This window comes from Rattus norvegicus, chromosome 4 (assembly GCF_036323735.1).
Source record: "Rattus norvegicus strain BN/NHsdMcwi chromosome 4, GRCr8, whole genome shotgun sequence".
NCBI classification, from domain to species: domain Eukaryota; kingdom Metazoa; phylum Chordata; class Mammalia; order Rodentia; family Muridae; genus Rattus; species Rattus norvegicus.
The window spans coordinates 98,598,451-98,742,629 of NC_086022.1; the positions used below are offsets into that span (position 1 = coordinate 98,598,451).

The 144,179-nt window shown below is 38.0% G+C and overlaps 1 pseudogene and 1 gene segment (V, D, J or C); both read left to right on the plus strand.

Annotated features, from left to right (window-relative positions):
• The first annotated feature begins 38,807 nt into the window (after positions 1-38,807).
• LOC103691145 (immunoglobulin kappa variable 2-29-like) lies at positions 38,808-112,857 on the plus strand. The segment is given in 2 exon segments: positions 38,808-38,855; positions 112,334-112,857. Coding segments are annotated over 2 exon segments (420 nt in total).
• Igkvl-ps16 (immunoglobulin kappa variable like, pseudogene 16) lies at positions 80,177-80,945 on the plus strand (annotated as a pseudogene).
• Positions 112,858-144,179: the final 31,322 nt, after the last annotated feature.

The window sequence follows — 144,179 nt, forward strand, 5'->3', positions numbered from 1 at the left end:
GGTGAAATGGGAACAGAGGCGGAAGGACCTAAAAGAGTCTAAAGGGAAAATAAATTTCTGTTTCCAAAATAGGTTACAAGCTGAAGAGTCGGATTGTACTGAGAATCTTAGGGTGAATATTGCCAAGTGACAACTTTCACTTACTTGGTTTCAAAGACTCAACCTGCCCTGTCTCTAGAAACACTTGTCTGAATCTGAATATTAAAGATGAATAAGGTGTCAGAGCTGAATCGAGTGTTGCTAAGTAATGATGTAAGCAATTGCTTCTTGAGCAAAAGGAAGCAGCCCTTCATGGAGATTCCTTTCCACAGATGACTAACACCTTTCTAGCTTCTGTAGGGCTGTTGGTCATGCCTTAAAAGCACCTCAAACAAAAGAAGAAAATGTGTCTTTTGAATTAAATTAATAAATGATTATATAAAAATTGTTAGTGATTGGATGTCTGAAATTCCAGGTAGAAAACTTAACAGAAAGATGGTATCAATATAATTCATTAATAAGTCTTACAGGATACTCATATTCTCTCTAATAGGGCTCCTGGTTTGACAAACTGCCTGCTTCTTATTAGTAGGTGTTAATAGAAGTGTGATAAAATTTTTTTATACAGTTAGAAGGCGAAAACACAGATTTTGCCCTAGTCACTTGGGAGATTCTGCCTGAAATTCACAACTACTACAGGGAAAAATTGAAGTTTGTAGCAACAGGCAGAGTGCATAATGGACATGTATTAAAGAAGTTATTAGTGAGTGGAAGTCTGAAGCTCCAGGTAGATAGCTTAACAGATAAATGGTATATTTTGGTCTGTGGGAGGCTCATATTCTTTCTAAAATGGCTCTATGGGAATTTTGGGTTGATTTCCTGACTTGACAGATTAGAGAACTTTAATAGGCTAGGACAGTATTGTTTAGCTTACTTCATTTGTTTCAGATTGTTTTAATTTTCAAAATGAGTGTGATTTTGAGTTTTGTGATAATAGTATTTCTCTGGGACAGAATACAAGATACAATCTTTTCTGGTTTCTGACTAAAGGATATGCTGATTTGGCAAAAAGGTTTTGTCTTTGAATTTTTAGAAAAGGTGATTAGTCTCTAGACACATTCCAGAACTATATGGATGGGATTTGATAGAGGTAGACCTTCTGAAGAACTAGCTTCAAGAAAATAATACAAAAAAGAACAACATTTCACCCTAACCAGTCTGTACACCCTACATGGACTGAAACAATCCATACAGATAGATATCTTAATGATACTAAAATATTGTTTTGAGATTTATATATTATAGTATGAAGAGCTTTGGTGAATCTCTTTGCCAGATGAGCTGAAGTGACCTGTTTGAAATCCTGGTCTCAGGGACTTTCAGCCAGATCCATTCAATACAGATATTAGAGACTACATCAATAGCTGGGTAGCTGTTTTAAGGCCAAACAACTCCCTCATTTCCTCTACATCCCTGCCTTCAACATATTACAATACCCATATTCAGCCTGAAGAAATTGTGAAGAGTTATTGACCCAGTGTCTTTGATAGGGGGACTGAGAGTGGTTGTTCTGAGGTTGTCTTTCTGGGGAATTTAGAAATGGCAATAATTTAACAGGGAGGAGTTAGATAAAATTATACAGCAATAATCTAATTTGGTAAAAATCCTTAATAAGTAACTTTGTTACTAAGTTGAAGTTATAATTTCTTACATTGGTACAGAATTTATTTGATACAAATTTAAGATTTCTATTAGTATGAATTTTATAGATATAAAATTGGGATTAATATTGTTACTCTCATTTAGACATTGTACCTATACAACTCATTTAAGAATACAAGAAATCCAGTCCTATAATTGCTTTTATTACTGAACTGAAATGATTAAACATATGAGTTAATGGCCAGATAGCAAATTCATGGCTCCAAGTTTGTTGTTAGGGTGTTTTCAAGATAATTTATTTGAAATAGATAAGAGTAGTTAACAGATAACATCCTGGATTAATTTTCTAACTTTAAAATATGTCAGAAATCCACAAAATGTGATATTTAATGTTATTATTTGTTTTTTTTTTGTTGAGATATATCTGCTCCTAGCACCTTCCCTTTTGTAAATTCAAAGAAGAAATTGAGTTTCTCTACCTCCAGGTGAGGTAATACATTGTGGCTAGGTAGCCACTGAGCAGAAATTGTCTTTTTTAACTAGAGTCAGATTTCTGTCCAGAAAAAGTCACACTTGAAGAATAGCCAATTGATAATCTCTGTGAAGTCAGAATAATCAGTTCTTCAAAATTCTGTGTTATAAAGGATTGTCAGATGATACTAGGCTAGAGACTGAAGAGTGATGCTCTTGTGTGTTGCAAACAGGTGATTGTATAGGTAGGCTGTTGTCCCTACAACTTTTCTTAGGTCTGGAAGCCGTGTTAGGCTTCTGATATTTTCAGATAATATCTCATAGTTTTGATGGGGTTGAAGACTAATTATAGTCTCATAGTCCACACAAGCTATTTAACATTAGGAATACATATTTAATTAGATAATTTTCAGGTAATATATAAGCTAGCCAAGTTATAAATTGTAAGCCTTTTTTATGCTAATATAGATAACAAAATGTTTTATTTGACAAAAATGATGGACTGGGTGATAGGTATTTTATACTTTATAATTACAGAATGGTAATAGTTGTGCTCATATTATATTTAAGAGAAAAGTTCCTTTTTTAATTAGACAGAAAGAGTGAAGAGTAGATTGTTGTCTTTATGTAGGTAAGGGCAGGCACAAGATAAGAAAAGGTCTATGACAGTGTAGTGAAAATATAAGGCACACACAGAGTTTTGAAAAGGGGGGAGAGAGAGAGGAGAAAGAGGAAGAAGAACTAAGATGAAGGAGAAGAAGGGTGGTGCAGATCTATGTGGTCTTAAAGGGCCACAGGTAGCTATGAATATTTCATAAGGGATGAATCTTCATAGGACAATTTGTCTTATATAAGTGGGCAGATTATATCATTATTCATTGGTTTAGAGTTTATTGTGTGAACATTTTGTGGAGTGAGAACTTAAGATATAAATCTGACTGATCAATTAAAAAAAGTTGTTCTTGTGGAAATATACCTAGGTAGTAGCCTGACAACTGAAGGCTCTTCTTAGTTTAAAGTGTGTATACTATTCTATCCAATGTATTCTTCAATTGTATACAACATTAACAAACCCTGCAAGTATCCCAGTGACTGAAGCTTTGCAACCTGAGATTTGCCTGCCTACTGAGATGTGGTTCTTTTCAGTTGCTGTTACCTGCATTCAAAGACAGTTTTGGGGCAGTACAATAGAGTGCCCATGGCTTTTCCAGGTTTTCCTACTGTTTCTCAAATCTGTGAATGATTCACATTTCTCTGTGTCTTAGGGTGCTTGTGGGATTACAGATGAACATGATGCTTAGGTGAATGAAAACACAATATGGACAGATGCTCTCTATGAAGAAGTTAAAGAGTGAGAAGTTTGCAGTAGCTCCCCACAGTGCTTATGAGGGATGATTCAGTAGCAACAAAGATTTCTGGGACATATATAGGAACTATAAAAATGTAGCTCTTACTTCTCTACACTGACAGGCACAGAAGCAGCATTTGTGTGCATACTATTCTGATACAGTGAATCAAGGTATAGACAAAGAGCATTTCATATCCTTCTTGCAGTGCCATGTGATTTGTTTAAATACCTCAGTATCTTCATGATATCTCAATTCACTATTGTGTTTTTTATTTAAATACATTTTTCTACTTTCATTGTAAATGATAATTCAATATCCCAGTTTCCATTCCAGAAACTCACTATCTCATACCCTTCTTCTATAAGGGTGTTCCCACATCTATCCACCTACTCCATCCCACCTCTCCACCTGACATTCCCCTACACTGGGGCATCAATACTTGACAAGACCAAGGGCCTCTCTTCCCATTGATGCCCAACAAGGCCATCCTCTACTACATATGCAGATGGAGCCATAGGTCCATCCCTGTGTTCTCATGGGATAGAGATTTTGTCCCTGGGAGCTCTGGGGTGGGGGTCTGGTTGTTTGATATTGAGTTCTTCTTATAGTGTTGCAAATCCCTTCTGATACTTCAGTTCTTTCTCTAACTCCTTCACTGGGGACCCTGTTTTCAGCTCAGTGGTTTGCTGTTTGCATCTGCCTCTGTTTTGGTAAGGGTCTTGCAGAGCCTCTCACCAGAAAGCTATATCAGGCTCCTGTCAGCTTACACTTCTTGGCATCAACAACTGTCTGGGTATGCTTGCTATTTATGAGATATATCCCATTGTGGGGCAGTCTCTGGGTGGCCTTTCCATTCCTGCTCCACACTTTGTCTCTGTATTTCCTCCTTAAGCGTTTTTGTTCCCCCTTCTAAGAAAGTCTTAAGCATCTACACTTTGGTGTTCCTTCTTCTTGAGCTTCATGTGGTCTGTGACTTGTATCTTGGGTAATCTGAGCTTTTGGGCTAATATTCACTTATCAGGGAGTACCTTCCCTGTGTGTTCCTGTGTGATTGGGTTACCACAAACAAGAGGATATTTTCAAGTTCTATCCATTTGTGTAAAAGATTATGAAGTCATTGTATTTAATAGCCAAGTAGTATTTCACTGTGTAAATGTACCACATTTTCTGTATCCATTCCTCTGTTGAGGGACATCTCAGTTCTTTCCAGCTTCTGGCTATTATAAATAAGGCTGCTATGAACATAGTGGAGCATGTGTCTTTGTTATATGTTGCAGCATCTTTTGGGCATATGCCCAGAAGTGGTATCGCTTAGTACTTCCTGAGGACCATGTCCAGTATTCCGAGGAACTGCCAGAGTTTTTTCCAGAGTTGTACCAGCTTGCAGTCCCACCAACAGTGGAGGAGTGTTCTATTTCTTCACACCATGCCAGCTCCTGCTGGAACTTGAGTTTTTGATCTTAGCCATTCTGACTTGTGTTAGGTGGAATCTTAGCATTGTTTTGATTTGCATTTTCCTGATGACCATGGATGCTGTAAATTTCTTTAGGTGCTTCTTGGTCATTCAATATTCCTCAGTAGAGAATTCTTGTTTAGCTCTAGTATTTGATTCTCTGCAGTCTAACATCTTACTTCTTTGCTTATACTGTATATTAGCCCTCTTTACCAATTGGGTGAAGGATTGGTAAAGATCTTTTCCCAAACACTTGGTTGCAATTTTATTCTATTGACAGTGTCTTTTGCTTTACAGAAACTTTACAATTTTATGAGGTCCCATTTGTTGACTCTTGATCTCAGAACAGAAGCCATTGGTGTTCTGTATAGGAAATTGTCCCCTTTACAAGATGTGGCCAATGTTCTTGCCCACATTCTTGTTTATTAGTTTCAGTGTTTTTGGTTTTATGTGGAGGTCCAAGATCCACTTGGACTTGATCTTTATGCAAAGAAATAAGAATGGATCAATTTACATTCTTCTACATGCTGATGTTCAGTTGAAACAACACCACTTGTTGACAATGCTGTTTTTCCCCCCACTGGATGGTTTTAGATCCTTTGTCAAAGATCAAGTGACCATAGGTGTGTGTGTTCATATCTGGGTCTTCAATTCTACTCCATTGATCTACCTGCCTGTCTCTGTACCAATACCATTCATTTTTGATCACCATTGCTCTCTAATACAGTTTGAGGTCTTTTATTGTTGAGGATAGATTTGGCTATACTGGGTTTTTCATTATTCCAGTTAAATTTGAAAATTACCATTTCTATCTCTGTGAAAATTTACTTGGAATTTTGATGGCAACTATTGATTCTGTAGATTGCTTTTGGCAAAATGGTCTTTTGTACTATATTAATCCTGCCAATCCATGAGCATGGGATCTTTCCATCTTTTGAAATCTTCTTTAATTTTGTTCTTCAGAGACTTTAAGTTCTTATCATACAGACGTTTCTCTTGTTTGGTTAGAGTCATGCCAATGTATTTTATATTATTTGTGCGTATTGTGAAGGGTGTTGTTGCCCTAATTTCTTTCTCAGTCTGTTAATCCTTTGAGTAGAGGAAGGCTATTGATTTATTTGAGTTAATTTTATACCCAACAACTTTGGTGAAGTTGTTTATCAATTTTAGGAGTTTTCTGGTGCAACCTTTGGGGTCACTTAATTATTCTATTATATCCTTTGCAAATAGTGATATTTTGCATTTTTCTTTTCCAATTTCTATCCATTTTACCTCTCTTTGTTTTCTAATTACTGTGAATTCAAGTACAATATTGTGTAGGTAGGGAGAAAGTGGGCAGCTTGTCTAGCCTCTGATTTTACTGGGATTGCTTCAGATTTCTTACTATTAAGACTGATGTTGACTACCGGTTTGCTATATATTGGTTTTACTATGTTTAGGTATAGGCCTTGTTTTCCTGATCTTTCCAGGACCTTTATTATGAAGGGGTACAATTTTTGTCAAATGCTTTCTCTGCATCTAATGAAATGGTTATGTGATTTTTTTTAGTTCATTTACATAGTGGATTACATTGATGGATTTACATGTATTGAACCATCCCTGCATCCCTGGGATTAAGCGTAGTTGATCATGAGGCATGATCATTTTGATGTGTTTTTGAATTCAGTTTGTGAGAACTTTATTGAGTATTTTTCCATCAATATTTATGAGGGAAATTGGTCTGAAGTACACTTTTTTTTGGTTGGGTCTTTGTATAGTTTAGGTATAAGCATAATTGTGTCTTCTCTAAACCCATCTTGTCTTAGGCTTTTTTTGGTTGGGAGACTTTTAATAACTGCTTCTATTTCTTTAGGAGTTATGGAACGTTTTATATGGTTTTTCTGATCCTGATATAACTTTCATTCCTGGTATCTGTTTCAAAATTGTCTATTTCATCCAGATTTTCCAGTTTTGTTGAATATAGGTTTTTGTAGTTGGATCTAATGATTTTGTGAATTTACTTAGATTCTGTTGTTTTGTTTCTCTTTTCATTTCTGATTTTGTTAATTTGTATACACTCTCTGTGCCCACTGGTTAGTTTGGCTAAGGGTTTTTCTATCTTGTTGATTTTTTCAGTCAGCTCCTATTTTGGCTGATTCTTTGTAAAGTTCTTTTTGTTTCTACTTGGTTGATTTAAGCCCTGAGTTTGATTATTTCCTACAATCTACTCCTCTTGGGTGTATTTGCTTCTTTTTGTTCTAGAGACTTTAGGTGTGCTGTCAAGCTGCTACTGTGTGCTCTCTCCTGTTTGCTTTTTGTTTGTTTGTTTGTTTTGTTTTGCTTTTCTTTCTTTTTTTTGGGGAAGGTGGCCCTCAGGGTTATGCATTTTCCTCTTAGCAATGTCATTGTCTCCTGTAAGTGTAGGTATGTTGTGCCTTCATTTATATTAAATTCTAAAAAGTCTTTAATTTCTTTATTTCTTTCTTGACCAAGTTATCATCGAGCAGACTATTGTTCAACTTCAACATATATGTAGGTTTTCTGTAGTTTTGTTGTTATTGAAGACCAGTCTTAGTCAGTGTTAATCTGACAGGATGCATGGGATTATTTCAATCTTCTTTCAACTGTTGATGCCTGTTTTGTGACTAATTAAATGGTCAAGTTTGGAGAAAGTACCATGAGGTGCTTAGAAAAAGGTATATTCTTTTCTTGTAGGTGAAATGTTTTATAAATATCTATTAAATCCATTTGGTTCATAACTTCTGTTAACTTGTCTATTTTGGTATTTTGTTTCTGTTTTCATGATCTGTCAATTGATGAGAGTGGGGTGTTGAAATCTTCCCCTATTATTGTGCAAGGTGTAATGCGCACTTTGGCCTTTAGTAAGGTTTCTTTTATGAATGTTGGTGCTCTTGTATTGGAGTATATATATTCAGAACAAAGATTTCATCTTGGTGGATTTTTACTTTACAAGCATGTAATAACCTGCCTTATTATATTTGAAAACTTTTGATTGAAATTTTATTTATTTATTTATTTATTTATTTATTTATTTATTTATTTATTTATTTATTTGATATTGGAATGGCTATTCCAGCTTTTTTCTTGGGATCATTTGCTTGGAAACTTCTCCCCTGCCTTTTACTCTAAGAAAATTTCTGTCTTTGTTACTGGGGTCTGTTTCCTGTATGCAGAGAAATGCTGGATCCTGTTTATATATGCAGTCTGTTAGTCTATGTCTTTTTACTGGAAAATTGAGTCCATTGATGTTGAGAGATATTAGGCACCAATGAATATTGTTTCCTATTATTTTTTTGTTAGAGGTGGAATTTTGTTTGTGTGGCCATGTTCTTTTGGGTTAGTTAAAAGATGAGTACTCTATTGCTTTATCTAGCAGGTAGCTTCCCTCCTTGTGTTGGACTTTTCCATTGGTTATCCTTTGTAGGGCTAGATTTGTGGAAATATATTGTATACATTTTGTTTGTCATAGAATACCTTGGTTTCTTCATCTTCGTTAATTGAATGTTTTGTTGTACAAAGTAACCTGGGCTGGCATATATGTTCTCTTAGGGTCTGGTTGATATCTGGCCAGAATCTTCTGGCCTTCATAGTCTCTTGTGAGTAGTCTGGTATAATTCTGATAGGTCTGCCCTTATATGTTACTTGACCTTTTTCCATTACTGCTTTTAATATTCTTTCTTTGTTTTGTACATTTGGTGTTTTGACTATTAAGTGACTAGAGGAATTTCTTTCTTGATCCAATCTTTTCGGAGCAATTTACACTTCTTGTATGCTTATGGGCATCTCTTTCTTTTAAAATTTTGTTGAAGATTTTTGCTGGCCCTTTAAGTTGGTAATCTTCTCTCTTTTCTACATATATTATCCATAGGTTTGATGTTCTCATTGTGTCCTGGATTTCCTGGATGTTTTGGGTTTATATATTTTGTGTTTTGCATTTTCTTTGACTTGTGTGAATGTTTTCTACAGTATCTTTTGCACCTGAGAATCTCTCTTCTATCTCTTGTATTATGTTGGTGATGCTTGCATCTATGACTCCTGATCTTTTTCCTAGGTTTTCTATATCTAGGATTGTCTTTTTCGTGGTTTCTTTATTGGTTCCATTTTTAGAACCTGGATTGTTTTGTTTAATTGCTTCACCTGTTTGTTTTTTCCTGCCATTCTTTAAGGGATTCTGTGTTTCCTCTACAAGGGCTTTTACCTGTTTACCTGCGTTGTCCTGTATTTTTTTAAGGGAGTTATTTTGTCTTCATTAAAGTCATCTAACATCATCATAGATGTGATTTTAAATCAGTATCTTGCTTTTCCAGTGTGTTATGGTATTGTGTACTTGTTGTGCTGGGAGAACTGGGTTTTGAAGATACCAAGTGTCCTTGGTTTCTCCTACTTATCTTCTTGACCTTGCACCTGTCCATCTGGTTATCTCTGGAATTATCTGGTATGGCTATCCTTTAACAGTGGTTTTACGGTCCTCTTTGTCTGTGTGTCAGCACTCCTGAAAGACCAACTCTCTCCTGGTGGAATCCAGGCAGAAATGGATGTGGCACAGATGATGTCTGTTCCAGGCACAGATAGAAACAGCATGGTTTTTCTCTATATTCAAACTGAACAATATTCTTTGCTATAACTTTCGTAAGGACAAGCATAACAGGCACCCTTCATTGATTATTGTTCTTTAGCTCACCAAGAACCTTGGTTGTGGATGCTATCTTGAATCACTGAGGCTGTCTGTCTGTCTATCTATATGCCTACCAATCATTTACCTACTTAGTTTCTTAAACAATTATCTGTCTGTCTGTCTCCTTATCTATCTATCTATCTATCTATCTATCTATCTATCTATCTATCTATTTATCTATCTATCACCCATTTTACTTTATTTCTATGGCTGTCTTTTACTACCAATTACATACATGTATCCCTACCTCTCCTCTTTTGTTCAGCTCTCCATTTATTCTCTCCACCTCACTCTTTCTCCCTCCTCACTATCACTGACTTTTAAAGGTAGTTCCTCTTCACACTTAAAGATTTCTCTTGAAATGTGGGGTTTTGTTCATAATGATTAGTTAACAAGAGTAAATCAATCAGATGTTCAGTTAATGCTTTCTTAATCTAATGAGCAACAGATCCTCCAAAACATAATGAACATGGTGACAAAGACTGAAAAATATTTGGACAGAAGTCATGAACTTTACTGCATAGTAAGATTTATTTCCAACATGAAGTCAGGCACATAACACTAAGAACTTCAGAGATTAGACAGTGACAGTATTTCAATTGAGACACTTGAATTTTTCCACAAAGTAATGGAGATATGCACCCACCATATGAAAAGAAAAGTAGCGAACATAAAGGTATATAATATATACAGAAAATATTTGAGAATTTCAGTGAAGTAAAGTTTTCATACCATAATAGAAGTTTCATTAGTACTTCATTTTTATTAACTGATTATGAAGAAACAACATGAGAGTGAGTGGGCCTTAATGAGCCAAAACCCTAACAAATTTTATTATAGTATTTTGTATGTTCCTTTCAGAACATACCTCATTTTTTTTAGCAGAAGGAGCATTGTCTAAAATACAAAGTATTGTACACAACATGTAAATATAAAAACTTAAAAAGACTGTTATATTTTGTATCATTTTAAACCAAAAATCACATTCATTAATTGAAGAAATTCATACTTTAAGGGGATATGTAAATAATATACTCTGATTAAGAAATAGAATAAATGCTTGGGTCTTCAGTGTGTTGGTGTCCTATTCTCTGATTCCTGCTTCTGGAAGTTATGATGTGCCATCACTCAATCTCTGCAGTTTCAACATGATGGCTACTGATCGGTGCCCAAATCCCGTGGGGAAGAAAGCTGAACACCAGAGTGCAGACATTCGGAGACCGCAGGACAGATTGTCACTTCTGCACATCTCTGCCCACACCCCTGGTCCAAGAGGAAACTGCACACTGCCTCTGGACACAGGAATATAGGAACAGTCAGTTCACTGATACCTGTGGTGCTAGTCTGCACCCAGGATGGAACTGAACTGGCCAAACAACTTCCTGAACCCAAATCCCATGGGGGAGAGAGCTGGAACCTCAGAAGTGTGGATACTCCTGAGAAGCCAGAGGAGACTACCCTCTACCCACATTCCAAACCCAAGAGGGAATCACTTAGCGCCAACTGTGCCCCCTGGGTGCAAGCCTAGGAGCAATCAGTGACAGGACCCTTTGATTTCTGCTGGTGTCTAGAGCTGGAAGACAGTCAGAGGTGCCTCCACACACCTGAAATGAGAGCACTTGTTCTCAGAAAAAGGTAAAAGAAAACATTAAACAGTTCTTCAGGAGTGCTGACACAGAGGCCTACAGGGGGACAAGTCACTCTCAGAAACAGCAAGACAAGCAAATAACAGAGACAACCCAATATCTAGAGGAAAGCACAGGAACCTAAGCAACTGAAACCGAGACTACATGGCATCATTAGAGTCCAGTTCTCCCACCAAAGAAAATACTGAGTATCCAAACACACAAACATTATTCCACCTCTAACAAAGAAAATAACAGGTAGCAACAATCACTACTCCTTAATATCTCTCAACATCAATAGACTCAATTCCCCAACAAAAAAGACATGGACTAATAGACTTGATACTTAAAGAGGACCCAGCATTTTGTTGCATTCAGGAAACACACCTCAGGGATAAAGACAGACACTACCTCAGAGTAAATGACAGGAAAACAATTTTCTAAGCAAATGGCCTGAAGAAACAAGCTGGAGTCAGCATTCTAATATCTAATAAAATTGACTTTTAACCAATAGTCATTGAAAAAGATAAGGAAGGATACTTCATATTCATCAAAGGAAAAATCCACCAAGATGAACTCTCAATCATAAATATCTATGCTCCAAATGCAAGGGTACCTCCATTCATAAAAGAAACCTTACTAAACCTCAAAGCACACATTGCACCTCATACAATAATAGTAGGAGATTTCAACAACACACTCTCATCAATGGACAGATCATGGAAACCAAAATTAAACAGAGACAATCCCTCTGTTTGCCAATAGCTTTAGGGATAGAATCTGCTCCAGGTCTTGGGGATTCACATGAAGACTAAACTGAAGACTGAAGTATACATTTCCTACACATTGTCTCAACTCTTCAGCCTGTGTATGGTTGGTTACTTAGTTTCTGGTAACTTCCAACAGCCCAGGTTAGTAGACTTCATTGCTAGTTCTTGTAGAGATTGTATCCATTTTGGGGGTCCTCCTATTATTCTCCCAAATCTTCCATAACAGTCTCTGAGCTCTCAGTGGTAGAGCGCTTGCCTAGCAAGCGCAAGGCCCTGGGTTCGGTCCCCAGCTCCGAAAAAAAGAATAGAAAAAAAAAAGTCTCTGAGCTCTGTCAAATATTTGGCTCTGAGTCTCTACATCTGTTTCAGTCAACTGTTGGGTAGAATCTCTTAGAGAACAGGTAAACTAAGCTCCTGTCTTCATATATAGCAGAGTAACATCAATAGAGTGAGAGATTAGGATTTGCCCACTGGATGGGACTCAAGTTGGCCTCGTTTTGGATTGTCCAATCCTTCATATTTTGCTCCATCTTTGTTCATGCTTTTCTTGTAGACAGAGCAAGTTTTCAGTTAAAATTATTCTTGTGCTTCCATGGAGACTAATTTAGTGGATCTCAGGGAACAAAGTTCTTAAATGCTATATATAACATTTAGAAAATGACAGCTATTTTTCTATAAAATTGTTAAAAAGAGGAACAAAAACATACATGGTCAATCTGAAGAGAACAATTTTACATATATATCTTTGTTTTCACTACTTCCTGTAATACAGCACTTATTAAGTTTCTGATGTGGTCAAGATTGACAGTTATTAGCATGTTCCTTTCCCACCAAACAGAACACATTGTTTTACTCTTGTCTACTCTGACATAGGAGATATTTTCTGTGAATTCGAGATCATGAGTAGTCTGCTTGACTCTTCTTACTTTTTCTACTGTAACACCAACTCAAGCCCTTGTATATTGTTCCCTGGGTGCAGAATTCACTCTTTTTTTCTTTGAGATAAAATTCAAATTTTCATGTTGAAGTGATTGATCAGTCTCCTTAGGCTGCCTCTTCAAAATGAAGTTGCCCTTTCTGCTGTTAGGGGTATTGTTTTTCTTGATTCTGCTGAGAGTGAATAAAAGTGAGTTCTAACAATGTATAGGAAGGATAAATTCTGGGTCCCATTGCTTACCACTGTGGTTTGTCTATGTTGGAGAAGACACTCTTATTTCCTAGGATAGGGCCTTTGATGTTTATGTCTGTGCAAAGGTTGTTTCAAATAGGAAATAGCCTGACAGATTATGAAGATTATGAGAGGAATTGAACAGGGTCATACAATTTTTTCTTTTTTTATTACATATTTTTAAATTACATTTCTAATATTATTCTTTTTCACAGTTTACCTGCCATAAGACCCCTATTCCCTCCATCTCCCCTTTTTCTAAGGGTATTCCCCTTCCCCAACCACCACCCCTTCCTGCCACCCCTTCTGACATTCTGCTATAATGTGGGGTCCAGCCTTGGCAGGATCAAGGGCTTCTTCTCCATCGAAGCCCAACAAGGCCACCCTCTGCTGCATCTGGAGCTGGAACCATGGGTATCTTCATGTGTAGTGTTTGGGTTGTGATTTATTTCCTGGGAACTCTGTTTTTTTTCTATTGTTGTTGTTATGGGGTTGTAAGCCCCTTCACCTCCTTCATTGCTTTCTATAATTCCGCCCTGTTTTCTGTTCAGTGTTTTGTTGTTAGCATTTGCGTCTGCATTTGACATTCTCTGTCTGAGTCTCTCAGGAGACCGCTATATCAGGCTCCTGTCAGCATGCAATTCTTGACTTCATCAATATCATCTGGTTTTGGTGGCTGTGTATATATGGGCTTTATCCCCAAGTGGGGCAGGGTCTGAATGGCCATTCTTTCAGTTTCTGCTCCAAGTTTTGTCTCCATATCTCCTCCTATGAATATTTCCGTTCCCCCTTTTAAGAAGGACTGAGGCATCCACAGTTTTTGGTCATCCTTCTTTTTTTTTTTTTTTTGGTTCTTTTTTTTGGAGCTGGGGTCCGAACCCAGGGCCTTGCGCTTCCTAGGCAAGCACTCTACCACTGAGCTAAATCCCCAACCCCGGTCATCCTTCTTCTTGAGCTTTTTCTGTGAATTATATCCAGGGTAATTTGAGCTTTTGGTTTAATATCCACTTATGATTGAGTGTGTACACTCTTCCATTGTTGTTGAGATTGCAAATTTTTACAACCACTCTGGAACTTAGTCTGGACATTAGGCTACCTGAGGACCCAGCTATACTTCTCCTGGGCATATACCCAAACGATGCTCCAACATACAACAAAGACCCATGCTCCACTATGTTCATATCAGCCTTAGTTATCATAGCCAGAAGCTGGAAAGAACACAGATGCCATTCATCAGAGGAATGGATACAGAAAATGTGGTATATCTACACAATGGTGTACTACTCAGCGATCAAAACAATGATTTCAAGAAATTCATAGACAAATGGATTAACTAGAAAACATCATCCTGAGTGAGGTAACCAAATCATAAAAACCACACAATTTATTCTTCGAAGCTCCTTAGACCATTCTTTTCATATGTCTCATCAAAAAGTTACTAAAGAATTGTAGTAAAAGGAAATATCTTAATTGAAAAAAATCTACAAACCAACTGCAAAGACTGTTCTTGAATTTTGTCCATGAATTTGCACTTTTAATAATTTCAGCTTCCACTGGTGATGTTGCTCTGACTCAAACTTATTATGCCTGCCCTTCAACCTTAGAGGTCAAGCCTTTATTTCTTACAGGTTTAATCAGAGCTTCTTACATAGAAATGGATACACCTATTCATATTAGCATCTGCACAAGGCAGGCCAATCTCTATTAACTCCTGATCCACAGGGTTTCCAACCAATTTTCAGGGGTCCCAAACAGGTTCAGTGTCAGTGGCCCAGCTACAAATATCACACTCAAGATTAGCAGAGTGGAGGCTGAATATTTGGGACTTTATTGCAGCATATAACATATTCCTCTTCCTCTCAGAGTGATACAGAACATAATAAAAACATTCTTCTTTGAAGTGGTAAAGCTATTAAATAAGTCAGTGCTCTGTAAGACAGGATTGTTAAGAAATCAGAAATATTGGTTGTACCTGAGGGCATTGGCACATGAACTCATTGTCTACACTTAAAGCGTTATGCTTTTCTGGCCTCATCAGGTTCAATAACAATGACATCATATTTACCTCAGGATAATAGTGAAAAAGTGCCCTCTCATCAACCAGCAGTGATCGTGGTGAAGCTGAGTGAAAACCCATTCTGATCTTACACTGTCTAGTCAAAAGAGAAAGAATCCTGAGATTTCCTCCTCTTTTAAACTGTTTCCTTTATTATATAATTACTTCATTTTCTGCGTTTTCTGCACTTGACTTAAATTCTATTTTCTTTATATAAATATAGTCTATCCTATTTCCCCTTTTCTGTAGGTGTAAAGTGTGACTTTTGCTCAAGATGTATTTCTTTTTTTTCTTTTTCTTTTCTTTTTTTTTTTTTTTCGGAGCTGGGGACCGAACCCAGGGCCTTGCGCTTGCTAGGCAAGCGCTCTACCACTGAGCTAAATCCGCAACCCCATCAAGATGTATTTCTTTATGACAAATAGGTAGTCCCTTTTTCTGCATCCTGTTCACATTACATCGACTGCATGTTTTATTCCAGTTATATGTATAGTAATCAATGCTCAAGAACATATTCATGGTAGTAGCTCATGGTAGTTTTGAATATTTGTCTTTGTATGTCCCCTTTAGTTTGTAATTTTGTATTTTTATATAATGTTACAATTTTCTTTTATTTTTCTTTTTTTGTATTTTATTGAATTTAATGAAGACTTCTTTTCAGGTTAATTCCCTTGTTTCATTTCAGTGATTTTTTTTGCCTTTTTTTCTTTTTTTTTTGTTTTATTTAATCTCTCTCTTTTTTTACACTCCAGATTTTAGCCCCTTCCTTGTCCACCCTCTGACTGTTCCACATACCAACTCATCTTCAAGAGGACTTCCTCATCTCTCCACCCCATCACACCAGACCTCTCCAGTCCCTGCAGTCTCCAGTCTCTTGAGTGATAGGTACATCTTCTCTGAGGGAACACAGAGTTGGCAGTCCTCTGTTGTATATGTGTTGGGAGTCTCATATCAGCTAGTGCATGCTGCCTGATTGGTAGCCCAGTGTCTGAGAGGTCTCAAAGGTCCAGGTTAATTCACACTGCTGGTTCTTCTACTGGGTTGGCAACTGTTGTTGGTATTGTTGAAGGAAAATTTTACTGTTATGTCTTGTTAGAATTTTGGCTATGTATCCCAAGTTTGTCTTGTTAGAATTTTGGCTATGTATCCCAAGTCTCTTCATTGTTAGCTTTAAAAAAATACTGACAATTTAGTATGAGTCTGTGAAATGTAACTTTGTACTTTGTTTTTCTGTGTCTCTATGACTGTCACTGTCTCTCTCTTCTCATGTCTTGTATCATCTATTAGACAGATTTTTGGCATTTAATTTACTTAAAAGTCTTTGATTTTCAGTGCCTAGATATTTAGATTTAGCTTCATTAAGTATATTTTCTATGTATTCAGCTTTCTTTCTTTTTCTGGAAAGCAGAAAATATAAGTATGTATTAATTTAATGGAGTCCTAACTATTATGTTCACTTCTTTCATTCTATCTATCTATCTATCTATCTATCTATCTATCTATCTATCTATCTATCTACCTATCTATCTATCTATCTATCTATCTATCTATCTATCTATCTATCACCTTCTATTTATTGATTTATGTAAAGACAAGATTTCTTGATTAGCCAACGCTGTTCTGGAACTCATGCTTTGGCCAGACTGATTTTAAATGCAAAACTCAAAAGGTCTGGCTTCCTCTGCCTCCTGATTGCTGGTTTCAAAGTTGTGAACCACCACCATCAGGCATTTTATTTTATTTTTATATATATTTCATTCTTTGGAAATTTACACATTTGTATAATTATTTTTAGTATGCCACTCCCAATCATTCTTTTCCCTGTCAGATTGAAATTTTATTCTTAGCAACCCTTACAACTCTAATGCCTTTTAAATCATGACTGAGGGAGTTTATTTTATTTGCTTCCATGAACATGAGTTGAGGCTTATTTATTGGAATGTAGCAACATTTCAGTGGATACAAGGCTAAAGCAAATGGCATATCCTTCCTACCAGTAGTTACCTTGTTGTAACTCCTACTATCTTGTCAGGCAAGTTTGAAGAGTCAGGAACCTCCACACAGGTTAAAATGGTCTTCTGTCCCATCATGTGCAGACCTTGATCAAGTAACCAAAGCAGTAATTTCAGAGAATAATGAACAGCCTAAATGAACTATATGAGGACTTCTTGCCATATTTTTGTTGCTTTGTGCTTCTGAAACCCTGATGTGAGATGTTTCTGCAGACTTAATAGGACAGTAGACATGTCTGATTATGGATAATTGTTATGACACCATAGATTAACATGACTATTAAGAAAGGTGAGCCTCTACATGAAGTACTGCCCACTGCAAAAGAATTTTTATTGATGAAGATTGACATCCTTACTTATTTACAGGTATAGATATAATTATGTAGATGATAGCTTGACACCATGCCCATTTAGTCACAGAGCAGTTGTAAGTTACCAAATATAGCATATGTCTTCCATAGCCATCGTCCCTTTCCTGACTTTGAAACAGCCGACACTAATTCTGCCCGATAGACTAGGTCATAGAACTAACCACACTGTTCTAGGTTAGTCCTATAATAAGGATGATTATTGGAGCTGGTATCACGCTAAGTAGGTGACTATTATTGTAAGTTGTGAAGTCCACAGGTGAGCCAGACATTTGATAATGTTTTTGCCCATCAGAGCTCTGCACAGTTTCTTCCAGAACCATGAGAACTAGTGAACCAGGAGGACACTTTCAGCTGAATTTCACCACAGTTTCTCTATGCTCTGCACCTAAAATGGATAGTGTCCTTGGAAACAGGGATTTTTAAAGTAGTTCCAGTGGACAAATACAAAACTTGCAATAGCCACTTTTTTTTGTGGCCTTGGAGCCTGCCTCCTAAAGATGATTAATATACTTCATACCAGAGCCTTTATTTAATGTCATGTGGCCTGTATGAGAATATTATATTCCATTGAGTGCCATATATTAAATAGAGCTGGGCTTTTAAAATATAGTTAGAATATAGTGTGCTTCTATAAGGACTATGTCCTAGACACTTACATATTCTTCTTTACCCTATTCCTTGCCTTTTCCCCAGTACACTTCTTTGTTCCTATTATGCTAATGCCTAATTTTTTCTCACATGTTCTACTATCTCTTCTCCTCATTAAGGCCTCTTCTCAATCCCCCTGTCATCAGACCTTTCTAAAGTCCCATTTTTCTATCCTCCAGATTAATTATTCAAATCTGACACTTCAAAGTTAAGACCCTCTTATAAGAATGGACATGTGACATTGTCTTTGTCACTTAGTATACATTTTCTAGTTCAAGATATTTTCTTGCAAATTACCTCATTTCAATTTTCTATGTACCTGAATATATTTCCACTGTGTGCATTTAGCACATTCAATGTCCTGGAGAACCTGGAGACTTCAATATCTAGTCTTGGTTTCAATATATACCAATGTATGCAACAAGCAAGTCAGCACTTATTTTCTTTCTCTGTAAATCTTCTGTTTTTCTGTACAATAAATGTTTTTACAGGGACAGAAAAGAAACCAGCTAGGTTTGGATATGCTACCTGAGCAAGTGCATAAAAGGAAAGTAGGACTCTGTTGCCGTATAGCTTACCTTCCTATATTCCCTTCTGAATGTCCAGGTTGTATCTCATGTTTATATTCCAATTTTACATAAAATTCTTCAGCCCTAATCATTTTTTAAATGCTATGCCAAAACACCACATCCAAGGCAACCTATGAAAGGAATCCTTTTATTGGACATATGATTTTAGAGGAACAAAGTTGATGGTAGCTAGCAAAAGCATGATAGCAGGAAGTATGAGCAGTCACAGCTGTAACCAAAAGCAAGAAGGAGAGAGAGCACAGAAGATGGCCATTGTCTTTTGAAACTTTAGGTTCATCCTCATGATGCTACTGCTAAAAATAGGCAGTATCTTATGATCATTTTTAACATGCTTTAACTAAGTGATTCATGAATCAAACATGTGAATCCAAAGGAGACTTATCATTCAACCCATCACTATTGTATACTAATAAAATGAGAAAGAAAAGAAGTATGTGATAAAAGATACCCTTCATGTTTGAGCATTACTTTAGAAGGAAAAGTTTAATTTTGATCATTGTAAATTGCATTGTTTATAATGTCACAGTACATAAAATTATAATAGAGACTGAAATGCATTTCAGATGTTTATATTCAGGGAATGGTTTCAGTTTGAGTGCCAAGGAAACATAAAAAAGGTAAAATCTGAGTTTTTTACCTTAGCCATTCTGACTGGTTTGTGGTGGAATCTCAGGGTTATTTTGATTTGCATTTCTCTTATGTCTAAGGATGTTGAACATTTTTTTAGATGCTTTTCCTCTATTCAATATTCCTCAGCTGAGAATGTTTTGTTTAGTTATGTACCCCATTTTTAATAGAGTGTATTTGGCTCTCTGGATTATAACTTCATGAGTTCTTTGCATATATTGTATATTAGCCCTCTATCAGATGAAGGATTGATAAAGACCTACCAATCTGCTGATTGCCGCTTTCTCCTAATAACAATGCCATTTGCCTTACAGAAGCTTTGCAGTTTTGTGAGGTCCCATTTGTTCTTTCTTGATTTTAGAGCAAAAGACATTTGTGTTTTTTCAGGAAAATTTCCCCAGTACCCATGTGTTCAAGATTCTTCCCCACTTTTTTTTTCTATTAATTTGAATGTACTTGGTGTGACGTGGAGGTCATTGATCCAATTGGACTTTTGCTTTTTACAGGGTGTTAAGAATGGATCGATTTCTTGAAGACCGAGAAAAGAACCCACACAGCTATGGTCACTTGATTTTTGACCAAGGAGCCAAAACCATCCAATGGAAAAAAGATAGCATTTTCAGCAAACGGTGCTGGTTCAACTGGAGGTCAGTATGGAGAAGAATGCAGATCGATCCATCCTTATCACCCTGTAAAAGCTTAAGTCCAAGTGGATCAAGGACCTCCACATTAAACCAGATACACTCAAACTAATAGAAGAAAAACTAGGGAAGCATCTCGAACACATGGGCTCTGGAGAAACTTTCCTGAACAAAACAACAATGGCTTATGCTCTAAAATCAAGAATCGACAAATGGAAACTCATAAGCCTGCAAAGCTTCTGTAAAGCAAAGGACACTGTGGTTAGGCCAAAACGACAACCAATAGATTGGGAAAATAGCTTTACCAATCCTAAAACAGATAGAGGGCTTATATCCAAAATATTCAAAGAACTCAAGAAGTTAGACCGTAGGGAGACAAATAACCCTATTAAAAATGGGGTTCAGAGCTAAACAAAGAATTCACAGCTGAGGAATGCCAAATGACTGAGAAACACCTAAAGAAATGTTGAACATCTTGAGCAATAAGGGAAATGCAAATCAAAACAACCCTGAGATTTCACCTCACACCAGTGAGAATGGCTAAGATCAAAAACTCAGGTGACAGCAAATGCTGGCGAGGAAGTGGAGAAAGAGGAACACTCCTCCATTGTTGGTGGGAATGCAGACTGGTACAACCATTCTGGACATAAGTCTGGAGGTTCCTCAGAAAATTTGACATTGAACTACCTGAGGACCCAGCTATACTTCTCTTGGGCATATACCCAAAAGATACCCAAACATATAACAAAGACACCTGCTCCACCATGTTCATAGCAGCCTTATTTATAATAGCTAGAAGCTGGAAAGAACCCAGATGCCCTTCAACAGAGGAATGGATACAGAAATTGTGGTACATCTACACAATGGTATATTACTCAGCTATCAAAACCAATAACTTTATGAAATTCATAGGCAAATGGACGGAACTGGAAAGTATCATCTGAGTGAGGTAACCCAATCACAGAAAAACACACATGGTATGCAATCTTTAATAAGTGGCTATTACCCCAAATGCTTGAATTACCCTAGATGGACAGAACACATGAAACTCAAGGATGATCAGAATGTGAATGCTTCACTCCTTCTTTAAAAGGTGAACAAGAATACCCTTGACAGGGAATAGAGAGGCAAAGTTTAGAACAGAGGCAGGAGGAACACCCATTCAGAGCCTGTGCCACATGTGACCCATACATATCCAGGCACCAAACTAGATAAGATGGATGAAGCAAAGAAGTGCAGGCTGACAGGAACCGGATGTAGATCTCTCCTGAGAGACACACCCAGAATACAGCAAATACATAGTCGAATGCCAGCACCAAACCACTGAACTGAGAGCGGGACCCCCATTGAAGGAATCAGAGAAAGGACTGGAAGAGCTTGAAGGGGCTTGAGACACCATATGAACAACAATGCCAACCAACCAGAGCTTCCAGGGATTAAGCCACTGCCCAAAGACTATACATGGACTGACCCTGGGCTCCAACCTCATAGGTAGCAATGAATAGCCTAGTAAGAGCACCAGTGGAAGGGGAAGCCCGTGGTTCTGCCAAGACTGAACACCCAGTGAATGTGGTTGTTGTGGAGAGGGTGGTAATGGGGGGAGGATAAGGAGGGGAAGCCCATATAGAAGGGGAGGAGGAGGAGTTAGGGGGATGTTGGCTCAGAAACCAGGAAGGGGAATAACAATTGAAATGTAAATAAGAAATACTCAAATTAATAGAAATAAAAAATGGATCAATTTGCATTCATCTACATTCTGTACTCCAGTTGAACCAGCACCATTTGTTGAATATGCTATGTTTCTTTCTTTGGATGGTTTTACCTCCTTTGTTAAAGACCAAGTGATCGTAGGTGTGTGAGTTCATTTCTGGGTCTTCAATTCAGTTCCACCAATCTATCTTCATGTTTTATTACCAATACCGTACAGTTTTTGTGACTTTTTCTCTGTTATGCTACTTGAGGTGAGGGATGGTGATTCCCCCAGAAGTTCATTTGTTGTAGATTATACTTTTCAGGTGACAGCACATGCTGACCAGAATGTGTAGAAAGAGGAACACTCCTACATTGTTGGTGGGATGGCAAACTGATACAACCACTCTGGAAATCAGTCTGGAAGTTCCTCAGAAAATTGGATATTCCACTGCCTGAGGACCCAGCTATACCTCTCTTGGGCATATACCCAAAAGATGCCCCAACACACAACAAACACATATGCTTCACTATGTTCATAGCAGCTTTATTTCTAATAGTCAGAGGCTGGAAAGAACTCAGATGTGCTTCAACAGAGGAGCAAAATATGGTATATCTACACAATGGAGTTCTACTCAGGTATATAAAAAAATGAATTCATAAAACTTATAGGCAAATGGGATGAACTAGAAAATATCATCCTGATTGACGTAACCCAATCACTGAAAAACACGTTTGGTATCCACTCCTTGATAAGTGGATATTATCCCAAAAGCTGGAACTACCTAAGATGCAATCCACAGACCACAGGAAGCTCAAGAAGAAGGATGACCAAAGTGCGGATGTTCCCACTCCTTCTTAAAAGGGGGTAAAATATCCATAGGAGGGGATAGTGGGTCAAAGTTTAGAGCAGTGACTGAAGGAATGGCCATTCAGAGCCTGCCCTATATGTGGCCCATATATAGAGAGAGCCACCAAAACTAGACAAGATTGACGAAGCTAAAAATGCATGCTGAAATGGACTGGATATAGATCTCTCCTGAGAGACAAATCCAGACCATTTCCAAAACAGAGGTCAATGCTAACAGCAAACCCCTGAACTGATAACAAGATCCCCTTTGGGAGAATTAGAGGAAGAACTGAAAGAGCTGAAGGGGTTTGCAACCCCATAAGAACAACAATGCCAACCAACCAGAGTTTCCAGGGAGTAAACCACTACCAAAAGACTGTACATGGACTGACCCGGTGCTCCAACTGCATATGTAGCAGAGAATAGCCTTTTTGGGGCACCAGTAGTTAAGGAAGCCCTTGGTCCTGCCAATGTTGGCCCCCCAGTGCAGGGGGATGTCAGGGGCAGGGGGAACACCTGTATGGGTAAGGGAAAGGAATGGGGATTTATGGATAGGAAACCAGGAAAGAGATTAACATTTGAAATATAAATAAAGAAATATCTAGAAAGAATGACAAAAAAGTCTTAGACCTAAAAATAGAGTGTCATCTACTTTAAGACAAAGGCGGCATAATCTGAGGCAACAAGATAGCAAATTGATATCTGATGGATAGATAAGCTGTAGAAAGCAAAACACCAAGCTTTTTATTTTAGTGTATATTTCTTTATTTATATCTCAAATGTTGCTTCCCTTCCTGTTTTCACTTCACAGTGTGCCTCCCTCATCTCCCATTCTCTTCTATCTTAGAGGGTGCAGGCACCCAAAATATTCCCACACCTTGGTCTTCAAGTCTCCCCAGGATTAGTGGTATCATTTCAAATTGAGGCAAGACATTGCAACTCTGTTGGGAGCAAATACCACAATCAGGCTACAGCTTTAGGTACAGCCTCCACTCCAGTTGTTTGTGAACCCCCAAGGAGACTTAGCTTCATGTCTGCTTCATATGTTCCTGGTGTCTTGGTCCTGCCTATGTATGCTTTTGGTTGGTTGTTCAATGTCTGAGAGTGCCCAGGGTTCTAGGTTAATTCAGTCTGATGGTTTCCTGTGTGGTTCCTATGTCTTTCAGAACATTGACTCCTCCTCTCAGCTGTACCCTTACAGTCCCTAACCTCCATCCAATATTTGGCTTTGTGTCTCTACATCTGTTTCAGTCAATTGCTAGTTGGAGACTCTCAGAGTACAGTTATCCTAGGCTTCTGTCTGCTAGCCTAACAGACTATCAATACTAATGTCAGGGATTGGTGCTTGGCTATGGGATGGGTCTCAAATTATTCTGGTTATTGACTGGCCATCCCCTTAGTCTTTGCTCCATCTTTGCCCGTGCATTTCTTTTAGACAGGACAAATTTTGGGTCAAAAGTTTTCTGGGTACAAGATGTCTTTATCTCTCTAATGGGGGTACTGCTTGGCAACAAGAAGAGGTCTTTTTAAATTCCATGTCCCCACTGTAAGGCATTTCAGCTAAAGTCATCTCCTTTGTTTTCTGCAACCCTCCCCTGCCAGGTTCTTGGATTTCTTTGAGATTCCTCTGACTACCTGCTCCCCTGCAGATTTCCATTCATCCTTCTGACCCTCTGGGTCTCTCTCCAGTGTTTCCCCATACATGATACTGCCCCCATCCTCTTCCCTTTTTTTTCCTACCCTTTTCCTTCACTCTCTCTCTCTAACAACTCTTTTGTTATCCCGTTTTAAGTGAGCTTCAAGCATCTTTGCTTTTTTTTTCTTTTTCTTTTTCTCCTTTTTTTTTTTTTGCTTTTTTGTGTATTTTGTACTTTTGGCTTTTGGCTAATGTTCACTTATAACTGAATACATATCACACATGATGTCCTTTTGGAACTGAGTATTTTTAGTATTTAATGAGATTGCCATATAATTTTTTTCTTTCAGTTTGTTTATTTAGTGGGTTACATTGATAGATTTTTTATATTTAACCATACCTGCACATTGGGATGAAGTCAAGTTGACCATGGTGAATGATCATTTTATTGTGTCCTTGGATTCAGTTTGTGAGAATTTCATTAAATAATTTTGCATCGATACTCATAAGGAAAAGTGGGCCTCCTGACCGGCACCTCCTCCTGGGAGCAGATCACCAGCTTATCTGCTCCTCTGAAGTCACCAAAATCTGAAGGCCTCCCAGGAATTCTGCTTAACACAAGGCAATAGAACCCAAAATCTGAAGGCCTCCCAGGAGATATGATACAGCTAGTGCTACAAGACTACAGGAGACTGGCAACAACCCTGGGACACAAGTGGCAGGAACTGGACAGAGATACCTAGATCATCTAACATCAGGGATAAACATATAGTGAGAGACAAGCACAAGACGATAAGCAACAGAAGCTAATGTACTTGGGCATCATCAGAATCCAGTTCTCCTACCATAGCAAGCCAATACACTAACACACCTGTAAATCAGGAAGCTCACTTAACATGCTATCTCTTGAAGATAATACAGTCTTTTAAGGAGGATATACATAACTCACTGAAATAAACCCAAGAAAACACAGGTAAACATGTCGAAGCCTTAAAAAGGAATCAAATTCCTTAAGGCAATACTGAAAAACACAATCAAACACATGTAAGGAATTGAACAAAGCAGTCTAGGATCTAAAAGTGAAAGTAGAAATAGTAAAGATCACAAATGAAGGCAACGCTGGAAATAGAAACCCTAGGAAAGAGGTCAGGTATTAAAGATACAAGAGAATACACCAACAGAATACAAGGGATAAAAGAGAGAATCTCAGATGTAGATGGTACAATAGAAGATATTGACACAAATGGCAAAGGAGCAAAAAAACTGACGATATGACCCAATGGATCCTCCATGGTTTTTTGAATGTCAATATCTCATTTTTTCTTTGTGCTCAATCATATTCCATTACTAGGTATGTTAAAGGTTGTTTATCCATTCATTTATAGAGAGGGATCATGTTTATTTCCAGGCTTAAAAAGTTTTTAAAAAAGCTGCAATAAATATCCCAAACTGGTTTTTGTATGGAAATATGGTTCTAAACCTTTGAAATTAATAAAGAGCTGCAGGACAATAGAATAAGCACATGCTTTACATAATATTATCATTGTCTTTCTTTAAAAAATATTTATTTATATAGTCCTAATCTTATTGCCTTCAGCCTTCTATTGTTCCCTATCCCATACCTCCTCTGCCACCCCCATGCCTGACCAATCCATTTTCCTCCAGTATCCATGAGGATGTCCCCCCTTACCCACCCCACAAGATCTCTAAACCTCCTAGGGCTTCCAGTCTCTTGAGGGTTAGATGCATCTTTTCTGACTGAACCCAGACCCAGCAGTCCTCTACTGTATATGTGTTGTGGGTCTGGGGTATGCTGCCTGGTTAGTGATCCAGTATCTGTAAGATCACAGTGGTTCAGGTAAATTGAGGTTGCCGTTTCTTCCACGGGGTTATCCTCTTCCTCCTCCTTCCTCAGAAAGGAAGATATATGGGTCAGAGTTTTGACTGTGGGATATTAGCCCTATCCCTCACTTAATGCCATGTCTTTCTGTTGGAGGTCGGTTCTATAAGTTCCCTTTCCCAATTGTAGGACATTTCTTCTAGGGTCCTCCCCTTTGAATCCTGAGTGTCTCTCACTTCCCAAGTCTCTGGTACATTCTGTAGGGTACTTCCAACCTCCTTTCTCCTGAGGAAGACAACACAAAGAGATCACGGTGATACAAATTGACAAAGAAGAAATAAAGGTATCACTATTTTCAGATGATATGATAGTATACATAATTGACCCTAAAAGATCTGTCAGAGAACTTCTCCAGCTGATAAACAACTTCAGGAAAATGGGTGGATAAAAAATAACTCAAATAAATAAGTAGCCTTCCTTTATATAAATGATAAACAGAGTGAGAAAGAAATTAGAGAAATGAGTCCCTTCACAATAGCCACCAATAATATAAAATATCTTGGGGTAACTCTAACCAAACATGTGAAATATCTGTACGACAAAAACTCAAGTCTCTAAAGAAGGAAATAGAAGAAGATCTCAGAAAATGGAGATACCTCCCATGGCCATGGATTGGCAGAATTAACATAGCAAAAATGGCCATGCTCCCAAAGCAATCTACCGATGCAATGCAATCCCTATCAATATCCCAACACAACTCTTCAATGTTATGAAAAGAGCAATTCTCAATTTCATCTGGAAAGGTAAAACATCCAGAATAGTGAAAACAATTCTTACCAATAAAAGTGACTGCTTGGAGAAATCACCATCCCTGACCTCAAGCTATACTACAGAGCAATAGTCATAAAAACTGCCTGGTATTGCTACAGAGACAGAAATGTTGATCAAAGGAATAGAATTGAAGACCCAGAAACCACATGTTTATGGTCACTTGATCTTTGACAAAGGAGCTAAAACTATCCAATGGATAACGACAGCATTTTCAATAAATTGTGCTGGTCTACTTGGCTGTCTGTAGAAAAAAGAAAATAGGTCAGTGTGTGTCACCTTGTACAAAGCTCAAGTCCAAGTGAATCAAGGAACTCAACCTAAAACTAGATACACTGAATTGAATGGAAGAAAAAGTTGGGCACAAGGGATAATTTCCTAAACAGAACTCCAATGGCTTATGCTCTAAGGTCAAGAATTGGTAAATGGGACCTCACGAAACTGGAAAACTTCTGTAAGGTGAAGGATATAGACAGTAGGACAAATTAGCAACCCATAGATTGGGGAAAAATCTTCACTAACTCCAGGTCTGATAGAAGAGTAATATCCAAAATCTATAAAGAACTCAAGAATCTAACTACCGTAAACCAAAGAACTCTATCAAAAAATGGGTTATGGACCTAAACCAAGAATTCGCAGCAGAGGAATCTCAAATGGCTGAGAAGCACCTAAAGAAATATTCAAAGTTCTTATTGATCAGAAAAATGCAAATCAAAAGGACGCTGAGATTCAACCTTCAAAAGTCAGAATGGCTAAGATCAAAACCTCAGGTGACCACACATGATGGCAAGGATGTGGAGAAAGAGGAATATTCCTCTATTGCTGGTAGGATTGCAAAGTGGTAAAACCATACTGGAAATGAATCTAGAGGTTTCTCAGAAAATTGGAAGTAGATTTACCTGAAGACCCAGCTATACTATTCATGGGAATATTCCACAAAAGATGCTTTACCGGGCCTCCAGTGCAGATCTTCCTTTATGTTCATAGTGGCCTTGTTTGTGACATCCAGAATCTAGAATATACTCAGATGTTCTATGATAGAAGAGGGAATACAGAAAATTTTGTTCATTTACACAATAGAATACTATCCAACTATTAAAAACAAGGACACACTGAGGTTTGTAGGTGTTGTAAAAATATAAAAAGTAAAAAAAAGTATTGTTGGCTTTTACCTAGCTAGGTCTGGCATCACAGTGCCCCAAGATATCTACTAGATATCTTGCTAGAAACACATCCGAACTCCTCAGCGGCCCAGTGTCTCATGCCGCTACACATGTTCCTATACTCAAACCCTCACACAATAATCTTAGATCCAATTGATACGACATAATTGCCCACTTAAGCATACAAAGCCTGTACTGTCCATCCCTTCAGAACATTAGTAACAACCTGTAAATACACAGAGCAGAATCTTTACATCAGCCTCTATCTTCCTGCCATGGCTTCTCTCTCCCTCCTGTCTCTTCCTTTTTTGTCCTAGTCTCCTCCTCTTCCTTCAAACTTCTCTGCCGCCCATCCTTCCTTCTCCTCCAATGACAGACCTCATTCTATCCTGTACCTGCCCCTCACCTGTACTTTACAAATTCAATGGGGAGAAGGTTCTGGTGAAGTCACCTGATTCCTGAGTACTTACTAGGCAGCTGTCCTTGGGGCAGTGGAATTAGCATCAAAATACAGATAACTTCAGGGCAAACCACAATATGTAGGCAGATAGATGGAACTAGAAATTATCATCCTGAATGAGGCAACTCAGCCCCCAAAACAGGTGAATATATATATATATTAAATTTCTATATCTATATCTATATATTCACTAATAATTAGATATTAGGTAAAAACACCAGAATGTACGGAACACCCAAGATACAGTCCACAAAACTGAAAAAGTTCAACAAGCCAAAGGGCCCAAGTCCCACTCTCTCATACCTCAATCCCAATTGAGAGGGAGAAAAAAGCAATCATTTGTGGGAATGGAGGAAGAGTCCTAGGTGGGATAAAAGACAGAGTGTGGAAGAGGGGAAAATTGTGTGGGGGAAATGGACTAAAGAAGTGAATGCATGCAGATAGAATGGAAACACAACACATAGGGGTGTAGGAGGTGGAATTACCTTCTACAATTTCCCACCCAGAATAGGTGGGAAAAAGGACAGAATGTAGAAGAGGGGAACATGAACTGGTATTTTGTGGAGGAAATTGACTGTCTCCAGAAAGAATAGAAACAGGAATTCTGAGGAGGTAGGATATGGGATTACCCTCTAGAACGTACCTGAGACTGGTAGGTGAGAGACTATCAGGACTCAAAGAGAGGGAGCTGAGATGAAAAGCCCTAAGGTGGGAGGATGGAACTTACAGAACCCACTTCCAGCAGAAAGACATGGCATTAAGTAAAGGATGTGTTTGCCATCCCACAGTCCTACTGTCAAACTCTGACTGTAATTGTTTCTGTCTTAAAGAACTGCAGCAACAAAAATGGAGAAGAGCCTGAGAAAAAGGATGTCAAGTGACAGGCCCAAAGTAGATTCCACCTCAAGGGAAGGCCCCAAGACCTGACACCATTACTGAGGCCACGGGATGCTCACAAAAAGGACCTATCATGACTGCCCTCCAAAAGACCCAACAAGCAACTGCAAGAGTCAGATGCAGATTTTTGCACGCAACCAATGGACACATATTGCTGACTCCTGTGGTAGAAATAAGGGAAAATCTGGAGGAAGCTGAAAAGGAGGTTGACCCTGGAAGAGGACCAGCTGTCTCAATTATCCTAGCCCCTGATATCTTTCAGACATTGGACTACCAACCAGGCAAGGTACACCAGCTGAGATTAGGGTCCCAACGCAAATACAGTATAGGACAGCTGAGTCTGGGTTCAGTCAGAGAACATGCACCTAACCCAGAAGAGACAGGAGGCCCAAGAGATTAGGGAGTTCTGGTGGGATTTAGGGTAAGGTATGGGCATGGTGACATCCTCCAGGTGACAGGGACTGGGGAGGAGTTATGGGATGGGAAACAATCAGAGAGTGGACTGGGAAGGGAATAAAAACTCAGAGTGTAAAAAACAAAAAGATTAAATTTAATTAAAAAAAGATTTTGAAAATATGCTACTCTTTCCACAATGTTTTGTACAAACTAGTATTTGCCACATGATAAAAGTCTTTCTTATATGCTTTTTGTAGATCATCAAATTGGTGGTGTATTGACTTATTTTAAAACCTGGGTCGCACAGCTCACTGCTCCCAAACCCCTTGGGAGAGAGAGCTCACCGCCCGGACAGGTGGGCACTCCGGAGACTGCAGAGTGGGAGAGACCACCAATACTGCCCACACCTGCCCACATCCCTGGCCCAAGAGGAAACTGTATATGGCCTCTGGAAACCTGAAGATAGGGGCACCTGAATGGAAGATCCCCTTCAGTACAGACACCACCTGGACCTGAAGGGAACCACTCAACAGTTCTCTGCACCCAAATCCTGTAGGAGGGAGAGTTAACCTTCAGAGGGGCAGACACAACTGGGAAGCCAGAAGAAACTACACTCTGCCCACATTTCTGACTCCAGAGGAAATCACCTAATGCCATCTGGGATCCCAGTGCACAAGGACTCAGGGAAAAGGCAGCAGAGACCCTCCTGGTTGCCGCCCTCACCAAGAGCTCAAAAGCAGCCCCCCACGAGCAACTTGAGCCATGAGACCACAGGTAAGACCAAGTTTTCTGCTCCAAGTGACCTGCCTGGTGGACTCAGGATGCAGGCCCATAGAAACAGCTGAAGATGAGTAGACAGGAAAGATTACACACTGCAAAGCAGAACACTCTGTTCCCATAAATGGCTGAAAGAAAACAGGAAAACAGGTCTACAGCACTCCTGACACACAGGCCTATAGGATGGTCTAGCCATGTTCAGAAATAACAGAACAAGGTAATACCAGAGTGAAACTGATGGCGAGAGGCAAGAACAGGAACCCAAGCAACAGAAACCAAGACTACATGGCATCATCGGAGCCCAATACTCCCACCGAAGCAAACACTGAATATCAAAACACACCAGAAAAGAAAGATCTAGATTTTTTTTTTAACTTTTTTTTTATTAACTTGAGTATTTCTTATATACATTTCGAGTGTTATTCCCTTTCCCGGTTTCCGGGCAAACATCCCCCCCCTCCCCTTCCTTATGGGTGTTCCCCTCCCAACCCTCCCCCCATTGCCGCCCTCCCCCCATAGACTAGTTCACTGGGGGTTCAGTCTTAGCAGGACCCAGGGCTTCCCCTTCCACTGGTGCTCTTACTAGGATATTCATTGCTACCTATGGGGTCAGAGTCCAGGGTCAGTCCATGTATAGTCTTTAGGTAGTGGCTTAGTCCCTGGAAGCTCTGGTTGCTTGGCATTGTTGTACTTTTGGGGTCTCGAGCCCCTCCAAGCTCTTCCAGTTCTTTCTCTGATTCCTTCAATAGGGGACCTATTCTCAGTTCAGTGGTTTGCTGCTGGCATTCGCCTCTATATTTGCTGTATTCTGGCTGTGTCTCTCAGGAGCGATCTACATCCGGCTCCTGTCGGTCTGCACTTCTTTGCTTCATCCATCTTGTCTAATTGGGTGGCTGTATATGTATGGGCCACATGTGGGGCAGGCTCTGAATGGGTGTTCCTTAAATCTCTGTTTTAATCTTTGCCTCTCCTTTCCCTGCCAAGGGTATTCTTTTTCCTCATTTAAAGAAGGAGTGAAGCATTCACATTTTGATCATCCGTCTTGAGTTTCGTTTGTTCTAGGGATCTAGGGTAATTCAAGCATTTGGGCTAATAGCCACTTATCAATGAGTGCATACCATGTATGTCTTTCTGTGTTTGGGTTAGCTCACTCAGGATGATATTTTCCAGTTCCAACCATTTGCCTACGAATTTCATAAAGTCGTTGTTTTTGATAGCTGAGTAATATTCCATTGTGTAGATGTACCACATTTTCTGTATCCATTCCTCTGTTGAAGGGCATCTGGGTTCTTTCCATTTTCTGGCTATTATAAATAAGGCTGCGATGAACATAGTGGAGCACGTGTCTCTTTTATATGTTGAGGCATCTTTTGGGTATATGCCCAAGAGAGGTATAGCTGGATCCTCAGGCAGTTCAATGTCCAATTTTCTGAGGAACCTCCAGACTGATTTCCAGAATGGTTTTACCAGTCTGCAATCCCACCAACAATGGAGGAGTGTTTCTCTTTCTCCACATCCTCGCCAGCATCTGCTGTCACCTGAGTTTTTGATCTTAGCCAATCGCACTGGTGTGAGGTGAAATCTCAGGGTTGTTTTGATTTGCATTTCCCTTATGACTAAAGATCTAGATTTAAAATCACATTCGATCATGATGCTGGAGGACTTCAAGAAAGACATGAAGAACTCCCTTAGAGAAATGCAAGGAAACATAAATAAACAAGTAGAAGCCTACAGAGAGGAATCACAAAAATCCCTGAAAGAATTCCAGGAAAACACAATAAAACAGGTGAAGAAATTAAAAGTGGAAATAGAAGCAATAAAGAAAGGACACAGGGAAACAACCCTGGATACAGAAAACCAAAGTAAGAGACAAGGAGCCATAGATACAAGCATCACCAAAAGAATACAAGAGATAGAAGAGAGAATCTCAGGAGCAGAAGTTTCCATAGAAATCATAGACACAATGGTCAAAGAAAATGTAAAACTGAAAAAGCTACTGGTCCAAAACACACAGGAAATCCAGGACTCAATGAGAAGATCAAACATAAGTATAATAGGTATATAAGACTGTGAAGACTCCCAGCTCAAAGGACCAGTAAATATCTTCAACAAAATCATAGAAGAAAACTTCCCTACCCTAAATAAAGAGATGCCCATAAACATACAAGAAGCCTACAGAACTCCAAATATATTGGACCAGAAAAGAAAATCATCCCATCACATAATAATCAAAACACCAAAAGCACAAAATAAGAAAGAATATTAAAAGCAGTAAGGTAAAAAGGTCAAGTAACATATAAAGGCAGACCTATCAGAATCACACCAGACTTCTCACCAGAGACTATGAAAGCCAGAAGATCCTGAACAGATGTCATACAGACCGTAAGAGAACACAAGTGCCAGCCCAGGATACTGTATCTTGCAAAACTCTCAATTAACATAGATGAAGAAAACAAGACATTCCATGACAAAACTAAATTTACACAATATCTTTCTACAAATCTTGCACTACAAAGTATAATAAATGGTAAAGCCCAAAATAAGGAGGAAAGCTCCACCTTAGAAAAAGCAAGAAATTAATCATCTTGGAAACAAAACAAAGAGAAGAAAAGCACACAAACTTAATCTCACATCCAATTATGAATATAGCAGGAATTAATAATCACTATTCCTTAATATCTTTCAACATCAATGGTCTCAATTCTCCAATAAAAAGACATAGGTTAACAAAATGAATATGCAATGAGGACCCTGCATGCTCATGCCTACAGGAAACACACCTCAGGGACAAAGAAAGATACTACCTCAGAGTGAAAGGCTGGAAAACAACTTTCCAAGCAAATAGTCTGAAGAAGCAAGCTAGAATAGCCATTCTAATAAAAAAAATCTATTTTCAACTAAAAGTCATCAAGAAAGATGAGAAAGGACAGTTCATATTAATCAAAGGAAAAAACCTCCAAGAGGAACTCTCAATCCTAAATATCTATGCTCCAAATACAAGGGCACCTACATACATAAAAGAAACCTTACTAAAGCTCAAAGCACACATTGCACCTCACACAATAATAGGAGGAGATTTAAACACCCCAATCTCATCAATGGACAGATAATGGAAAAAGAAATTAAACAGAGACATAGACAGACTAAGAGAAGTCATGAACCAAATGGACTTAACAGATATTTATAGAACATTCTATCCTAAAACAAAGGAATATAACTTCTTCTCATGACCTCATGGTACCTTTTCCAAATTGACAATATAATTGGACATAAAACAGGACTCAACAGATACAGAAAGATAGAAATAATCCCATGCGTCCTATCAGATGACCACGGGGTAAAGTTGGTGTTCAATAACAATAAGGGAAGAACGCCCACATATACTTTAGTTGAACAATACTAAATGTTAACCTGGTCAAGAAAGAAATAAAGGAAGAAATTAAAGACTTCTCATAATTTAATGAAAATGAAGGTACAACATACCCAAACTTATGGGACACAATGAAAGCTGTGCTAAGAGGAAAACTCATAGCTCTGAGTGCCTGCAGAAAGAAACAGGAAAGAGCATATGTCAGCAGGTTGACAGCACACCTAAATGCTCTAGAACAAAAAGAAGCAAATAATCCCAAGAGGAGTAGAAGGCAGGAAATAATCAAACACAGAGGTGAAATTAACCAAGTAGAAACCAAAGGGACCATAGAAAGAATCAAGAGAACCAAAAGTTGGTTCTTTGAGAAAGTCAACAAGATAGATAAACACTTAGCAAGACTAACGAGAGGACACAGAGAGTCTGTCCAAATTAACAAAATCAGAAGTGAAATGGGAGACATAACTACAGAATCAGAGATAATTAAAAAAATCATCAGATCCTACTACAAAAGCCTATATTCAACAAAACTTAAAAATCTGCAGGAAATGGACAATTTCCTCAACAGATACCAATTACCAAAGTTAAATCAGGAAAAGATAAACCATTTAAACAACCCCATAACTCCTAACGAAATAGAAGCAGTCATTAAAGGTCTCCCAACTAAAACAAGCCCAGGTCCAGATGGGTTCAGTACAGAATTCTATCAGACCTTCAAAGAAGACCTCATACTAATACTATCCAACCTATTTCACAAAATTGTAACAGATGGAGCCCTACTGAATTCCTTCTATATAGCCACAATTACTCTTATACCTAAACCACACAAAGAACCAACAAATAAAGAGAACTTCAGACCAATTTCCCTTATGAATAGCAACACAAAATACTCAATAAAATTCTGGCAAACCAAATCCAAGAGCAGATCAAAACAATCTTCCACCAGGATCAAGTAGGCTTTGTTCCAGGCAAGCAGGGATGATTTAATATACAGAAAACCATCAACGTGATCCATTATATAAACCAACTGAAAGTACAAAACCACATGATCATTTCATTGGATGCTGAGAAAGCATTTGACAAAATTCAACACCCCTTCATGGTAAAAGTTCTGGAAAGAATAGGAATTCAAGGCCCATACCTAAACATAATAAAAGCCATATACAGCAAACCAGTAGCTAACATTAAACTAAATGGAGAGACATTTGGAGCAACCCCACTAAAATCAGGGACTAGACAAGGCTGCCCACTCTCTCCCTACTTATTCAATATAGTTCTTGAAGTTCTAGCCAGAGCAATCAAACAACAAAAGGCGGTCAAGAGGATATAGATCGGAAAAGAAGAAGTCAAAATATCACTATTTGCAGATGATATGATAGTATATTTAAGTGATCCCAAAAGTTCCACCAGAGAACTACTAAAGCTGATAAACAACTTCAGCAAAGTGGCTGGAATAAAATTAACTCAAATAAATCAGTAGCCTCCATCTACACAAAAGACAAAGCTGAGAAAGAAATTAGGGAAACGACAACTTTCATAATAGTCGCAAATAATATAAAATACCTGGGTGTGATTTTCACCAAGCAAGTAAAAGATCTGTACAATAAGAACTTCAAGCCTCTGAAGAAAGAAATTGAAGAAGACCACAGAAGATGGAAGGATCTCCCATGATCAGGGATGGGCAGGATTAATATAGTAAAAATGACCATTTTACCAAAAGTGCTCTACAGATTCAATGCAATCCCCATCAAAATACCAATCCAAGTCTTCAAAGAATTAGATAGAACAATTTGCAAATTCATCTGGAATAACAAAAAACCCAGGATAGCTAAAACTATCCTCAACAATAAAAGGACTTCTGGGGCAATCACTGTCCCTGAAATCAAGCAGTATTACAGAGCAATAGTGATAAAAACTGCATCGTATTGGTATGGAGATAGACAGATAGTCCAATGCAATAGAATTGAAGACCCAGAAATGAACCCACACGCCTATGGTCACTTGAATTTTGACAAAGGAGCCAAAAGCATCCAATGGAAAACAGATAGCATTTTCCAGAAATGATGATGGTTCAACTGGAGTTCAGCATGTAGAAGAATGCAGATCAATCCATGCTTATCACCCTGTACTAAGTTTAAGTCCAAGTGGATCAAGGACCTGCACATCAAACCAGAAACAAAGTAATAGAAGAAAAAGTGGAGAAGCATCTTGAACACATGGGCACTGGAGAAAATTTCCTTAACAAAACACCAATGGCTTATGCTCTAAGATCAAAAATCGACAAATGGGATCTCATAAAACTGCAAAGCTTCTGTAAGGCAAAGGGCACTGTTGTTAGGACAAAATGACAACCAATAGATTGGAAAAAGATCTTTACCAATCCTACAACAGATAGAGGGGCTTATATCAAAAATATACGAAGAACTCAAGAAGTTGGCCTGCAGGGAGAAAAATAACCCCATTAAAAATGGGGTTCAGAGCTAAACAAAGAATTCACAGCTGAGGAATGATGAATGGCTGAGAAACACCTAAAGAAATGTTCAACATCTTTAATCATAAGGGAAATGCAAAACAAAACAGTCCTGAGATTTCAACTCACACCAGTGAGAATGGCTAAGATCAAAAACTCAGATAAGATCAAATGATGGCTAGGAAGTGGAGAAAGAGGAACACTCCTCTATTGTTGGTGGGATTGCAGACTGGTACAACCATTCTGGAAATCAGTCTGGAGGTTCCTCAGAAAATTGGACATTGAACTACCTGAGGACCCAGCTATACCTCTCTTGGTCATATACCCAAAAGATGCTCTAACACATAACAAAGACACCTGCTCCACCATGTTCATAGTAGCCTTATTTATAATAGCATTAAGCTAGAAAGAACCCAGATGCCCTTCAACAGAAGAATGGATACAGAAAATGTGGTATATCTACACAGTGGAATATTACTTTGGTATCAAAACCAATGACTTCATGAAATTCATAGGCAAATGGATGGAACTGGAAAATATCATCCTGAGTGAGGTAACCCAATCCTAGAAAAACACACATGGTATGCACTCATTGATAAGTGGCTATTAGCCCAAATGCTTGAATTACCCTAGGTGCACAGAGCACATGAAACTCAAGAAGGATGACCAAAATGCGAATGATTCACTCCTTCTTTAAAAGGTGAACAAGAATACCCTTCGCAGGGAATCAGGTGGCAAAGTTTAGAACAAAGGCAGAAAGAACACCCATTCAGAACCTGCCCCACATGTGGCCCATACATATACAGCCACCAAACTAGAAAAGATGAATGAAGCAAAGAAGTGCAGGCCAACTGGAACTGGATGTAGATGTCTCCTGAGAGACACAGCCAGAACACAGTAAATATATAGGCGATTGCCTGCAGCAAACCACTGAACTGTGAACGGAACCCCCGTTGAAGGAATCAGAGAAAGGATTGGAAGAGCTTGAAGGGTCTTGAGACCCCATATGAACAACAATGCCCACCAACCAGAGCTTCCAGGGACTAAGCCACTACCCAAAGACTATACATGTACTGACCCTTGGCTCCAACCTCATAGGTAGCAATGAATAACCTTGTAAGAGCACCAGTGGAAGGAGTAGCCCTTGGTCCTGCCAAGACTGGTCCCCTAGTGAACGTGACTGTTGGGGTGTGTGGTCATGGGGGGAGGATGCGGACGGGAAGCCCATACAGGAGGGGTTAGGGGAAAGTTGGCCCAGAAACCAGAAAGGGGAATAACAATTGAAATGAAAATATAAAATTCTCAATTTAATAAAGATAAAAAATAAAAAAATAAGAAAGCATGAAAAAAAGAAAAAAGAGAGAAAGTTATGTTCAATATTAATGTGATAATATCTTTCATTTTATCTCAACTGATATCTACTCAAGGTAAAAAAGTATCCATATGCAAGGAAATATGTTATTGTTATCAGAGAAACCATCAACAGAGTTATTCTATGTATTTATTCAAAGAATGCTAGTGAACCTTTAAAGAAACAGTTACAATGTGAAAGTTAATTCACTGAAGGTCATGCACTGCATGATTTCATTCAATATTTAAAAGTAAAAAATACATACTTAAAAATTATGTCTGAACTACTAGAAGGTCAAGATGTTTGATCAAAAAATTCAAAGTTATGAGAATGATGTATATGTGTATGTATGGGACATATGGTAATACTTAATATATGTTTTTTATGAATTATAGTAAGTATTGGAATGCTTAGAATGCTTTAGAATCACATTAATCCCTTTTGTATATTCCCTTGATTATAATTAAAAGAATATTTTCTAATGCAGAGTCGTAGTCCAGTCAACAAGTTGAAGAGAGAGGTGAATGATTTGCTTCCCTCTTGTATTCTTGGAATTCATGAGAGACTATGAGCACAAAGTTCTGGGAGGTCATTTCATCCCTGAAGATAACTAGCTGTGTCTTAATTACATGCACCTTCTTCTCTGCAATTTAGTAGTCTCTGTACATAGACAAATTTTAAGTAAATTTCAAACTATACTAATCTGTTGCTCCACTTTTATAATTAATTTGAACTGTATTAATTGATCTTTAATACCCTGATATTCTATCTTCCTTCAGCAACCACATTTCATTTTGTTACTTTCACTTCTTGAGTTATTTTTCACATTTAAGAAGTCCACATGACTGTCCTCTTTATGTACACTGTTATACAGACAAGAGCATTTGCATATTGCTCCCTAGGGTGGTCCTTGTCTTGTTGACCTGAGATATAATCTCAACTGTCCTCTTTCCTTCACCGAACACTCTCTTAAGCTCATATCCTCAAAATGATGAGTCCTGCCCAGTTCCTGTTTCTGCTAATGCTCTGGATCCAGGGTAAGGAGAGTGGAAGTTGAAGGAGGAGAATGGGGATGGTAGGTGATCCCTCACTGCTTATGTGTGTTGTTAATGTGTTGTTGTTAATCAGGCAGCTCATATTCTCAAGGACGAGCATGTAAGGTTCTGTTACATCCTAAGGAGAAATTCTAGATGGAAGAGTAGTCATGCAAAAATCAAGATTCTGACATAGATCAGATGGTGTGGTGAAAACTTTGATATATTAGAACCTTCAAATCACTTGTTTTATATAGAATCATTTGATAAATAATATTTTTAAATCACAAAAATTACCAGGATCTCACTTGAAAGGAATAACATAAAGGATTTCACAAACATTGCTCAGGAAGTTTGCACATGACTTTTAACTATTGTATTATAATTTCAGAAACCAGTGGTGATGTTGTGATGACCCAGACTCCAGTGTCTTTGTCGCTTGCCATTGGACAACCAGCCTCCATCTCTTGCAAGTCAAGTCAGAGCCTCATACATAGTGATGGAAAGACATATTTGAGTTGGATATTACAGAGGCCAGGCCAATCTCCAAAGCGCTTAATCTATCTGGTGTCCAAACTGGACTCTGGGGTTCCTGATAGGTTCAGTGGCAGTGGATCAGAGACAGAGTTTACTCTTAAAATCAGCAGAGTGGAGGCTGAGGATTTGGGAGTTTATTACTGCTGGCAAGCTACACATTTTCCTCACACAGTGATACAGACCCTAACAAAAACTTTCTTGCATGGGGCAGACCACCTGGCAATGTGGTGCTTGACTGGAGAGCAGAGCACTCTGTGTCTGTTTGAGAGGGAGGGGTTGGAACTTGAGTAATTGTTTGCAGTTGAGAGTTCTAACCAAACTTATCTGACTGGATGTGTGGTTTGACTAGATCTCAGGTGCTACCAATTTCCAATCCTTCTTGCTATAGCCATTGTGTGTTCTTCGCATCAGGAGAATTTCATCTCATTAAACTAGCTGATTTTTGAGGATTTCTATTTTTCATTACTACTTTGATCTTCATTTCTATTCCTTTCTTTTTTGAAATATATGTGTTTGCTAATTCTCATTCCTATTTTCATTTTTAAATTTTAGATGTCTATACATATGCTTTTTATCTTTCTAGGTAGACTTGGGAGCATTATTTTACATGTCTTTTAAAATAATTTTGTAAATTTTATTTTCTGAGGGATAGGGCAATGAGAAATTCAGCATAATCATTTAGAGATTTACTTTTACTTCCCTCTCAATGTTTCTTGAGTCTTTATGTTGATCTTTGTGATTCTTGAATAATAGCTAGGGCCTGGCATTATGAATGGTTTCCAGATTGGCTGCAAGGAACAGGAGAGGGGTGGGATAAGTAAGACACCAAGACTGGGACTCTTTCAGCCTCGCCAACTAGAAATCAGAACATTTCTTTACTTATAAAGATTCAAGACTCTCCTCTTTTCATGAAATACAGATCATATCACTTTGTCCTGGGTATACTTTTCTAGTATGGCCAGGGTTCCAGGTTACTCATGGGTAGAAAGATTTTATCATCAACTCCCTATCCTTATTCTTAAAATTCTGCAAATCATTTTACCTTAAGAAAACCAAAAATGAAGGAATCAAGCAAGCAAGCAAGCATGTTCTCTGGCTGGCAGTAGCATATGCTTTCAAGATGCTTAGATAGAATATAGATAGAATCCAAGTAAGTGCATGTGAATCACCCTTCTTTAAGTAGTGTGTATTATCTTTTAGTAGTGACTCATATTTTTTCCAGATTTGCCCAATCCTGAGAGTTCAGGCATAGTAAGTGTTGTAGTTGTTATTTGCAATCTTATAAGAATTTGTTTAATAAATGAATTGTTTTGTTTCTGCATTAATTAACATTACAAATCCCAGGTGTAAAACAATCATTTCCAAGACTGATAAATCATAAAATTTTATTCTTCTTTCATTGTTTTATGTCATTCTTGGATCATGTATACATTGTATCGTATTATCTTAGTCATTTTAACTTTTGTTACTGAATGCTTAGACTTGGCTAAGTATGTATGGTCTGTTATATTATAGGTTAAAATTCTAAGAATTTCTATATATGTTGTAAAAGGAGTTCTGTGCTATTATCTGTTGTCATTTGTCCTGTCCTGCTGAATCTTGTCAGCATCCTCTGAGTTGAAACTATTCTAATTATTTTGTTTAATGAACTTTCTTAGCAGATAACATTCTCCAGGGTACCAAGAAGTTTCCAAAGTAGGGTCAACTAAGGTTACCTTCTTGTGAACAAGAGTAGTAAGTACATTTAGGAAACTCAGGGGAATTCAGAAATAATTTTGTCAGAGAAGACATGTATGAATTATTATGTTAATAGCCTCCAAGATTTTGACTTGCAGAGACTCAAATTGACAGTAAAGGGCCTCAGGTCAGCCATCACAGAGTGTGCCTCTGCCGGCACATTGTCAAAACAGCTTTGCTGACTTTGTCACATCCACTGTTCATCTACAAAATGACTGTGCCACATTATTGTTGGCTTTACAGCTTTTACTTATGATTTTCATAATGAAAGACTTTCTTGTGGAAATATGCCTGGAAACTGTAGGTTGTACTTAGTTTTCAGTGTGTATGTTTTTGTAGTTTGTGTAATTAAATTGTAATCAAAGTCCACAAAGCTTGCAAGTGTCCCAGTGGCCAATCTTTGAAAGCTGAGGTTTGCCCACTTACTGAACTGTGGTTCTTCTCAGTTGTTGTGTTACCTGCATTTAAAGGCAGGGTTGTGGCAGGACATCATTGTGTCAGTGGCTTTAGCAGGTTTCTCCATTGTTTCTCAATCTGTGGAAGATCTAAATTATTTTGGATCTTAGGCTGATTATGTAATTTTTGATGGACATGATGCTTTGGTGAATCAGAACAAAATAGGAACTGGATGCCCTCATGAAGAAATAAAAAAGTGAGAACTTTACAGCAGCTCCCTCTGTGTCTGTAAGGAAAGATTCAGCAGCAACAAAGGAAGCATCTATAGGACGTATAGGAACATAGCTTTTAATTCTGTACTCTGACAGTTGCTTTTGCATGCAAGTTGTTCTCATACAGTCAATCAAGTTCCAGACTCAGACTGCTTTGTACCCTTCTTGCCATGTGATGTAATTAAGTACTTTAGTGTCTTCATGATGATTCATTTCACTGCAGTGGTTTTTCTATATACTCCAACCTAACAATATTCATTCTTCACTCTGACTCTTGTGTAAGGGCAAGCATCACAGGCCTCCCTCATTAGTTATTGTTCTAGAAGTCTCCAGGGTTTTCATGGATGCTGTCTTCAATCAATGAATCTCTGTGTCTGTCTATTTGCCTATTATTCATTCTACCTATGTACCTAAGACCTAACTTTCTGCCCATCAATCTTTCTCTCTCATCTTTTTTTTTATTTCTCAATTTTTCTTTCTCTTGCTCAACATTTACTATTTCTATCACTTGGGCTCTTCCTACTCATGCTGACCTTGGTCTCCCTTCTTTCCAATAAGTTTGTTGTTGGCTACTGGTTTAATGTATATTGCTTTTACTATGTTTAGGTATGGGCTGTGAATTCCTGATCATTCCATGGCTTCTCAAATGAAGGGGTGTTGAATTTTTATTGAATGCTTTCTTAGCACCAAAGAGATGATCATGGTTTTTTTTTTCCATTTTAGCTTGTTTATATAGTGGATCACATTGATGGATTTGCATATATATATATATATATATATATATATATATATATATATATATATATATATCCATCTCTGCATCCCTAGGATGAAGCCTACATGATCATGATTGATGATTGTTTTGATGTATTCTTGGATTCACTTTGTCAGACTTTTATTGAGTATTTTTGCATTGATATTCATAAGGGAAACTGGTCTGAAGTTCTCTTTTTTCATTGGGTCTTTGTGTGGTTTAGGTATAAGTGTAATTGTGGCTTCATAGAAGCAATTGGGTAGAGTTTCTACTGGTTCTACATTGTGGAATAATTTGAACAGTATAGTTGTTAAATTTTCTATGAAGGTCTGATAGAATTCTGCACTAAACTCATTTGGTTCTGGCCTTTTTTGGGTTAGGATACTTGTATTAACGACTTCTATTCCTCTAGAAGGTTTGGGACTGTTTACATATCTTTCTGATCCTGATTTAATTTGCTTCCCTGTATCTGTCTAGGAAATTGTTCATTACATTCAGATATTCCAGTTTCGTTGGGTATTGGCTTCTATAGTAGGATCTGATGATTTTGTGAATTTTCTCAGATTCTGTTGTTATGTCTCTTTTGTTTTCTGATTTTGTTAATTTAGATACTGTTTCTGTGCCCTCTGGTTAGTCCACAGGGTTTATCTACCTTGTTGATTTTTGCAAACAGCCAGCTCATGAATTTGATGATACTTGTACAGTCCTTTTTGTTTCTATTTGGTTGATATCAGCCCCAAGTTTGATTATTTCTTGCCTTCTAGTCCTCTTCGGTGAATTTGCTTCTTTTTGTTCTAGAGTTTTAGGTGTGCTGTCAAGCTGCTAAATATGCTTTATGTTTCTTTTTGGAAGCACTTGGACATTTGAGTTTTCCACTCAGAACTGCTTTCATTTTGTCCCAAAAGTTTGGGCATGTTTTTGTTTCCTTTCTATTAAATTCTAAAAAGTCTTTCATTTTTCTTTATTTCTTCCATGAAGTTATCATTGAGTAGAGCATTATTCAGCCTCCATGTGTATGTGAGCTTTCTGCTGCTTTTGTTGCTGTTGAAAACCAGCCTTTTTCCATGCTGACCTGATAGGATGCATGGGATTATTTCAATTTTCTTGTATTTGTTGAGGCCTGTTTGTTTAGGGATTATATGGTCAATTTTTGAGATGTTACCCTGAGGTGCTGAGAGAAAGGTATATTCTTTACTTTAGGAAGTGGATTTTATTCGATATTAAAATGAATACTCCAACTTGTTTCTTAGGACCATTTGCTTGGAAAGTTGTTTTCCAGCCTTTTACTCTGAGGTAGTGTCTGTGTTTGTCTCTCATATTTGCTTCCTGTATGCAGCAAAATGTTGTGTCCTGTTTATTTATCAAGTCTGATAGTCTATGTCTTTTTATTAAATCCATTGATGTTAAGAGACATTAGGGTTTAGTGATTGTTGTTGCCTGTTATTTTTGCTATTAGAGGTGAAATTATTTTTCTGTTACTATCTACCTTTGGCTTTGCTGTAACAATTTTAGTTTCTGGTTTTCCTTAGGGTGTAGTTTCTCTCCTTCTGTTGGAGATTTCTATGTATTATCCTTTGTAGTGATGGATTTGTGGAAAGATATTCTATAAATTTGGTTTTGTCTTAGAATATTTTGGTTTCTCCATCTATGTTAATTGAGATTTTTGCAGGATACAGAAGCCTAGGCTGTCATTTGTATTTTCTTGGGTTCTTCATGACATCTGTCCAGCATCTTCTGGTTTTCATAGTTTTTGGTGAGAAGTCTGGTGTAATTCTGATAGGTATGCCTTTATGTGTTACTTGACATTTTTCCCTTACTGCTTTTAATATTCTTTCTTTTCTTTTGTCCATCTGGTCTTTTGACTATTATAAGATGGGAAGAATTTCTTTTCTATTTCAATCTATTTGGAATTCTGCAGACTTCCTGTATGTTTTGGGCATCTCTTTCTTTAGGTTTTGGAAGTTCTCTTCTATAAATTTCCTGAAGATATTTACTGGCCCTTTAATTTGGGAATCTTTGCTCTCTTCTATACCTATTATCCTTAGGTTTGATATTGTCATAGTGTCTTGGATTTCCTGGATGTTTTGAGGTAGGAGCTTTTTGTGTTCTACATTTTCTTTGATGGTTTTGTCAATGTTTTTTATTGCACTTTCTGACCCTGAGATTCTATCTTCTATCTTTTATATTCTGTTGGTGATGCTTGCAAGTGTTGGGAGTGGCTAAAGATGGCACTGACATCTAGTGGTTTGTGGTATGCAACCATTATAGCCTTGTCCCTAGCCTTCTTCTGGCATTTACAAGGCCAGGGTGATAAGCATGTTAATAAGTTATCTCATACTCCACCAATCCCCAGAGGACAAGTTTACAGCCACTGTCTGTTTTGTACTGAAGGCAAGTGCCTTTGTTCCCTGGGGTCCCCTGTATCAAGAATGAGGTGTTCCTGCAATAAAGGCTGTTAAGAAGAGCCCAATGGTGTTGCGTCTTCCTTGCTGGTTGAGGTGGGCGCTTCAACTGTTGGCCCATTAGGGGGACCTGAGAAAATTCTCTTTTCTCGTGAGGGCTCAGAACTTTTCAGTTTTTAGGATGGATGACTCCCTAAGTTCCCAGAAGGGGCAATTAGCTTCTGAATAAGGGACCATGAAGCTCCCAGGGAATAGGGATCATAAAATTTCCCTAATGGGACAATAAGGTTCTCTGGAGTAAGCAGAGACGATGAAAGGCTGGTATAGAGGCTACAGAGTAACATTCTCTGGTGTAAGCAGAGACGATGAAAGCCTTGGTTTAGAGGCAAAAGGGTTTGTGGAACACAGCAATGTTGTCTTTCTCATTTGATCCTTTGTGGGTTGGACTAGCACTTTTGCCTTATACTCTTTTTGTGTTGTGGTGTTGCTACTGTTTGAATTGCCATCATCCAGGGCACGAATGCATTTGCTGGGAAGAGCCCACTAATCATGAGCCACAAGATCCTGTGTAAATAAACATGCCAGCTCAACCTCGATTGTCAATAAGGTCATAAAAGCCCCGCTCCTGTCAGCTCTCCAGGAGCTTCTTGGTCAGCGTAAGCTTAAAATCGAAAAGAAAATCCCGTTGAGTTTTCTTGATGAATGTAACCGTTGTGCTCCATGGTTTATAGTGTCAGGGTCGCTCACTTTAAGAGCGTGGGACAAGTTAGGAAAAGATCTGGATAGGGAAACTACAGAGGGCAAGCTTAAACCAGGGACAAAGCCGCTTTGACGTATGGTTCGTGCCTGTTTAGAAGATAAACGATGTGAAGAAGCTGTTAGGACAAGTCAGAAAATCCTTACAGAGCAACAAGAGAGTATGTCAGAAGGAGAGAAAGTTTTGAAGGAAGGAAAGAAAAGAAAAGGAGGAAAAGAAGTAAAGGAAAAGACAGAAAAGACTAAGGAGAGGATAGACAGAAACAAAGGTAATAATCAGGACCTAGAGACAAAGAAAATATATCCTTCATTAAAGGCATTGACCTTGGGAATGTCTAGTGACTCAGAGCTTAGTGATAATGACTTAGAAGACCTTGAGGAAGAAGCCGCTCAGTATGAGAAAGAGATTTATCATCCTGACTGGCCACACGCCTACACTATGCAGAAACAAGCCAAAGAATTAGATAAGAAAGCAATTATACCAATGGCACCCCCTGCACCTCCGTATAGCTTTCAATGTAAAAGGATGGTTAAGACTGCAGGAGGTACTTCTTTTTGCCCAGAAGTATGGAAAGAGTTAGGATTGAGTTTTCCAGTTTTTCTGGATGTAAACGGGCAGCGACATCATGAACCAGTTGGCTTTAAGACAATAAAGCAATTAGCAGAGTCAGTCAAAACCTATGGAGTCAACTCAGCTTTTGTTATCGCTCAAATTGAGGCTCTTGGCAGATATTGTCTCACACCTGGAGACTGGGGGAGTTTCACCAGAGCTTGCCTCTCTCTGGCTATGGAACAAGTGTAGTGAGAAAGAAATTTAATTTTATGGACCCTGCTCTAGTGGCAGTGTGTTGGTTGATAGCCAACGTTAATTTTTGAAGCATAGTGTTTTATCTGTGCTTGTGCTCCCAGCCCACACAGTAGTGGGGAGCGAAACTAGCTGTGGAGCTGCTCCAGTGAGCATGGAGACTTCTCAGTCTCACCCAATTTTTCTGGCTCTTCGGGAGCTGTTTGAAAGAAAAAGGCTTAGGATGAAAAAAGAGCACTATAGAGAGATTTCTAAATGAATGCGATGCCATTTGCACCTTGGTTTCACTGTCTCTGGGAATCTCATGGTGTGCAGCTGAGATAAGCTGGGGAAAAGATGTAAATTTTGCTTGGGAGCAAGGAATCTTAAAGGCAGAGTTTCAGCTGGTATGGCACTTAGTGCATAGCTGCCTAGAAGATCAGAAGTGCTGTCAGCAGGCTATAAAAAAGGGACAGGCTGTCTTAGAAATGCTACAGAAGGAATGATCTAAAAATGCTGAGAGTGAGGCGGGGGAAGACTCTAAGGAAAACAAGAACAAGAAAGGAATTTATCCATCCCTCAAAGAACAAGGTCTGAAAATAAAATAAACAAACAAACAAACAAACAAACAAACAAATAAATAAATAAATAAATAAATAAATAAATTACAGTTGCTGCTTTTAGTCGCCTGACCTTCAACATTTGCTCACAGAAAGAGAGTGCTCATTAAGAGAAGTTCTTTAGGGTGCCTGCCTTATCTGCTGGCTTTCTTCCAAGAGAGGAGTCAATCTCCAACATTAAATTACTTTTCTCCTTAGTCATCATTAACATGGAGAGTGCTTTTGATCCTATCCCCTCCAGCAGCCAGTTTCTGCCTCTATAGTAAAAATGCCCCAGGTTTGGGGACAGGGGAGCCCCTAAAGTATTTTCAAAAAAAGTCTGCAGCAGACTGTGAATAACTTTGTTTTGCCAGACAGAATAGGTTTTAATTTAAGATGATAAGAGGAGAAAGTCTTGACTTCAGCTTACTCCAATTAGAGGCTGTGGCCAAGGTCAAGATTAATGTTTTTCTTTTCATTGGGCCTTTAGCCCACTGAGACAGTTTTGATAAAGGGCCACTACTGAGGTCCTGAAAATCCCAGGTGAACTGGTTACAATTCTTTTGTCAGCCACTTGACGAAAAAATCATTTAAAAACATTAAGTGACTTTCAAAAATTACTAGGAAGCATAAATTGGATTCGACCCTATATTAAAATGCATAATGTAGATTTACAGCCACTCTATGAGATCCTGAAAGGGGATTCTCAGCTTACTTCACCCCGTGCTTTATCCAAGGAAGCACGATTATCCTTGAGAAAAGTAGAAGAAAGACTGGAAAAGGCAATGATAAGAAGGTACAAGGAAAAGTAGGATTTCTTTTCCTGTATACTGAGAACTTTTCGTCAGCCTACAGGAGTGCTATGGCAACTAGGACCACTTCTGTGGATTTATCCCCATACTTGTCCTAATAAGACCCTTGAATATTATCCTTCTGCTGTTGCACAGCTTGCTATGTTAGGTGTTAAATCTTGTATCCAGCATTTTGGTATTTTACCCAAGAAAATTATTATACCATATACTGCAACCAGGTAGAAACATTGTGTGCCTTGATAGATGATTGGGCCATATTACGCTGTAGTTTTGATGGAGAGTTCGACAATCATTATCCTAAGGATCCTTTTTACAATGTTTTACTGAACATCCAGTGATCTTTCCTAAAGTCACTGCCTCAGAGACTTTGTCTGGAGCGTTAGATATTTATACAGACGGCTCCAAAACAGGTGTAGGTGCCTATATGGTTGATTCTCAAGAACCAGTATTAATTCAATACAGTCGAGGCACCCCCCAAATCACAGAATGTAAAATTGTATTGGAAGTTTTTAAAAGATTTCATGATTCTTTTAATTTAATTTCTGGTTCTGCTTATGTAGTTAACGCTGTGAGCTCACTTGAAATTGCAGGGCCAATTAGGTCGACTAGTACTATATGTCAAATTCTTTTAGAATTACAAAAATTGATCTGGGCCAGAAAAAATAAATTTTTCATACAACATATTTGAGCTCATACTAATTTGCCTGGTCCCATGGCCAGTAATAACGCCCTGATGGGTGCTAGCACTCATAGAGAATTTATTTTTCATGCAGCTCCAGTTGATCTTGCTAGAGAATTTCATCAAAAGTTTCATGTTCCTGCTTTCACTCTTCAACAAAAATTTAAAATCTCTAGAGCTGCAGCTCGTGATGTGGTATTATGTTGTCAGAATTGTGTTCAGTTTCACCACCCTCCTCAGGTGGGAATTAACACTCGTGGTCTGATTCCACTAAAACTTTGGCAGATGGATGTCACACACATATCTCAATTTGGAAATTTAAAATATGCGCATGTTTCTGTTGATACCTGCTCTGGTATTATACATGCCACTCTGATGACTGGTGAAAAGGCTCATAATGCCGTTAGTCATTGCTTAGAGGTGTGGGCACCCTGGGGAAAGCCTAATAGTCTCAAGACAGACAATGGGCCTGCCTACACTGCAAGGTCCTTTCAGGCATTTTGCCAAACAATGCAGGTCAAACATACTACAGGATTGCCATACAATCCCCAAGGTCAAGGAATTGTGGAAAGAACGCATAGCATTGTACTTTAAAAGAGCTCTTACAAAAACAAAAAGGGAGAAATGCCTATGGCAGAACACCAAGAGAACAGTTGTCTTTAGCTCCTTTTACTCTAAATTTCTTAATTTTGGATGTGCATGGCTGCTCTGCTGCGGATCACCATGCTGCTACTAAACCTATGACTTATGCAGACATAAAGTGGAAGGATGTCTTAACTGGTGAATGGTATGGCCCAGATCCTGTAATTTCGAGATCTAGGGGAGCTGTTTGTGTTTTTCCACAGAATCAAGACAATCCAATCTGAGTGCCTGAACGTTTGACTCGCAAACTGCCTCCTGCTATTCCTGAAGATGAGACTATGAACCCTACTATTACTACTGGGAATGGTAATCCAGGTTGATTCACTCACACCATGGGCTATTGCCAGATCCTGGCCAGTACTTATGCCAGTTCATAGCAATCCTACTGTTTTGCCAACCTTTTTCTCCACATCCTGTTTGCGTAATGTTCCTTGTATAGTGTCAAATGGAAAATCTCCCCAACAGTATATTGCCACTAATCTTTCTTTTCTTTTTTTTTCTATTCTTTTTTTTTTTTTCGGAGCTGGGGACCGAACTCAGGGCCTTGTGCTTGCTAGGCAAGCACTCTACCACTGAGCCAAATCCCCAACCCACTAATCTTTCTTTATTACATACATTATGTTTCACTCTTAAAAATTCCTCCCAGCCTTGTATATGGCTATGAAGGACCACACTGGCTAATTGGTTAGATCCTGTTAGCAATAGTGCTATGGGCACTGGAACCATCCTGGCTGCTTTGAGTCAAATTACCCAAGGAGCCTCTTCAGGCAGTGGAGACACATCAATCAAGAAGTCTGCTAGGTTAAACATTACAACTTTGATTATGATGCATAATTGTAGTTTTCCATCACCCCTGGGGCAAGGCATTCACACACTGGATGACTCTACCTGTCATAGAGTCCTACCTACTTGTCCCCCATATCAAGCCTTTCCACCTAAATTTAGCCCATGTCAGAGTCCATTCCATAGAGCTATACAATTCCTACCAGGATTTGAATTTTCCCCTCCTCTTGGCAATGTACAGTATAATCGAAAAAAAAAATAAGACTGGCAGGCATAATTTTTGGCCTTGGTATCAATGGGTATTATCAAATGAACAGGGAGCATACACATCTCTAATTCCTTTTGCTCGATTATTAGGTGAAGAATTTACATTGTATAATATTTCAGCCACTAAAGCAAATAACAAAACCAGATTAGTAAATGTAAAGATTAATGGCCTTTTAGCAAATGATACTGCCATTGGAGCTTCAGTATGTGCTAGACCACCTTTCTTCTTTCTGATAAGCACTAATATAAGTGATAATGCTTTAAATTGTAATAACTCTGATGTAGTCTGTTATTTAGCTGAATGCTGGGTGGCACCAATGATACCGCAGTGATGGTCAAGATTCCTTCTTTTGTGCCTATCCCTGTGGAAGCAAATCCAGATAATTTTCCCATACTTCATTTACTAAGAACCAAAAGGGATTTTGGTATTACGGCAGCTATAATTTCAGCCATTGTACTATCAACCGCTGCAGCAACAACAGCCGCGATTGCTATGACTAATCAAGTACAGACGGCTGAGACTATCAACCAGATTGTGGAAAGAACCGCAGTGGCATTAGAGATACAAGAAGAATTTAATGCCACTTGGCATCTGGCTTTCTATTAGCTAACCAACGAATGGATTTAATTCAAGAACAAATTGAGGCGTTATATCACATGACACACCCATCCTGTGTTTCCTCCCTTAGAGGCTTATGTATTGCTCCTCTGCTAGCTAACCTTTCTCAGTATTCTCAACAGAGCAAAGAAATATCGAATTATCTGAAAGGAAACTGGTCCATGAAAGCTGAACAATTATCGAGACAATTGCTGATGCAGATTGCTGTCCTTAACAACACTAGAATGGAACCCATCACGTTTGGAGATTTCACCTCGTGGATTACCAATGCTTTCTCCTTTTTTAAAGAATGGGCTGGCGTGTTTGCCTGGGGGCCATTGTCCTCTTGGGATGTGGAGTAGGTCTATGGCTTTTTTGCCGTTTACAACGAGAGCATGCCAGACACAAAGCGATTGTTTAACAGGCTATGGCTGCCATTGAAAGTGGTGCTTCTCCCAATGTATGGCTGGCCTCTTTGAAAAATTAAGAGTTCGCTCTAGATCGTATTTTGTCACTTTCATGTGAAGCCATTGTATCCAGAGACGGGCAACTTTCCTCGGGCTATGTCCAACTTAAGACACGGGGCCCAGTGGTGATAGGGTTACCCAAGGACGGGTAAGGCCAAGTCTTGGAGAGGAACGACCTAAGACAGGAGCAATGACAATATTGACGAGACACCCTGATCTAGACCAGTCATAGACAGAGGTGGCTACGCCCCGTTTGAACATTTGGGCTGGTCAAATGCCCCTCTGCCCAGTTTCCCCCCCAAATAAACACACACGTATAGCCCAGAATGGTGTGTTACAACATAGTCATCTCTAACCATAGGGGTGCAGTCCTAACTGCAAGAGTGGCTCGCCATGGCCGAGCTGGGCACTCTGTGAGGCATGTCTGATCTCTCACAGGCCACTACCTCCATTTAATGGTTTCATTTTTATAATACAATAAAGGGGGAGTTGTTGGGAGCGGCTAAAGATGGCACTGACATCTAGTGGTCGTTTTTGGTATACAACCATTATAGCCGTGTCCCTAGCCTTCTGGCATTTACAAGGCCAGGGTGATAAGCATGTTAATAAGGTATCTCACACTCCATCAATCCCCAGAGGACAAGTTTACATCCACTGTCTGTTTTGTACTTAAGGCGAGTGCCTTTGTTCCCCAGGGGACCCCTGTATCAAGAATGAGATGTTCCTACAATAAAGGCTGTTAAGAAGAGCACAACAGTGTTGCGTCTTCCTTGCTGGTTGAGGTGGGCGCTTCATGCAAGTATGACTCCTGATCTCTTTTTAGGTTTTCTATCTCCAGGTTCATCTGTCTTTGTGATTCCTTTATTCTTTCTACTTATATTTTTAAATCCTATATGATTTTGTTCAATTCCTCCATCTGTTTGTTTGCTTTTTCCTCTGATTCTTTAAGGGTGATTCATATTTTCTCTTTAAAGGCTTCTAACTTGCTTACCTTAGCTTTTTTTTTTCTGTTATTGGATATCTTTTATTTACATTTCAAGTGATATTCTCTTTCTTGTTTATCCAGAAATAAGCCCCCCCTTTCCCATCTCCTTCTCTTCTTCTATACTGGTGTTCCCCTCCCCATACATCTACTATCCCTTCACCCTGCCATTGACCTACACTGGCAGTCCAGCCTTGGCAGGACCAAAGGTTTATCCTTCCACTGGTGCACAGCAAGTCCATCTTCTGCTATCTATGCAGCTGGAGCCATGGGTCCATCCATGTATAGTTTTTGGGTGGTGGTTTGGTTCCTGAGAACTGTGTTTGGTTGGCATTATTGATATTATGGGGTTGCAAGCCCTTATAGGTCTTTCAATTCTCCTATAATTCCTCCAACAGTGATCATGTTCTCAGGTCAATGGTTTGCTGCTAGCACAGGGGTCTGTATTTGACATGCTTTGGCTGTGTCTCTCAGGAGACAGCTATATCATGGTCCTGTCAGCATGCACTTCTTAGCTTCATCAGTCTTATCTAATTTTGGTGGTGTTATATGTATGTATGTATGTATAGGCTAAATACCTATGTGGGGCAGACTGTAAATGGCTGTTCCTTCAGGTTCTGCTCCAAAATTTGCTGCCATATCCCCTCCTATTTATGTTTTTATTCTCCCTTTTAAGAAATATGAAGCATGTGCACTTTGTTTGTTCTTCTTCTTGAGCTTCATGCGGTCTGTGGATTGTATGTTGGATAATTCGAACTTTTGGGCTAATTACTACTTATCAGTGAGTACATACCACTTGTGTTTTTCTGTTATTGGATTACCTCTCTAAGGAAGATATTTTCTAGTTCAATTCATTTGCCTATGAATTTCATGAAGTCACTGATTTTGATTTCTGTGTAGTAATACATTGTACAGATATACCACATTTTCTGTATCCATCTCTATTGAAGGGCATCTGGGTTATTTTGAGCTTCTGGCTATTATAAATAAGGCTTCTATGAAAATAGTGGAGCATGTGTCTTTGTTGTATGTTGGAGAATCTTTCAAGTATATGGCCAGGATAGATATAGCTGGGTCCTCAGTTAGTGCAATGTCCAATTTTCTGAGGAACCTCCAGACTGATTTCCACAATGGTTGTACCAGTTTGTAATCCCTGCAACAATGTAGGAGTGTTCCTCTTTTTCCACATCCTCACCAGCATCTGTTGTCACCTGAATTTTTATCCATTCTGACTTGTGTGAGGTGGAATCTCAGTGTTGTTTTGATTCACATTTGCCTGATGACTAAAGATGTTGAGCATTTCTTTGGGGACTTATCAGCCATTCGATATTCCTCAGCTGAGAATTCTTTGTTCAGCTATGCAGCCCATTTTCCATAGGGTTATTTAGCTCTCTGGAGCCTAACTTCTTGAGTTCTTTTTATATTTTGGATATTTGCCTTCTATCAGTTGAAGGATTGGTAAAGATCTTTTCCAAATCTGTTGTTTGTCTTTTTGTTTTAATGACAGTGTACTATGCCTTACAGGAACTTTCCAATTTTGTGAGGTCCCATTTGTTGATTTTTGATCTTAGGGCATAAGCCATTGGTGTTTTGCTCAGGAAATTCTGGTCCCAGACTGCTACTTGGTTCCTCTGTCCAGAGGGCTCCAGGTTGGTTTCTCTTGGGCCAGGATTTTTGCAGGAGTTGTGCTCTTTCTCAACTCTCCTGTCAGGTTTCTGAGCACTTCATAGAGTCCTACTTTCGCCCTGATTGGATTTGGGTCCAGAGAGCGGTGGGACCAAGTCAGCTCTGTGCACAGGTGGAAACTGGAAGGATCATCCTTTCTATATTTCTTACTTTGCCTTTTGTTAGCATTAGTGTTTCACCAGTATGGGATGTCCCAGGAAGGAATACAAATTCAAAACTCATATCTTCATGAATTGAAGATATGTATTACCCTTTATCTAAGCATGAGTGACCCTGGTTTGGGAAGACAGATACAAGTTATCACTCTTTCCATGTGCCTGCTGTGCAACAGCCTGATGTACTTTGTAGAGTAACAGAACAAAAAAAATTACTGACCTGAGCAGTTTAATGCATTGGTAGAAACATTGATAGGACAATTAAATTCAAGTGGTGAAATCAATGATGTAGGCCTCAGATGCAGACAGCATTCTTACCTAGCACGGTAGTTGGCAGTAGCTTCTGGTCTGTAAATAACATCTTTTACCTGTTAGTTACAAGGATATTAGTTCAGACAAAGAAGTGGATGAAGATATATGGTTGTTATAGGTTTCTAAATTGGCCCAACATAAATTTTTTTAGATTTATTTATTCATTTAACGTATATTACACTGTCACTACCTTCGGACAACCAGAAGAAGGCATCAGATCTCATTACAGATGGCTATGAGCCACCATGTTGTTGCTGGGAATTGAACTCAGGACCTCTGGAAGAGCAGTCAGTGCTCTTAATTGCTGAGCCATCTCTCCAGCTCCGCCCAAGATAAATTTTAATTAGTCCCTGAACCTGTGACTTTTCTGCTTCTACATCACCAGTGAAGATTGTATACGGTAATCAACTCAGCAGAATGTTCAGTGGAAGTCATGATTTTTTTTTCAGGAACACATGTCCATACAGTCCTGGCTCCCACTGTCTAATTATGTGTTACATAAGTACATCCTACACTGTACATAGTTCTCTATATGACCTTTCTTAAAAATGGGGGATGGAAGTATTAAAAAGTGGTCAGGAACATTTTCTGCTCCTACAGAGGACCTGTGCTTCATTCTTAGTCGCCATATCAATAGGCTCACAACTCTTTCTTCTTTAATCCTCTTTCATCTGCCTGCATACAATGCATATAAACTCACTCAGGCACAAACATATTGCACATTGAAAACTACCAATTAATAACACATAAATGTTTTAAAATGACATGTGTCATGTTCTACCGTCTTATTAAAACTTTGTACATTTGTGCTATTGTTTCTCCTTTTATTAAAGTATATAATTTGATTTTTAAATGTTCCATGTTCCATGTGTTTTGGGGATAGAGTTTGAATGGATGTCTGCCTGGCTTTATATATGTTCTTGGCTTTCGATACACATTTATCAAATAGGTGACTCAAGCCTATAGATGCTAGAAAAGATAAAAACAGACTTAGAAAAAGGCAAAAATTTCATTCTTTTGCTGTTTGCCATCTGTTGAATCCCTCTTTAGATCAGTGTATAAAATGTGAATATCTTGTTTTTTCACAAACTAGAAATGAAGCTATTTCAGGACTGGTGATGTGGCACACCTCATATTATCCTAGTATGGCTACTATCTTTAATTTAAATCTACGACTTATCTCTTATTAGGAGATGCTAAAAATATTACATTTCTGAAATGCAAAAAAAAGTAAAGGAAGAAACAAAGGACAAGGTGAATAGAGAGGAAATTATTTAGAATTTAATATTGTATGAATAAATATGATCAAAAGATACCTCGTCAATTTTAAAAAAGAAAATAGAAGAATACATTGGTTTTCTCCATATTAATATTTATATTCTCACATACCCTGATATCATGGATGTATAGAATGTATAGAAATATTAAATTCAAGAGTTGCCATTCAGGTGTGTCCTCTCTCCCAGGTTTGTGGATAGAATCATCTTGCTCAGATGATGTTGCTTTTGGAATGTTTGGGATATGAAAGATCACTGAGTTGGACTGTATCACCCTGCAGGCACATTTCTGAGGAATGATTGTGTCTTCACTCCTTGGTTCACTCACTTTCTTGTCTCCTGTCTATTAGGACAGGTCCAGGAATTTCGTACAACTACAGAATCACTGTAATATGATGCTGGTTTTTCAGAAATGCAGTATGCAGAAAATTTGGGGTCATGAGGACCTCTAACAATATCTCATATAAATGTCTTTGAGGCTGGCCAGAATATGTCATCTTTGAAATCTCTGTAGGTACATTCTGAAGGCAATAGCTTGATTTCTTATGATGATGCAAAGCTTACACCAGATTCCCTAGGAAGAAATAGATGCCAAGAATTAGAATGTATTTGAGGAAAAGAATAGGCTAAGTATGATGCCAACCCAATATAGAACACTCAGCATAGAAGATAAAGCTATAGATTTATGGCTGCTAAACTTGTGTGATTTCCTGTCAAACTCTTCATTCTCTGCAGGATGGCCATGGTGACTCATGATTTAATCTTTACACTGTTTTTGGTTATGGACTTGCTTTTGTGCAGTTGTTGCTTTAAATGTTTTATATGTTCTTTTAAAATGGGCATGTTCACCATGTTCTATTGTTTGTTGCAAATTTATAATGCATTTTCTGCTTTTCTAAATTTCTTCCTTTTTGAAATGTGATCTCTATATGTAGAACAGACTGAATTCACACAGAATATCTTTATGAATATATATTGAAAATTCTAACATTATGAATATTTAATACATTAATTACCTCATCACAAATTCTACCATTACAGATGTTTAATATATTAATCACCTTCTTTTGTGCAGATTTTATATTATCATATAGCTAAAATCTCTTTTTTGACCTCCATGGGTTTATGATGTCACTTTTGAAAATGCAGGATCTGTAAGTACTAACAGAGTCATAAATGGTCTCAATGTATTTTTAATCTTAAGACCATTTGGGTGCTAGAGATACAATGTTATAGTTTGTATCTACAGTGTTTCTCTGAGTGCCTCTTTTGAAATCCAAAGCCTTAGTACATTGTACCATTAGGAAGTTCAAGAAATTGAGAGATTCCCTCTAGTTATGAAAAAAAGGTAACTGGAAGTGTCTCTAAAGACAAGGGTTTTTTTTATTTTTATTTTAATTTTTTTTTGCTTTTGTTCCTAGCACTTGGCCTAAAGTGCTATAAGCCACCCTATCTCTTTCATTCTTTGAACTGAGTTCCTCTACTTTGTGTTTCTTCCACTGTCAGTTGAATTCACCACATTCACGTGAACAATGGGCGTTCTCTCCCACAGTTCTCTTTTCCATTGTAACAACAACTCTGTATACTCAACTCCCTCTATCCCTTTATTAAAAACATATGTGTGTATACTGATTTTGCCTGTATATTTCAGAATTTCTATATCATCTTAAAATTTTGTGCCAACTACACCTGAAAGTGTGTTTTGGCATGTCAATTTTAATTTTGAAGTTTTAAGCCTAGACTTGAATAGTTATAGAAAGTTACTCTGAAGCTCATTATTCCTCAACTATTAGCCAGTATCATTTGTTCAAAATCTGACCTTTAAAAATCTGAAAAAAAACCCAGAAGGCATATTTATTAAGCAACTGATACACATAAGCAACTGTGTACACATATCTTAATGTGTACACAGTTTATTCAAGTTTATTAGTGAGTGGAACGTTTCTAGAAGGTATAAATGCTGAGTACTGATCTGTCAACACATACTTTCATACGTAGTTATAATCCAAACCCCAAATCCAATCTAAGGTAAAGGAAAGTTGAATTTTCCAGAATTCCTGTCATATTTGCACATATCACTAAAGGAATTGTGGCAAGGAATCAGATCCCAGATGCCCTGCAAAGTAATGATTCACTTGCTCTTGAGGTTGAGAGGAACAATCATTCTCCTACTATCATGAATATCTTCCTCAGTTTCTGAGGCTATCATGTGAGAATGTAGAAAATTGTTCCGAGTCTCAAAGATCAAAGACAGACTCAGATACAGCTGTTCGATATTAGAAGAAAGAAAGTGCAGTGAAAAAAACAGAGAAAGCACCATTACTGTTAATCCATCCAAGATGCTGTGCAGTACTTCTCCTGGGGATGGTGCTCTGTGTACTGAAGAAGCTGTAGTATGGCCAGGCGTTTGGACAAACCCATCCCATAAGTCCAGCTACTGGAAAATTAGTGGGTTCCAGCTTAAGCTCACACTGTCTTGCCTTTCATATTTATATTTCTAAAAGACCCAGATGATTCCTTTGATTCAGTACAAAGATACTGAGACTATAAATATATATTTTACTTGAACCGATGACGAATAAGACTGGATGGTCAAGACAATGATATAGATGTATCATCTGTGGCATTCAAGTATATGTGTTATGAGGATGCACAAACATTTCTGCATCTTACCTTGTTCGGCGATGTTGACCCACATGGAGATAGTGAGACTGTTGCACGAATCAGGATAATTACTCCAGTTACTGCTCAGGAAAGAAAGGTGAAAATATCATTAGTAAGTCACAGCAGAGCCATGTATTGAGTAGTCACGTTTTCTGTTATGATACTAAAGTCTATCATCACAAGTCAAATGTTTGTACTAAGGAATTTTGGGAAAAATAGCAAATGGCACAAAACAGTCAAACAGATTTCAATGGAGAGAACGGTGTACTCATTAAGTCGGAATGTATGAAAGAACTTCTGTTTTCATATGGAGTTGAACTTCAGGTGATACTGGTTTTTGAGAACAAGGTGGTATCTATGTACCTACAGCATATTTCCTCTTTTTAAACTGTTGTTTAAAAGATTATAGGTGAGCTGGAGCCTGAACCTCGCTGATCCCAGGCCACAGCTCCCTGCTCCCAAACTCCATGGGAGAGAGTGCTAACCACCTGGACAGGTGGGCACTCCTGAGACTGCAGAGCAAGAGAGACCACCAATACTGCCCACCTGTGCCCAAATCCGTGGCCCAAGAGGAAATTGTATAGAGCCTCTGGAAATGGGAAGATAGGGGCACTCAAGCAGCAGGTCCCCAGTGGTCCAGACACCGCCCAGATCTGAAGGGACCCAGTCAACTCCCTGCATGCAAATCCCGTGGGAGGGAGAGCTAAACCTTCAGAGGGGCAGACAAGCCTGCGAAGCCAGGAGAGACTACACTCTGCCCACATTTCTGACACCAGAGGAAAACACTTAATCCCATCTGGGACACTGGTGTACCGGGGCCCTGGGAAAAGCCTGGGCAGGCCCTTCGGGTTGCTGCCCTCACAGAGAGCTCAAAGGCAGGCCCACAGGAGCAACTTCAGCCAAGGGACAAGAGGTAAGACCACCATTTCTGTTCCAAGTGACGTGCATGTTGGACTCAGGACTCATGCCCATAGAAACAGCTGAAGACCAGTGGACAGGAAAGATTACACGCCTGAAAGCAGAACACACTGTTCTCATAACTGTCTGAAAGAAAACAGGAAAACAGGTCTACAGCACTTCTGACACACAGGCCTATAGGATGGTCTAGCCACTGTCAGAAATAGCAGAACAAAGTAACACCAGAGAAAATCTGATGGCGAGAGGAAAGCACAGGCACAAAAGTAAAAGAAAGCAAGACTACATGGCATCACTGGAGCCCAATTCTCCCACCAAAGCAAACACTGAATATCCAAATACACAAGAAAAGCAAGATTTGATTTCAAATCACAGTTGATCATGATGATGGAGGACTTCAAGAAAGACATAAAGAACTCCTTTAGAGAAACGCAGGAAAACATAAAAAGCAAGTAGAAGCCTATAGAGAGGAATCACAAAAATCCCTGAAAGAATTCCAGGAAAACACAATGAAACAGGTGAAGGAATTAAAAATGGAAATAGAAGCAATAAAGAAAGGACACAGTGAAACAACCCTGGATATAGAAAACCAAAGGAAGAGACAAGGAGCCATAGATACAAGCATCGCCAACAGAATAAAAGAGATAGAAGTGAGAATCTCAGGAGCAGAGGATTCCATAGAAATCATCCACACAACTGTCAAAGATAATATGAAATGGAAAAAGCTACTGGTCCAAAACACACAGGAAATCCAGGACTCAATGAGAAGATCAAACATAAGTATAAGAGGTATATAAGACTGTGAAGACTCCCAGCTCAAAGGACCAGTAAATATCTTCAACAAAATCTAGAATAAAACTTCCCTAACCTAAAGAAAAAGATGCCCATAAACATACAAGAAGCTAAAAGAACTCCAAATAGATTGGACCAGAAAAGAAATTCCTCCCATCACATAATTGTCAAAACACCAAATGCACAAAACAAAGAAAGTATATTAAAAGCAGTAAGGGTAAAAGGTCAAGTAACATATAAAGGCAGACCTATCAGAATTATACCAGACTTCTCACCAGAGACTATGAAAGCCAGATGATCCTGGACAGATGTCATACAGACCCTAATAGAACACAAATGCCAAGCCCAGGTTACTGTATGCAGGAATAACCTCAATTAACATAGATGTAGAAACCAAGAAATTCCACGACAAAAGCAAATTTACAAAATATCTTTCCACAAATCCAGCCCTACAAAGGCTAATAAATGGTAAAGTCCAACATAAGGAGGCAAGCTACACCCTTGAAAAAGCAAGGAACTATTCATTTTGGCAACAAAACAAAGAGAAGAAAAGCACACAAACATAATCTCACATCCAAATACTTATATAACAGGAAGCAATAATCACTATTCCTTAATATCTGTCATAGTCAATGGACTCAATTCTCCAATAAAAAGTCTTAGATTAACAAACTGGATATGCAATGAGGACCCTGCATTCTGCTGCCTACAGGAAACATAACTCAGAGACAAAGACAGACATCAGCTCAGAGTCAAAATCTAGAAAACAACCTTCTAAGCAAACGGTTTGAAGAAGCAAGCTAGAGTAGCCGTTCTAATATCGATTAAAATCAATTTCCAACAAAAGTCATCAAAAAGATAAGGAAGGACACTTCATACTCATCAAAGGAAATATCCACCAAGAGGATAAATATCTATGCTCCAAATACAATGGCACCTACATACATAAAAAAAAACTTACTAAAGCTCAAAGTGCACATTGCACTAAACACAATAATAGTAGCAGATTTCAACACCCCACTGTCCCATAAAAGGACAGACCATGGAAGCAGAAATTAAACAGAGACATAGAAAGACTAAGAGAATCCATGAAACAAATGGACTTAACAGATATTTATAGAACAATATATCCTAAAACAAAAGGATATACCTTCTTCTCATGACCTCATGGTACTTTCTCCAAAATTGACCATATAATTGGGCATAAAACAGGCCTCAATAGATACAGAAAGATAGAAATAATCCCATGTGTCCTGTCAGATGACCACGGGCTACAGCTGGTCTTCAGTAACAATAAGGTAAGAATCCCCACATATACATGGAAGTTTAACAACGTTCTGCTCAATGATAACCTGGTCAAGGAAGAAATATGGGAAGAAATTAAAGACTTCTTAGAATTTAATGAAAAGAAAGTACAAAATATCCAAACTTATGGGAAACAATGAAATTTGTGCTAAGAGGAAAACTCATAGCTCTGAGTGCATGCGGAAAGAAACAGGAGAAAGCATATATCAGCAGCTTGACAGAACACCTAAAAGTTTTAGAACAAAAAGCAGCAAACACACCTAGGAGTTCTAGAAGGCAGGAAATAATCAAACTCAGGGCTGTAATCAAAAGAGGACTATATAAAGAATCAACAGAACCAAAAGTTGGTTCTTTGAGAAAATCAACAAGGTAGATAAACCCTTCGCCAGACAAACAAGAGGACACAGAGATTGTGTCCAAATTAACAAAATCAGAAATGAAAAGGGAGACATAACTACAGAAACAGGAAATTCAAAAAAGCATCAGATACTATTACAAAAGCCTATATTCTACAAAACTTGAAAATCTGGAGATAGTGGAAAATTTCCTAGACAGATACCAGGTACCAAAGTTAAGTCAGGAGCAGAAAACATTTAAATAACACCACAACACCTAAAGAAATAGAAGCAGTCATTAAAAGTCTCCCAACCAAAAAGAACGCAGGTCCAGATGGGTTCAGTGCAGAATTCTATCAGACCTTCATAGAAGACCTCATACCAATACTATCCAAACTATTCCACAAAATTGAAACAGAAGGAGCACTACTGAATTCCTTCTATGAAGCCACAATTATTCTTATACATAAACCACACAACAACCCAAAAAAGAAAGAGTACTTCAGACCAATTTCCCTTATTAATATTGATGCAAAATTACTCAATGAAATTCTTGAAACTGAATTCAAGAGCACATCAAAACAATCATCCATCATGATCAAGTAGGCTTCATCCCAGGCAAGCAGGGATGGTTTAACATACGGAAAACCATCAACATAATCCACTATATAAACAAACTGAAAGTACAAAACCACATGATCATTTCATTAGATGCTGAGAAAGCATTTGACAAAATTTAGCACCTCTTCATGATAAAAGTCCTGGAAAGAATAGGAATTCAAGGCCCATACCTAAACATAGTAAAAGCCATATACTGCAAACCAGTCGCTAACATTAAACTAAATGAAGAGAAACTTGAAGCAATCCCACTAAAGTCAGGGACTAGACAAGGCTACCCACTCTCTCCCTACTTACTCAATATAGTTCTTGAAGTTCTGGCCACAGTAAACAGACAACAAAAGAAGATGAAGGGGATACAGATTGGAAAAGAAGGAGTAGAAATATCACTATTTACAGATGATATGATAGTATATTTAAGTGATCCCAAAAGTTCCACCAGAGAACTACTAAACCTGATAAACACCTTCAGCAAAGTGGCTGGGTATAAAATTAACTCAAATAAATCAGTAGCCTTCCTCTACATAAAAGAGAAACAAGCCGAGAAAGAAATTAGGGAAACTACACCCTTCATAATAGTCCCAAATAATATAAAATACCTGGGTGTGACTTTATCCAAGCAAGTGAAAGATCTGTATGATAAGAACTTCAAGCCTCTGAAGAAAGAAATTGAAGAAGATCTCAGAAGATGGAATGTTCTCCCCTGGTCATGGATTGGCAGGATTAATATAGTAAAAATGGCCATTTTACCAAAAGCAATCTACAGATTCAATGCAATCCCCATCAAAATACCAATCCAATTGTTCAAAGAGGTAGACAGAACAATTTCCAAATTCATCTGGAATAATAAATAACTCAAGGTATCTAAAACTATCCTCAACATTAAAAAGACTTCTGGGGGAATAATTATCCCTGAACTCAAGCAGTATCACAGAGCAATAGTGATAAAAAAAAAAAACCAAACAACTGTATGATATTGGTACAGAGACTGACAGATAGACAAGTGGAATAGAATTGAAGACACAGAAATGAACCAACACACCTATGGTTATTTGAATTTTGACAAAGGAGCCAAAACCATCAAATGGGAAAAACATAGCATTTTCAGCAAATGGTGCTGGTTCAACTGCAGGTCAACATGTAGAAGAGTGCAGATCGATCCATGCTTATCACCCTGTACAAAGCTTAAGTCCAAGTGGATCAAAGACCTCCACATCAAACCAGATACACTCAAACTAATAGAAGAAAAAGTGGGGAAGAATCTTGAACACATGGGCACTGGAGAAACTTTCCTGAACAAAACACCAATGGCTTATGCTCTAAGATCAAAAATCGACAAATGGGATCTCATACAGCTGCAAAGCTCCTGTAAGGCAAAGGACACTGTGGTTAGGACAAAATGGCAACCAACAGATTGGAAAAAGATCTTTACCAATCCTACAACTGATAGAGTGCATATATCCAAAATATACAAAGAGCTTAAGAAGTTAGACTGCAGGGAGACAAGTAACCCTTTAAAAAAATGGGATTCAGAGTTAAAGAATTCACAGCTGAGGAATGGTGAATGGCTGAGAAACACCTAAAGAAATGTGAACATCTTTAGTTATAAGGGAAATGGAAATCAAAACAACCCTGAGATTTCACCTCACACCAGTGAGAATGGCTAAGTTCAAAAACTCATGTGACAGCAAATGCTGGCAAGGATGTGGATAAAGGGGAACACTCCTCCATTGTTGGTGAGATTGCAGACTGGTACAACCATTCTGGAAATCCGTCTGGAATTCCCTCAGAAAATTGGACATTGAACTACCTGAGGACCCAGCTATACCTCTCTTGGGCATATACCCAAAAGATGCTCCAACATATAATAAAGACACATGCTCCATTATGTTCATAGCAGCCTTATTTATAATAGCCAGAAGCTGGAAAGAACCCAGATGCCTTCAACAGAGGAATGGATACATAAAATGTGGTACATCTACACAATGGAATATTACTCAGGTATCAAAAACATTGACTTTACGAAATTCATAGGAACATGGATGGAACTGGAATTTATCATCCTGAGTGAGGTAACCCAATCACAGAAAAACACACATGATATACACTCATTGATAAGTTGATATTAGCCCAACAACACGTATTACCGTAGATGCACAGAACAAATGAAACTCAAGAAGGATGACCAAAATGTGAAAGCTTCACTCCTTCTTTAAAAGGGGAAGAAGAATACCCTTGGCAGGGAATAGGGAGGCAAAGTTTAGAACAGAGGCAGAAGGAACACCAATTCAGAGCCTGCCGCTCATGTGTCCCATATACATACAGCCACCAAACTAGGTAAGATGGATGAAGAAAAGAAGCATAGGCTAACAGGAACCTGATGTAGATCTCTCCTGAGAGACAGTGTCAGAATATTGCAAATACATAGGCAAATGCCATCATTAAACCATCTAACTGAGAACAGGACCACCGTTGAAGGAATCAGAGAAAGGAGTGAAAGCTTGAAGCTGCTTGAGACCCCATATGAACAACAATGCCAACCAACCAGAGCTTTCAGGGACTAAGCCACTACCCAAAGACTATGTATGGACTGACCTTGGGCTCCAACCTCATAGGTAGCAATGAATAACCTAGTAAGAGCACCAGTGGAAGGGGAAGCCCTTGGTCCTGCCAAGACTGAACCCCCAGTGAATGTCATTGATGGTTTGTGGGTGGTAATTGATGGAGGATGGGGAGGGGAATACCCATAGAGAAGGGAAGGGGGAGGGTTTAGGGGTATGTTGACCTGGGAACTGGGAAAGGGAATAACAATCGAAATGTAAATAAGAAATACCCAAATTAGTAAAGACAAAAAAATATATAAAAGATTAAAGGTATAAAATATTATATTTAATTCATTGAAATTTGTTCTGATAAATTATTATTTTAATATATAGCAACATCTACTCCAAACTAACAAACATTTAACAAGGGGAACATATCCTATTTTTTTTAACCAATCATAATTATTTGAGTGAGTTAAAGATCTACTTTCTTCTCTGCTGTGTATTCTCTGACTGCAGGATACTCTTTTCTATATATTATATGAAATAGAGCCTACGTGCCATGTATTATGTTAAATCATGGAAGAGAAATGCCATTCTCTCTCTCTCTCTCTCTCTCTCTCTCTCCCTCTCTCTGTGTTTCCTTCTCTTCCACCCTCCTCTCTCTCTCTCTCCTTCTCTCTCTCTCTCTGTGTATGTATATATATATATATATATGGATATATAGATATAGATGTATAGAGATAGATATATAGAGGTATAGAGATATAGAGATATAGAGATATAGAGACATACATATAGATATAGATATATACACACAGAGAATCTGATTTGGGCATCTTTGGACCCCGAGCTTATGCTAAGTGGTGAGATGAGTAAGCTTTGCAGCTATGATGACTGCTAAATGGTTCCCAGTTATTTGTTTATACTCATTGCACAGCTTTAGGGACTTCAATATATCTGTTACACCTGTGCCAGTATGATTGCATTCAGGATCAGCCTGGACATGAGGCCCCATGTTCAGTTTCTTGGGTTCATGTTTTTCTGGTTTCCCCATTAAATAAATTTAAATGGCGAATTCATTGTTACACAGGCATTTGGGAAATGACCTTTTTTCACCATGCATAACTGTGCATATTTGATATGTCTCAACTCCTAGGTGTCAGATGTGACATCCAGATGACTCAGTCTCCATCCTCCATGTCTGCCTCTCTGGAAGAAACTTACTATGACTTGCCAGGCAAATCATAGCACTAGCAGTAATTTAATATTGTTCCAGTAGTAATCATGGAAATCTCCTAAGCACTTGATCTATCTTGTAACCAGTTTGTCAGATGGAGTCCCATCAAGGTTCAGTGGCAGTGTACCTGGGTCAGATTATTCTCTCACCAACAGCAGCCTGAAGTCTGAAGACATGGAAATCTAATATTCTTTGCAGTATTAAGAGTCTCCTCTCACGGTAATACAAGTCATTACATAAATCCCCATGGAAGCAGAAGTGAAAGGCTCAGATGTCCCAGCTGCTTCTCCTCATGAGGGACCCTGTGAAACTTTCTCAGATGTCATGGGTTTTTAGCAAAGGTAATGAAGTGCCATTTATTTGTCTAGATGAAGCTAAATCTTTCATTTTGTACCCTATATTGCAGTCTCTTCACCTCCCTTTAGGATATACATGAAAAGACAAGCAAACAGAAGGAAGCCCTTAAAGAGGTAATACATAAATCCCTTAAAGAAATACAGGAAAATACATTCAAATAGGTGAAGTTATTGAACAAAAAATCCAAGATCTAAATAAGGAAATAGAAACAATAATGAAATAAAAAAATGAAGGAACCATTGAAATGGACAACCTAGGAAAGACATCAGAAGCTACAGATTCAAGCATTTCGAAGAGAACTCGGGGGATTATAAAGAGAATCTGAGACATAGAAAATATGAACACGTCGGTAAAAGAAAATACAAAGTGTAAAAAGCTCCCAACCCAAAACACCTAGGAAATTTGGAGCACAATTTTCAGCAAACTCATAGGAAAAAAACTTTCTTAACCTAAAAAAATGACCATAAACATACAAGATGCCTACAGAACACCACAGAGATTGAACAAGGAAAGAAAATTCTTCCTCAACATAATAATCAAAACACGGAATGCACAAAAGAATATTAAAAGTTGTAAGGGAAAAGGCCAAGTTCATATAAATGCAGACATATGGGTAAAAGATCAGACACCTCAACAGATTCTAAAAACAAGATATTCGACAGATTTCTTACAGGCCAAAAAAAAAAAATGATGCCAGCTCAGATTACTCTACCCATCAAAAATATCAGTTACCATAAATGGAGAAACCAAGATATTTCATGACAAATCAAATGTGAACAACCTACATCTAAAGTATCTTTTATATTTTGTGCCATGTATATACTGTTGGAATTTTATTTCTGCAGATGGCTTGTTTTGGGTATTAGGTTTACATATTTTCAGCGTGACACTTATTTTTTTCCAGCGGATCTATTTTTTTAATTTAATTTTATTTTTTATAGGAAATTTTCTTTATTTATATTTAAAATGTTTCCCCCTTTCACGATTTCCTCTTCATAAACCCTCTATCTCATCTCTCTATCCCTGCTTCTATGAGGCTGCTTCCCCACCCACCCACCTACTCCCTCCTGCCTCCCTGCCCTGGCACTTGCCTATACTGTGGCATCAAGCCCTCACAGAACCAAGTGCCTCTCACCCATCAATGATCAATAAAACTATTATCTGCTACATATTCTGCTGGAGCCATGGGGCTCTCCATGTATACTCTTTGGTTGGTGCTTTAGTACCTGGGATCTCTTCTAACGAACACAAAATTCTTTACAATCATTTCATTCCTGATTTCTTCCAAATGTGCTAGAGAGTCTGCCTCAATTTCTTCCATTAGAGGGAGGTATACCTCTTGTTTTTTTACTACAGTGATTGCAATCAGTCACTCTTTCCATAAGGTCTTTCAATTTTCTCTTTTCAAATATCTATGCACTCATAGGTAGTTTCAAAAAGTAATAGACAGGAATTCTGCACTGTGCAGACAACCTTCTTGGGTTGATATCTTTTAAATAGAATAAATGAGGAACTTGAAATAATTTTTATATTACTAGTGTGCTCATTTGCACTTATTTGCTCCCAGTGGATGTTGTGTGTGCATTTTTGAAAGATCTAAGTATACTAGTCATGTAACTAGTCTGTGTTTTCAGAGCCATAATTATTCATTTACCAGCACTTCTACCACAGTACTCATTGGGGTGAGTACCCATTTCCCTATTCATCGGAAGGACTACAGAAAAACCTCACACAATGTGTACAATTTGATATTGGTCTATTTTACTCTATAGCCTTGCCATGAGGTGTGCATGAAGAATTATCTTTTCTTTGCTTACAAGTAGCAGTCCATGGTATTGAAGAACCCACTTCACCATGTTACTTGAGGAGGAACATTTAAGATCTTACATAGTTCTAGCTGCTTCTGGAAGAATTTTTTTGCTTTATTTATTTATTTATTTATTTATTTATTTATTTATTTATTTTTATCCTTGAATTTTATTCCCATCCAAGTCTACCCCAACTATTCCACACCACATACCTCATATCCCTCCATCCTTCCACTCCTACTCCTTTCCCTGCAAGGCTGTCCCTATCCCACCTACTCAACCTGACCTCTATATGTCCTGTGACCTCCAGTCTCTTGAGGATTAGGTGCATCATCTATGACTGAACCCAGATCAGTGTTTCCTCTGTTGTATATGTGTTGGAGGACTCAATTCAGCTGGAGTATGATGCCTGGTTGGTGTTCTGGTGTCTGAGAGATCTTAGGGATTCAGGTTAATTGAGACTGCTGGTCCTCTTGCAGGGTTGCCCTCTCCTCTCCTTCTACCAGCTTTTCTGTTATTTAACCAGGGGGATCATCAGCTTCTCTTCATTGGATGAGTGGACATGTCTGCATCTGAGTCAGTTGCTTGTTGGGTCTTTTGGAGAGCAGTCCTGATATAGGTCTCTTTTTTGTTAACACCCCATAGCCTCAGTGAAGGTGTCAGATCTTGGGGCCTCCCCTTGAACTGGATTCCAGTTTGGGCCTATTGCTGGACCTTCTATTCCTCAGACTCTTCTGCACTTCCATTCCTGCATTTCTTTCAGACTGGAACAATTATGGATCAGAGCTTTGACCTGTGGGATAGGAGCAACATCCCTCACTTGATGCCATGTCTTTCTGCTGGTCGTTGGTTCAATAAGTTCCCTTTCCCCACTGTAGGGCATTTCATCTAGGGTCTTCCCATCCCTTGAGTCCTGAGGTCTCTGGTACATTACAGAGTGACCTCCCAACCTCCTTCCTCCTGCAGAATCCTGTTTCCATTATGTCTGCTGACCCTCAGGGCTTCAGTCCTTTCCTCCCACCCAATACCAGATCAGGTTCTCCTCTCTGCCAACCCCATCCCCTTTCCCTCCTCTGTTCTTCACTCCCTCCCCCCTATTGTGGTTCCTTTCTTCTCTTTTCCAAGTGGAACTGAGGTGCCCTCTCTTTGAACCTTCAGCTTGTTGACATTTTTGAAGAACTCTTATCAAGCATTTTTTACTTTTACTTGTTTTGGTGTGAAAATGAATTTTTATTTCTCTGCAAAGGGATCCAAGTTCTTCTTTTAAACTTGAATTGTATAATAATTCTTCTTTTAGTTGTAGAAACATTTACAAAAGTATTTTTGAGTGTTACCACTTTATACTCTCATTAAAAATCTCTTATTATCCACCTCTCTTTAATCCTTACAATTAGGATGCTTATAGTATATTTTAAATTTTGCCATTCCATACATAGCTCTAAAAAGACTTTGTATACCAAGTTATGATATTTAACTTTTCAAAATTATATTATATACATATATATATATATATATATATATATATATTCTTCTTATCTTATTCAGGTTGTTATCCATGCCTGTACTTTTCTGTGTTTGGATTTGAATGTTTATATTCTTATTGGTGTAATTTTATTCATTTTGAATGTTTTTCTCTTTATATCCTAAATAAAAGACCCTATTTGAATGCATAATTTCTATGCATTGCAATGTAGGTTGTAATCTATCATTATACCCACCAGCTAAATTCTATTGTAGACTCAAATTTTTGAGGTCTAAACAGTTAATATTTCCTCTTATGTGCTTGCAATTAAGTCAGCAAACCACAGAAAGTCAATTCAGTATTATTTGTATCCTTTCTGGCTCTATTAGCACTTTTTCAGTGACAGGCTATCATTTGATTAAATTCTGGATTTTAAGTATTTTCATTTTTGGCACAGTAAATAAGCACTGACATATATTTTAATTATTCTCTCTACACATCACTCTCTTGGAACATTTTATTAAATTAATTATACTCTATCAAAATTATTATGAATATATAATTTCATATAAAGTTGGGTATTTTCTTGATGTGTTTTCTATTATTTTTCTTTCTTTTTGTAATTGCATATTTTTATATACATTTCAAATGTTATTCCCTTCCCTGGTCTCTCTTCCATAAGCCCCCTATCTGTTACCCTCTCCCCTTTCTTCTATGAGGGGGTTCCATCTCCCCAACACCCCTTTCCTGCTTCCCACGTGTATTCCCCTAAGCCTTGGCAGGACCAGGCCTTCTACTCACACTGGTGCCCAACAAGGCTATCCAATGGTACAGATGCAGTTGGAGTGATGGATATGCCAATGAGTAGTCTTTGGGTAGCGGTTTTGTCCCTGGGAGCTCTGGTTGGTTGATATTGTTGTTCTTATGGGATTGCAAACCTTTTCAGCTCCTTCAAACCTTATTCTACCCCCTCCAATGGGGACCCGATTCTCAGGTCAATAGGTGGCTGCTAGCATACACCTTTTTGTTTGTTATGCTCTGGTTGAGACTCTCAAGAGACAGTTATATCAGTGTCCTGTCAGCATGCACTTCTTTGCTTCATCAATATTGTCTAGTATTGATAACTGTATACACACACACAGACACACACACACACAGACACACACACACACACAGACACACACACACACACACACACACACACACACACACACACAGACTGGATACTGGATACCAAGGTGGGACAGGCTCTGAACATTGCTTCATTCTGTGTTCTAAACTTTGCCTTCATATCTATTCCTATGAATATTTGTATTTCCCCTTTTAAGAAGGACTGAAACATCTGCACTTTGGTCATCCTTCTTTAGCTTCATTTGTTCTGTGGATTGTATCTTGGGTAATTCGAAGTTTGGGGCTAATATGTACTTAACATGAGTGCATAGAATGTGTGGGATTTTGTGCTTGGGTTACCTCACTAAGGATATTTTCTGTTTCATCCATTTGACATAGAATTCATGAAGTCATTGTTTTTGTAGCTGAGTAGTACTCAATTATTTAGATATACCACAATTTCTGTACCCATTCCTCTGTTGAAGGACATTTGGGTTCTTTCTAGGTTCTAGCTATTATAAGTGAGGCTGCTGTGAACATAGTGGAGCATGTGTCCTTTATGTTGGAGCATCATGTGTGTATATGCCCAGGGGAGGTATATCTGGGTCCTCAGTTAGTGCAATGTCCAATTTTCTGAGGAACTTCAAGACTTATTTTCAGAGGGTTTGTAGCTTGCAATCCAAACAACAATGTAGGTGTGTTCCTCTTTCTCCACATCCTTGCCAGCAACATTTTCACCTGAATTTTTGATATTATCCATTCTGACTGGTGTCAGGTGGAATCTTAGGGTTGTTATTATTTGCATTTCTCTGATGACTAAGGATGTTGAACATTTCTTTAGGTACTTCTCAGAAATTTGAAAATCATCTGCTGAGAATTCTTTTTTAGCTGTGTATCCCTGTATTTAATAGGTTTATTTTATTTTCTGGAATCTACCTTCTTGAGTTCTTTGTATATATTGGGTTTAATCCCTCTATTCGATGTAGGGTAGGTAAATGTCTTTTCCTTGCCATATAGAAGCTTTGCAATTAAATGAGGTCCCATTTGTTTATTCTTGATCTTATTGCATAAGCCATTGGTTTTTTGTTCAGGAAATTTTCCCCAGTGCCCATGTGTTCCAGGCTCTTCCCTACATTTCCTTCTATTAGATTGAGTATATATGGTTTTATGTGGAAGTCCACTTGCACTTAAGCATTTTACAGGACAATATTAATTGGTTGATGTACATTCTCTACATGCTGACCTCCAGTTCAACCAGCATCATTTGTTGAAAAAACTATCTTTTTTCCACTGGATTGCTTTAGCTTCTTTGTCAAAGATCAAGTGACCAAAAATGTGTGGGTTCATCTCTGCATCTTCAATTTTATTTCACTGATCTACCTTCCTGTCTCTGTACCAATACCATACAGCTTTTATCACTATTGCTCTGTAATATAGCTTGAGGTCAGGGATGGAGATTCCCCCAAGAACTTCTTTTATTTTTGAGGATAGTTTTGGCTATCCTGGGTTTTTTTCTTATTCCAAATGAATTTGCAAATTGTTGTTTCTAACTCCAGAAGAATTGATTTCAAATTTCAATAGAGATTGTATTGAATCTGTAGATTGATTTTGGTAAAATGAACATTTTTACTATATTAATCCTGCCAATCCATTAGCATGGAAAACCTTTCCATCATCTGAGATTTTTTTCGATTTCTTTTTTCAGAGACTTGAACTTCTTGTCATACAGATTTTCACTTGCTTGTTTACAGTCACAATTATCTATCTTATATTATTTGTGACTATTGTGAAAGGTGTCATTTTCATACTTTCTATTTCAGTCCATTTATCCTTTTAGTAGAGGAAGGTTACTGATTTATTTGAGTTAATTTTATACCCAGCCAGTTTGCTTTGGTTGATTATCAGGCTTCATGTTTCTCTGGTAGAACTTTTGGGGTCACTGACACATACTATCGTTCCTGATCTTACCACAACTTTTAATATGAAAGGGTGTTTAATAGTGTCAAATGCTTTTTCAACGTTTAATGAGATGTTCATGTGTATTTTTTTATTTTGAGTTTGTATACGTAGTGGATTCTATTGATGGGTTTCCATATGTTGAACCATCCCTGCATCCCTGGGATGAAGCCTATTTGAGGATGATGGATGACCATTTTGATGTGTTCTTGAACTGGGTTTGCGAGAATTTTATGGAGTATTTTTGCTTTGATATTCATAAGGGAAATTGGTCTGAAGTTCTCTTTCTTTGTTGGGTCTATGTGTGGTTTAGGTGTAAGAGTAACTGTGGTTTCATAGAAGGAATTTGGTAATGTTCCGTTTGTTTCTGTTTCTTGGAATATTATGGATGGTATTGGCATGAGGTATTCTATGAAGGTCTGATAGAAGTCTGCACTAAACACGTCTGGTCCTGTTTTTGGATTGGGGACTTTTAATAATTGCTCCTACGTCTTTAGGAGATGCAGGGCTGTTTATATGGTTTATCTGATCCTGATTTAACTTTGGTACTTGGTATCTGACTTGAAAGTTGTCCATTTACTCCAGATTTTCCAATTTTGTTGAATATAGGCTTTTATAGTAGCATCTGAGGTTTTTTTCAACTTCCTCAGATCCTTTTGTTATTTTTCCCATTTCATTTCTGACTTCATTAATTTGCATACCCTTTCTGTGCCCTTTGGTTATTCGGGCTAAAGGTTTATTTATCTTGTTGATTTTCTTAGAGAAACAGCTCCTGGTTTTGATGATTCTTTGTATAGTTCTTTTTCTTTCTACTTGTTTGATTTCATCCCTGAGTTTGATTATAACGCGCATGTTTATTCCTCTTGGATGTATTTGCTTCTTTTTCTTTTAGACCTTTTAGGTGTGCTGTCCGGCTGCTAGTGTGTGCTTTCTCCAGTTGCCTTTTGGAGGCACTCAGAGCTTTGGTTTTCCTCTTAGCATTTCTTTCATTGTGTCCCTTCACAATGTGTCACCATTTTCATTAAATTCGAAAAAGTCTTTCAGTTCTTCATTTCTTTCTGAACAAGTGATTGAGTAGAACTTTGTTCTACTTCCACATGTATGCGGGACTTCTGTCCTTGTTGTTGTTATTGATGACCAGCCTTAGTCTGTGGTTATCTGATAGGATACATGGCATTAGTTCAATCTTCTTGTATCTGTTGTGGCCTGTTTTGTGACCAATTATTTTGTCAGTTTGGACAAGGTACCATAAGATGCTGAGAAGAAGGCATATTCTTTTGTTTTAGGTTGAAATATTCTATAAATTTCAGTTAAATCCTTTTGTTTCATAACATCTGTTAGATTCTCTATATCTCTTTTACTTTCTGCTTCCATAATGTTTTAATTGATGAGAGTGGGGTATTGGAATCTCCCACTATTTTTGTGTGAGGTGCAATGTGTACTTTGAGCTTCAGTGAGGTGTCTTTTATGAATGTAGGTGCCCTTGCATTTGGAACATAGATATTCAGGATTGAGAGTTTATCTTGGTGGATTTTTACTTTGATGAATATGAAGTGTCTTTCCTTATCTTTTTGATAACTTTAGGCAGAAAGTTGATTTTATTCCATTGTAGAATGGCTACCCCTGATTTTTGTGGGACTTTTTTCTTGGAAAATTGTTTTTCAGCCTTTTACTGTGTTGTCCTGCCTGTCTTTGTCGTTGAGGTATTTTTTTTATGGGTAAAAATGCTGGGTCCTCTTTATGAGCTCAGTCTCTGTCTTGTCTTTTTATTGGGGAATTGAGTTCACTGATATTAAGAGATATTTGGGAATAGTGATTGTTGGTTCACGTTATATTTGTTGTTAGAGTTGGAATTATGTTTGTGTGTCTCTCTCCTTTTGGGTCACTTGCAAGTAGATGACTTTCTTACTTTTTCTAGAGTATAGTTTCCCCCTTGTGTTGGACTTTTTCATGACTTATCCTGTGTAGGGCTGGGTTTATGGGAAGATAATGTGTAAATATGGTTTTGTCATGAAATATCTTGGTTTCTCCATCTTTGTAAATTGAAAATTTGGCTGGATATACTAGCCTGGGCTGGCATTTGTATTCTCTTAGGGTCTCTATGACATCTGCCAAGGATCTTCTGGGTTTCATAGTCTCTGATAAGTCTGGTATAATTCTGATAGGTCTGCCTTTATATGTTAGTTGACATTTTCCCCTTCCTGATTTTAACATTCTTCTTTGTTTTGTGTATTTGGTGTTTTAACTATTATGTGACAGGAGGAATTTCTTTTCTGATCCAATATACTTGGAGTTCTGTAGGCTTCTTGTTTGGTTATGGGCATCACTTTCTTTAGGTTATGGTTGTTTTCTTCTATAATTTTGTTGAAGATATTTACTGGCCCTTTAAGTTGGGAGTCTTCGTTCTCTTCTATAGCTTTTATCCTTACGTTTGATCTTCCCCTTATGTCCTAGATATCCTGGATGTTTTGGGTTAGGGCCTTTTTAACTTTTACATTTTCATTGACCATTGTATCAATGCTTTCTGTGGTATCTTCTGCCCCTGATGTTCTCTCATCTATTTCTTGTATTCTGTTGGTGATGCTTTTGTCTACAACTACTGGTTTCTTTCCTAGGTTTTTTATCTCCAGGGTTTCCTCCCTTTGTGATATCTTTATTCTTTCTATTTCTATTTTTAAATCCTGGATGTTAAATTCCTTAACCTGTTTTTTTTTTGTGTTCAACTCTAATGTGTTAAGGGTTTTTTTTTCTTTTTTTTGTTTCCTCTTTAAGGGCTTCTATTTGTTTACCTGTTCTGTCTTGTATTTCTTTAAGGAAATTATTTATGTCCTCTATCATGATCATGACATGTGATTTTAAATCCAAATCTTGCTTTGCTGGTGTGTTTGGATATCCAATATTTGCTTTGATGGGAGAAAATGGGTCTGATGATGCCAAGTACCTTGGTTTCTTTAGCTTAGTTTCCTGTGCTTCCCTCTCTCCATCAGGTTGACTCTGGTGTTATGTTGTCTTGTTATCTCTGACAGTGGCTTGACCCTACTGTATATCTGTGTGTCAGCAGTCCTGTAGAACTATTTTCTTACAGCTGGATCTGGGTAGAAAAAGATGTCACACAGCTCTGTGCTGTTCAGCTCAGAGCACAGGCAGAAGAAACTGGAGCATTCCTTTTACAGTCTGCTCCTGGGTTTTTGTGTTCTGATGCCTGCAGACAGATTATTCAGAGCAGAAGAGTTGGTCTTACCTCTGCTCTGAGCTGTGTCATGCTCCTGGTGACTTGTTTCAACACTGGATCCAGTCAGAAACTGGATGGTTTGTCACCCTGATATCACCAAGCTTCTCTTTTACAGATTTTATATGATCTTACAGCTAAGGTCATTTCTGAGATTCCCAGGATGCTTTTCACTTCACTTTCTTTAAATTCAAGGGCTGTAATGATTGTCAGAATCATAATTTGTCTCAATGTATATTTTTTTATTTAATACATTGATGAAGATTTGGTGGCAGAGGAATTCATGTTATAATTTGAATCTATAGTGTTTTCAAGTGCCCAGTTGAAAACCAAATCTTTTGTAGATTCTACCATTATGGAACATTTAGAAGTGGAAGAAAATAAGAAATTCCTTAGATTAAAAAGTAACTGCATATTGTTTCTGAAGAAAAGTTAATTTTTGATTTTTCTTTTGTGATTTTCATTTTTGTTTTTGTACGTGTACTTTAGTCTCTCATGGTCATTCTGCATCATTTTCATTCTTTCACTCTTTAACACAGCTACTCTACTTACGTACCCTCTACCACCATGCTCTTGCTCAACTCAGGTCCAGAGGCAATATTTTGGAGTTATAATGGATATACATTTGAGATTCTGTTAGAGAAAAGAACCATGTTCTCCTTTAAACTTACTTTTTAAAATTTTCTCCCCAGAAATGTTAACAGCGGACAATTAGTGTTTTATACCAATGAATAACTCTGAAACCCTCTCATCTTAAAATTTTCATGTTGTAACCACCTGATAACATTTCGAGAAATGATGGAATATTAAGGAAAGCCACAGGCTTAGAGACAACCAAGACAGTGTTTTCAATTGGCTCTCTGTGGCTACATGACAGTGGCTTCATAACTGATTAAAAATATAATTTCCAAGACTTCTCCTGAGTTGCTGAGTCCTGAAGGCTCCAGGTAGGTTTCTCTGAGCAGAAGTTGTGGTCTTACCTCTGCTCTCAAGTGTACCAGCACTCCTGGAGCCTGGCTTTCAGCTCCAGGCACAGGCAGACACCTGAAGGATCCTGTCTCTGCCATCTCTTAAGTTTCTGTGTTGAGAGGGGTCCAGCTGGGTTCCTCTTAGGACAGGAATATGAGCAGAAATGGTGGTCTCTTCTGATATCTCGGAATTTTCTGCACTTCTCAGAGTCCAGCTCTCTCCCCTGCAGGACCTGGGCACAGAGAGCTGTGGAACCATGTCAGCTTCTGGCATAGGCAGAAACTGGAAGAATTTTGTCCAAGACTGCTTCTGGGTTCCTGTGTCCTGAGGACTCCAGGTGGGTCCTTCAGAGCAGAAGTAGTGGTCTTCCTTCTGTTTTCAGGTGTTCCAGAGTTCCTGGAGAATACCATTCAGCTCTGGGCACAGGGGGAAACCAGAAGGATCTTGTCCTTGACTGCTCCTATATTTCTGTGTCCAGACAGTTCTAGGCAGGTTCTTCTTGCACCAGGATTGTGAGCAGAAGTGGTGGTCTCCCCTGAGCTCTCAGTATTTTCCACACTTCTGAGAGTCCTGCTCTCTGCCCCACAAGATCTGGGTATGGGGTCTACATTGGAGGAGTTAGATAAAGGATTGAAGGAGCTGAAGGGGTTTGCTATCCCATAAGAACAACAATACCAACCTACAAAAGCTCCCAGCAACTAAACCACAATCCAACATGTACACATGGGCATGGGCATGGGCATACAGTTGCATATGTAGCAGAGGTTGGCCTTGTTGGACACCGATGGGAGGAGAAGCCCTTGATCCTCTCAAAGTTCAACAGTTTAGTATAGAGGAATTTCAGGGCAGGGAGGTAGAAAGAGGTTAGTGGTATGTTGGGGGCACACCCTCATCAAAGTAGGAGGAGTGGGATGGGTTAGGTGGTTTATGGACATGAAACCAGGAAAGGGGATTACATCTGAAATGTAAGTAAAACCAACATCCAATTAAAAGATAGAACTTCTCTACAGTTCTAGATGTTAACCATCTCCTGAATTAACCTCAAGAATAATGAGATCTGTGGGTATAATATAGACTCCAGGGACAAGACCCTAATGTTAACACTATTCTCATCAGAAAATACCACCATAGGGTTTGGGGATTTGGCTCAGTGTTGGAGTGCTTACATAGGAAGCGCAAGGTCCTGGGTTCGGTCCCCAGCCCCAGGAAAAAAAATTTAAAAAAAATTTAAAAAAAGAAAATACCACCATAGCCTGAACAATGAGCACTATCCCCCAAAGTTTTTTTTTATGTAAAAAACACTCTGTATATCCCAACTATTTCTCCCCTTACTAGGAAAAACACATGTGATTATATTGATCAGCTATATATTTCAGAATGTTCATGTCATCTCAAACTCATAACTATTCCTGAAAAGTTCTTTTGACATTTCCATTTCAATTTAAAACTTCTAGAGCCTAGACTTGGAGAGTTATAGAAAGAAAGGTTCAGTAAGGTCCATTATTCCCAAACTATTTGCTTGTATTCTCTCCTCAAACTTGACCTTTATAAAACCTGTTTTTTAATCAACTTAATAAGGAGACCACAAACCTCAACAAGTATAGGTATTTATTCAATATGTGTGAGTTAGAGTCTCTTGAGAAGCTGTCGAATGTCTTCAGAAGATAGAGATGATTACTATATACTGTCAGTACTAAATATCCTAGGCAGGTATAATCTCAAAACAAAGTTATTTAGTGCTTAACACAATCTAAGTTCTATTTGGAAAGGAAGGTTGAATGTTTCTGGAATTCTTTTCGTATTTGCACATATCTTTTAAGGGGCTGTATAAGAATTCAGATCCCAGATGCACTATAAACCAATGATTTACTTGGCGTTCTAGGTAAAGATGAATTGTCACCCTCCTCTTATCATGAATGGAGAGAGTGAAACTTTCTTGAATTTTGTTGCTATTATATGAGAACTCAGACATGTTTTCCAAGCCTCAGAAATCATAGGGATACACGAGAACAGTTATTAGATATCAGGAGAATAAGAGTGCAGAACAGAAACACAGACAGAGAAAGCAACATTACTATTTATCCACCCAAACCCTACTGCGTGGCACTTTTGAGGTGATAGTGTTTTACATATTGAAGTAGCTGCCTTAGGACTAGGTATTTGTTCTCACACATCACTCAAGTTCAAGTCCTTGGAAAACCAGCTTATCCAGACTTATGCTGTAACATTGTTGGGGCTTTCATAATTGGTTTCTGAAAGACCCCAAGGATTCCCTGGCTTGTGGACAAAATATTAAAGACTGGACATATTGTACTTCGCCTGATGATAAATAAAGATGGATAGTTGAGACAAAGGCATAGCTGTGTGATCTATGGCATTCAAATATTGTGTTATAAGGATTCATAAATATTTCTTCATAGTAGCTTGTTTGGAGACTTTGACCCACAAGCAGGCAGTGAGGCTGCTGCCTGAATAAGGATAATTCCTTCAATTATTCCTAAAGAACAAAATGTGGAAATAGCAGTATTTTCCTTTATAGTACTAAATTGTATCATCACCAGTCAAACCTTTATACTGAAAAACCATGGGACCTAATAGAAAATGGTTGAAAAGAGCAAAATTTGGAGAATTGGAAAATGAGCAAAAGTTATACCCCTTTAGTCTCTAAACATGAATGTACCTAGATGTTCACATGGAGTCGGAACTTCAAGTGACTCATATTGCTGGGATCAAGGTTAGTTGTGCATGTACAGTCTTTTTCCTCTCTTTGAGCTTTAGTTTGCAAAGTTAGAAATACAAATCTCATGTTTTAATTCAGTGAATATGGTTATGAGAAATTGTCCTTTTAACTTCAAGAAATGTTTACTACAAACAATTTACAAGGGGAACACATTCCATTTTTTCAACCAATATTAATTATTTTAGTGAGCTAAAAACTAATAGTTTTTTTCTCTGCTGTATATTCCCTGACAGCAGGATATTCTTCCATATTTCAGTAGTTTATCTTTGAAATATTTTATTTAATATAGAGGCTAACTACAGTACAAATGTCATCTGTAAGTTTAAATATTGGAAAAGAAATTCATTCTCTGGACACATACACGTGGTTTTACCTCAGGCTTGTGAAGACCATAGAGTTATGCGAAATGCTGAAATGAATAAGCCTTTGAGCTGTACACAGCAATATGTGGTTCTCACTGATTTGCCTGCCCTTACTGCATAGTCTTAGGAACTTCTTCATATACCAGTCACACATATACTGTGCCATTGTCATTACAGTCAGGACCCAGCATGGTCATGAGTGCCCATGCTCAGTTTCTTGGGTTCTTGTTGCTGTGCTTTCCAGGTAAAATGAACTAAAATGGGTATTTCGCTGATTAGCGTTGACTGGTATTTGGGCAATATCATCTTTTATAATGCTTAGCTATATAGATATTCATTACGTCTCTACTCTTAGGTGCCAAATGTGACATCCACATGACCCAGTCTCCATCCTACATGTCTGTGTCTCTGGGAGACAGAGTCACTATTACTTGCAAGGCAAGTCAGGACATTGGGAATTATTTAAGATGGTTCCAGCAGAAACCAGAAATCTCCTAAGCAAATGATTTATGATGCAACCAACTTGGCAGCTGGGGTCCCATCAAGGTTCAGTGGCAGTAGGTCTGGGTCAGATTATTCTCTGACCATCAGCAGCCTGGAGTCTGAAGATATAGCTATCTATTACTGTCTACAGTATAAAGAGTCCCCTTTCACAGTGATACAAGTCATACCATAAACCTCATTGGAGCAGAAGTGAGAGGCTTGGTTGTCCCATCTGTCTCCCTTCATGAACCACCACTCTAAGCATTTCTCAGATGTCACAAGCAAAGTCTGACAGTACAATAAAAAGGAAATCCTTAAGAAAGCCATTACTGAAAGACCAGGCAATCTGTATTTCTAATTAAACTGAATCATTAGAATGATGAGATCTCTGAACTTTTTCATGGCTAGGGATCAAAGATATTTGAAAACTACGAAGAATTACTTTCAGTTTCACAGAAGTAAAATTTGAAGTAAACAGAGGTTAATGGAACTTTTAGAGAACGGTGGATATTTAGAAGTTTGTGACTTGTGACACCATGAATGACCTAGGACAGTTAAATTCAAAAGAAGAAGGGAGAAAGAATATTAACAATGTTGGTGGAGGTAGTAGGAAGGGCTAGAGAGATGGCCAAACCGTTAGGAGTACTGGCTGATCTTGCAGAGGACCTGGCTTCACTTCTTAGCATGCACATGGTGGCTAACAACCATTTAAAACTCTAGTTTTATGGAATCTGCTGACTCTCTTTGGCTAGTTCGTGCACAGACATCACAACATTATGCATATTTGCCATTAAAACCATTCTTATCTATAAAGTTAAATAAAATGAACCTTAAAAGCAAGAAAGCAGATAAGCAAGAGGAAGTTGTAACGATACAGGATAGGAAGTGGAAAACCACTTGTGACTCAAGCAAGAGCTCAGTTGGTGGGAATCAGTGATGGAGGCACCATAGGCTAAAACAGACAGCACTCCCATTCCTACACCCAGAAATTGCCCACAGTGTTTACAGGATTTCACACCGTTGATAGTATGTAATGTTTCTGTGATTCTTCTTGCTTGGCAGGCTTGCCTTTAAGGAAGATCCCATTCTGTCACACATTAAGCGAGAGACTAAGCTAGTCTGTAGTCTGTAGAGCTAGAAATAAGAAACAGAAAGAAGTCAGTGATCCAGAAAGCAACCTCTACAGATGTATTCGTTCACAGAAAAAATGCTTGATGTGGAGATGATAAGAAGTAGTGTCAGCAGGAGGATCAGTTTATTTATGACAGAGAGGTCAAGGGCATCTTGTACTCTGAAGAAGAATAAACACTATTATTGTGAATGACCGTAGAGACCAATAGCCTAAGTCTAATAAACTGCTTAGCTTCTACTAATTCATTCCAGTGGGGTGCTGTCTGCAAGAGTTCTTGCTAGGTTCACCCTTAGGGGTTCCAGAGTTTCCTCTGAACTCGATTTCCCTTTGACCTCCCAAGGATGCAGTATGTCTCATCGATTTTGTTACAAATTTCATGATGCCCTTTTTATTTTACACTTGAGTAATAGTCAGTTGTGTCAATGTGCAATGATTTCTTTATCCTTTCTTCAGTTAATGAACATCTAGGTTGTTTCCAGTGTTGAGGTATTATGAACAACGCCACTATGAACATAGGCAGGCAAGTGTCATGATAGGATGAAGCATCTCTTTATATATGTCCTTCAGTGTATGTGTAACTGGGTCTTTTGGTAAGTTTATTGCCAATTTTCTGAGAATCTACCATACTAATTTCCATAGTGGCTGAGTACATTTGAACTTCCACCAGTAACAGAGGAGGGTTTCCAGTGTTCACATTTTCACTAGCATGAGTGGTACGTGTGTTATTGATCGTGGCCACTCTGACAGCCGTCGGATGAAACATCAAAGTATATTTGATTTGCATTTCTCTGATCACTAAAAATGTTGAACATTTATTTAAGTGTTTCTCAGCCATTTTAGATTCCTCACCTAAAAATTTTGTTTAGATTTGAACCTCATTTTTAATATGTATTACTTGGTAATATTAAGCTTCTTGAGTTCTTTTTGACTTCTTCTGGATATTAGTCCTCTGTTGTATGTGGAGAAGATGAAACCCTATCTCTGGTCCATAGGCTGCTGTTTTCTGTGTTATTGATAGTGTCCTTTGCCTTATAGAAGCTTTTCAGCTTCATGAGGTTCCATTTATTAATTTTTGATATTAGTGTCTATACTATAGGTGCTCTATTTAAGTACCTAATTCCTGTGCTGTTGCATTCAGGCTATGCCCTACTTTCTCTTCAGTCAGGTTCAGTGTGTCTGAACTTAAGTTCTTTGACCATGTGAACTTGAGTTTAATTCTGGGTAAGAAATATAAATCTATTTACATTCTTCTCTGTACAAATATCGAATCTGACAAGCACAATATGTTGAATATGCTTCCTTATAATGTATTTTTGTCTACTTTAACAAAACCTAGTTTGTTTGCATGTTATGTCTGGGTTTGTACCCATTTGTTGAGATTACATTCTAAGACTGACTCTCCTGAGTGTCTGTGATCCATCATCATAGTCTCTAGTTACTGTCTCCAAATGAAGGCCAGGGAACTAGAGGTTAAAAAATATTACTCTGAGTTTTTAAGAGAATGTATCTAGTTTTTATTCACCTACATGTAGTGCTCTGTGAACTTGTATGCCATTGTTTTATATATGTAACACAAAAGCCTACATGGGAAAAGATTGTTATTCAAAGCCAACAAGAATGCAACATAATTTTATTTTTCTTATTGAGAAAAAGTATGCATGGGAAAAGGATTCTTAAGACTTACTAAGGTGAAAATGTGAAACTTTTCCAGTTCACTTTTTTCAATCCTCCTCCAAGAGACTTTCTCTTAGGAAGCCCTTTCACTAATTGTGTATAGGAAGCAAGTGATAACTCTGAGGATAGTCAGAATGTTTTAAATTGTAATAAAATATTGTATTATATTATGATGGAAACCATAACCCAAAGCAACCTGAAGAGAAAAGGGGGTTACTTTATAATTCTACTGCACATGAAGATAACTAAGGGCAGGACATCCAGCAGGGCAGGTTCTTGGCGGCCGCAACTGAATCCAAAGCCATAAAGAATGCTTATTGGCTTATTCTCCATGGTTTGCTCTGACTTAAGCCACCCAGGACCTTCTGCCCATGTGTTGGCACTGTCAACATCATTCTGACCCTTAGCATATCTAATATTAATCAGAACAATCTCTCTACAGACATGCTTGCTACCAAGACAAGCAACTTGATGTTTCCCTAGACAAACATTGCAGGGCTGACTGACTCCCATGAGTTGTATTATGTCTTTCATGTGTACTCATTGGCAGGAATATGCCTAAATATACATATATACATATATACATTATATGCATATATACAAAAATACATATATACATATATACATATACACATATACACATTTCTACAGCTATACATGTATACAAATATTCATATATACATATACACATATTCCTATACATATACACATATACACATTTATAGAGCAATACATGTATACATATATTCATAAATACATATATACATTTATTCATATACATATACACATATACACATATACACATTTATACAGCTATACATGTATACAAATATTCATATATACATATATACATATATTCATATATATACACATATACACAAACATATACACATTTATACAGCTATACATGTATACAAATATTCATATATACATATATACAAATGCATATACACATGTATACATATACACACATACACATATACACATATATACATACATATATATATGCATATATACATATATACATATATACATATGTATACATGTATACATTATGTATATATACATATACACATTTATTCATGCATACATATATACATACATACATACTATACATATATACATACACATATATATAAATACATACATACTACACATATATGTATATATATCCATAAAAACACATAATAAAGTAGTAAATGTAAGAATATCTTCTTACTTACCTCTTCCTCCTCTTTCTGGTAAACCTATAATATCATTTATATTTATTCAATTTAAATCCATATTCTGCCCATTCTGTTTTCTTTTCATTTATGACGTGCCCTGGAAATTTAAAAATATAAATAATACTTTTTTTATATTTTCCTTACACTCCCAATTCTCTCCTTCCTTTAACACTTAAACTCTTGCTCTTAACACCCCCTTCAACTGTATTTTTTTACTTGATTACTTAATTATTTTTCTTGTACAAACACGAGGAGGCATGCTCCACTCTGATAATTCAAGGTACTGAAGGGCAGGGCATATCCTCCCAAACTAAGTCCAGACAAGGTAGCCCAGTTAGGGGCTTTAGGAACATCATCTTCTCCAATTTGGGGGATTCACATGAAGACTAAGCTGAAAATTGAGGTATATATTTTTACATATTGCTCAGACTCTCGGTTCAACCTGTGCATGCTCTTTGGTTGATGACTTAGTTTCTGAAAATCTCCAGCGGTCCAGGTTAGTAGATTTGTTGCTAGTTCCTGTAGAGTTTCTATTCCTTTTAGGGGTCCTGCTATTATTCCTCACCTCTTCCACAAGAGACCACAAACTCTGTCCCATATTTGGCTCTGAGTCTCTGGATCTGTTTCAGTCACCTGCTTGGTAGAGTCTATCAGAGGGCAGTTATGCTAGACTTCTGTCTGTAAGCATAACAGTGTAATATATTAGTGCCAGGGATTAGAGTTTGTCCGTGGGATGTGTCTCAAGTTGACCTCATTATGGATTGGTCATTGCCTCGGTAACTGCTCCAACTTTGTTCATGGTTTTCCTGTAGACAAGGCAAATTTTGGTTCAAAATTATTTTTGTGCTTCCATGGAGACTAATTCAGTGGACTACAGGGAACAACGTTCTTAACTGCTACATATAACATTCAGAAAATGACAGCTATTTTTCTATAAAATTGTTGAAAATAGCAACAAATACTTGGTCATTCTAAAGAGAACAATTTAACACATAAATAATTGTTTTCACTACTTCCTGAGTTTCTGTAATACAGCAGCTATTATGTTTCTGCTGTTGTCAAGATTGACAGTTATTAGCATGTTCTTTTCCCACCAAAGAGCACACATTGTTTCGCTGTTTTCTCCTCTGACGTAGGAAATATTTTCTGTGAACTAGTAATCTGAATGACTCTTTTTCCTATTTCTACTGTATCATCAACTCAGGCCCTTGCATATTGTTCCCTGGGGTAAGAATTCACTCTTGTTACTTTGATACAAAAATCTCAGTTTTCATCTTGGATACATTTATCAGTTTCCTTAGGCTGTTTCCTCAAAATGAAGTTGCCCTTTCTGCTGTCATCGGTATTATTTTTCTTGATTCTGCTGAGAGTGAAGAGGGTGAGGAATAAGAATAGATAGGTAAGCCAAATCCCATGGGGAATAGAGCAGACCACCCCAGAATGCAGACATCCTGAGGCCACAGGACAAACTGCCACCTCTGCACACCTCAGCCCACATCCCTTGTCCAAGGGGAAACTGCATAGTAGCACTTGATAGATGGATATAGGAACAGACAGCCACCGGTACCCATGTTTCTGGTCTGTGCCCAGGACAGAACTTGTCCTACCAAACAGTTCCCAGCACCCAAATGCCATGGGGCAGAGAACTGGAACCTCAGATGTGTGGATCCTCATGAGAAGTCAGAGGAGAACACCCTCTGCTCACAGTCCAGACCCAAGAGAGAATTTCTTAGAGCCAACTGTGCCCACTGGCTGCAAGGACATACACAAGCAATTGGGGCACAGTTGCTTTTGATTCTTGCCTGCACATAGAAATGGAAGACAGTCTCCAGGAGCACTGCCACAGCTGAGACCAGAACACCTGCTCTCAGGAAAGGCTGAAAGAAAACAGGAAAACAGTTCTACAGGAGTGCTGACACAGAGGCCTACAGCAGGGCCAAATCACTCCCAGAAACAGCAAGACAACCAAACACCAGAGACAACCCAATGGCTGGAGGCAAGCACAGGAACCTAATCAGCAGAAACAAAAACTACTTGGCATCATCAGAGCCCAGTACTCCCACCAAAGAAAATACTAGCTATCTAAACACACCAAAAAAGCGATATTTAGATTGAAATCCCATTTTTGGTAATGATGGAGGACTTTAAGAAAGACATAAAGAACTGCCAGGAAAGCAGAAATAAACAAGTAGAAGCTCTTAGAGAGGAAACACAAAAAACACTAAAAGAATTACAGGAAAACACAACCAAACAGGTGAAGGAATTGAAAATGGAAATAGAAACAGGTAAGAAAGAACAGAGGGAGACAACCCTGGATATAGACAACCAAAGGAAGAGACAAGGAATCATCAACACAAGCATCACCAACAGATTGCAAGAGAAAGAAGATAGAACTCAGGGGCAGAAGATAACATAGAAAACATCAACACAATTGTCCAAAAGATGCCTCAACATATAACAAAGACACATGCTCCACTATGTTCATAGCAGCCTTATTTATAATAGCCAGAAGTTGGAAAGAGCCCAGATGCCCTTCAACAGAGGAATGGATACAGAAAATTTGGTATATCTACACAATGGAATATAACTCAGCTATCAAAAACAGACTTTATGAAATTCATAGTCAACTGGATGGAACTGGAAAATATCATGCTGAGTGAGGTAACCCAATCATAAAAAAGCACACATGGTATGCACTCATTGATAGCTGGCAATTAGCCCAAATGCTTGAATTGCCCTAGATGCACAGAACACATGAAACTCAAGAGGGATGAACAAAATGCGAATGCTTCACTCCTTCTTTAAAAGGGGAACAAGAGGGGATAACAGATGCTGGCGAGGATGTGGAGAAAGAGGAACACTCCTCCATTGTTGGTGGGATTGCAAACTGGTACAACCATTCTGGAAATCAGTCTGGAGGATCCTCAGAAAATTGGACATTGAACTGCCTGAGGATCCAGCTATACCTCTCTTGGGCATATACCCAAAAGATGCCCCAACATATAAAAAAGACACGTGCTCCACTATGTTCATTGCAGCCTTATTTATAATAGCCAGAAGCTGGAAAGAACCCAGATGCCCTTCAACAGAGGAATGGATACAGAAAATGTGGTACATCTACACAATGGAATATTACTCAGCTATCAAAAACAACGACTTTATGAAATTCGTAGGCAAATGGCTGGAACTGGAAAATATCATCCTGAGTGAGCTAACCCAAACACAGAAAGACATACATGGTATGCACTCACTGATAAGTGGCTATTAGCCCAAATGCTTGAATTACCCTAAATGCCTAGAACAAATGAAACTCAAGACAGATGATCAAAATGTGAATGGTTCACTCCTTCTTTAAAAGGGGAACAAGAATACCCTTGGCAGGGAAGAGAGAGGCAAAGATTAAAACAGAGACTGAAGGAACACCCATTCAGAGCCTGCCCCACATGTGGCCCATGCATATACAGCCATCCAATTAGACAAGATGGATGAAGCAAAGAAGTGTAGACCGACAGGAGCCGGATGTAGATCGCTCCTGAGAGACACAGCCAGAATACAGCAAATACAGAGGCGAATACCAGCAGCAAACCACTGAACTGAGAATAGGACCCCCGTTGAAGGAATCAGAGAAAGAACTGGAAGAGCTTGAAGGGGCTCGAGACCCCATATGTACAACAATGTCAAGCAACCAGAGCTTCCAGGGACTAAGCCACTACCTAAAGACTATACATGGACTGACCCTGGACTCTGACCTCATAGGTAGCAATGAATATCCTAGTAAGAGCACCAGTGGAAGGGGAAGCCCTGGGTCCTGCTAAGACTGAACCCCCCAGTGAACTAGACTGTTGGGGGGAGGGGGACAATGGGGGGAGGGTGGGGAGGGGAACACCGATAAGAAAGGGGAGGGGGGAGGGGGATGTTTGCCCGGAAACTGGGAAAGGGAATAACACTCGAAATGTATATAAGAAATACTCAAGTTAATAATAAAAAAAATAAAATAAAATAAAATGAAAAAAAAAAGAATGCTATTATTCAATCTGAAAAAAAAAGAGGGGGGGACAAGAATACCCTTGGCAGGGAATAGGGAGGCAAAGTTTAAAACAGAGGCATAAGGAACACCCATTCAGAGCCAGCCCCACATGTGGCCCATACTTATACAGCCACCCAATTAGTCAAGATGGATGAAGCAAAGAAGTGCAGGCTGACAGGAACCGGATGTAGATCTCTCCTGAGAGACACCGCCAGAATATATCAAATGCAGAGGCGAATGCCAGCTGCAAACCACTGAACTGAGAACGGGACCCCCGTTGAAGGAATCAGAGAAAGGACTGGAAGACCTTGAGGGGGCTCAAGACCCATATGAACAACAATGCCAACCAACCAGAGCTTCCAGGGACTAAGCCACTACCCAAAGGCAATACATAGACTGACCCTGGGCTCCAACCTCATAGGTAGCAATGAATAGCCTAGTAAGAGCACCAGTGGAAGGGGAAGCCCTTGGTCCTGCCAAGACTGAACCCCCAGTAGACGTGATTGTTGGGGGGAGGGCGGTAATGGGGGGAGGATGGGAGGGAAGCCCATATAAAAGGGCAGGGGGAGGGGTTGGGGGAAGTTGGCACAAGTGGAATAACAATCGAAATGTAAATAAGAAATATTCAAGTTAATAAACATTAAAAAAAAAGGAAGAAAGAAAGAAAAAAAATGGTGCCAACCATCCGGAGCTTCCAGGGACTAAACCTTTACTGAAAGACTATACATGGACTGACCCAGGGCTCCAACTGCATATGGAGCAGAGAATAGACTTGTTAGGGTACCAATGTAAGGGAAAGCCCTTGGTTATGCGAAGTTTTTACCCCCAGTGCAGGGGAATATGGGGAAGAGCAATAAGGGAGATGTATAGGGGGAACACCAGTATGGGGTGGGAGAGGTGACAGAATGAGGGCTTATGGACAGGAAACCAGGAAGGGGGATAACCTTTGAAATGTAAGTAAAGAAATATATAATAAAAAAATTTAAAAAAGAATGGATAATAAAGTTAAACCCTGATTCCCATTTGCTTACCACAAGTGGCTTGTCTCTGTTCGCAAAGGCACTCTTATTCTCTAGGATGGGGCAAGTGATATTTATGTTTGTGCAAGGGAGGTTTCAAATGGAAATAACCTCTCCTATCATGAAGGTTATGACAGGGATGGGGCAGAGTCATACAATTTTTTCTTTTTTCTTTGGATATTTTTATTTACATTTCAAATGTTTTTCCCTTTCCCAGTTTCCTAGCCATAAGCCCCCTAACCCTTCCCTCTCCACAACCCCCACCCCTTTTTGCCTCCCCTCCTGACATTCCACTACACTGTGGGGTCCAGCCTTGGCAGTATCAAGTCTTCTCCTCCCATTGTTTCCCAACAACAAAAACAACAACAAAAGTCCTCTGCTCCATGTGGAGCTGGAGCCTTGGATCTGCCCATGTGTAGTCTTTGGATAGTGGTTTAGTCCCTAGGGAGGTTGGATTTGTTGGCATTGTTCTTATGGTTGTAAGCCCCTTGAGGTCCTTTAATCCTTTCTGTAATTCCTCCAATGGGTACCCTGTTTTCTGTTCAATTCTTTGCTGCTAGCGTTTGCCTCTGTATTTGACATGCTATGGTTGAGCCTCTCAGGAGACAGCTATATCAGGCTCCAATCAGCACGCAATTCTTGACTTCATCAAGATTGTTAAGGTTTGGTGGCTGTATATATAGGGGCTGTATCGTCAGGTGGGGCAGGCTCTGAATGTCCATTTTTTTCAGTCTCCCCTCCAAATTTTGTCTCCATATCTCCACCTTTGAATATTTTTGTTCCCCCTATTAAGAAGAATTGAAGCATCCACACTTTGGTAGTCCTTCTTTTTGAGCTTCATGTTGTCTTTGTATTGTATCCTAGGAAATTCAAGCTTTTGAGCTAATATTCACTTATCAGTGAGTGCATGCACTCCTCCATTGTTGGTGACATTGCAAACTGGTAAAACCACTCTGGAAATCAGTCTGGAGTTTCCACAGAAAATTACACATTGGACTACCTGAGTACCCAGCTATACCTATTTGGCATATACCCACATGATGCTCCAACATACAATAAAGACACATGCTCCACTATGTTCATAGTGACCTTAATTATCATAGCCAGAAGCTGGAAAGAACGCACACGCCCTTCAACAGAGGAATAGATGCAGAAAATGTGGTACATCTACACAATGAAGTACTACTCAGCTATCAAAAACAATGAATTCGTGAAATTCATAGGCAAATGAATGGGAGTAGAAAATATCATCCTGAGTAAAGAAACCCAATCTGGAACAAACAAACAATATATTCTTAGAAGCTCTTTAGACCATTCATTTCACTTGTCTCTTTAAAAGGGAATTTCAGTGTCTAAATAATTGAATGTAAAAGGAAACATCTCAGCTGAAATAAGCATCTAGAAAGCAACTGCAAGGATTGCTCTTGAATTTTTTCCATAAATTTGCACTTTTCATAGTTTCAGCTTCCACTGGTGATGCTGTTGTGACCCATAGTCATTGTCCCTTCAGATCAGCCTTAGAAGTCAGGTCTAATCAGAGCCTTCTAAATAGAAATGGATACAACTATTCATATTACTACCTGCAGAAGGCAGGCCAATCTGTATAGCTCCGGATCTACAGGGATTCCGAACAATTTTCAGGGGTCCCAAACAGGTTCAGTGGCAGTGGGTTAGTTACAAATATCACACTCAAGATTAACAGACTGGAGCCTGAAGATCTGCGAGTTGATTGCAGCCTACACATATTCCTTTTCCTCCCAGAGTGATACAAAACATAAAGAAAACATCCTTCTTGGAGGTGGTCAAGATGTTGCATAAGTTAGTGCACTGTGAGAAAGAATTGCTAAGAAACTGGAGATATTGGTTGCCCCTGAGGGCATTGGCACATGAACTCATTGTCTACACTTAAAGCGTTATGCTTTTCTGGCCTCATCAGGTTCAATAACAATGACATCATATTTACCTCAGGATAATATTGAAAAAGTGCCCTCTCATCAACCAGCAGTGATCGTGGTGAAGCTGAGTGAAGACCCATTCTGATCCTACTTTCCTTGTACTCAGCACTGTCCAGTAAAAAGCTAGAAACCTGAGATTTCCTCCTCTTTTCAACTGTTGCCTTTATTATAGTTACTTCATTTTCTACATTTATGCTTTTGACTTTAATTCTATTGTCTTTATATAAATATAGCCTGTCATATTTCCCTTTTTCCATAGGTATAAACTGTGACTTTATACAAACTTTACTCAAGATGTTTTTTTATGACAAATAGTCCCTTTTTCTGCATTGTATTCTACTTATATTGACATCTTTTATTCCAATTATATGTACAGTAATCAATGGTTAAGACCTTGGTAGTAGTTCTTGGTAGATTTGATATTCTTCTTTCCATATCCCCTTTTGTTTGTAATTTGATAGTTTTATATAATGATAAAATTTGATTTTTCTTCTAATTTTTTTTTTTGTATTTTCAGGTCAAATTTCCTTGTTTGAATTCGGTGATTTTTTTTTACCTTTCTTTCTTTCTTTTTTTCATTTTATTTAAGCTCTATCTTTTTTTTGTACCACTCCTGGTCCACCCTCTGAGTGTTCCGCATCCCATAAATCCTCAACCAACTCATTTTCACTAGAACTTCCCCACTTCCCCACATCTATCCCACCAGACTGCTCCAGTCCCTGGCTGGGGCCTTCAGTCTCTGGAGGGTTAGGTGCATCTTCTCTGAGGAACCCAGACCTGGTAGTTTTCTGCTGTATATTTATTGGGAGTCTCATGTCAGCTGGTATAGGCTGCTTCTTTCCATGACCCAGTGACTGAGAGATCAAAGGGATCCGGGTAAATTCACATTTCTGGTCTTCCTACTGTGTTGGCAACTGTTACTGTTGTTGTTGTTGAAGAAAAATTTTACTCTTATTTCGTGATAGAACTTTTGATATATAACCCAATCATCTCTTCATTGTTTTTTTTAAATAAAATTACTGTCAATTTAGTATGAGTCTGTGAAATGTAACTTTGCCCTTTGTTTTTCTGTGTCTTTGTGTCTGTCACTGTCTCTCTCTTCTCATATCTTGTGTCATCTTTTAGACAAGTGTTTGGCATTTAATTTACTTAAGAGTCTTTGATTTCTAGTGCTTAGATATTTTGATTTAAGTTCATTAAGTATATTTTCTCTTTGTTCAACTTTCTTTCTTTATTCTGGAAAGCACATAAGTATGCATTCATTTAATGGATTCCTATATACTGCCTATTCTATTTACTGCATTTCTTTTCTTTAATTATATCATCTATCTATCTGTTTGTCTGTCTGCCTATCTATCTATCTATCTATCTATCTATCTATCTATCTATCTATGTATGTATGTATCTATCTATGTATCTATCTAACTATCATTTATCATCTATTTATCAATTTATCTAAAGACAAAATTTCTTGGTTTAGCTAAGACTGTCGTGGAACTCACTCTTTAGACTAGGATCCTTTTAAATTCAGAACTCAATAAGCCTGCCTCCCTCTGCCTCCTCTTTGCTAGTTTCAAAGGTGTGAGGCACCAACATCAGGCATTTTATTTTATATTCCATTCTTTGGTAATTTACAAATTTGTATAATTATTTTTAGAATGCCACCCCCAATTATTCTCTTCCCTTTCTGATTGCAATCTTATTCTCAACAACCCTTCCAACTCAAATGCTTTTTAAATTTTGACTCAGTGTGTTTATTTTGTTTGCTTCCATGAAGATGAGTTGAAGCTTATTTATTGGAGTATAGCAGCAATTCAATGGATACAAGGCTAAAGAAAATGGCACATCTCTCCTACCAGTAGTTACCTACTTGTAACACCTACTTTCTTTAAGGAAAGACTGAAGAATCATGAGCCTCCATACATGTTCAAATGGTTTTCTGTCTGATCATGTGCAGACCTTGTGCAGATAACAAAAGCAGTAATTTCAGGAGAACAATGACAATAGCCTAAATCAACTGTATAAGAACTTCTTGCTATCTTTTTGTACCTACATTCTTCTAACATCCTGATGTGAGAAATTTCTGGAGAATTAAGAGGATAGTATACATGTCTCATTGTGAATAATTGTTATATGACACTATAGTTACCCTTAGCACTTTGAAGAAAAGTGAGCCACTACATGAAGTATAACCCACTACAAAAGAGAGTTGCTTGAAAGCTGACATCCTTATTTATTTATAGGTATAAATATAATTATGTAGATGATAATTTGACGCCATGACTATTTAGTGACAGAGTAGTTGTAAGTAAACAAATATAGCGTATGACGTCCCTAGCCATGGTCCCTTTACTGACTTTGAAACAGCAGACACTAATTATCTTCCCTAGATTGAGTCACAGAACTAACCACACTGTTTTAGGTTAGTTCTATAACAAGGATTATTATGAGTTAGTGTGATGCTAAGCATGTGACCATTATTGTAAGTTGTGAAGTCCACAGGAGATGCAGATATTTGATAATGCTTTTTTACCCATCAGAGCTCTGCAGTTTACCTTCCGGGGCTGTGAAATCTACTGACCTAGAAGAACACTTTCAGCTGAATTCCACCATCATTTTTCTATGCTCTGCAATTAAAATCCATCATGTCATTGGAAATAGGGGTTTTTAATCTAGTTCCAGTGGGCAAATAAGAAAACTCACAATAGCTGGTGTTTTGTGGCCTTGGAACCTCCCTCCTAATGATGATTAATATACTTGATACTAGGGCCTTTACTTAATGTAGTGTGGCCTGTATGAGAGTATTATGTACCATTGAGTGTTGTCCATTGATTGGGCTTTTAAAATAGAGTTAGAAAATAGTGTGCTTCTATAGGGATTTGTCCTAGACACTTAACAAATTCTCCTTTACCCTATTCCTTGCCTTTACCCCAGAGCACTGCTTTTTCTCTGTTATGCTAACAGCCTACTTTCATACCTCACATATTCTACTATCTCTTCTCCTTCTAAGGCCTCTTCTCATTCCCCTGTCATTAGACCTTGGTAATGTCCCACTTTTATATCCTCCAGAATAATTATTCAAATTTGACAGTACAAAGTTAAGATGCCACTTATGAACATGTGACATTGTCTTTTTCACTCAGTACAAATTTTGTAGTCCAACACCCACATATACATGGAAGTTGAACAATGTTCTACTCAATGATAACCTGGTCAAGGAACAAATAAAGAAAAATTAAAGACTTCTTAGAATTTAATGAAAATGAAGGTACAACATACCCAAACTTATGTACTTAATGAAAGCTGTGATAAAAGGAAAACTCATAGTTCTGAGTGCCTGCAGAAAGACAGGAGAGAGCATATGTCAGCAGCTTGACAGCACACATAAAAGTTCTAGAAGAAAAAGAAGAAAATACACCCAGGAAGAGTAGGAGGCATGAAATAATCAAACTGAGGGCAAAAATCAACCAAGTAGAAGCAAAAAGGATTATAAAAAGAATCAACAGAACAAAAAACTGATTCTTTGAGAAAATCACCAATATAGATAAACTGTTAGCCAGACTAACCAGAGGGCACAGAGTATGTGTCTAAATTAACAAAATCAGAAATGAAAAGGGAGACATGACAACAGAATCAGAGAAAATACAAAAAATCATCAGATTCTACTACAAAAGCCTATATTCAACAAAACTGGAAAATCAGAAGAAATGGACAATTTTCTAGAAAAATACCAGGTACCAAAATTAAATCAGGAACAAATAAACCATGTAAAAACCCCAAAACTCCTAAAGAAATAGACGCAGTTATTAAAAGTCTCCCAACCAAAAAGAGCACAGAACCAGATGGGTTTGGTGCAGCATTCTATCAGACATTCATAGAAGAGCTCATACCAGTACTGTCCCAACTATTCCTCAAAATAGAAACAGGCAGAACACTGTCAAATTCCTTCTACAAATCCACAAATACTCTTATACTTAAACTACAAAAAGACCCCAAAAAAGAAAGAGAACTTCAGATCATTTTCCCATATGAAAATTGACACAAAATTATTCAATAAAATTCTTGCAAACGGAATCTAAGAATACATCAAAATGACCTTCCATCATGATCAAGTAGGCCTCATCCCAGGTATGCAGGGATGGTTTAATATATGGAAACCCACCAATGTAATCCACTATATAAACACACTCAATGACAAAAACCACATGATCATTTCATTAGACGCTGAGAAAGCACTTGACAAAATAACACCCCTTTATGATAAAAGCCTAGAAAGAACAGGAATTCAAGGCCCATACCTAAACATAGTAAAGCTATATAAAGAAAACCAGTGGGCAACATTAACTAAATGGAGAGAAACTTGAAGCAATCCCACTAAAATCAGGAACAAACAAGACTGACCACTCTCTCCCTATTTATTCAATATAGTTGTCGAAGTTCTAACCAGAGCAATCAGACAACAAAAGGAGGTCAATATGAAACAAATTCGAAAGGAAGAAGTCAAAATATCACTATTTGCAGATGATCTGGTAGTATATTTAAGTGACCCCAAAAGTTACACCACAGAACTACTAAGACTGCTAAACAACTTCAGCAAAGTGGTTGGGTATAAAATTTACTTTAACAAATCACTAGCTTTCCTCTACACAAGAAATAAGCAAGCTGAGAAAGAAATTAGGGAAATGACACCATCATAATAGTCTAAAGTAATATAAAATACCTTGGTGTGACTTTAACCAAGCAAGTGAAATATCTGTTATTACAAGAAAGTCAAGTCTCTAAAGAAGTTGAAGATCTCAGAAGATGGAAAGATCTCCTGTGTTCATGGATTGTCAGGATTAATTTAGTAAGAATGGCCATTTTTACCCAAAATGTTTGCAGATTCAATGCAATCCCTATCAAAATTCCAATCAAATTCTTCATAGAATTAGACAGAACAATTTGCAAATTCCTCTAGAATAACAAAAAACCCAGGATAGCTAAAATGCTCAACATCAAAGGGACTTCCAGGGGAATCACCATCCCTGACCTCAAGCAGTTTTACAGAGAAATAGTGAGGAAAACTGTACTAGTATGGTACTGGTACAGAGACAAGCAGATCGACCAATGGAATATAATTGAAGACTCAGAAATGAATCCACACACCTATGGGCACTTGAATTTGACAAAGGAGCCAAAACCATCCAATGAAATAAAGATAGCATTTTCAGCAAATGGTGCTGGTTCAACTGGAGGTCAGCATGTAGAATTCTAATTGATCCATTCCTATTGCTCTGTACAAAGCTTAAGTTCAAGTGGATTAAGGAACTCCACATCAAACCAGATACACTCAGACTAATAGAAGAAAAAGTGGGGAAGAATCTCAAATATATAGACACTGGAGAAAATTTCATGAACAGAACATCAATGACTTATGCTCTAAGATGAAGAATCAACAAATGGGATCTCTTAAAGCAACAAAACTTATGTAAGGCAAAGGATACTGTTATTAGGACAAAATGGCAACCAACAGACTGGGAAAAGGTCTTTACCAATCCCACAATTGATAGAGGGCTAATATCAAAAATATACAAAGAACTCATGAAGTACACTGCAGAGAATCAAACAACCCTCTTAAAAATGGGATACAGAGCTAAACAAAGATTCATAGCTGAGAAATATCAAATGGCTGAGAAACACCTAAAGAAATGTTCAACATATTTAGTCATAAGGGAAATGCAAATCAAAACAACCCTGAGATTCCACCTCACACCAGTCAGAATGGCTAAGATCAAAAACACAGATGACAGCAGATGCTGGCAAAGATGTGGAGAAAGGGGAACACTCCTCCACTGTTGGTGGGATTGCAGGCTGGTACAACCATTCTGGAAATCAGTCTGGAGGTTCCTCAGAAAATTGGACATTGCACTACCTGAGGACCCAGCTATACCTCTCTTGGTCATATACCCAAAAGATGCCCTAACACAGAACAAAGACACCTGCTCCACCATGTTCATAGCAGCCTCATATGAACAACAATGCCAACCAACCAGAGCTTCCAGGTACTAAGCCACTACCCAAAGACTATGCATGGACTGCCCCTGGGCTTCAACCCCATAGGTAGCAATGAATGGCCTAGGAAGAGCACCAGTGGAACGGGAAGCCCTTCGTCCTGCCAAGGCTGAACCCCGAGTGAACGTAATTGTTGGGGGTAGAATGGGGAGGGGAACACCCATATAGAGGGGGAACGGGAGGGGTTAGTGGGATGTTTGCCTGGAAACCGGGAAAGGGAATAACATTCGAAATGTAAATAAGAAATACTAAAGTTAATTTTAAAAAAAGGAAGAAAAAACAAGAAGAAAAAAGTTTAAAAAATTTGTAGATCAAGATATTTTCTTACAAAGTTCCTCATTTTAATTTTCTATGTAACTGAGTATAATTCTACTGGTTGCATATTGCACATTCTATGTTTTGGAGAAAGTGGGGACATCAATATCTAGTCATGGTTTCAATATATCCCAATATATGCAACTAACAGGTCAGTACTTATTTTTTTACTCTGCATATCCTCTGTGTTTTTATAAGAAATGTTTTTACAGGGACATAAAGGAAATCAGTTATGTTTGAATATGCTACCTGCAAGTTGACAAAAGGAAAATAGGACTCTGTTGACATATAGTTCACCATCCTATACTCACTTCTGAATGTCCAGGTTGCCTCTCATGTTTAGATTTCCTTTTTATGTGAAATCCTTACTTTTTAAATGCTATGCCAAAACACCACATCCAAGGCAACCTATAAAAAGAATCCTTTTATTGGGCATATGATTTTAGATGAATAGAGTTAACGGAGGCCAACAAAAGCATGACAGCAGGAAATATGAGTGGACACAGCTGTAACCACAAGGAAGAATGAGAGAGAGTGAGGGGGACTCCTCTAAGTTTATCCTCATGATACTTCTCCCCAAAACAGGAATATCTCTTAATCCTTTCCAACAAGTTTCAACTAAGGGGATCACGAATCAAACACGTGAGTCAATCATTGGGCCATCTCATTCAAACTATCACTCCTGGATACTCATAAAATGAGAAAGAAACATGTATGTGATAAATGTGACTCCCAATGTTTGAGCATTACTTCAGAAGGAAAAATGTAAATTTCATCATTGTACATTGCATTGTTTATAATGTCTCAGCAAATAAAATTTTAATATGCATTTCAGATGTTTAAATTTAGGGGATGGATTTAGCCAGAGGGCCAAGGAAACACATAATGTAATCCACTTTAAGACAAATGTACAATAATCTGAGACAACAAGATACAAAATTTCTCTTATGGATGGTCATAGAAAGGAAAAAAAACAATGTTTTTCTTTTATTTTATATTTCTTTATTTACATTCCAAGTGCTGCTTCTCATCCTGTTTCACTCTCACAGAGTGCCTTCTCCTCTGAGAGGATAGAATCTCCCTAGTTAACCCACAAGTTGGTCATCAAAACTCCCCAGAATTAGTTACATACTCTCTCATTGAGTCTAGTTGACAATGTTTTTGGGGAGCAGATACCACATACAGGCTACAGCTTCAGGGATAGGCTTGACTCCAGTTGTTGGGGGATGTACAAGGTGACTTAGCTACATGCCTGCTACACATGTGCCTGGGGCTTTGGTCTAACCCTTATATGCTTTTTGGTTGGTGGCTCAGTCTCTGAGAGCCCTGAGGTGCCTGGGTTATTGAACTCTAATGGTCTTCCTGTGGGGTTCTATCCCATTCAGGCCCTTCATTTTTTACCTTAACTCTACCATAAGAGTCTCCAACCCCCATTCAGTGTTTATTTATGGGTGTCTGCATATATTTCCAGTCAACTGCTGGGTGAAGCCTCTCAGAGGACTGTTGTTCTAGGCTCCTGTCTTCTAGCATAAGAGACTATCATTAATAGTGTCAGGGATTGTTTCCTGCTGATATGATCGGTCTCAAGTTGGGCTTGGAGTTGGTTGACCATTCCCCCATCTTTCCTTCATGGTTTCAATGTATTTCTTTTAGAAAGAAATTGTTTGTCAAAAATTTTGTGGGTAGGTTGGTGTCCTTATCACTCCACTGGAATTCTTTCCTGCCAACAAAGGAAGGTCTCTTCAAGTTCAATTCTTCCACAGTTGGGCTTCTCTGCCAAGGTCTTCTGCATTGACTGCTGAGAGTATCCCCTTCTCAGGTTCTAGAACTTCATTTTGATTCCCCTATATGCCCTCCACCCTGCTTCAGATTTCCAATCACTCTCCTGGAACTCTGGGACTTTCTTTTATCTCTCTCCATACTTGTTCCTGTCTCCTCCTTTTTCTCCACCTTGCCTTTCCCACCCAGTCTCCTCACTCTGCCTCCTATGACTATTTTCTTAATCCTACTAAGTGAGATTCAATCATCCTTGCTTGGATTAGCTTCTTGCTTAGCTATTTTTTTGGGTCTGTGGATTTATGTACTTTATGGCTAATATCCATTTGTTAGTGACATCATACCATATATGATATCCTTTTGGGTCTGGATAGCCTCATGGAAGATAATACTTCCTAGTGTTATCAATTTACCTGCAAAATTCATGATGGCTTTTTAAAAATAGCTGAATAGTATTACATCATGTAAATGAATCATATTTTCTGTGTCCATTCTTTTGTTGAGGGACATCTGAGCTGTTTCCAGTTCTGGCTATTATGAATAAAGCTACTATAAACATTGTGGATCACATGCCTTTACAATATGATGAAACATCTTTTGGGTATATGCCCAAGAGTGGTCTGGTTGGGTCTTCAGGTAGAACAATTTCTAAATCTTTTGAGAAACTGACAGATTGATTTCCAGAGCGCTTGTACCATTTTGCAATCCCACCATCAGTGGAGAAGTGATCCCCTTTCTTTACATCCTCATCGGAATGTATTTTACTTGTAGGCTTCGCTATTTCAAAACCTAATTTGTTCATGTTTCTTAACCACTTCAACATCTTTTCTAGCCCACTGAACATAGGTAAGAGATAAAGAAGGTTAATAGGGAAAGGGCTCATGAACCTCTTTAGAAGTAGTCCTTTACAGCGATTCCATTCTTAACTGTCAGGATACCAGCAATCTAGTCCAATAAGAAATACTAAACATAAATAGGATGATTTGAAATTTGTTGTGAGGATACAAGCAGTTCATTCCAATATGAAAAATCAAACATTAATCAGTACCAGCAGTATGATCCTACAGAAACAGCAAGACTCTGCCTTATTGTTAGGAGTCAGTGAAAGTGGCCAGAATCTGCAGGAATAACATGAGAAGTTCTTTGATGCTTTTCTCTCTACCCAGTGAAGACAACAGAACACCAGTGAAGACCAGCAAAGCACTTCAACATATCGGGGTGATGCATGAGCTTGTCCTCACTATTTTGTAGATTATATTTATATTTTACTAACATATCATCTTCTCTCAAGTGTTTGTGTTTTTAGCAAATATCATATGCCCTCTCAGAAAATAGCATCTAGAAAAATACCATGTGAGAAAATTGAGATATTAAAGAAACCAGAAATTTCCACTTCAGTCACATTAGTTTTTTAACTTTACCCATTCTTATTGGTATAAGGTGATGTACCAATAAGAGTCATTTTCAATTGCATCTCACTGATGATGAAGGAAGGATGTTAAAACATTTCTCTAAGTGCTTCTTAGAGAATTCGAGATACTTTTCTTGAAAATTCTGTTTTCCTTTGTACTCTGTTTTTAATTGAGTTTTTTGGTTTAATTTGGTTATTTGGTTTGTTGCAGTCTAACTTCTTGAGTTTTTTATACATCTTGGATATTACCTCTCAGCAGTACATAGAATCAGAGAAGGTATTTTCTCAATCTTTAGGCTGCTGTTTTGTACTGTTGACAGTGTCCTTTGCTCTACAGAAGCTTTTGGTTTCATCAGGTTCCATTTATTAATTATTGGTCTTAGAGACTGAGCCATTGGTCACTAAGCTTTCTATATGTGGGAAGATATGAATTGTTCAGAGGCAGGATTCCCAAATGAGGAGGATGGTGACCCATGAAAAGTGTGGGATCCAGGAGAACAAATGGAGAACTGTCACCTATACATATTTCTGTGCCCAATATTCATGTTTTATCCCACTCAACAAGTAATTTAATTTTAAAAAATGGGGATATTTAAGTTGCAATTTTATTGATTGCATTGAATCTGTAGATTACTTTTGGTAAAATGGCCATTTTAACTATGTTAATCCTCCCAGGCCACAAGCATGGGAGATCATTCCATCCTCTAAAGTTTTCTTCTATTTTTCCTTTAGAGACTGAAAGTCTTGTCTTACAGTGTTTTCCTTTCTTAGGCTAGAGTTACACTAAGATATTTTATAATATTTGTGACTATTGTGAATGATGTTTTTATCCTATTTTCTTTCTCAGACCATTTATCATTTGTATAAAGGAAGGTTACTCATTTGTTCAGTTAATTTTATATCTAGATAATTTGTCGAAGTTGTTTATCAGCTGTAGAACGTCTCTGGCAGAATTTTTGAGATCTCTTATGCATACTATCATATTGTATGCAGATAGTAATATATTGACTTCTTCCTTTCCAAATCATATCCTCTTGATATTTTTATTGTGTAACTCTAGCTAGAACTTCCACTACAATAATGAATGTATAGGGAGAATGTGGGCTGCCTTGTCTTGTTCCTAATTTTAGTAGAATTGCCTCAAGATTCTCTCCATTTAATTTGATATTGGCTGTTGGTTTGCTGTGATTTGCTTTTAGTATGTTTATGTTTGAGCCTCAATTTTCTGATCTCTCCTAGACTGTTAACATGAAGGGGATGTTGGTTTTTGTCAACGACTTCTTCAACAACTTATGAGATGATCATATGATATTTTTCCTTGAGTTTGATGATGTACTGGCTTATATTGATAAATTTTCATATATTGAACCATCCAGATTTGTATTTCTTATGCCACCCATCATTGCCTGTTTAGAGGTGACACTGCCAATGTTGCTATGGGCCTTCTCACATCCATCATTAAGCAAGACATTGTACTAACAGACTGTTTATAGGTAAACGAGATAGAGACATTTTCTGAATTGAAGTTCTCAATTCACACTTGCCACTATCATGTATCAAGTTGAAATTAACACAAAACAGTGAGAGGTAAGAATACATAATTGGTAGAGAAGATGTATGTGAGTCTTACTGTTCATCACATGTGTTTTGTTCATGTATGAGTAGATAGGTAAACTCAAGGATTGAGCCTGTTAGGTTTGCATCTATTTGAGGGAGGTTTCTGAGGGAAGAGAGCTTGTGCTATAATGAAGATGATGACATAGATCGAATAGGGTGGCCTAAGTAAAGCCTTGAAGCGCTCTAGGGCTTTCATTTTTTTTAAAGGGAATTTTAGAATATAATTTTATATAAAAATAAGCATCATCATTGAAATACATATCAAAAAGAAACCACAAACAGTTCATGAAGTTTGTCCTTAACTTTGTACCTCTCTGTCTTCAATTTAGCTTCTAGCTGTAATGTAGTGATGGCCCATGTTCCAGCCTCCTTGACTGTCAGCTTTAGAGATCAAGCCTCCATCTCTTGCATGTCTAGTCAAAATATTGTATGTAGTTATGGAAACACATATTTGCATTGATACATGCTCCACAGCATTTGATCTAAGTTTACAATTGCTTTTCTGGGTTCCTAGAAGGAAGATTAGTAGGAGTGGATCAGGCACAGATTTCATACTCAGGGAGAGTGAAGCCTGAGGATTTGAGAGTTTATCACTGCATACAAGCTACACACTTTCCCACAGTGATGAAAATATCAACAAAAATATACTTAGTCCCTTGGTACAGGAGGCCCCTTTTCAAAGACATTATTTTTCTGTGTTAGAGAGACAGATATAGTAAGGAAATCCAGATTATTGCTTCCAGCTAGGGTCCACAGAGTTTGAGTGCCTTGGCTATACCTTATGAGTCATGCATTTCTGGCTTCATCTGCTTAAATAACAACAAAACTGCCTCAGGTGAAAGTTGAACAGGTTCTCTCTCAGCAAACAGGAATGAAGTTGGTAAAGAGTAAAAACCCGTTCTGATATAACAGCCCATGTTTACACTGTTACTCAACATTATTCAGTAAAGCAGACAGGAAACCGAGGCATATACCTTTGTTCCATTGAGTCATTTTCATATAATTACTTCATTTATCACATTATATACTTTTGATTTAAGTCCAATTTAATTATACAAATATTGCGATGCTACTCTCCTTTATTTTCTGTTTGTGTAAAGTAGTATCTGACTCCCTAAGTTTTATATCTCCTGCTATCTCTTGTTACATGCAAAAATAAATTACTTAAACCTGTTTAATGACAATGGCACGTTAATTAATATCAACACTGTACTGCCATGGAATTTGGATGTGTATATCTGGCATGGCGTAAACCTGCCTTGGAACTAGATGGGAAGAGAGGTTGTTGCCAGGCTCAGAGAGTAGTCATTAGCGGTGTGATATGGGATGGAGCAAAGTGGGTGAGATGCCCTCTTGACTGAGATGACAATATCTTATAGATGCCAAGTGGCACCATGATTCTGGCTCTAGTTCAGGGTAAAAAAACCCTACATTTTAAATTTTACCACAACAATCCAGTATCCAGATATCCTGTATATGATTCTAGAGAAGAGATAAATATTAACTCTTTTTTCCTATGAGGATAGTTTCATATATATTCACTATTAACAACAAACAAACACACACACAAAAAAACAAAACCCAAAAAACAAAAACAAACCAAGCCATACTCAAATGCTCCTCATCAAGTATGGTACTGATCTTATCTCTGGGATCTACTTGCAGTTCAATGGTAGCAGCTCACAGACAAGTTTTACTCTTAGCATCAACAACCTTGAATTATAAGATTGTGAAACTTATTACTAACCCCAGAGTTGCAATTTCCCACTTTTGGTGATGCATAACATGAACCAGTGATGGAAAGCAGAAGTGTGAAGCTGAACTTCCCTTCTGCCTCTCATGGGATATGTAAGTGTTTGTGAGTCTTTCTAAGATACAGGGAGACTTGAAGTTCTAGACACATTTAGCTAAGAAAACCCAAGATGTTCTTTTACAGCTGACTTGACTTAATTCTACTTTAGCTACACAGTCATATATCTGAGAATAATTTTCTTGAGCCACAACACAGACCAAAGGCATTTAAGTCTTAATTAATGAAGCTGTTAAGTGGTACCTGTTTTTTCCCCAGTACAATTGCAACAGTGTTCTAATCCATACGAAAAAAAAAAGTACTCCAGGCACAAGGGGTCAATGCTAAAATGCATCATATTTTTATGCTGAGCAAAGAGCATTTTTTAAAGTAAAGTCATTTTTGTTTTTATGACTTCCATGAACTCTCCCACATAGCTCAGAAAACCATGTCCAAATATTTTGCACAGTGAATACAGTTGACTCATTTATGTAAAAAAATGTTAGAATGTGAAACTATCAAGATGCATGTGGTACCTCAGGTGTCCATCATTCTGTTGACTAAAGTTCAAGTTGTTATGAGTTCAAATTAGTGACAAATAAAATTGTTTTGTAATTATTTGCCTATGGATGACTCTCAAGATGTAATGCTTTTAGATTCTTTTTTGGAATCATGGAAGTTTGAGAGTCAATAAACTATGTGATTCAAATGTCCTGAGCATGCTCAGCCTCTCCTATTATGAGGATCTGTCAACAAAGTGGTGCATTTGCTGCAATATGTGAATTAACTGTAGTCTGGATGACTATTGTTGTCACTCCAAGAATTTGATTTCGTTAGAGCATTGCTGTGATTTCATATAATTAATGACTTTGTCCCTGAAAATGTATATATTATGACATATTTTCCATTGTGGAACATACAGAGGTGTTCACCTGCCCTGAAATACTGTGAAGTCCATGCATAGCTCTTCCCCTCTAATAAGAGAAACACACTAATGATTTTTCTGAACCATAGCTTTGTGTCTTTCTGAATGTCCTACAGTTTGACTAATAAGGTAATGAAGTATTTAAACTGGTTTCTCTATGTAGTATGCAACTACTTTTCCTCCATAGCTGTGTATGCCAAAGGTTGTTTATCCATTCACTTATAGAGAGGGATCATGTTTATATCCAAGCTTTAAAAGATTAAAAAAAGCTGCAATACATATTCCATGCTGTTTTTCTAATGAAAATGATGTTTCAAATGCTTTAAGTGAATATAGAGCTTGCAGGATGACAGAGTAAGAACATGCTTTGTAATAATATCACCAGATTATCCTTCAAGGTGGTATCACCATTTGTGTTACCATCAATAGTGAATAGAAAATCAGTTCGTCCCACATACACTTGAACATTTTGTTTGTGAGTGTTCTCTACTTGTTGCATTGTTACAGATAAGTAGTAGTTTATTAATCCACTTTACTTACATGCCCTGTATCAAAATACATAGTATATATTTTTAATACTAAAACCATCGAGGGTAAAAAAGATAGCATTTTCAACAAATCATGCTGATTCAACTACTAGTCAGCTTATAATAGAATGCCGATCAGTTCATTCTTTTTGCCCTGCAGAGCTCAAGTCCAAGTGGATAAATGACCTCCATAAAAAACAGATATTCTCAATCTAATAGAAGAAAAATTGGGAAGAGTCTTGAACACATGATCAGTGGGGAAAATTTCCTGAATAGGACACCAATCACTTATGCTCTAAGATCAAGAATTAAAAATGGGACTTCATAAAATTGTAAAGCTTCTGTAAGGCAAAGAACACTGTCATTATGACAAAATGACAACCAACGGATTTGGAAAATATCTTTACCCAATCCTACATCCAATAGAGGGCTAATATCTAATATATAAACAGAACTCAAGAAGTTAGACAGGAGAGATCCAGATAACCCTATTAAAAATGGGGTGCAGAGGTAAACAAAGTAGTGTCACCTGAGGAATATTGGATGTCTGAGAAGTACCTAAAAAAAATGTTCAACTTCCTTTGTCGTCAGGGAAATGCAAATCTAAATAACCCTGTGCTTGTGGTTGGGGATTTAGCTCTGTGGTAGAGTGCTTGCCTAGCAAATACAAGGCTGTGGGTTCGGTCCCCAGCTCCGAAAAAAAGAAAAAAAATAACCCTGTGCTTATATCTCATATCAGTCAGAATGGCAAAGATCAAAAACTCAGGTGACAACAGATACTGGGGAGGATGAAGAGAAAGAGGAACATCTCTCCATTATTGGAGGAATTGCAAGCTGCTATAATTAGTCTGCAAATCAGTCTGGAGGTTCCTCAGAAAATTGGACATAGTACTACTTCAGGACACTGCTATACTACTTCTGGGCATGTACCCAAAAGATGCTCCAACATATAACTAGGGCATATACTTCACTATGTTCATAGTAGTGTTGTTTATAATAACCAGAAGCTGGAAAAAACCCAGATGTTCCTCTACAGAGGAATGGATACAGAAAATGTCATACATTTACACAATGGAGTACTACACAGCTATTAAAATAAATGAAATTCTTAGACAAATGCATGGAACTAAAAAATATTATGCTGAGTAACCCAATTAGAAAAAAAACCACACATGGTATGCACTCACTCACTGATAAGTGGGTATTAACCCAAAAGCTTGGAATACCCAAGATACAACACACAGACCACATGATGCTCAAGAAGAAGGACGACCAAAGTGGGGATGCTTCAGTCCTTCTAAGAAGAGGTAACAAAAATATTCATAGGAGGAGATATAGAGACAAAATTTAAAGGAGATACTGAAAGAGAGGCCATTTAGACTCTGCTCAACCTGGGGATCCAGCCCATATACATACACCACCAAAACCAGTCACTATTTTGGATTCCAAGAGTTGCAGACCGATCCATTTTATCACCCTGTACAAAGCTTAAGTCCAACTGGACCAAGGACCTCCACATCAAACAAGATACACTGAAACTAGAAGAAAAAGTGGGGAAGAATCTCAAACACATAGGCACTGGAGGAAATTTCCTGAACAATATACCAATGGCTTATGCTCTTAGATCAAGAATCAACAAATGGGATCTCATAAACTACAAAGCTTCTGTAAGGCAAACAACACTGTCTTTAGGACAAAACGGCAACAAATAGATTGGGAAAGGTCTTTTCCAATCTTACAACTGATAGAGGGCTTATATCAAAAATATACAAAGAACTCAAGAAGTTATACTGCAGAGAGACAAATAACCCTATTAAAAATGGGGTTCAGAACTAAACAGAGAATTCACAGCTGATGAATACTGAATAGCTGAGAAGCACCTAAAGAAATGTTCAACATTTTTAGTCATGAGGGAAATGCAAATCAAAACAACCCTGAGATTCTACCTAACACCAGTCAGAATGACTAAGATCAAAAACTCCATCAACAGCAGGTGCTGGCGAGGATGTGGAGAAAGAGGAACACTCCTCCATTGTTGCTGGGATTGCAGACTGGTACAAGCATTCTGGAAATCATTCTGGAGGTTCCTCAGAAAATTGGACATTGCACAACCTGAGGACCCAGCTATCCCTCTCTTAGGCATATAACCAAATGATGTCCCAACATATAACAAAGACACATGTTCCACTATTTTCATAGCAGCCTTATTTATAATAGCCAGATGCTGGAATGAACCCAGATGTCCTTCAACAGAGGAATAGATACAGAAAATATGGTACATCAATACAGTGGAATATTACTCAGCTATCAAAAACAGTGACTTCATGAAATTCATAGGCAAATGGATGGAACTGGAAAATATCATCCTCAGTGAGGTAACCGAATCACAGAAAAACACACATGGTATGCACTAATTGATAAGTGGATATTAGCCCAAATGCTTGAATTACCCTAGATGCACAAAACACATGAAACTCAGGAAGGAAGAACAAAATGTGGATGCTTCATTCTTTCTTTAAAAGGGAACAAGAATACCCTTGCAAGGGGATAGGTAGGAAAAGTTTAGAACAGAGGCTGAATTAAGGCTCATTCAGAGCCTGCCCCTAATGTGGCATATATATATATATATATATATATATATATATATATATATATATATATATATATATATATACACACACACAAAACTAGATAAGATGGATGAAGCAAAGAAGTGCAGTCTGACAGGAACCAGATGTAGATCTCTCCTGAGAGACACAACCAGAATACGGCAAATATATAGGCGGATGCCAGCATCAAACCACTGAACTGAGAATGGAACCCCCGTTGAAGGAATCAGAGAAAGGACTGGAAGAGCTTGAAGGGCTTGAGCAACAATGATGAACAACAATGCCAAGCAACCAGACTAAGCCACTACCCAAAGACTACACATGGACTGACCCTGGGCTCCAACTGCATAGGTAGCAATAAATAGCCTAGTATGGGCACCAGTGGATGGATAAGCCCTTTGTCCTTCCAAGCTGGACCCCCAGTGAACAGGATTCTTGTGGGGATGGCAGTAATGGGGGAAGGATTGGCAGGGGAACACCCATAAAGAATGAGAGGGGGAGGTACTAATGGATGTTGGCATGGAAACAGGGAAAGAGAATAACATTTGAATTTTAAATAAGAAATACCCAATTTAATACAGATGGAAAAAAACAAAAAGAGTTGCATGCTGACAGAAGTCTGATATAGCTGTCTCCTTAGACACTCTGCTGAAGCATGACAAATCCATAGTGGATTCTCACAACCAGTCCTAGAACTGAGAATGTGGCCCCTATTGGAGGGATTAGAGAAAGAATTGAAGGACCTGAAGGGACTTGCAACCCCAAAAGAACAACAATACCAAGCAACCAGAGCTCCTAAGAACTCAACCACCATCCAAAGAGTACACAGGGATAGACCGAAGACTTCAGCTGTGTATGTAGCAGCTGAGCACCTATTGGAGGAGCAGCCCTTGGTTCAGCCAAGGCTTAACTTCTCAGTGTAGGGGAATTTCAGGGCAGGGATGTAGGAAGGGGTGTGTGGATAGAAACACCCTCAAAGAAGAAGGAGGGGGTTGGAATAGGGTGTTATGGACAGGAAACCGGGAATGGGAATACCATTTGAAATGTAAATATATTTTTAAGATAATCCAATAAAAATAGATTACCTTCATTGTTGAAGTGTTCCTTGGTTTCTAAAGTCAGTAGTTTTTTTTTTTTTCTTTTTTTTTTTCTGAGCTGGGGACCCAACCCAGGGCCTTGTGCTTGCTAGGCAAGCACTCTACCACTGAGCAAAATCTCCAACCCCCCAAGTTAGTAATAAATAATAAAGCTTCATAACGATTATGAAAATATCATTGTCTCTTCAGTGTTTTTTCCATACCAGTATTTGCCACATCATAGAACTCAGTCTTATACGCAGTCATTGCTCTTCAAAGTGGTGGTGTAATAAGTTATTTCAAAACCTGGGGATAAATAGAATTTCCCCTCATTATACTTTAAGAGTGCTCTAGTTTAATGTTTACATTCAGAATTGTGATGATTCTCAGGTAGTTTAAATAAGGGCTGATTTACTTGTGCCTTTACATATTGTCTTTCATATAGATATACACTTGCCCTGAAACTTGTTGAAGGGACTGCAATTTGTTCAAAGTCTTTCTATACAGTTAATTGTGGCTCTATATTTGGTGTCCTTGAGCTGCCATTTGGGTCTCCAAATATTTATCAGAATATAATTGTGAAAATAATCACTAACAGAGGAAACCTGAATAATTCAGTTGCCACAGGTAACCAACATTGGCAACTATACTTAAAATTTTTGTTTAATAAGAGTGGCAGCATATCTTCAAAAATATCTAATGTTCTAGCAACTAAATGAAGTTCATATTAATTAGACCTAGAGAAAAGATTACAATGAACAGTGAAAAATACAAGGAAAGCTGAAAATTAAGAATAATCAAAGAATCTACTTTGACACTTTGGGGCATAATTTCTCCCTTTTACTAGTAAGCAAAAATAATCAAAGTCATAAAGCAATAATCAATTATTTCCTGAGTATAGGACACATATTTCACAATGACTGGGAGAAGGTTGTACTTACAAAACACTGTCCTGCATAAAGATATTACAGTCAATGAACTTATTTTTATTTCTTACATGGAAGCTGTCAAGTGCAACCCCATGAATCTGCCCAAGATAAAGATGTACATTCATGTATAATCTGATAAAAACATAGTATCTTTATTCATAACTATTCAAAGTAAAAAAGAAAAATATTCATATGTAAGAATAAACATTACCCGACGATCCAGGAACAGAGAAAATTTATTTATTCATGTATTTTTATTTATTTATTTGCTTATTTAAAGAATATGAGTGAATTTTTTTTCGGTTCTTTGTCTTGGAGCTGGGGACCAAACTCAGGGCCTTGCGCTTCCTAGGCAAGTGCTCTACCATTGAGCTAAATCCCCAACCCCATGAGTGAATCTTTAAAGAAACAGTTACAGTGTGAAAATTAATTCACTCAAGGACATGTACTGTATGATTTCATTCAAATGAAATTTGAGAAATGAAATAGAGATAAAATACACAATTCTGAAACCCAAAGTTCAGAGATTGTCTGATATGTAAGAGTAAGAGCAATTGATCAAAAATTTAACAATAGGAAAATAGTGTATATGTTCATCTACAGGCATATGTGGGTAATTAGTTATGCATTTTCATGAATGTATAGTAAGCCTGGTAATGATAGTATACATCTTTTGAATTACATACTTCCTTTAATAATGGATGATTATAATAAAAAGTATACTTTCTAATACAGAGTACAGTCAATAAGCTCAAGAGAGAGTTAAATGATTTGCTTGTATTCTTGCAATGCACTAGAAACTGTGAACACAGGGACCTGGGAGCTCAGTTCATTCCTGATGATAACCAGCTGTGTGGGCCAAGTATATTCTCCGTTTTCTGCAATTTAGCCATGTGTATATAGACTAAATTTCAGTAAATTTCTAATTTACACAGAAAGACTACAAAGGTGTCCATATTTAATAAGTGACTTGAACTACATTGACACTCCTTTAACATCCTGCTATTTCCCCCTCAGTAAGCACATTTTGTTTTATTACTTTCTGTTTTGAGTTATTTTCCTATTCAAGAAGGCCATATAACTGTTGCTTCTATGTATACTGTTACATAGACCAGAGCATTTGCATATTGCTCCCTAGAGAGGTCTTTGCCCCACTGACCTGAGATAAAATCTCAACTGTGCTCTGGGCTTCACTGATCACTCTCCTAAGTTCACTTCCTCAAAATGATGAGTCCTGCCAGTTCCTGTTTCTGCTAATGCTCTGGATCCAGGGTAAGGAGAGTGGAATGTGAAGGAGGACAATAGGAATGGATGGTATCCTGTGGCTGCCTTTAGTTACTGTTCATTTGTGATGGGACAGGTCACATTCTCCAGGATGGAAATGTGAGGTTTTGTTATATCCTAATTAGAAATTCCACAGGGAAGAGTAGCTGTGCTAAGATCAAGATTCTCACATAAATGTCGATGGAGTGATATAGACTCTGATGTTTAGAACCTTTAAATGACTTCTATTGTGATAAACCACTTGATATAAAATATTTTTAAATCTCAAAAACTGCCAGGATCTCACCTGAAAGAAATAACATGATTATTCAAGAAGCTTGCAAGTGAGTTTACACTATTGTATTATAATTTCAGAAACCAGAGGAGATGTTGTGATGACCCACACACCACCATCTTTGTCGGTTGCCATTGGACAATCAGTCTCCATCTCTTGCAAGTCAAGTCAGAGCCTCGTATATAGTGATGGAAAGACATATTTGCATTGGTTATTACAGAGTCCTGGCCAATCTCCGAAGCTCCTAATCTATCAGGTGTCTAATCTGGGCTCTGGAGTCCCTGACAGGTTCAGTGGCACTGGATCACAGAAAGATTTTACACTTAAAATCAGCAGAGTGGAGGCTGAGGATTTGGGAGTTTATTACTGTGTGCAAGCTACGCATTTTCCTCCCACAGTGATACAGACCCTAACAAAAACTCCCGTGCCTGGGGCAGCCCACCTGCCAATGTGATGCTTGACTGGAGAAGAGAAGAGCACTGTGTGTCTGTGCGAGAGGGATGTGTGGGAGACTTGAATAACTTCAGCTGAGAGTTCTAGCTAGACTCATCCTGCTGGATGAGTGGTTTGACTAGATCTCAACTGACACCAATTTCCAGACCTTCTTTTAATAGCCTTGGTATTTTTTCTACATCAGGAGATAATCATGGCATTAATCTAGCTGATTTTTGATGATTTAAACTATTTTTCATTACTTCTTTGAGCTTCATTTGTGTTGCTTTTTTAAAAAATGAAGTAAGTATGTTTGTTAAATTCATATTCAGATTTGTAAATGCTTAAATGTCTATGGATACGCTTTTTGTCTCTCTCTGTAGACTTGGGAGTATTATTTTAAATGTCTTTTAAAACAATGATGTAGATTTTATTTTTCTAAGGGATAAAGTAATCAGAAATTCTGTACATTTGCTTAGGGATTTATTTTTACTTCCTTTTCAATATTTCTTTAGTCTTTATTTTGATATTATGATTCTGGAATAATTGCTGAAGGCTGGCCTCATGAATGGGTTCCATAGTGGTTATTAGGAACAGGCAAGGGAAGGGATGAGTAAAACTCTAAGACTTGGATGCTTAGCAAGTCTAACTGACTAACAATCAGAAAATTTATTTATTTATAGAGATTCAAAAACATGCATGGTTTCTAGAAATACAGATCATAACATTTTTTCCTATGCATATATTTGGCATATGCCCAGGGTTCCAGGTTAAAACATGATTAAAAATAAAATATCACCAGCTCCACATCCCACCTCTTAAAATTCTACAAATCATTTTAGCTCAAGAAAGCAAGCAATTAAGCAAGGAAGCAAGCAAGCAAGAAACCAAGCAAGCAAGCATGTTCTTTAGCTGTCAGAGCTTGGGGTTTTAAGATTCTTAGAATATAATTAGAATCTGATTCAGTCATGTGAATTGCCCTTATTTAAGCAGTATCTTATAATTCTTTAATGGTGAACCATATTTGTAGATTCACTGAATCCTGATAATTCAGCCTTAGGTATTGTAGTTGTTATTCATAATCCTAAAAGAATTTGTTCACTAAAATAATTGTTCTGTTTCTGCATTAATTAACATTACAACAACCAGGTGTAAGTCATATTATATTAGTTATTCTAGTTCTTCTTTGCCGAGTTCTAACTAGGGACTTAGTATGCATTGTTTTATTTTCAAGGTTATAATTTTAAGAATTTCCATATATCTTTTAAAGGGACTTTTGTGCTTTGATTTGTTTTCATTTGTCCTGTCATGCTAAACCTTGGCAGCCTCTGCTTTATTGAAAGTATTCTAATTATTTTGTTTAATGAAATTCCTTAAGGACAGAAAGCAATATTGAAGGCACAGAGAAGATTCAGAAGTAGGGTCAGCTAAGGTACTCTTTGAGAACAGGAGTCACATATTTAGGAATTTTCTTTTTTTTATTGTAAATTTATTTAATTTTTTCATCTTTATTAACTTGAGAATTTCTTATTTACACTTCAAGTGTTATTCCCTTTCCCAGTTTACGTGCCAACATCCCCCTAACCCCTCCACCTCCCCTTCTTTATGGGTGTTCCCCTCTCCATCCTCCCCCCATTGCCGCCCTCCCCCCAACAGTCTAGTTCACTGGGGGTTCAGTCTTAGCAGGACCCAGGGCTTCCCCTTCCACTGGTGCTCTTACTAGAATATTCATTGCTACCTATGAGGTCAGAGTCCAGGGTCAGTCCATGTATAGTCTTGGGTAGTGGCTTAGTCCCTGGAAGCTCTGGTTGCTTGGCATTGTTGTTCCTGTGAGGTCTCAAGCCCCTTCAAGCTCTTTCAGTCTTTTCTAAGATTCCTTCAACTGGGGTCCCATTTTCAGTTCAGTGGTTTAAGGCTGGCATTCACCTATGTATTTGCTGTATTCTGGCTGTGTATCTCAGGGGAGATTCTAGTGAAATTCAGAAACTATTTTGTCTGCAAGCCTGGTCTGAATGATTATGCTAATAGGCTCCAGAGTGTGCCATGCAGAGTTTCAAACTGATAGTAAAAGGCCTCAGGTCAGCAATCACAGAGAGTGGCTCAGCTTTGCTGGCTTGCTGTGAAAACAGCTGTGCTGGAGTAATGATGTGCACTGTTAATCTAGGAAATGACTGTGCCACATAATTGTTGGTTCTACAAGTTATACTGATGTTTTTCATAATTAAAGATGTTCTTGGAAGAAGAACCAAGATGGAGGAGGAAAAGGAAAACCCAGAGTTGTGTGGTCTTAAAGGGCCACAGTATTTATGAATATTTCATAAGGGATGGATCTTTATAGGAAAATTTGTGTTAACTAGGTGGGTAGCTTATACCATTGTTGATTGGTTTAGAGTTTACTGTGTGGACATTTCATCGAGTGAGAACTTAATATATGAATCTGATTGAAAAATGACCAGCTTATTGAGTTTTGATTTTAATGGATTATTGGGAGTTGTGACTATAACAGGAAGCAGATGCTGGGACTGTGAACAGTGTTTACAGCAGAGAATTGCATGAGGGCAGTTCCTGAAGGGTCCAGAATGTACCTGAGATCAACTGGTATGGAAATTTGAAGCTTAGCAAGTCTGGTTGAGATGCTTTGCGGATTGAGATGAAAATACCTTGCAGATGCTCATTAGAGACAGCAATAGCATGGGATGGTAGATTCTTTTTAAATATTTACTGCTACCTTTGTCAAACAAACATGTTGTACAATAATCGACTGAATATTGAAGGTTATCAGCCTAAAAGTTAGAGTACTATTTTCCAAGTCAAAAAGGTGGTACTGCCAATATTAGTCACATGAATTCAAGTGCAGGAATAAGGGGAAGTCTGCTCATGGATTGTAGGTCCCCTGCTGTGAAAAAAAAAAAACAGGCTGCTCTAGGTCAAAGAGAAGATAATTAGGCTTAATTCAAAGACTGGATTACTTGCTTTTAAATAAATTTGTATACAGAGTGTGTCCCAGTCACGTGAGTAATTTCACTCATGATTCAGAGCTAAGAGAAAACCATAGGCAGAGTGTATAATAGATAAATATTTTTAAAATTGCTACTTAAGGTGCCCTAAGCAGACCTTGTGCCACAGCTCACTGTACCCAGACCCTGTGGGGTGAGAGCTGATCTCCCATAAGTGCTAACACAGAGCATAGGTGAAGCCACAATTTCTGCTCACATTCCTGTCCCTAGAGAAATCCTTATGGAGCCCTCTAGACACAGGAACTGTGGAGAAGTCTGGGAGAGGATTCTTCTGGTTTCTTCCTGCTCCTGGAGCTGACTCTTTGACACAGCTCTCTCTACCCCGATCCCTCTGGGAGAAAGCTGGTTTCTCAGAAGTGTTCATACAGATTTACAGTGGAACAGAAATGAAATTCCTCATGTCACTTAAGAGTCAAAACACCAAAGGCAAAAAACAAAGAATGAATATTAAATGCAGTAAGGGGAAAAATGTTAAGTAACATATAAAGGCAGACCTACAGAATCACACCAGACTTCTTAGCAGAGACTGTGAAAGCTAGAAGATCCTGGGCAGATAACATAGAGACCTTAAGAGAACACAAATACTAGTTCAGGGTACTATGCCCAGCAAAACTTTCAATTACCATACCTAGTGAAACCAAGACATTCCATCACAAAACAAAATCTACAAAATATATTTGTACAAATCCAGCCCTACAAAGGATAAGAGATGGAAAAGTTCAACACAAGGAGGAAAATACACCCTAGATAAAGCAAGAAAGTAATCTTCTATCAACTAACCCAAAAGAAGATAGGCACACAAATACAATTCCACCTCTACCAACAAAGATAATAGGAAACAACAATCAATTGTCCCCAATATCTTTCAACGTCAATGGATTCAATGCCCCAATAAAAAGACATGGCCTAACAAACTGGATATGTAAAGAGGACCAAGCATTTTGCTGCATACAGGAAACACACATCAGTGACAAATTCAGACACTTTCCGAAAACATAGGCTGCAGAAACAGTTTTCCAAGCAAATGGTCCAAAGAAACAAGCTGGAGTAGGCATTCTGATATGGAATAAAATCAACTTTCAAACAAAAGTTATCAAAAAGAAATGACTTCATATTTATCAAAGGAAAAATCTACCAAGATGAACTCTCAGTTCTGTATATCTATGCTCCAAATGCAAAGGCACCTGCATTCATACAAGAAACCTTACTAAAGGTCAAAGTACACATTGTACCTTACACAGTAAGAGTAGGAGACTTCAAAGCCCAACTCTAATCAATTAACAGATCATGGAAACAGAAACTGAAAAGAGAAACAGTGAAATTAACAGAAGTTATGAACCAAATGGATTTTACAGATATTTATAGATCATTTTATACTAAAACAAAAGAATATACCTCATGGTACCTTCTCTAGAATTGTCCAAATAATCAATCAGTTACAAAACAGGCCTCAACAGATAAAAGAAGATCGAAATAATCTCATGCATCCTACCATATCATCACTGACTAATTTTCAATAACAATGAAAACAACAGAAAGCCTAAATACACTGGGAAGCTGCCCAATGCTCTACTCAACAACTTGGTCAAGGAAGAAATAAAGAAATAATTAAAGACTTTTTAGAATTTAATGAAAATGAAGACACAACCTCCCCAAACTTATGGGACACAATGAAAGGAGTGCTAACATGAAAACTCATAACTCTGAAAGCCAACAAAAAGAGAACATACACTAGCAGCTTGACATCTAAAAGCTCTAGAACAAACAAAAAACAAATACATGGAAGAGAAGGCAGGAAATAAACTCAGGACAGAATTCAACAAAGTAGAATCAAAAAGAACTGTGCAAAGCAGGAGCTTGTTCTTTGAGATAATCAACATAATATATAAACCTTTATCAAGACTATCCAGATGGCATAGAGGCAGTATCCTAGTTAAGAAAATCAGAAAATAAAAGGTAGACATAAAAACAGTAACTAAAGAAATTCTTAAAATCATCTGACCTTACTACAAAAGATTACATTCAACAAAACTGGAAATTTTAGATGAAATGAACAGTACTCTAGACAGATACCAGGTACCAAAATTAAATCAGGATCAGATAAACCATCTAAACCGTCTCATAACTCCTAAAGAAATAGAAGCAGTCACTAAAAGTCTTCCAACCCTCACTTTCCCCCCCCCAGAAAAATCCCAGGAACAGATGGGATTAGTGCTGAATTCTTTCAGATCTTCATACCAATACTCTGAAAACTATTCCAGGAAATAGAATCTGAAGGAACACTCCCTGTTTGTTCTATGAAGTCACAATAACACTTATACCTAAACCAAGTAAAGACCCAACAAAGAAAGCGAACTCCAGAACAATTTCCCTCATGAATTTCAATGCAAAAATGCACAATAAAATTCTCTCAAACCAAATCAAAGATTTTATAAGAGGAATTGTTCATCATGATTAATTAGGCTTCATCCCAGGTATGTAGGAATGGTTCAATGCATGGAAATCAATCAATGTAATACACTGTATAAGCAAAATTGAAGAAAAAATCTACATGATCATCTCATTAGATGCTGAGAAAGCAATTGACAAAATTCAACACCCCTTCTTGATAAAAGTCCTGGAAATATCAAGAATTCAAGGGTCATACCTAAATACAGTAAAAGCAATATACAACAAAACAGTAGCCACATCAAACTAAATGGAGAGAAACATGAAGAATTCCCACTAAAACCAGGGACTAGTCAAGCTTCCCCATACTCTCCCTATTTATTCAATATAGTACTTGAAGTCCCAGTTAACAAATAAATAATAACAAAAAGAGTTCAAAGGATAAAAATTGGAAAGGAAGAAGTCAAAATATTACTATTTGCAGATGATATGGTAGTATACTTAAGTGACCCAAGAATTCCACAAGAGAACTCCTGAACCTGAATAACAACATCAGCAAAGTGACTGTTTATAAAATTAACTCAAACAAATCAGTAGCCTTCCTCTGCTCAAAGGATAAACAGACTGAGAAAAAAATAGGGAAATAACACACTTCAAAATAGTCTTAACTAATGTAAAATACCTCAGTGTGACTCTAACAATGCCAGTGAAAGATCCATGTGACAAGAACTTCAAGTCTCAGAAGAAAGAAGTTGAAGAAGATCTCAGAAGATGGAAAGATCTCCCTTGCTCCTGGATTGGCAGGATTGATATAGCAAAAGTGGCCATTTTCCAAAGCAATCTACACTTTCAATGCAATCCCCGTCAAAATTCCAACTCAATTCTTTTTAGAGTTAGAGCAATTTGCAAATTTATCTGTAATAATAAGAAACATAGGATAACCAAAACTATCTTCAACAATGAAAGAACTCCTGGGGGAATGACTATCCCTGAACACAAGCTACAGACCATTCATAGAAAAAACTGTATGGTATTGGTTCATACCCAGGCAGGTAGATCAATGGAATAGAATTTAAAACCTAGAAATGGACCCACACACCTAGGGTCACTTGATCTTTGACAAAGGAGCTAAAACCATCCAGTAGAAAAAAGATAGTAGTTTCAACAAAGGATGCTGGTTCAACTGTTAGTCAGCATGTCGAAGAACTCATTTAGATCCATTCTTTTTGTCCTGTACAATGCTCAAGTCCAAGTGGATCAATGACTTTCACAAAAAAAAAAAAATACAAAAAAAACAAAAAAACAAACAAACAAAAGAAACAAAAAAACCCAGATATACTTGAAATAAAAGAAGAGAAAGTAGGGAAGAACCTCAAATACATGGGGACTCTAAGATCAAGAATCGAATAATGGGACTTCGCATAATTGTAAAGTTTCTGTAATGCAAAGGACACTGTCATTAGGAAAAAATAACAACCAACAGATTGGGAAAAGATCTTTACCAATCCTACATCTGATAGAGAGCTAATATTCAATATATTAAAGGGACTCATGATTTAAGACTTCAGGGAGCCAAATAATATTATTAAAAAATGGGTACTTAGCTAAACAAAGATTTCTCAACTGATTCCTGGTTGCTGCTGCCGCAGAGAGCCCGTGGGCAGCACCCCGCGAGCAAACTTGACCCTCGGGACCACAGGTAAGACCAACTTGTCTGCTGCAAGAAAGCTGCCTGGTGAAATCGGGACACAGAGGCAGAATTCCTCTAGGACCGGGCACGTCCTGTGTTTACCAGAAGTCCCACACCCGCGGATCCCGGCCCTCAGCAGCTCTCTGCTCCCAGACCCTTTGGGAAAGAGACCTCACCGCCTGGTCAGGTGGGCACTCCTAAGGCTGCAGAGCGGAAGAGACCACCAACACTGCCCACCCCTGCCCACATCCCTGGCTCAAGAGGAAACTGTATAAGGCCTCTGGGCTCCCGTGGGGGAGGCCCAGGAGCGGCAGGACCCCTGCCTGAGACACCGCCTGAACCTGAAGGAAACAGACCTGAAAAAAAAGTACTTTGCACCCAAATCCCGTGGGAGGGAGAGCTAAACCCTCAGAGAGGCAGACACGCATGGGAAACCAGAAGAGACTGCACTCTGCATACACATCTCGGACGCCAGAGGAAAACACCAAAGGCCATCTGGAACCCTGGTGCACTGAAGCTCCCGGAAGGGGCGGCACAGGTCTTCCTGGTTGCTGCCGCCACAGAGAGTCCTTGGGCAGCACCCCGCAAGCAAACTTGAGCCTCGGGACCACAGGTAAGACCAACCTTTCTGCTGCAAGAAAGCTGCCTGGTGAACTCAAGACACAGGCCCACAGGAACAGCTGAAGACCTGTAGAGAGGAAAAACTACACGCCCGAAAGCAGAACACTCTGTCCCCATAACTGACTGAAAGAGAGGAAAACAGGTTACAGCACTCCTGACACACAGGCTTATAGGACAGTCTAGCCACTGTCAGAAATAGCAGAACAAAGTAACACTAGAGATAATCTGATGGCGAGAGGCAAGCGCAGGAAACCAAGCAACAGAAACCAAGACTACATGGCATCATCGGAGCCCAATTCTCCTACCAAAACAAACATGGAATATCCAAACACACCAGAAAAGCAAGATCTAGTTTCAAAATCATATTTGATCATGATGCTGGAGGACTTCAAGAAAGACATGAAGAACTCCCTTAGGGAAACACAGGAAAACATTAATAAACAAGTAGAAGCCTATAGAGAGGAATCGCAAAAATCCCTGAAAGAATTCCAGGAAAACACAATCAAACAGTTGAAGGAATTAAAAATGGAAATAGAAGCAATCAAGAAAGAACACATGGAAACAACCCTGGATATAGAAAAACAAAAGAAGAGACAAGGAGCTGTAGATACAAGCCTCACCAACAGAATACAAGAGATGGAAGAGAGAATCTCAGGAGCAGAAGATTCCATAGAAATCATTGACTCAACTGTCAAAGATAATGTAAAGCGGGAAAGCTACTGGTCCAAAACATACAGGAAATCCAGGACTCAATGAGAAGATCAAACCTAAGGATAATAGGTATAGAAGAGAGTGAAGACTCCCACATCAAAGGACCAGTAAATATCTTCAACAAAATCATAGAAGAAAACTTCCCTAACCTAAAAAAGAGATACCCATAGACATACAAGAAGCCTACAGAACTCCAAATAGATTGGACCAGAAAAGAAACACCTCCCGTCACATATTAGTCAAAACACCAAACGCACAAAATAAAGAAAGAATATTAAAAGCAGTAAGGGCAAAAGGTCAAGTAACATATAAAGGCAGACCTCTCAGAATCACACCAGACTTCTCGCCAGAAACTATGAAGGCCAGAAGATCCTGGACTGATGTCATACAGACCCTAAGAGAACACAAATGCCACCCCAGGTTACTGTATCCTGCAAAACTCTCAATTAACATAGATGGAGAAACCAAGATATTCCATGACAAAACCAAATTTACACAATATCTTTCTACAAATCCAGCACTACAAAGGATAATAAATGGTAAAGCCCAACATAAGGAGGCAAGCTATACCCTAGAAGAAGCAAGAAACTAATCGTCTTGGCAACAAAACAAAGAGAATGAAAGCACACAAACATAACCTCACATCCAAATATGAATATAACGGGAAGCAATAATCACTATTCCTTAATATCTCTCAATATCAATGGCCTCAACTCCCCAATAAAAAGACATAGATTAACAAACTGGATACGCAACGAGGACCCTGCATTCTGCTGCCTACAGGAAACACACCTCAGAGACAAAGACAGACATTACCTCAGAGTGAAAGGCTGGAAAACAATTTTCCAAGCAAATGGTCAGAAGAAGCAAGCTGGAGTAGCCATTCTAATATCAAATAAAATCAATTTTCAACTAAAAGTCATCAAAAAAGATAAGGAAGGACACTTCATATTCATCAAAGGAAAAATCCACCAAGATGAACTCTCAATCCTAAATATCTATGCCCCAAATACAAGGGCACCTACATATGTAAAAGAAACCTTACTAAAGCTCAAAACACACATTGCACCTCACACAATAATAGTGGGAGATTTCAACACCCCACTCTCATCAATGGACAGATCATGGAAACAGAAATTAAACAGAGATGTAGACAGACTAAGAGAAGTCATGAGCCAAATGGACTTAACGGATATTTATAGAACATTCTATCCTAAAGCAAAAGGATATACCTTCTTCTCAGCTCCTCATGGTACTTTCTCCAAAATTGACCATATAATTGGTCAAAAAACGGGCCTCAACAGGTACAGAAAGATAGAAATAATCCCATGCGTGCTATCGGACCACCACGGCCTAAAACTGGTCTTCAATAACAATCAAGGAAGAATGCCCACATATACTTGGAAATTGAACAATGCTCTACTCAATGATAACCTGGTCAAGGAAGAAATAAAGAAATTAAAAACTTTTTAGAATTTAATGAACATGAAGGTACAACATACCCAAACTTATGGGACACAATGAAAGCTGTGCTAAGAGGAAAACTCATAGCGCTGAGTGCCTGCAGAAAGAAACAGGAAAGAGCATATGTCAGCAGCTTGACAGCACACCTAAAAGCTCTAGAACAAAAAGAAGCAAATACACCCAGGAGGAGTAGAAGGCAGGAAATAATCAAACTCAGAGCAGAAATCAAACGAGTAGAAACAAAAAGGACCATAGAAAGAATCAACAGAACCAAAAGTTGGTTCTTTGAGAAAATCAACAAGATAGATAAACCCTTAGCCAGACTAAGGAGAGGACACAGAGAGTGCGTCCAAATTAACAAAATCAGAAATGAAAAGGGAGACATAACAACAGATTCAGAGGAAATTCAAAAAATCATCAGATCTTACTATAAAAACCTATATTCAACAAAACTTGAAAATCTTCAGGAAATGGACAATTTCCTAGACAGATAACAGGTACCGAAGGTAAATCAGGAACAGATAAACCAGTTAAACAACCCCATAACTCCTAAGGAAATAGAAGCAGTCATTAAAGGTCTCCCAACCAAAAAGAGCCCAGGTCCAGATTGGTTTAGTGCAGAATTCTATCAAACCTTCATAGAAGACCTCATACCAATATTATCCAAACTATTCCACAAAATTGAAATAGATGGATCACTACCGAATACCTTCTACGAAGCCACAATTACTCTTATACCTAAACCACACAAAGACACAACAAAGAAAGCGAACTTCAGACCAATTTCCCTTATGAATATCGACGCAAAAATACTCAACAAAATTCTGGCAAACCGAATCCAAGAGCACATCAAAACAATCATCCACCATGACCAAGTAGGCTTCATCCCAGGCATGCAGGGATGGTTTAATATACAGAAAACCATTGTTGGTGGGATTGCAAACTGGTACAACCATTCTGGAAATCAGTCTGGAGGATCCTCAGAAAATTGGACATTTAACTGCCTGAGGATCCAGCTATACCTCTCTTGGGCATATACCCAAAAGGTGCCCCAACATATAAAAAAGACACGTGCTCCACTATGTTCATTGCAGCCTTATTTATAATAGCCAGAAGCTGGAAAGAACCCAGATGCCCTTCAACAGAGGAATGGATACAGAAAATGTGGTACATCTACACAATGGAATATTACTCAGCTATCAAAAACAACAGCTTTATGAAATTCGTAGGCAAAAGGTTGGAACTGGAAAATATCATCCTGAGTGAGCTAACCCAATCACAGAAAGACATACATGGTATGCACTCATTGATAAGTGGCTATTAGCCCAAATGCTTGAATTACCCTAGATGCCTAGAACAAATGAAACTCAAGACAGATGATCAAAATGTGAATTCTTCACTCCTTCTTTAAAAGGGGAACAAGAATAACCTTGTCAGGGAAGAGAGAGGCAAAGATTAAAACAGAGACTGTAGGAACACCCATTCAGAGCCTGCCCCACATGTGGCCCATACATATACAGCCACCCAATTAGACAAGATGGATGAAGCAAAGAAGTGCAGACCGACAGGAGCCGGATGTAGATCTCTCCTGAGAGACACAGCCAGAATACAGCAAATACAGAGGCGAATGCCAGCAGCAAACCACTGAACTGAGACTAGGACCCCCGTTGAAGGAATCAGAGAAAGAACTGGGAGAGCTTGAAGGGGCTCGAGACCCCATATGTACAACAATGCCAAGCAACCAGAGCTTCCAGGGACTAAGCCACTAACTAAAGACTATACATGGACTGACCCTGGACTCTGACCTCATAGGTAGCAATGAATATCCTAGTAAGAGCACCAGTGGAAGGGGAAGCCCTGGGTCCTGCTAAGACTGAACCCCCAGTGAACTAGACTGGTGGGGGGAGGGCGGCAGTGGGGGGAGGGTTGGGAGGGGAACACCCATAAGGAAGGGGAGGGGGGAGGGGGATGTTTGCCCGGATACCGGGAAAGGGAATAACACTTGAAATGTATATAAGAAATACTCAAGTTAATAAAAAAAAAAAGATTTCTCAACTGAGGAATAGCCAATGGCTGAGAAGTTCCTAAGAAAAATTTCAACATCCTCAGGCATCAGGAAAATGCAAACCCAAACAACCCTGAGATTCTACCTCACACCAGTCAGAATGGCTAAGATCAAAAACTTGCCTGAGAGCAGATGCTGGTGAGGATGTAGAGAAAGAGGAACACCTCTCCATTGTTGAGATTGTAAGTTGCTATAATAACTCTGGAAATCATTCTGGAGGTTCCTCAGAAAACAGGACATAGTACTCCCTGAGAACACATCTATACTACATCTGGGCATATACCCAAGAGGTGCTCCAACCTGTAACAAGGGCATATACTTCACTATGTTCGTAGCAGCCTTATTTATAATAACTAGAAGCTGCAAAGAACCCAGATATCCCTCTACAGAGTAATGGATACTGAAAATGTGGTAGATTTACACAATGGAATACAACTCAGCTATTACAAACAAAGAGTTCAAGAAATTCCTATGTAAATGTATAGAACTAGCAAATATCATCCTGAGTAACCCAATGACAGAAGAAACATGCATAGTATGCACTCACTGATAAGTGGATATTAGCCCAAAAGCTCGAATTACACAAGAAACAATCCACAGTCCGTATGTAGCTCAAGAAGAAGGATGGCCTAAGTGCAGATGCTTCAGTCCTGCTCAGAATGGTGAACAAAAATATTCAGAGGAGCTTTAGAGACAAAGTTTGGAGGTGTCTGAAGGAGTGGCCAATCAGAGTCTTCTCCACCTGGGCATCCAGCCTATATACATACAGCCACCAAACCCAGTCACTCTTGAGGATGCCAAGAGGTACATGCTGCCAGAAGCCTGCTATAGTTGTCTCCTTAGAGACTCTGTGAGAGCATGAGCAATACAGAGGCGGACTGTCACAGCCAAGCCTTAAAATGAAAATAGGGTCCCAGTTGGAGGAATTAGAGAAAGGATGGAATGATTGGAAGGGGTTTGCAACTCCATAAGAACAGCATTACCAACCAACCAGATCTTCCAGGGAGTAAACGACCATCCAAAGAGTACACATGGACAGGCCCATGGCTCCAGCTGCATACGTAGCAGAGGATGAACTTACTGAGGAACAGTTGGAGGAGAAGCCCCTGGTCCTGCCAAGGCTTGACTCCCCAGTGTAAGGGAATATCAGGACAGGGAAGCAGGCAGGGAGGGTGGGTGGGTGAAGGAGCACCCTCATAGATTTTGGAAACGGGGTATGTTAAGGGGTTTGTGGATGGAAAACTCAGAAAAGGAATAACATTTGAAATGTAAGTTTAAAAACATCCAATAAAAAAAAAAGAATGGAGGTCTTCCATAAATCACAGTGCCATGCTACAATGCAGCATTTCCAACCCACTTTCTAAAAGCAATGTTGTGGATGGCCAGTCTATATATATCCACGTTCATAAAGTACACTGGATGCCAGAGTTGCTTACAGACATTTCTCAGAGAAAATTCCTCTTGTACAAGGTCCTGTCTTGAACGATAAGCAGGATTCATGCAGCCAAGGTTATACCCTGTAGGATTATGTCATACAGGGAAAGCAGATACAAGATAGAATGAGGATTGTCATGGACAGGAAGGGAGGATGGGTGGGAGAATAGTTTGAGGGAAGAGTTGGAGATTGGAACAGAAGGGGAGAGAAGCCGCCGAGAGAACACTGAGGCTGATATAAAGATTCCACTCTGTATTTACCGGTTGTTATGAATATTCTTAAGGGATGGATGTGTAAAGGGCTTTGTTTGTTTAGGTGGGCAATTATATTTTGTTAATTGGATCAGAAGTTATTGTGTTGTGTGTTTTTCAAATAGTGATTTAAGTTTAAGTGAGTGTGTGGTGGCTAGAAACTCTGGGATGTATATTTCTGACAGGGTGAAACTTGCCTTGGGAACTGGACTGGTAGAGAGATTGTTGCCAAGCTCAGAGAGAGGCCATCATCAGTGTGATATGGGATGGAGCAAGGCAGGTGAGAGGCTTTCCTGACTTAGATTAAGATATCCACCAGATATCTTGGGGCACTGTGGTAAAAGAGAGTGGGGGGCAAAAGAAAGCCATTTTTTAATAATATTACAGCTATGATATCCCACCCCTAACCCCTCCCCAATACAAGCATAAGCTGACAAAACAGCACACAGAATTCAGAGCTCTTTTATTTCTCTGAAGCAGGGGATTGGCGAAGCATCCTTTTTCATAGCAAGTCTCAGGATCCATGCTACGATACTTTAATGTGGTTCCCTAAATACAGACATTGTGGTACCATTTTTAGGGATTTAAGTGGAATCAAAATGAAGAGGGATCAGAGGCAGAAGGACCTAAAAGACTTTAAAGTGAAAAGAAATTTCCAATTCAAACAGCCCTAAGGTGAAAATTGCCAAGTGACAACTGTGACTTGCTTGGTTTCAAAGCAATGATGTATGCAATTGCTTCTTGGGCAAAAGGAAGTGGTCTTTTATGGTCATACCTTTCCACAGATGACACACATCTTTGTAGCTACTGTAAAGCTACTGTCTCGCCTTAAATGCCTCCTCTCAAAAAAAGAAATAAAATGTGTCTTTTAATGTGAAAAAATAAATAAAATAAAATAAAAATTGCTAGTGAGTGGAGGTCTAAAACTCCAGGTAGAGAGCTTAACAGATAGATGGTAAAAATTTAATGCACTAATAAGTCTTACAAGATACTCATTCTCTCTAACGTGGGCTCCATGGGAATTTTGGGTAAAAATCCTTGTTTGACAAGCTATCTGCTTCTTCTTAGCAGGAATTAATAGAAGTGTGATTAAATTGTTTATATAGTTATGAGGAGAAAATACAAAATTTGCCTGTACAGGGATTCTGCCTGTAATTCACAACTAGTACAGGAAAAAATAAAAGTCTTTAGCACCAGGTATATTGCATAACAGACATTAAAGAAGTTGTTAGTGAGTGGAACTCTGACGCTCCAGGTGGAGAGCTTAACAGATAAATGGTATATTTTGGTCTGCAGGATGCTCATATTCTTTCTAACATGGGCTTCATGGTTATTTTGGGTTGAGTTCCTGAACTGACAGATTAGAGAGACCTAGAATAGGTTCATACAGTATTGTTCAATTTACTTCATTTGTTTTAGATTGCTTTAATTTTCAAAATGAGTGTGATTTTAAGTTTTGTGATAATATTATTTCTCTGGGACAGAAAACAAGGTACAAGCTTTTCTGGTTGTTGACTAGACATATGCTGATTTGACAATAAAGTTTTGTCTTTGTATTTTTAGAAAAGGCAATTAGGCTCTAGACACCTTCCAGAGCTATGTGAATCAGATTTGATAGAGGTAGACCTTCTGAAGAACTACTTTCAAGAAAACAGAACAAAGAAAGAACAAAATTTCATCCTAACCAGTCTGTACACCCTACATGGACTGATACAATCCATACAGATATCTTTGATACTAAAAGATACCATCATACCATACAGATATGATGATACTAAAACTTTGTTTTGCGACTTATATATTACAGAATACACAACTTTGGTTTGTGCGTTTGTCAGACATGCTGAACTGACCTGCTTGAACTACTTTTTAAAGCCAAACTAGTCCCTCATTTTCTCTACCCCCCCTTCAAGATATCTCAACCGCCATATTCAGCCTGAAGAAGGTGTGAAGAGTTATCTACCCAATGTCCTGGACTTTTGGGGCTGAGGGTGGTTGTTTTGAGGTTGTCTTTCTATGGAATTTAGAAATGGCAATAACTTAACAGGGACAAATTAGGTAAAACTTTACAGCAATAATCTCATTTGGTAGAAATCCTTATATTTGTTAGGCAGTTGAAGTTATAATCTTTTACATTGGTATAGAATTTATTTGATACTAATTTAAGTTTTTAATTTGTATGAATTACTTCTTGATATAAAATTGAAATTAATATTGTCACTCTCCTATAGGCATTGTGTCTATAAAACACTTTTAAGAATACAAGATATCCAATCCTATAACTGATATTATTACTGAGCTCAAATGATTAAGCTTATGAGTTGAGGGTCAGATAGCAAGTTCATGGTTCTATGTTTACTATTTGAGTGTATTCAAGGTAATTTATGAGACATACTAAGAGTACTTAATGGACAGCAGTCTAGATTACTTTTCTGACTTTCAAAAACTTCAGAAATTCACAAAATTAATACTATTTATTCATTTGTTGTTGAGACATATCTACTCCTAGCAGCTCCCCTTTTGTGAATTCAAAGAAGAAATTGAGCATCTGCATCTCTACATCCAGGTGAGATTATACACTGTAGCTAGGTAGCCCCTGAGCAGAAATTGTCTATTACATCTATAAACAGAATACTCTCCAGAAAAAGACACACTTACAGAATAGTTGACAATAATCTCTGCCAAGTCAGAATAATCAGTCCTACAAAATTCTGTGTTACAAAGGTCTGTCAGATGATACGGTGCCAGAAGGCTAAAGAGTGATGCTCTTGCGTGTTGCAAACAGGTGAGTGCATAGGCAGACAGTTGTCTCTACAACTTGTCCCAGTTCTGGAAGCCATGTTAGACTTACAATATTTTCAGATAGTATTACTCATTCTCAGACTTCTGGTGGAGTTGAAGACTAATTATAATCTCATAGCCTACCCAGGCTATTTATCATTGAGAATACATATTTAATGAGATAGTTTTCAGATAGTATGTAAGCTAGGCAAGACATAACACATAAATTGTAAGGTTTTCTTAAGCTAATAGACAACAGAATGTATTATTTAATTGACAAAAGTGATGGACTGGGTAATAGTTGTGCTTAACTTACCTTTAAGAGAAAAGTTGCTTTTTTAATTAGATAGAAATGGTGAAGTGTAGATTGTTGTCTTTGCCCAGCTGAAGGCAGGCCCAAGATAAGGCAAGTCCTGTGATTGGGCAGTGATAAAGTAAGGCAGGTACAGGCTTTTGAAGAGGAGAGGGAGAGAGAGAGAGAGAGAGAGAGAGAGAGAGAGAGAGAGAGAGAGAGAGAGAGGAGAAAGAGGAAAAAAACCAATATGAAGGAGAAGAAGGATGAGCCAGATCTGTGTGGCCTTAGATGGACAAAAGTAGTTATGAATATTTCATAAGGGATAGAATTTTATAGGATAATTTGTATAATATAAGTGGTAAGATTATAACATAATTCATTGACTAAGATTTTCTTGTGTGAACATTTGTGGAGTACGAACTGATTGATAAATTAAAAAAAATGTTCTTGTGGAAAGATGCCTAGGAAGTAGACTGGCACCTGAAGGCCGTGCTTAATTTTCAGTGTCTATACTATTGTATTCAATGTAATTCTTCAATTGCATTCAACATCAACAAAGCCTGCAAGTGTCCCAGTGGCTGAAGCTTTGCAAGCTGAGGTTTGCCCACTTTCTGAGATGTGGTTCTTTTCAGTTGCTGTTACCTGCATTTAAAGACAGTTTTGGGGCAGTACATCAGAGAGTCCATGGCTTTTGCAGGTTTCCCTCCTTTTTCCCAATCTGTGAATGATCCACATTCCTCTGGCCTTAGAGTCCCTGTGGGATTACATGATGTTTTGGTGAATGAGAACACAATATAAACCAGATGCCCTCCATGATGAAGTAAAAGAGTGAGAACTTTGCAGCAGTTCCACAAAGTGCCTGTGAGGGATGATTCAGCAGCAACAAAGACTTCTGGGGCATCTATAGGAATTATAAGAACATAGCTCTTACTTCTATACTCTGACAAGCACAGCAGCTGCATTTGTGTATAAATTATCCTCGTATAGTGAATCAAGGCAGAGACTCGGAGCATTTCACATCAGTTTTGCAATGCCATGTGATTTATTTAAGTACCTTAGTAACTTCATGATATCTCAATTTACTCTAGTGGGTTTTTTTAATTGCATTTTTATTTACATTTTAAATGTTATCTCATTTCCTGGTTTCCCCTCCAGTAACCTGCTACCTTCTTCCTGCCCCCCAATCTATGAGGATTTTCACTCACCCACCCACCAACTCCCTCCACAATCCTCACCCTGATATTACCCTACACTGGGGCATAGTACCTTGACAGGACCAAGGGCCTCTCCTCCAATGATGGCTGACAAATTTATCCTCTGCTATTTATGTGGATGGAGCCATGGGCCCCTGCTCATGTTCTCTTGGGATGGTGAATTAGTCCCTGGGAGCTCTGGGGGGTTCTGGTTGTTTGGTATTGTGTTCTTATGGGGTTGCACACACCTTAAGTTACTTCAGACATTTCTCTGACTCCTCTATTTGGGACCCTGTTCTCAGTTCAATAGTTAGCTTCAAGCATCCACCTCTTATATTTGTAAGGCTGTGGAAGAGTCTCTCAGCAGACAGTTATATCAGGCTCCTGTCATCATTCACTTCCTGGCATCTACGGTATTGTCTGGGTTTGTTGGCTCTATATCAGATGTGTCCCCATGTGAGGTAGCCTCTGGATGGCCTTTCAGTCTCTGATCTACATTTTGTCTTTTTATTTACTTCTGTGAATATTTTTGTTCCCCCTTCTAAAAATTCTGAAGAATTTACACTTTCGTCTTCCTTCTTCTTGAGCTTCATGTAGTTTGGGAATGATATCTTGGGTATTCTGCGCTTTGAGACGAATATTCACTAATCAGTGAATGCATATCATGTTTCTTCTTTGTGACTGGTTTACCTCACTCAAGATGACATTTTCAACTTCTATCCATTTGCTTAAGAATTTTATGAAGTAATTGTTTTTAATAGTTGAGTAGAATTCCATGTGTAAATGTACCATATTTTCTATATCCATTCCTCTGTTGAAGAAAATCTTGGTTTTTTTTTTTTTTCAACTTCGGGCTATTATAAATATCTGCTATGAACATACTGGACCATGTGTCCTTGATATATGTTGAAGTACATTTTGGGTATATGCCTAGGAGTGGTACAGCTGAGTCTGCAGGCAGTAAGATGTCCAGTTTTCTGAGGAACCACTAGACTAATTTCCAGAGTGCTTATACCAGTTTGCAGTCCCACTAAGAATGGAGGATTGTTCCTATTTTTCTACATTCTTGCCAGCATCTGCTGTCACCTGAGTTTTTGATCTTAGCTGTTCTGACTGATGTGAAGTAGAATCTTAGTGTTGATTTGATTAGCATTTTCTTTATAACTAAGGATGTCGAACAATTCTTTAGGTGCTTCTCAGCCATTGGATATTCCTCAGTTGAGAATTCTTTGTTTAACACTGTACCCATTTGTAAAAGGGTTATTTGATTCTTTGTAGTTTACCTTTTTACCTTGTTTATAAATATTTGCTATTAGCCTTGTATGGGATTTAGGATTGAAAAAGATCTTTTCCTAATCTGTTGGTTGCCATTTTAAACTATTGACAGTGTCCTTTGCCTTACAGAAGATTTGCAATTTTATGAAGTCCCATTTTTTGATTCTTGTTCTTAGAGCATAGGCCATTGCTGTTCTGTTCAGGAAATTTTACCCTGTCCCAAATATGTTCAAGGTCCTTGACAACTTTCTCTATAATTAAGTTGAGTGTATCTGTGGATGTCCTTGATACACTCGGACTTAATCTTTGTTCAAGGAAATAAGAGTGGATAAATTTGCATTTTCCTATATGCTGAGTGTCAGTTGAACCAGCACCATTTGTTGAAAATGCTATCTTTGTTCGACTAGATGGTTTTAACTGCTTTGTCTAAGATCAAGTGATCATAGGTGTTTGGGTTCATTTTTGGTTTTCAATTCTATTCTATTGATCTACCTGCCTGTCTCTGTACTAATGCCATATAGTTTTTATCACTATTGTTCTGGAATACAGCTGGAGGTTGGGGATGTTGATTCATGCAGAAATTCTTTTATTTTTGAAAATAGTTTTAGCTCTCCTGTGCTTTGGTTATTACAAATAAACTTTCACGTTGCTATTTCTAACTCTATGAAGAATTTTGATGGGGATTGCATTGACTCTGTAGATTGCTTTTAGCAAGATAGCAATTTTTAATGTATTAATCCTGCAAATGCATGAGCACAGGAGATCTTTCTATTTTCTGATTTGAGCTTTAAGTTTTTTCTTCAGAGATTTGAAGTTCTTGTCATACAGATATTTCAATTGCTTTGTTAGAATCACTGTAATATATTTTATATTATTTGTGACTATTATGAATCGCATCATTTTCCTATTTTCTTTCTCAGCCTGTTTATCTTTTGAGTAGAGTTTATGATTTTGTTTATAGAGTGGATTATATTTTGATGGATTTTTATATATTGAACCATCCCCTACATCCCTGGGATAAAGACTAATTGATCATGATGGAAGATCATTTGATGTGTTCTTGGATTCAGATAAAGAAAATTTCATTCATTATTTTTGCAGCGATATTAATGAGGGAAATTGGTCTGAAGTACTCTTTCTTTGTTGCTTCTTTGGTTTAGGTATAAGTGTGATTGTGGTTTTATTTGTTTTGGTGTGAAAATAAGTTTTCATTTCTCTGCAAAGGGACCCAAGTTCTTCTTTAAACTTGAATTGCATAATATTTCTTCTTTTAGTGGTAGAAACATTTGCAAAAGTGTTTTTGAGTGTTATCACTTTATACTCTCATTAAACATCTCTGATTATCCACCTCTCTTTAATCCTTACAATCAGGGTGCCTATAGTATATTTTAAATTTTGCCATTCCATACATAGCTCTAAAAAGACTTTCTATACCAAGTTATGATATTTAACTTTTCAAAATTATATATATATATACACACACACACACACACACACACACACACATATATATATATATATATATATATATATATATATATATATATATATATTCTTCTTATCTCATTCAGCTTGTTATCCATGCCTGGACTTTTCTGTGTTTGGATTTGAATCTTTATATTCTTAATGGTGTAATTTTATTCATTTTCAATGTTTTTCTTTTTACATCCTAAATAAAAGACCTTATTTGAATACATAATTTCTATGCATTGCAATTTAGGTTGTAATCTATCATTATACCCAACAGTTAAATTCTATTGTAGACTCAAATTTTTGAGGTCTAAACAGTTAATATCTCCTCTTATGTTGTTGCAATTAAGTCAGCAAACCACACAAAATCAATTCAGTATTATTTGTATCCCATCTGGCTCTATTAGCACTTTTTCAGTGACAGGCTATCATTTGGTTAAATTCTGGATTCTAAATATTTTCATTTTTGGTATAGTAAAAAAATCACTTACATGTATTTTAATTATTCTCTCTACATATCACTCTCTTGGAACATTTTATTAATTTAATCATACTCTATCAAAATTATGAATATATAATTTCATATAAAGTTGGGTTTTTTCTTGGTGTGTTTTCTATTATTTTTCTTTCTTTTTGTAATTGCATATTTTTATTTACATTTCAAATGTTATTCCCTTCCCTGATCTTTCTTCCATAAGCCCCCTATCTGATCCCCCCTCTCCTTTCTTCTATGAGGGGGTTCCACCTCCCCACCACCCCTTTCCTGCTTCTCCCATGTATTCCCCTAAGCCTTGGCAGGACCAGGCCTTCTACTCACACTGGTGCCCAACAAGGCCATCCAATGCTACACATGCAGTTGGAGTGATGGATCTGCCAATGAGCAGTCTTTGGGTAGTGGTTTTGTCCCTCGGAGCTCTGGTTGGTTGATATTGTTGTTCTTATGGGATTGCAAACCTTTTCAGCTCCTTCAAACCTTACTCTACCTCCTACAATGGGGACCCCATTCTAAGGTCAATGGTTGACTGCTAACATTCACTTTTTGTTTCTTATGCTCTGGTTGAGACTCTCAGGAGACAGTTATATCAGTCTCCTGTGAGCATGCACTTCTTGGCTTCATCAATATTGTCTAGTATTTATAGCTGTGTATATATATATATATATATACATATATATATATATGTATACACACACACACACACACATACACACACACACACACACACACACACACACACACACATACAGACTGGATACCAAGGTGGGATCGGCTCTGGACATTGCTTCATTCTGTGTTCTAAACTTTGCCTTCATATCTATTCCTATAAATATTTGTTTTTCCCCTTTTAAGAAGGACTGAAACATGTGCACTTTGGTCATCCTTCTTTACCTTCATTTGTTCTGTGGATTGTATCTTGGGTAATTCGAAGTTTCGGGATAATATCTACTTATCAGTGAGTGCATAGAATGTGTGGGATTTTGTGCTTGGGTTACCTCACTCAGGATATTTTCTGTTTCATCCATTTGACATAGAATTCATGAAGTCATTGTTTTTGTAGCTGAGTAGTACTCAATTATTTAGATATACCACAATTTCCATACTCATTCCTCTGTTGAAGGGCATTTGGGTTCTTTCTAGTTTCTAGCTATTATAAATGAGGCTGCTGTGAACATAGTGGAGCATATGTCCTTTCTATTGGAGCATCATGTGGGTATATGCCCAGGGGAGGTATATCTGGGTCCTCATTTAGTGCAATGTCCAATTTTCAGTGGAACCTCAAGACTGATTTCCCGAGTGTTTGTAGCTTGCAATCCAAACCATAATGTAGGTGTGTTCCTCTTTCTCCACATCCTTGCCGGTATCTTTTTTCACCTGAGTTTCTGATCTTAGCCATTCTGACTGCTGTCAGGTGGAATCTCAGGGTTGTTATTATTTGCATTTCTCTGATGGCTAAGGATGTTGAACATTTCTTTAGGTACTTCTCAGAAATTTGAAAATCATCTGCTGAGAATTCTTTTTTAGCTGTGTATCCCTGTATTTAATAGGTTTATTTTATTTTCTGGAATCTACCTTCTTAAGCTCTTTGTATATATTGGGTTTAATCCCTCTATTTGATGTAGGGTAGGTAAATGTCTTTTCCCAATCTGTTGTTTGCTGTTTTATCCTAATGACAGTGTTCTTTGTCATATAGAAGCTTCACAATTTAATGAGGTCCCATTTGTTTATTCTTGATCTTATTGCATAAGCCATTGGTGTTTTGTTCAGGAAATTTTCCCCAGTGCCCATGTGTCCCAGGCTCTTCTCTACATTTCCTTCTATTAGATTGAGTATATATGGTTTTATGTGAAAGTCCACTTGCACTTACGCATTTTACAGGGCAATAAGAATTGGTCGATGTGCATTCTTCTACATGCTGACCTCCAATTCAACCAGCATCATTTGTTAAAAATACTATCTTTTTTCCACTGGATTGCTTTAGCTTCTTTGTCAAAGATCAAGTGACCAAAAGTGTGTGGGTTCATCTCTGGGTCATCGTTTTATTGCACTGATCTACCAATACCTTACAACTTTTATCACTATTGCTCTGTAATATAGCTTGAGGTCAGGGTCTTGAGTTCCCCCAAGAACTTCTTTTATTTTTGAGAATAGTTTTGGCTATCCTGTTTTTTTTTCTTATTCCAGATGAATTTGCAAATTGTTGTTTCTAACTCTAGAAGAATGGATTTCAAATTTCAATGGAGATTGTATTGAATCTGTAGATTGATTTTGGTAAAATGAGCATTTTTACCATATTAATCAGGCCAATCAATTAGCATGGGAAACATTTCCATCATCTGAGATTTTTTTCAATTTCTTTTTTCAGAGATTTGAACTTCTTGTCATACAGATTTTCACTTGCTTGTTTACAGTCACAATTATCTACTTTATGTTATTTGTGACTATTGTGAAAAGTGTCATTTTCATACTTTCTTTTGCAGTCCATTTATCCTTTGAGAAGAGGAAGTTTACTGATTTATTTGAGTTAATTTTATATCCATCCACTTTTTGTGGTTGTTTATCAGGCTCAGTGGTTCTCTGGTAGAACTTTTGGTGTCACTCTTGTTCAACTCTGGCCCAGAAGCAATATTTTGGAGTTATAATGGATATACATTTGAGATTCTGTCAGAGAACAAAACCATGTCCTCCTTTAAACTAAGTTTTTAAAATTTTCTCCCTAGAAATGTTCACAGCTGAAAATTAGTGTTTTATACCAATGAATAATTCTGAAACTCTCTCATCTTAAAATTTTCATGTTGTAACCACCTGATAACAGTTCGAGAAATGATGGAATATTAAGGAAAGCCACAGTCTTAGAGACAACCAAGACAGTGTTTTCAATTGGCTCTCTGTGGCTACATGTCAGTGGCTTCATAACTGATTAAAAATATAATTTCCAAGACTGCTCCTGAGTTGCTGAGTTCTGAAGACTCCAGGTAGGTTCCTCTGAGCAGAAGTTGTGGTCTTACCTCTGCTCTCAAGTGTACCAGCACTCCTGGAGACTGGCTTTCAGTTCCAGGCACAGGCAGAAACCTGAAGGATCCTGTCTCTGACTTCTTTTAAGTTCCTGTGTTGAGAGGGGTCCAGCTGGGTTCCTATTAGGACAGGAATATGAGCAGAAATGGTGGTCTCTTCTGATCTCTCAGGATTTTCTGCACTTCTGAGAGTCCAGCTCTCTCCCCTGTAGGACCTGGGCACAGAGAGCTGTGGAACCATGTCAGCTTCTGGCATAGGCAGAAACTGGAAGAATTTTGTCCCAGACTCCTCCTGTGTTCCTGGGTCCTGAGGACTCCAGGTGGGTCCTTCAGAACAGAAGTAGTGGTCTTCCCTCTGTTCTCAGGTGTTCCAGAGTTCCTGGAGGATAGAATTCAGCTATGGCCACAGGGGGAAACCAGAAGGATCTTGTCCGTGACTGCTCCTGTATTTCTGGATCCAGACGGTTCTAGGCAGGTTCTTCTTGTGCCTGGATTGTGAGCAGAAGTGGTGGTCTCCCCTGAGCTCTCAGTATTTTCCACACTTCTGAGAGTCCAGCTCTCTGCCCCACAAGATCTGGGCATGGGGTCTACATTGGAGGAGTTAGATAAAGGATTGAAGGAGCGGAAGGGGTTTGCCATACCATAATAAGAACAACAATACCAACCTACGAAAGCTCCCAGCAACTAAACCACAATCCAATGTGTACACATAGGCATCGGTATACAGTTGCATATATAGCAGAGATTGGCCTTGTTGGACACCGATGGGAGGAGAAGCACTTGATCCTCCCAAAGTTCAACAATTCAGTATAGAGGAATTTCAGGGCAGGGAGGTGGAAAGAGGTTAGTGGTATGTTGGGGAGACACCCTTATAATTTAGGGGGAATGGGATGGGATAGGTGGTTTATGGACATGAAACCGGGAAAGGGGATTACATCTGAAATGTAAATAAAACCAACATCCAATTAAAAGATAGAATTTCTCTACAGTTCTAGATGTTAACCATCTCTTGAATTAACCTCAAGAATAATGATATCTGTGGGTATCATCTAGACTCCAGGGACAAGACCCTGATGCTAACACTATTCTTATCAGAAAATACCACCATAGCCTGAACAATGAGCACTATTCCCCAAAGATTTTTTTTATGTAAAAAACACTCTGTATAACCCGACTATTTCTCTCCTTACTAGAAAAATCTCATGTGATTATATTGATCAGCCATATATTTCAGAATGTTCATGTTACTTCAAACTCATAACTATACCTGAAAAGTTCTTTTGACATGTCCATTTCAATTTAAAACTTCTAGAGCCTAGACTTGGATAGTTATAGAAAGAAAGGTTCAGTAATGTCCATTATTATAAAACTTCTTGTATTCTCTCTCAAAACATGACCTTTATAAAACCTGTTTTTTTAATCAACTTAATAAGGGGACCACAAACCTCAACAAGTATAGGTATTTATTCAATATGTGTGAGTTAGAGTCTCTTGAGAAGCTGTCGAATGTTTTCAGAAGATAGAGATGATTACTATATACCGTCAGTGCAAACTATCCTAGGCAGGTATAATCCCCAAACAAAGTTATTTAGTAGTTAATGCAATCTAAGTCTATTTGGAAAGGAAGGTTGAATGTTTCTGGAATTCTTTTCGTATTTGCACATATCTTTTAAGGGGCTGTATAAGAATTCAGATCCCAGATGCACTGTAAACCAATGATTTACTTGTCGTTCTAGGTAAAGATGACATGTCATCCTCCTCTTATCATGAATTGAGAGAGTGAATCTTTCTTGAATTTTGTTTCTATTATGTGATAACTCAGACATGTTTTCCAATCCTCAGAATTCATAGAGGTACACAAGTAAAGTTATAAGATATCAGAAGAATGTGAGTGCAGAACAGAGACACAGACAGAGAAAGCAACAATACTATTTATCCACCCAAACCCTACTGTGTGGCACTCCTGAGGTGATAGTGTTTTGCATATTGAAGAAGCTGCCTTAGGACTAGGTATTTGTTCTCACACATCGCTCAATTCCAAGTCCTTGGAAAACCAGCTTATCCAGACTTATGCTGCAGCTTTGTCGGGCCTTTCATAATTGATTTCTGAAAGACCCAAAGGATTCCCTGGCTTGTGCACAAAATATTAATGACTGGATATATTATACTTCACCTGATGATAAATAAAGATGGATAGTTGAGACAAAGTCATAGATGTGTGGTCTATGGCATTCAAATATTGTGGTATAAGGATTTATAAATATTATTTCATAGTAGCTTGTTTGGAGACTTTGACCCACAAGCAGGCAATGAGGCTGCTGCCTGAATAAGGATAATTCCTTCAATTACTGCTGAAGAACAAAATGTAGAAATAGCAGTATCTTCCATTATAGTACTAAATTGTATCATCACCAGTCAAACCTTTATACTGAAAAACCATGGGACCTAATAGAAAATGGTTGAAAAGAGCAAAATTTGGAGAATTGGAAAATGAGCAAAAGTTATACCCCTTTAGTCTCTAAACATGAATGTACCTAGATGTTCACATGGAGTCAGAAGTTCAAGTGACTCATATTGCTTGGATCAAGGTATTATATGTGCATGTAGTGTCTTTTTTCTCTCTTTGATCTTTAGTTTGCAAAGTTAGAAATATAAATCTCATGTTTTAATTCAGTGAATATGGTTATGAGAAATTGTCCTTTTAACTTCAAGAAATGTTTACTACAAACAATTTACAAGGGGAACACATTCTATTTTTTCAATCAATTTTAACTATTTTAGTGAGCTAAAAACTAATAGTTTTTTTCTCTGCTGTATATTCCCTGACAGCAGGATATTCTTCCATATTTCAGTAGTTTATCTTTGAAATATTTTATTTAATATAGAGGCTAACTACATTACAAATGCCATCTGTAAGTTTAAATATTTGAAAAGAAATCCATTCTCTGGGCACATACACGTGGTTTTACCTCAGGCATGCAATGTCATCTTTTCTATAATGTACTGTGTTCTTGGGAAAGATCTGTAAGCTTTGATACCCTATACCACATTTATAGTTTCTCTAAGATACACAATGTAAAGTGTAGATATTATTTTGAACTTAAACAGCAAATCCTTTGGACTGCGTAGTGTGTGTGTGTGTGTGTGTGTGTGTGTGTGTGTGTGTGTATGTGTGTGTGTGTGTGTGTGTGTGTGTGTGTGTGATGCTGTGGAAGGAAATTGTCTATAGTTAACACAGTGTGTGAGACAGCAGACTCTTGACTGACCAGAAATCAGTAACAGCTTGATAGATGAAAAGATAAGAGTTTTTAAAAAGTTCATTAACCCCAATCAAGGAAGATTCCTTTTAGAGGCCCACAAAAATTGACTCCAAGTGTGTCTATATTTTATTTTTAATATATTTTAATATTTTATTTACTTTTTATTTCTAGTTTATTCTTTTTCCGTTGCCCCTATATTCGTGCAATATATCCCATGTATATTTTCCACCCCCACCCCATTTATACAGGATCTCCTGACCCTCTCTACTATATACACTGCTCCTCCATTTCCCCTCAGTAAAGAGCAGCACCACCCCTGTGATATCCACCAAAAGTGACATAAAAATACAATGAGATTTGACACAATTCATCATATGAATTCAGGATGAGGCAATGCAGTAGGGGAAAGGTGTCTTAAGTGTAGGCAAATATATCATAGATACATAGACTATGACTATTAGGAGTCCTACAATATTCCTAACACAATACTAGCTAAAGAATCATAACATATGCAAAGGATCTAGTGCAGACACCTATTCAGGCTTTGCGACTGCTGCTTCATCTCTGTGAGCCCCTGTGAAGCCCTTCTTAGTTGCTTATTTGGACTTTGTTCTCTGGATCCCTTACCAACCTGGCCCCTAAAACCCTTTCTCTCTTGCTACTGTTAGGTTCCCCCAGTTTGCACAATGTTTGGCTGTCATACTATCATTTGCTTTAAGACACTTCTCTAATGACTTACAGTAAGCTATGCACAGATGTATGAGTATAGCCAAATAGCATTAGGAATCATTTCCTTTTGACTAGTAGTTTTTGGTTCTATGCTCGGTTTCTGGGCTATCCAGCTTTCAATTCCTTACATTCCAGACAATATTAGATATGAGATTCCCTCCTGTGGTTTTGGCATCAAGGGATATCAATCATTATTTGGTCACTCTCACAAGTTCTAAGCCATCATTGCCTCTGCATATTTTGAAGTCAGGACAGGTTTTAGGTCAAATATTTTGTGGATGATTAGTTTCCCAGCTTTGCCACTTAAAGCCCTGCCTGGCTACAGAAGATGACTCATTCAAGCTCCATATAGTCCATTATAAGGAGTTCTTGCTAGGTTCACCCTTAGGGGTTCCAGAGTTTCCTCTGAACTCGATTTCCCCTTGACCTCCCAAGGATGCAGAATGTCTCATCGATTTTGTTACAAATTTCATGATGCCATTTTTATTTTACACCTGAGTAATATTCTGTTGTGTCAATGTGCAATGATTTCTTTATCTTGTCTTCAGTTAATGAACATCTAGGTTGTTTCCAGTGTTGAGATATTATGAACAACGCCACTATGAACATAGGCAGGCAAGTGTCATGATAGGATGAAGCATCTCTTTATATATGTCTTTCAGTGTATGTGTAACTGGGTCTTTTGGTAAGTTTATTGCCAATTTCCTGAGAATCTACCATACTAATTTCCATAGTGGCTGAGTACACTTGAACTTCTACCAGTAACAGAGGAGCGTATCCTGTGTTCACATTTTCACCAGCATGAGTGGTACGTGTGTTATTGATCGTGGCCACTCTGACAGCTGTCGGATGGAACTTCAAAGTATATTTGATTTGCATTTCTCTGATCAATAAAAGTGTTGAACATTTATTTAAGTGTCTCTCAGCCATTTTAGATTCATCACCTAAAATTTTTGTTTAGATTTGAACCTCATTTTTATTTGTATTACTTGGTAATATTAAGCTTCTTGAGTTCTTTTTGACTTCTTCTGGATATTAGTCCTGTGTTGTATGTGGAGAAGAAGAATCGCTATCTCTGATCCATAGGCTGCTGTTCTCTGTCTTAGTGATAGTGTCCTTTGCCTTATAGAAGCTTTTCAGTTTCATGCGGTTCCATTTATTTATTTTTGATATTAGTGTCTATACTATAGGTACTCTATTTAAGCACCTAATTCCTGTGCTTTTGCATTCAGGCTATGCCCTACTTTCTCTTCGGTCAGGTTCAGTGTGTCTGAATTTATGTTAAGTTCTTTGACCATGTGAACTTGAGTTTAATTCTGGGTAATAAATATAAATCTATTTACATTCTTCTCTATAAAAATATCGAATCTGACAAGCACAATATGTTGAATATGCTTCCTTATGATGTATTTTTGTCTACTTTAACAAAACCTAGGTTGTTTGCACGTTATGTCTGGGTCTGCACCCATTTGTTGAGATTACATTCTAAGACTGACTCTCCTGAGTGTCTGTGATCCATCATCATAGTCTCTAGTTACTGTCTCCAAATGAAGGATAGGGAACTAGCTGTTATAAAATATTTCTCTGAGTTTTTAAGAGAATATATCTAGTTTTTGTTCACCTACATGGAGTGCTCTGTAAACTTTTATTCCATTGTTTTATATATGTAACACAAAAGGCTACGTGGGGAAAAGATTGTTATTCAAAGCCAACAAGAATGCAACATAATTTTATTTTTCTTATTGAGAAAAAGTATGCACGGGAAAAGGATTCTTAAGACTTACTAAGGTGAAAATGTGAAACTTTTCCAGTTCACTTTTTTCTATCCTCCTCCAAGAGACTTTCTCTTAGGAAGCCCTTTCACTAATTGTGTATAGGAAGCAAGTGATAACTCTGAGGATAGTCAGAATGTTTTAAATTGTAATAAAATATTGTATTATATTATGATGGAAACCATAACCCAAAGCAACCTGAAGAGAAAAGGGGGTTACTTTATAATTCTACTGCACATGAAGATAACTAAGGGCAGGACATCCAGCAGGGCAGGTTCTTGGCGGCCGCAACTGAATCCGAAGCCATAAAGAATGCTTATTGGCTTATTCTCCATGGTTTGCTCTGACTTAAGCCACCCAGGACCTTCTGCCCATGTGTTGGCACTGTCAACATCATTCTGACCCTTAGCACATCTACTATTAATCAGAACAATCTCTGTACAGACATGCCTGCTACCAAGCCATACATATATACATATATACATATATACATATATACATATATACATATATACATATATACATATATACATATATACATATATACATATATACATATATACATATATACATATACATATATACATATATACATATATACATATATACATATATACATATATGCATATATGCATATATACACATATACACATATACACATATACATATATACATATATACATATATACATATATACATATATACATATATACATATATACATATATACATATATACATATATACATATATACATATACATATATACATATATACATATATACATATATACATATATACATATATACATATATACATATATACATATATACATATATACATATATACATATATACATATATACATATATACATATATACATATATACATATATACATATATACATATATACATATATACATATATACATATATACATATATACATATATACATATATACATATACACATATACACATATACTCATATACACATGTACATGTATACAAATATACATATATACATATATACATATACACATATACACATATATACATATACACATATACACATATATACATATGCACATATATACATATATACATATATACATATATATATATACAAATACATATACATGTATACATGTATACATACATACTATACATATATACATACATATATACATACATACATATACTGTACATATATGCATATATATATCCATACAAACACATAATAAATTAATAAATCTAAGAATATCTTCTTGCTGACTTCTTCCTCCTCTTTCTGGTAAACCTATAATATCATTTATATTTATTCAATGTAAATCCATATTCTGCCCATTCTGTTTTCTTTTCATTTATGACATACCCTGGAAATTTAAAAACATAAATAATACTTATTGTATATTTTCTTTACACTCCCAATTCTCTCCTCTTTTAACACTTAAACTCTTGCTCTTAACACCCCCTTCAACTGTATTTTTTTACTTGATTACTTATTTATTTTTCTTGTACAAACATGAGTAAGCATGCTCCACTCCAATACATCAAGGTTCTGAAGGGCA